Below are 144,179 nucleotides of genomic sequence, written 5' to 3' on the forward strand. Positions count from 1 at the left end.
TAAGGTGGTCAAAAAGGCTTTTGACACATTGGTCTTCATCAGTCACAGTATATGAGTTCTATACTCAGTATTGAGTATAGAAGTTGGGAGGTCATGTTGCAGTTGTATAAGATGTTGGTGAGACCGCATTTAGAATATTGTGTTCAGTTCTGGGCACTGTGTTATAGGGAAGATATTGTCAGGCTTGAAAGGGTTCAGAGAAGATGTTGCCAGGACTAGAGGGTGGGAGCTATAGGGAGAGGTTGAGTAGCTTGGGACTCTATTCCTTAGAGCGCAGTGGATTGAGGGATGATCTTATTGAGGTGTATACAATTATGAGTGGAATAGATCGGGTAGATGCACAGAGTCTCTTGCCCAGAGTAGGGGAATCGAGGACCAGAGGACATAGGTTCAAGGTGAAGAAAGCGAATGGCAGTTGTACAGAGCCCTAGTGAGACCACACCTGGAGTAATGTGACCAGTTGTGGTCCCCTAATTTGAGGAAGGACATTCTTGCTATTGAGGGAGTGCAGCGTAGGTTTACAAGGTTAATTCCCGGGATGGCAGGACTGTCATATGCTGAGAGAATGGAGCAGCTGGGCTTTTACACTCTGGAGTTTAGAAGGATGAGAGGCAATCTCATTGAAACATATAAGATTGTTCAGGGCTTGGACACACTAGAGGCAGGAAACATGTTCCCGATGTTGGGGGAGTCCAGAACCAGAGGCCACAGTTTAAGAATAAGGAGTAAGCCATTTAGAACGGAGACGAGGAAACACTTTTTCTCACAGAGAGTTGTGAATCTGTGGAATTCTCTGCCTCAGAGGGTGGTTCTCTGGATGCTTTCAAGAGAGAGCTAGATAGGGCTCTTAAAATAGCAGAGTCAGGGAATATAGGGAGAAGGCAGGAACGGGGTACTGATTGGGGATGATCGGCCATGATCACATTGAATGGCGGTGCTGGCTCGACGGGCCAAATGGCCTACTCGTGCACCTATTGTCTATTGTCTATTGAAGGGGGAAAGATTTAATAGGAATCTGAGCAGTATGCTTTTCACACAAAGGGTGGTGGATGTATAGAGCAAGCTGCCAGAGGAGGTAGTTGACGCTGGGACTATCCCAACGTTTAAGAAACAGTTAAACAGGTACTTGAATAGGACAGGTTTGGAGAGATATGGACCAAACGCAGGCAGGTGTGACTTGTGTAGCTGGTACATGTTGGCCGGCGTGGGCAAGTTGGGCCAAAGGGCCTGTTTCCATATTGTATCTCTCTATGACTCTATGACTATAGAACATTACTTTGGCCGGTGAAAAGAAATGACAATAATGCCAGCTACATGTGCTCACAGATAGTAGCTTGTACACAGAAAGCATAGATGCATATATTTTTCAAGCATAGATTTTTCAGCAGACTAAATACCATCCATTAACAGGTGGCACAGTGGTGCAGCAGTAGAGCCGTTGCCTCATAGCGCCAGAGACCGGGTTCAATACTAACTAAGGGGACTGTCTGTACGGAGTCTGCATATCCTTCCTGTCACTGCATAGGTTTTCTCCGTTTCCTTCCATGTTCGAAAGACACACAGGATTGTAGGTTAATTGGTTTCTGTATATTATCCTTTGTGTGTAGAACTCGTGTTCAGGTGACTGATAGTCGGCGTAGACCTGCTGGGCCAAAGGGCCTGTTTCCACACTGCATCTCTAAACTAAATTAAACTAAATTACAGTCACATGCAACTAGAACATCTAGTCAAGAACAAGAGCTACAGATGGAGGCTGCTCAGCCCTTCATGCCTACTTGCCACCCACGAGATAAAGGGCCATATAACCATATAATATAACCATATAACAATTACAGCACGGAAACAGGCCATCTCGGCCCTAAAAGTCCATGCCAAACAAATTTTTTTCCCCTTAGTCCCACCTGCCTGCACTCATACCATAACCCGCCATTCCCTTCTCATCCATATGCCTATCCAATTTATTTAAAAAAAAAAAAAAAAAATCTTTTATTTCAGGTAGACAAAAATGCTGGAGAAACTCAGCGGGTGAGGCAGCATCTATGGGAGGAGGGGCCCGCCCATCACATCAGTCTGAAGAAGGATTTTGACCCGAAACGTTGCCTATTTCCTTCGCTCCATAGATGCTGCCGCACCCACTGAGTTTCTCCAGCAATTTTGTCTACCTTCGATTTTCCAGCATCTGCAGTTCCTTCTTAAACATCTTTTATTTCAGTGTTACTTTCCTGTACTAACCCTGGAACCTTTGATTCCCTTACTGTCCAAACCTCTACTAATCTCAAAAATATTGAACTACGGATTCTCTACAGCTCTATTAGGTAATGGATTCCTCTGGTTCACTATCCTCAGGAAGAAAGAGATTTTGCCTCATTATGAGTGTTTGACCCCTTAGTTTGAAACCCCGACAGGTGGGTCTCCCATTTGGGGGAACAAATCAACACCATCCTGTTAAGCCTCTTAAAAATCTGTACTTTTCATTTTGTTAAGCTCAACAGAGTCCGAAGAAGGGTCTCCACCCTATTCCTTCTCTCCAGAGATGCTGCCTCACCCGCTAAGTTTCTCCAGCATTTTTGTCTACATTATGATGACTGATTCTTAGAGCCCATATCCTCAATTATCAATTTTCATTAATAATACTAGCTCAAGAATCATCAACAAACTGAACCTGAAAACTATATTTTATAAACACCATGAACTTGTCTTCCATGGTATTATTCTTTATTTGGTTTGCCCAGTCTATGTAGCTTAAAATGATGTGTGATTTTTGTATTTTCTTAGTTACATGTGTTGATTAATAATGGTTTTTTTAAAATGTTTTTAAATTTATTATTTTTTTTTTTTTAATTAGAAGTACGGTAAGTTACAATAATACACAACACATATGTCTTAATACATTTTTTGTACCGCTTCATTTTTTGATCTTTAAGAAAAAGATAGAAGTAAAGGAAGTAAGGAAAGTGCGCAAGAGTCGTGAAGGTGCAAGAGAGTGTTGGGAAAAGAAAGCCCCTTAGAAAAGAAGTTAGAGAAGGAAGTAAAGTGAGAAAATAGACCCTAGAAAAGAAGGAAAAATAAAGTAGAAACAATCGCTCTATTATAACATTAAACTCCGCAGAAAGGGGACTACCAACCAAGTCTGTTTTTGTTGTTTTACCCCCCGTTGCCAGATCCTGATACCATTTATTTATTTATTTATTTGTTTATTTTTGAAATTACTATTGCACCTCATGCTTGTAATAGTTCCAAAAACGTAGACCACGTCTTTTGGAATTGGTCTGCTATACCTGCTAAGAGGAATCTAATCTCTTCCAGATGTAGTGTTTCAAACATATTTGATATCCATATTTTTATTGTTGGTGTGGGCACATTTTTCCAGAATTTAAGTATGAGCTTTTTTCCCATTATTAGCCCATAATTGAGTAAATTCTTCTGAAACACGTTTAGTTCAGGGTTACCTTCCGATATTCCAAAAATAATCCATTCTGGTTTTGGTACCAGTTTTATTTTGATTAATTTTGTAAAGATATCAAATATTTCATACCAGAATTTTTGGATTTTTGTACAAAAAACAAATGTGTTGATTAATAATGTACATTGCATTACCACTGCTGCTTGCCGATCTATATACAACAATGAGCCAAATGGTCTAATTCTGCTCATATGACATGAACTTATGAATTACCATTAATGCTTCCTGTCCCTTGCCATTTCTTTGCTGCACCCAATTGATATAATTGCATTCGCCTTCCTTACTACCAATTTGATTTGCAAATGTACTTTTGGGAATCCTTTTGCACCTTCGATTTCCGAATTCTCTCTCTATTTAGAAAATAGTTTATACCTTTACTCCTACTTTCAAAATGCATAACCTCACACTTTCCAACACTCTATTCCAACCGCCACTTCTTTGCTCACTCTCCCAATCTGTCCAAGTCTTTCTGCAGAGTTGATGCTTTAGCTACACTACCGCCCATCTATCTTTGCATCATCTGCAAACTTTGCCACAAAAGCCTTCAATTCCCTCATCCAAATCATTAATATACAACATGAAGAGTAGCGGTCCCAGCACTGACCTCTGCAGAACACCACTAGTCACTGGCAGTCAACCAGAAAAAAAACCCTTTATTGCCAATCTTTGCTTTCTGCCATCCAGCCCACCTGCTATCCATGCTAGTACCTTGCTTCTCCTACCATGGGCTCTCATCTTCTTTAGCAGCTTCAAATGTGGCACCTTATCAAAGGCCTGAAAATCCAGGTACACAACATCCACTGTATATATCAAATGGAGGGGCTTAGACCACATCCTTATAGGCCACTGGTATTGAGAAATGTTGCGGGGGATGTTTTTTTGACTTTCCTTATGGATTATGGACATGAACTCAAGGATCCAGTTCCAGTGCTGAGTGCTAGGTCCAGGAGTTTGGCGATGACTTTGGTTGGGATTATATGGTGTTGAAGGCAGAGAGCTATAGCCAATAAATGACGTTGGTGTCCTTGCTTTCCAGGTGATTCAGGGATGGGAGATCTTTACATTAAAAGACTGAAACTGATATTTCTAATTTTGATGATGAGGCAAAGCTAGTTGGGCAAGATTCTCGTTGTTTTGGAGGATATATTACTGAGCACAACATGGGTTTCTCTTGAAGTCAACATTTCACCATGACAATCATTCTATAGGTTTGGATAAGGGTGCAACAAGTGAGTGTAGAGAGTCAGAAATCACGACATGAAAGTCATCGATAGCAAGGCAAAATGCGAATCTGCCACTGGTGTGGTACAGCTGCACCTCTTTGCATTCTGGATTCTGCCTTTAATAACACAGACCCATGCCTTTGAGGCAGTAACTTGTCAACTCTTGGTTTTTACAAATTTAGCCCACAATTAATTGACACTTAACTTTTTCTCTCTCTATGCCTCTTTCTTATGCAGGTGTTCCGAATAACCTAGACCAAGCCTAGTCATGTTCTTGTTACTATGGTGATCTACCTTTAACTGTGTAATATTTTCAATGTGTCTTTCTAAGCTTTTTTCGTCCATTATCCATGCTGGAACTAATTCAGTATCAAGCTTTCAATTGTTAGATGAATTCTCAGTGCAATACATCAGGCCAATGACTGGAATGAAAGACATCTGTGAAGCATAAATATGTTCATTGGACAAGTTAGACCAAAAGGCTTATTTCAGTTCCATAAGCACAGTATGTGAGATTTAAATATACTTTTATTTTTTGTTTATATATAAAATCTAAATATATTTTTCGTTTTATTCGCATTGAAAGCCATATGTTTTTCATCACAAACCCAGTACATGATTCTGCAATCTTTAACTAAGAATTCTACATTTGATGTTTTGGAACTGGGAAATTACTACTTTACAAACATAATCATTAATAGATAAAAACCGGGGAAAAAGAACAATCTCATTGAAGACTTGGATGTTTAGACATGTATATAAATCTTGGAATGTAGCAGGGCAGTTTGAGAATCCAACATCTTCATAAATAGTGGCATGCAGTATAAAAGCAACGAGATCATGTTGAACATTCATAAAACTCTGGTTAGATCCCAAATGAGAGTACTTTAATCATTTCTGATCAGTAATCCCTGCAAGGTGCAGAATAGATTATCCAGTTCCTGCATCTAAGGGATAAAAGAGTTTGCATACGAGGAAAATTTAAAATCTAGAATTGGGAACCCATAGAACCACACAGCATGGAACAGGCCCCATGGCCCAAGTCATCCATGGCGATTAAAATCATCCTATGTAGGTTACTCCCGTTAGTCTGCGCTTAGTTCATATCCCATCTAATTCTTTCCTCACCATGTTCCTGTCCAAGTGTCTTCTCAATGCTGTTATAGTACCTGCCCCTGTCGTCGCCAATCAACTGGACTCTGACAACTTGCATTCATTTTACAGACACATTTTATTTAGTTGTGCACAAGGAGACCAGCACAGTCCCAGTTGCCGTACTACAATTCCACTCACAACAGTCAATTATTTTTACAGATTTTGACCCTAGAAGTTGTGCACAATTTCTAATTTCTTATCATCGATAACGATACGGTCTCAAATCACGAATACAAATGCAATAACACTAATACAAGTAAAACTACATGCTATTTAATCCTTTATTTAATTTTCAGTAAAGATGACTATCAAGAACCTTGTAGTGTGCGTCAAGGAATACCTATCAGGATCATTGATGTGCGTCAATGAATGCCTAAAGGTTATTGTGCTGTACAGCTACCTTAACCTTTGTCATACTGCAGCTTCCACACCTCAATTACCTTCACAGGCAACTCGTTCCATGCACTGAATGAAAAAGTTGCTCTTCAGGTTCCTATTACATTTTTGCCTTTCTCACCATAAACCTATGTCTTTTGGTTTGTGATTCCCTACTCTGGGAAAAAGACTCATGGGATTAACCATATGTATTCCCCAAATTATTTTGTACACTTCTATAAAATCATCCTCCAGCCTCCTGCACTCCCAGGAATTAAGTCAGATCCTACCCAACCTTTCCCTGTTGCCCAGGCCCTCGAGACCCGGCATCATACTCAGTAATCTCTGTTTAAGAAAGAATTGCAGATGCTGGAAAAATCGAAGGTAGACAAAAATCCTGGAGAAACTCAGAGGGCGAGGCAGCATCTATGGAGCGAAGGAATAGGTGACGTTTCAGGTCGAGACCCTTCTTCAGTCTGTAGAAGTGACTCAACCCGAAACGTCACCTATTCCTTCACTCCATAGATGCTGCCTCACCCGCTGAGTTTCTCCAGCATTTTTGTCTACCTTCAGTAATCTTCTCTGCACCCTTTCCAGGAAAGGTTGATCGGGAGATTTAATTGAGCAGGCAAAATCTTTTGTCAGTTTTAGATAGGAGAAACACTGTTCAGGTGTGGCAAGCACCAAAGTACACAGTTCTGAAGTGGGTGTCAGAACATTCTGCATACAATGGTGCAAGAGGAAACATTTGTTTTATGCAAAAGTGTGGGGAGTGCTAGCTCAGTGGAAGGAGATTCTATTGCAGCTTTTGAAGAGACATTGGACAGAATTTCAAGGTTAAAAAAAAAACAGGACTATGCAGATGATCAAAGGAATGACTAACTACAAAAATACGTCAAATTCATAAACTCAATAACCTTGGTTAGAATGCATTTGAAGCATTGCATGCAGTTCTGGTCACCCCATTAGAGGAGGGATGTGGTGGCCTTGGAAAGTGTGCAGAGGAGGTTCACCAGATTAATGCTTGAATTAGGAGGTATTACGCCGAGGGAGAGGTTGGACAGACTTGGATTGTTTTCTCTGGAACTCTGGAGTTTACACGGAACCCTGATGGAAGTAGATACAATTACGAGAGACAATAGACTATAGACAATAGGTGCAGGAGTAGGCCATTTGGCCCTTCGAGCCTCATGGATAGGCATGGATAAGGTAGACAATCAGAACCTTTTTCACGGGATGGGAACGTCAAATACTAGTTTTACTTTGAGAGGGGGAAAGTTTAAAGGAGATGTGCAGGGCAAGTTTTTTTTTAACACGGGGGTGGTGATTGCCTGGAATGCGCTGATGGGGTGGTGGCTGACACAGATATGATAGTGGCATTTAAGAGACTTTTGGATAGGCACATGAATATGCAGGAAATGGAGAGATATGGATTATGTGAATTATGTGCAGGCAGATAAGCATTGGTCTTGGCATCATTCTTTCAGGAAGGAGATGAGGAGGATTTTTTTTAGTCAAAGGGTTGTGAATCTGTGGAATTCTTTGCCACAGAAGGCTGTGGGTGTAAAGTCTGTGGATGTATTTAAGGCAGAGATAGACAGATTCTTGATTAGTACAAGTGTCAGAAGTTATGGGAAGAAGGCAGGAGCATGGGGTTAGTGGGGAGGGGTAGATCAGCCATGATTGAATGGCGGAGTTGACTAGATGGGCCGAATGGCCTAATTCTACTTCTATTCCTTATGATCATGTTCGGCACAGACATTGCAGGGTGAAGTCCGTGTTCTTGTGCAATACTGTTCTGTGGTTTCAACATCCTCCTTTTGAGCTTTAACGATTTTATGATTTAATACACCAGATGGTACTGTATTTTAACTTGCCAACTGCAGTGTCAGCTAGCCCATACTAATCCTATCCCAAAACAAAACCAAGCTGACGGTCCATACTGGAGCCCTATGGGTGATGGTATGGGCGATTCCTGAGGCAATATCCCCCAACCCCCACCCCCTGAACATCATGTTCTTTTCAAAGGCCTTTGAACAATTTACATTGTCTTCAATAATAAGTGACTTGACTACAGTCAAAATATTCTTAAACTAGTTAAACTTAGAAACATAGAAACATAGGTGCAAGAGTAGGCCATTCGGCCTTTCGAGCCTGCACCGCCATTCAATATGATCATGGCTGATCATCCAACTCAGTATCCTGTACCTGCCTTCTCTCCATACCCCCTGATCCCTTTAGCCACAAGGGCTACATCTAACTCCCTCTTAAATATAGCCAATGAACTGGCCTCAACTACCTTCTGCGGGAGAGAATTCCAGAGATTCACCACTCTCTGTGTGAAAAAAGTTTTCCTCATCTCGGTCCTAAAAGATTTCCCCTTTATCCTTAAACTGTGACCCCTTGTTCTGGACTTCCCCAACATCGGGAACAACCTTCCTGCATCTAGCCAGGTCCAACCCCTTAAGAATTTTGTAAGTTTCTATAAGATCCCCCCTCAATCTTCTAAATTCAAGCGAGTTCAAACCGAGTCTATCCAGTCTTTCTTCATGTGAAAGTCCTGACATCCCAGGAATCAGTCTGGTGAACCTTCTCTGTACTCCCTCTACGGCAAGAATGTCTTTCCTCAGATTAGGAGACCAAAACTGCACGCAATACTCCAGGTGTGGTCTCACCAAGACCCTGTACAACTGCAGTAGAACCTCCCTGCTCCTATACTCAAATCCTTTTGCTATGAAATGCTATAAATATATTTAATTGAAAATATTAAAATGACTAGAAAATATTAAAATGACTAGAAATTGGTTGAAAATATTATGGAAATATAATTAACTCCCCTGACATTCAGTATGGGGTGTGATCTCGACCCAAAACTTTCCTTCTCTCCTGAGATGTTGCTTGTCCCGCTGGGTTACTCCGGCATTTTGTGTCTATCTTTGGTGTAAGCCGGCATCTGCAGTTCCTTCCGACACAAAGCATAATTATTTATACCTTATGGCATGTCTGGGCAGTGGGCAGGTGCTATAGACCTGCACGGGAAGGTAGACGCTCCCGCCCCCATGGGCAGATGGGCTCATCAGCCTGGGAAGGCGGTCCATCTAGGAGAGGGAAAACTCTGATTTAAAACCTCCACTGCCTTGTGGCCATATCCAGTCATGGCCATATCCAGGAGTTAACCTCAAGAAAATCCGGAGTCGGAGCCCCTAAGGCAGTTCGTCGTTGTCTACAACCTCGCTCTGGCAGCTCCTGCGACGGCGCTGGTACCAAACTGTAACGGCCCTGCTGTTCCTTTGGATCGATCAGTGACGTGGAGAGGGGGGACATGCTGCATGGGCAACAGCCTGTCCTCCATATGACATCGCCCAGACTTGCATCCGAGGATGCATCACCCATGGTCAGTCATGACCGAGGGGGGCCTACTAACTATGGCATGTGCAAACATTTTGGCAGTTTGAAACTCACTATTCTTTTGAGAAAGAGTGCAGCTGTTTTTTGGTAGATAACACATTCCCCTGAGTGAAGTGTGCATACAATTTCTTAGTTCTTGCTCTAATTACACAATGTAAACCAAATATAATTCCTCAGTGATGTTGCAGGAATTAAATGACTCTTATCAAATTAAATGTGAATGTAGAATTACTTCCTCAAAGTCCCTATGGATTCTGCTTCCATCATTGATTCTGTGGTTGTTCCAGATCTAATCCTTTGAGCAAAATGCTTCTCACATCTCCTCGTCTTCATCTGTTAATTATTTTATAGCTTTGGTTTGAACTCACTTGGTTGGGGAAATAGCTTTTCCAATGTTGTTCCATCGAGCCTTTCATTACATTTATGTGCAAAGGAGCGCAACTCCAGTTTTCCAGTTATATCGATAGCAATAATTCTTGGCACAATAGTATCAGGATAAACTCTTCAAGCCAGCCCTGCATCCCTGCAACTTGCGGAAGCATTTTCAAAACATCTGTCACCCTGAGTATAAAAGTTTTTCCTCACTTTGTAAATAACTCGTTCTAAGCTCCCCCCAGTCTAGTTTCAGTCAATAAAATACTGAATCAAGTGGATAACACAACACAAATTCCCTATACAATACCTAACCACCGTGGGTTCGATCCTTGTATCTGTTTGGCCAAGCCCTTCTAGCCTCGTCCCAGCAGAGACACTCCAAAAGGTCACGCAGTCCCAAGCGTTCTTCCAGAAGATCGACAAAGGACCTCGTGGGGGCTGCCTTTTATAGGTCCCCGAACCTTGAGGGGCCGAACCACATGGAGGTGGCCCCTTTAAAAACCAATCAAACATATTGATAATAACAGTACACAATTGACAGTTCCCGAACCGAATAATATAATCTTATATACATTGTATGCAAAGGAAGCTGCTAGAAGGAAGCAAACACAAATGAATAGTGCAACATTTGCCCTGGGATTCAAACAGTTCCTCCAAGGCTCAACATTTCAACCAATCAACAACTAACAAAGTAAGGCTTCGCAACATTATTTACAATAGGTATACCTGGTTTGCATTGATCCATTTAGCTCTATGCATTTCACACTGTATTGTAACTCTGCAGATGGCCCATTCTTTCTCTGCAGCACTTATCTGGGCCACAGACATGCTGGCACCATTCAGCAGCTTGTCTCAGTTCTACAGAGGCACCTGACCAAAATGGCCTAGCAGCACATAAGCCCTTACTCAATTTTAATCCCATGGCTGCTCCAATTTAGCCAGGATTAACAACTTCACTCCTGAAGGATCTGCATCTAATTTTTTAGCATATATTTCTCTTAGTCTTCTGCATTTCAGGAATGCAACACTAAAATGCGTATTTTTCCTTGTAACTTGGTGTGACAGCGTGATTCTGGCAATTTTATGCTGTTTATCCTCCAAGGTCAGTATGTTTTTTCCAATGTGTAGGAAGGAACTACAGATGCTGGTTTAAACCGGATAGACACAAAAAGCTAGAGTAGCTCAGCGGGTCAGATGGCATCTCTGGAGTAGAGGCATAGGTGAAGTTTCGACTCAAGACCCTTCTTCAGACACCAAGTGTCATCTATCAACACCATCAAACTTCATCTATTCTTTTTTTATCCAAAGAAGCTGTCTGACGCACTACCATTTCTATCCTACACACGAGGGACTATTTGCAGAACCCAATTAACCTACAAACGTGGATGTTCTTGGAATGTGAAAGGAAACTAGAGCAGCTGGAGAAAACCCACACAGTCACTGGGAGAAGGTAAAAACTCCATACAGACAGCACCTGTTGCCAGGATCAAACCCGAGTCTCTGACGCTGTAAGGCAGCAGCTCTACCACCACTGTGCCACCCAACATAGCCAGGCCTAACCAATGATATGACTATGTTTTTATATACAATCTCCCCATTTACAAGCCAAATATTTCACACCCATCAACATTGCCTTGCTACTGTACATGTAAGGATTTGTTAAACTACACTGTTGTCTTTCTCTATGTTACAAAACATTGTCATGTTGTTCCTTCTTTGCCCATTTCTCTGCCTTTCTGTCATTCTCATCAACAATGTTTATTTCTGTTCATTGCACCTTGTGTTAAATCAGTTGCTTATTTACGAGCACAGAGAAAAATGTTTTGAAAGAGACCTACAATATCATGACTGGGGTTATATATTTATGGGGTTACTAGACCATTTGGAGACCCATTGGATCTGTTCCCCCAACCCAAGATTCCACCACTCACCTGTTCCCCCAACGCAATATTGCACCACTCACCTGTTCCCCCAACGCAATATTGCACCACTCATGCATAGCCCTCAATTGCGCAGACGCAGCTCATTTCTCCTCATCCCCCAGCACTCCCTCCTCCTCCTCCTCTTCACCCTCCCTCTTCAATCCCTACAGGGGGAGGGGGGGGGGGGGGGGGGGGTTAGAGAGGGAGGGGGGGGGGCTAGAGTGGGGGGGGAGGTAGAGAGGGAGGGGGGGGGGGGGTAGGGGGGGGGGGGGGGGGAGAGGGAGGGAGGGGAGTGGAGAAGGAGGTTAGAGGGAGGGGGAGGGGACAGAGGGGGGAGAGGAGTGGGGGGTTAGAGGGAGGGGGGGGGGAGAGTGGCATAGAGAGGGAGGGGGGAGGGAGGGAGGGGGAGGGGGGTAGAGAGGGAGGGAGTAGAGAGGGTGGGGGTAGAGAGGGAGGGGTGTAGAGAGGGTGGGAGTGAGGGTAGATAGGTAGGGGGCATCTCCCATCCCCACCCCTCTCCTTCTCCGTCCTCCACACCCCCCCCCCCCCCTCCCCCCATCTACCACCCCCACTCCCCACACCATCTCCCTCTTCCTCATTTCCCTCATCCTCCTCCACTCACTCCCATTTCCTGCCCTAGGACCTACCCAGGTCGTAGAGAAGTGACAGGGCCTGGAACTCGGCCTGGTATTCGGGCCAGCCCTGGCTGTGGACTCCAGCCGTCAGCTCGGCCGCTACCTGGGCTATAGTGCAGGCCCCGACTTCATCTCCAGCTTGTCCCTGACCCCAGACCCAGGCTCGTCCTTGGTTCTTTCTTGGCCCTGGTCACGGCCCCATCCCAAGCCCCAGGCTCGGCTCTCACTCCAGCTCGAGCACCAGGCTCAGCTCCAGCCAGGATCGGTAGCACCACCCTCGCGACCAGGTGTCGGGCGCCGTCAGCGGCCGCCGCATGAGAGCTGGCGTGCCCTTCCATCCCAGAGTGTCCAGTCCTGCCTTGCGAGTGCATTGTGATGTCACTAGGGGATTTTTCCCCGAAAAGGGTGAGTTTTCGGGCTGTGTTTAAAACTTTAAATGATTAAAAACTTCAGAAATACAGGTGTGAATGCGACAGGAAGATGTTTATCACCTCGACGGGGAAAATGTGAGTAGAATGTTTGAAAATGGGAAGGCGTGGCCTAGCGTTTGGAAGAAAATAGGAATTAACCAGACATTGACACACACACACTGCCACAAACAAGACAAAGAGTTTTAGTATTATAGAGATTAAATTCAAGTTACTGCCTGTTAATCATTGACTCCTACAGTCATAATGCACAGAAACAGGCTCTTCAGCCCAATTCATATTTACAGCCAGATGATATTACTGAGGTAATCCCATTTGCCCACATTTAGCCTATATCTTTTTAAACCTATCCATTCGCTGTAATTATTCGAAAATATCTTTTATTATTCTAATTGTACGAATTGTACCCACCACTGCAGCCTTCTCTGTCAGATCATTCCAGATGCGTGCCAGCGTCCATGTGCAAATATTGCTCACCTAGCCCCTTTTAACTCTCTATCCTCTCACCTTGAACCTCTACCCTCTCGTTCTGGACTCCTCTATGGTCTATGGAAAAAATGACTGTGACTATTCACCATATCTGTGTCTCTCATAATTTTATATACCTGCACAAGGACACCACCGCCTCCTGGAGGTGAAAATGTCCCAATCTATGTAGTCTCTCCTTATAAATCAAGCTCTCGATTCCTTGTAAATATATGCTGCACTCTTTCAACTATAGCTAATCTCAGAATATCCACAATTGGTTTCAGTGCACTGGCTGCAGTTTGTGAAAAATCAGTTGGGGTTCTACACTTAGCAGGAAGGCTGATAGAAAAGCACACCATGAGGCACTGGGTTCAAAAAATCTCTGAAGATTTCCTTCAAAACAGGTTTGTGTACAGCCCTGAAGGCAATTCCATCAAATGAGAGGATTGCCAACACACATCTAAGTTTACCCCAGCAAGAGTTTTGCAAGGGTCGGTGCTTTGGCTGCTGCTCTTCACATTGCATATTAATTATTTGGATGAGGGGATTGAAGGCTTTGTGGCCATGTTTGCAGATGATACGAAAATAGGTGGAAGGGCAGGTAGTGTAGAGAAAGCAGGGGCTGTGCAGAAGGTCTTAGACAGGTTGGGAGAGTGGGCAGATGGAATATAGTGTAGCAAAGTGTGGAGTCATGCATTTTGGTAGTAGCTATAAAGGTGTAGACTATTTTCTAAATGTGGAGAATCCAGAAATCGGAGGTGCAATAGGACTTGGGAGTGCTGGTGCAGAATTCCCAAAAGGTTTATCTGCTAGCATTTATTTCAAGAGCGCTTGTATACAAAAACAGGGATGTAATGCTGGTAAGGCTGCATTTGGAATATTGTGAGCAATTTTGGGCACCAAATCTGAGGATGTGCTGGCTCTGGAGAGGGTCCAGAGGAGGTTTACAAGAATGATCCCAGGAATGAGTAGGTTAACCTATGATGAGTGTTGGATGGCACAGGGCCTGCACTCGCTGCAAATTTAGAATAATAATGGGGGGACCTCATTGAAACATACAGAATAGTGAAAGGCTTGGATAGAGTGGATGTGGAGAGGATGTTTCCACTAGAGGGAGTGTCTAGGACCAGAGGTCATAGCCTCAGAATTAAAGGACGTTCTTTTAGGAAGGAGATGAGGAGAAATTTATTTAGTCAGAGGGTGGTGAATTTGTGGAATTCGTTGGTATAGAAGGTTGTGGGGGCCAAGTCAGTGGATATTTTTTAAGGCAGATAGATAGATGGTTAATTAGTCCAGGTGTCAGAGGTTATGGGGAGAAGGCGGGAAAATGGGGTTAGGAGGGAGAGATAGATCAGCCATGATTGATTGGTGGAGTAGAGATTATGGGCCGAATGGTCTAATTCGACTATCACTTGTTCGACAGCAGAGAATATGGGTTAGCTGAAGAACCTGGTGAATGTTTTGGTAGGAGGTTTCTATAATCTGTATCGAGTTCTCAGGTGCCTCAGATTTCCCCCCATTTTTCTGGCAAAGGTCTACTTAAATATAGATACAACATGCTGGAATAAGTTAGTGGGTCAGGCAGCATCTCTGGAGAAAATGAATTGTTGACATTTCGGGTTGGGACCCAAAACGTCACCTTTCCATTTTCTCCAGAGATGATGCCTGACCCGCTAAATTACTCTATATTTGATATGAACCAGAATCTACAGTTCAATTAAAATATGTTTGTTTAGTTGGAACAAATTTTTGAAATGCAAAGAATTGTACCTGGATAAAAACATTTGATTCCTAATAATTTAATAATATTTTCCAAAACCTTTTGCATTCCAGTGCCTCTATTTCAGGCTGTAATACAAGTGTTGAAGTACAATGGCCCGGACCAAGCAGACAGCGCGCAAATCGACCGGAGGGAAAGCTCCTCGCAAACAACTGGCGACCAAAGCGGCGCGGAAGAGCGCTCCAGCCACGGGCGGAGTGAAGAAGCCTCACCGCTACCGGCCCGGCACCGTGGCTTTGCGGGAGATCCGGCGCTACCAGAAATCCACCAAGCTGCTCATCCGTAAACTGCCCTTCCAGCGCCTGGTGCGTGAGTTCACTCAGGACTTCAAGATGAAAGGTTGAACAAGTTACGGCTTTATTCTTTGGAGCGCAGAAGGTTAAGGGGGGACTTGATAGAGGTTTTTAAAATGATGAGAGGGATAGACAGAGTTGACGTGGAAAAGCTTTTCCCACTGAGAGTAGGGAAGATTCAAAGAAGGGGACATGACATGAGAATTAAGGGACTGAAGTTTAGGGGTAACATGAGGGGGAACTTCTTTACTCGGAGAGTGTGGAATGAGCTTCCAGTGAAGGTGGTGGAGGCAGGTTCGTTTTTATCATTTAAAAATAAATTGGATAGTTATATGGATGGGAAGGGAATGGAGGGTTATGGTCTGAGCGCAGGTATATGGGACTAGGGGAGATTATGTGTTCGGCACGGACTAGAAGGGTCGAGATGACCTGTTTCCGTGCTGTAATTGTTATATGGTTATATGGTTATTGTACCTATTATAGCAAATTCCACTTATACAATCCAATGTTTGTAAGCATGAGATCTGTGTACATTACATCACAATGATCAGCTTTGTTGTATTGTCACCGTTTATTGGAATCTGCTTTTGTTGTATTATCATCGCTGTTGAATGTCGTCAGATTTAATAGCATTAAATCTCAAATTTGTGAAATAATTTAATGAAATTCCTCAGCCAGACATTTAGTAAGTGTTTTATTGAATATGTAAGAAAAATGTGATTCATACGGGTGTAATCATTGCTTTGTTGTTTTAAAGACCTGCTACAGGTTGAATATGAACCAAATATAGATCAAGAGCATTCTTTGTAAACAGAGCAGTGAAAAATTCAAATGTTAATGTAATTTTGACATTAAAAGTCAACATTTGTTTAAATCGAAACATTCCCTGGTTAAAGCTGAAGCTTTATTGTTTATTTAACATTTGGATTCAACGTATCACAGAATTGATTATTTTGGCGTCTTTATACAGAGATCTGTTCTGGCAGTACAAACAATTTGTAAATAGATCCTCACTTAAATTGTGCAGATAGAATTGTTGAATGTTTATGGCACAGGTCTGATTTAGTAGTACTGAAGAGTGGAAGATTCCATAGTAACTGAAACAGGATGAGCTTAAATTCCATCCAATCATACAAGGCCTAATGCCCCTGTCCCACTTAGAGAAACCTGAACAGAAACCTCTGGAGACTTTGCGCCCCACCCAAAGTTTCCGTGTGGTTCCCGGAGGTTGCAGGTGGTTGCCGGAGGTTGCAGGTAGTGGAAGCAGGCAGGGAGACTGACAGGAACATCCGGGAACCGCACGGAAACCTTGGGTGGGGGCAAAGTCTCCAGAGGTTTCCTTTCAGGTTTCCTAAGTGGGACAGGAGCATAAGTCTTCAAAAATAACATTATGTCTGAAGTTCCAGTACTTCCAGCAAGGGCTAGCAAAATTGGGAGAATTCAATGTTCATGCCAACCAGACGCAAGCAACCCAAGCGGAATATGAGGTGCTATTCCTTGCTCACTCTGGCAATGGAGGAGACCCAGGACAGAGCGGTCGGATTGGGAATGGGAAGGGGAGTTGAAGTGCTGAGCCACCGGGAGTTCAGGTAGGTTATTGCAGACTGAGCGGAGGTGTTCGGCGAAACGATCGCCCAACCTCCGCTTAGTCTCCCCGATGTAAATCAGCTGACATCTAGAGCAGCGGATGCAGTAGATGAGGTTGGAGGAGATACAGGTGAACCTTTGTCGCACCTGGAACGACTGCTTGGGTCCTTGAATGGAGTCGAGGGGGGAGATGAAGGGACAGGTGTTGCATTTCTTGCGGTTGCAACGGAAAGTACCCGGGGAGGGGGTGGTAAGGGAGGGAAGGGAAGAATTGACAAGGGAGTTGCGGAGGGAGCGGTCTTTGCGGAAGGCAGACATAGGGGGAGATGAGAAGATGTGGCGAGTGGTGGGGTCACTTTGGAGCTGGCGGAAATGGCGGAGGATTATTTGTTGTATTTGCCGGCTGGTGGGGTGAAAGGTGAGGATTAGGGGGACTCTGCCCTTGTTGCGAGTGCGGGGATGGGGAGAGAGAGCAGTGTTGCGGGGTATGGATGAGACCCTGATGTGAGCCTCATCTATGGTGGTGGAGGGGAATCCCCGTTCCCTGAAGAACGAGGACATTTTCGATGCCCTGGTGGGGTACAATCGAGCCTCTTAGGTTTGTCAAAAATATATCCTTGTCTTCTGATGCCCATGCCAGTGGTAACATACACCATGGAAACCATGATAAGTTCACATACTGGGTTGAGTTATATATTTAAAAAATTACAGATAATTACAATCAATGGCCAGCACAGTTGTACACCTCCAACTACAACACCTCACAATGCCAAAGATCTGGGTTCAATCCTGACCTCAGCTGCTGCCTGTGTGGAGTTTGCCTGTTCTCCTTGTGTTTTTCCCTGTGCTCTGGTTTTTCCCACTCACATCTCAAAGATGTGCGGTTTGGCCACAGTATATTGCCTCTGGTATGGTGCTGAGTTGTAGAATCTGGATGGAATTTATGACAATATGGAGAAAATAAAATTTGGATTAGATTAGTGTAGCATTTGGGGAAATGGGCGGTTGATGGTCATTGTGGGCGCAATGGGCCAAAAGGCACATTTCCATGCTCATCTCTTTCTCTCTAATTTTAATTTGACCCAAATTTTGATTGAAGGGTTGACCATATTCGTCATAAGGAGAAATAGTGCAGAAACGGGCCCTCTCTCATTGAGTTCTTATCAACCACTCATTTGCACAAATCCTACAAAAATCCCATGTTCTTGCCTCCCCACCTTCTCATTAACTCTCCACAATTTCTTCCCAAGGTCACCAGGGGTCAATGAACCTACCAGCCCGCACAACTTCAGGATGTAGGAGGGAACCAGGGAACCCAGTGAATAATCCAACATATTCACTGGGAGAACATGCAAACTCTACACTGACAATGTAGAGAACACTGACAGGGGAGTGAACCCAGGTCTCCCGTGCCGCGAGGCAGCATCTCTACTAACTTTCTTTATTAATTCACAAGATGTTGGCTTAAACTGAGTGAACTAAGACCACATTGGTCTTACAGGTCATATACAAGACAGAACGGGTAGAGGCTGCAGATTACTTTTCCTGAAACTCATGAATGGACCAGATAAATGTTTAATTACAATCCAGCTTACCAATATGCTTACCAATACTGATTCTTTAAATTTCTGATTTACTTAAATTCTTGAGGTTAAATTCATATCTTGTCTATAGTTTGATTTAAATCCGATTTTCTGTATTAATGATATAGGCACAAGTTTATCACTATGCTAATGCACTTGAAATACTGTGTACATGTATGGTGTCAAGGATATATTTGTGATAGAGAGAGTTCATGAAGGACATGGTATATTTATACCTGCGATTTGTTGGGGAAGATTGAGGAGGACAAAAACGGAGTTTGTAACACAAGGAAAGATTAAGTAGATTGTTGAGAGGTCAATGGAGGACCCAACATGGGGGGAACGCTGTGAGGGGAGAGGGGAAGAACAATGGACAATGGGGGGGGGGTGGGGCAAAGGACAATGGGGACCCGACGTGGGGGAACTGCTGGGGTGGGGGGGAGGGGGACAAAAGGGGGATCCGCCGTGCTTTGTAACTTTATCAGTGCCGTAGGTGGCTGCTATCTGTATACATGATGTAGGCAAGCAAATAATATTACTGTGCTTAGTCACATATGACAATAAAGTATTCCTAATATACCCTCGAGCGTACAAGAATGAATGGTGATCTCATAAAGTGCACAACGTTTTTGATTGGGTTTGACGTTGAGGTTGTGGAGTTCCTATTTCCAATGCTGTTTAAGATGAGTGGTCACAGTCTCAATATAAGGGGCCATCCGTTCAGAATAACTAACGTATACTTCTTCACACAGGGATGATGAATGTTTGGAATTTCAGTCCAGGAAGGTTACAGAGGGTCAGTCACTGGGTCACTTCAAGGCAGAGAACAACAAATGTTTAGATATGAAGATAATCAGTGTATATGGGGTTAATGTAGGAACCTGGTGCTGAAGTAAATGCTTGGCCACCATCTTCCTGAATGGTGGAGCAGACAGGACAGTCTGAAGAGCCTGCACTTGTCCTAATTACCAGACCCTTCATGCCCATTATTTTAGACTCGTTTCTGCAGGTGTAGGCTTTCAATAATTTACTTTAATATTTGCTGCAATTAATGTATAACTAGACCAAGTGCAAACCCATTGGGCCCCGTCCCCCAACAAAATATTCCACCACTGACCCATAGCCCCCAACTGCGCAGGCGCGGCTGAGGGGTTCCCGTTGTTACACCAGAGATCCCCATTGTGACGCGAGTCCTGGCAACCCTCCCCCAACTGCGCCTCACCATCCCTCTTCCTTCCCTTATTCTCCTCCATTCCCCCTCATCTCCCAGCATTCACTCCCCCTCCTCTTCACCCTTCCTCTTCTTTCCATTTTTCTCCCGTCTCACACCCTCCCGCATCTCTATCTCCCTCTCCCTTCCCCTACCCTCAGTCAATTCCTCCCTCCCTCCATAACCCCTCTCCCCTCCTCTCCCTCTATCTCACTGCTCCCCCACTCCCCCACTGCCCACCTCTCCCACGATCCCCCACTCCCTACCTACCCCCCCACTCCCCCCTCCTCTACCTCTATACCCCTCCTCCCCCACTCTCCCTCCTCACCTCCACCACTTCCCCTCCCTCTTCCTTCCTACCCCCCCTCCTCTCCCTCTATCCTCCTGCTCCCCCACTCCTCACCTCCCCCTCCCCCACACAATGAAAACCACAATTTTTATTTAAAATAACCTAAACACAATGTTAGCTGTTAATGAAAATGGAAGAATTTGATTGAAACTGATTTTTTTTTAAATCGTGATTTTTTAATGTAAATGAGATTCGGTATCCGATTGTGACGTCATTGTGATGTTGAACGCTGCTGATGGGCAGGGCAAGTGGGAAAGTGGTTTGAAAAGTGATTTTTTTGTAAAGTTTAAAATGTCAATAACTTGTAAAATATAACATCAAGTTATATTGATACCAAAAATGTTATGTCCCAGCACAATGGTGAGTAAGGTGGGCCAAAAATTGTAGTGCTATCGTGTACAGTTTTGGCGGGGTTTTGGAATATCACGCACAAGCATACTTACAAACCAAGAAGATGAGAGTTGTAGTAAAATATACTGTATAGACCACAGTCTGTTCGAACTGGCGGAAACATTTAATCCTCTGTGATAGTCAGCATGGGACCTCAAGGCTATGTGCTCATCCCCCTGCTCTACTCACTCGATACTCACGACTGTGTAGCCGGACATAGTGCGAACTCCATTTTCAAGTTCGCTGACGACACCACCGTTGTGGGATGAATTACAGATGGTGATGAGTCAAGAGTATAGAAGTGAGATTGACCGACTGACCATATGGTGCCAGCACAACAACCTGGCTCTCAATATCAGCAAAACCAAAGTACTGATTGGGGACTTTGGAAGAGGAAGATTGAGGACCCACAATCCTGTTTACATCAATTGGACAATGGTGGAGTCAAAACATTTCCGCTGATCTTTCCTAGACCCAGCACACTGATGCAATCATAAAGGTAACCCATCAGCATCTCTACTTCCTGAGAAGATTACGGAGATTCGGTATGTCAAAGAGGATTGTCTTGAACTTCTACAGGTGCACAGTAGAGGGCATGGTGATTGGTTGCATCGTGGCGTGGTTCGGCAACTTGAACGTCCAGGAGCGGAAAAGACTGCAAAAAGTTGTAAACACTGCCCAGACCAACACCGGCTCTGACTTCCCCACCATCAAAGGGATCTATCGTAGCATGTTGGATGCCTCAAAAAGGCAGCCAACATCATCAAAGACTCACAGCATCCTGCCGCACACTCATCTCACCACTGCCATCGGGAAGAAGGTACAGTAGCCTGAGTACTGTAACGCCCAGGTTCAGGAACAGCTTCTTCTAAGCTATGAACTACAATAGACTTATTATTATTATTATTATTATTATTATTATTATTATTATTATTATTATTATTATTATTATTATTATTATTATTATTATTATTATTATTATTATCCTTTGTTCTTTTTTTTCTGAGTTTTTGTTATATTATTTATTATGATTACATATTCTGTCGTGTTGCAGCAAGTAAGAATTCCATTGTTCTATCTGGGACATATGACAATTAAACACTCTTGACTCTTGAGATAGATGGTACGGTAAGGACTTTGATGAACAACAGGACAGACATGTAATCTCATTAGCCGGTGAGATAACATGATTGATAAATTAACAGAGGGGAAAATTGAGAAGGAGAACTAATTAGACAGATTAATTCACTGGTCAATCTCAGTCTCAAACCAGGTCACAAATAGAATTAAAACAGAATACAATCTGGACGAAAAAATAAACCAGGATAATGTTTTATATATTTAAAACCTCCAATTCACATTAGAGCAGTGAAACTCAAAATGCTGAATCAATTTATTCTAAGCAAGAGATTAATTGGCAGTAATGAATAAGTCTCACACCTTTAAAAATGTTAGTCACAGGATTTAATTCAGTTCAGTTTAGTCTATTGTCACGTGCACCGAAGTACAGTGAAAAGCTTTCAGGAAGTCAAGGATCCAGTTGCAGAGATGAGTGCTGACACCAAGTCAAAGAAGGCGTCACTGTGGCACAGCCAGAGCCCATGGTCCCAAATTCGATCCTGACGATGGGTGCTGTCTGTACGGAGTTTTATGTTCTCCCAGTGACCTGTGTGGGTTTTATCCGAGCTCTTCACTTTCCTCCCACACTCCAAAGACGTACAGTTTTGTAGGGTAATTGGCTTTGTATAAATGTAACTTGTGCTTAGCGTGTGTAGGATAGTGTTAATGCGCGAGGATTGCTGGTCGGTACGGACACGGTGGGCCGAAGGGCCTGTTTCTGCCATAGAAGATGTGCTGTCGAAAACAATTTATCGGGATGCATCGAAGCATGGTTAGGATACTGCTCCATCCAAGACTGTGAGTTTGGAAATTGTAGAGTTGTGGACGTAGCCCAGACCATCACGCAAACCAACCTCCCATCAATTGACTCTAGACTTCCTGCTGCCAGTCCACCAACATAATCAAGGACCAGTCTCACCCCGATCACTCACTCTTCTTCTCCCCTCTCCCTCAGGCAAGAGATACAGATGTTTGAAGGTGTGCGCACCTCCAGATTCAATAACAGTTTCTTCCCAGCTGTTCTCAGGCAACTGAACCATACCATTCTCTCAATAACAAAGTGGACGAACTACAACTCCTACGCCGGACAAACAAGGACTTCTCTTGAGCCGCTGCCCTGTGCTTCACCGAGACCTGGCTGTGTGAGTCGACCCCAGACAGTGTGCTGCAACTGGCTGGCTTCCAACTTCACAGAGCGGACCACGAAGTGGAGGCAGCGGGAAAATCAAGAGGCGGTGGAATGTGCTTCTACACCAACCAGGACTGGTGCAGCGACATCACGGTGAGTATACAGGCACTGTATCATCATATGTCAGCTTTTGTGAGGGCAGTTGCATTCCAACCAGGACCCGGACCTGGTTCAACAATAACAGGCCCTGGTTTACTGCAGAAACCACTGCAGTGGAAGCCTACGAGAGCAGGGATGCAGACCTCTACAAGCAGGCAAAGTACAAGCTGAGAAGAGGAATCAGAGCTGCCAAGGAAAGGTACTCTGAGAAGTTGAGGAGCAAGTTCTCAGCTAGTGACTCTTCTTCAGTTTGGAAGGGCTTGCATGAAATCACAAAGAGGAAAGCCCCCCGCTCTTTGGACAATCGTCAGCTGACCAATGACCTGAATGACTTCTACTGCAGGTTTGACAAGCAGAAACATAACCCTGGTACCCCTCCCTCCCTCCTTCCCTCCTAACACAGCCAGACCCCAGTCTGCAAAGGCTGGACCCTTCTACATCCACTCCTCTCCAATCACCACTTCACACCTACTTAAAGCAAGACCAGTCTGAAAAGACTGGACTCTTTCCCACCCACCGCTCTCCAATCACCACTTCACACCCAATTACCCACCCCCTCCGTGCTGCACAATCTCACTTCTCCATCATCAACGATAAAAATAGAGGAGGTGGAGAGGCTGTTCAGAAGATAGAAAAGCCGGAAATCTCCAGGACCGGACAATGTTTCCACCTCTACTCTCAAGCTCTGTGCTGAACAACTGGTGCCAGTCTACACAGACATTTTCAACCAGTCCCTGCAAACCTGTACTGCCTGCTTCAAAGTCTCCACTATTGCCCCTTTGCCCCAAAAGGCTAGGATTACGGGTCTTAATGCGTACAGGCCTGTCGCATTGACCTCTGTAGTCATGAAGACCCTTGAAAGGGTTGTGCTGGCCAAGCTGAAAAATATCACAAACCCCCTGCTGGACCCTCTGCAGTTTGTATATCGGGCCAATAGAACAGTGGGTGACGCAGTCAACCTGGGCCTGCACTTCATCCTCCAGCACCTAGACTGCCAGGGGACCTAGGCGAGGATTTTGTTTGTAGATTTTAGCTCTGCATTCAACACCATTGTGCCAGAGTTACTACACTCCAAACTTTCCAAGTTGACTTTGCCTGAACCCCTCTGACGGTGGATCACCAGCTTCCTGACAGACAGGAAGCAGCATGTGTGGCTGGGAAATCACATCTCAGACCCGCAAACCCTCAGCATAGGAGCACCGCAAGGCTGCGAACTCTCCCCGCTCCTCTACTCTCTCTACACCAATGACTGCACCTCCACTGACTCCTCTGTCAAGCTTCTCAAGTTTGCGGACGACACAACTCTGATTGGACTGATCCTGGATGGGGAGGATCTGCCTGCAGACAGAAAGTGACACAGCTGGCGTCCTGGTGCAAACGCAACAACCTGGAGCTCAATGCTCTTGAGACAGTGGAATTGATTGTAGATATTAGGAGAGCTCTGCCTCCCCTCACCCCACTCACCATCAACAATACCACAGTCACATCTGTGGAGTCTTTTAAGCTCACCGCGGGGCGTGGGCTTAACATTAGAGCCGATCCCTTCCCTGGGATCGTTCCAACCACGGCCTGCAGACTTTACCATGGAGAGCTCGCAGTCTCGTGAGAGGCCAAGTCGGGAGCTCCAACAATGTAGAAGGTTTAACTAGCCCCGACCCGGGGATCGATCGCTCGGTGTGGGGGTGCTGAGATTCCCCCCGATGTGGGAGCTCGATCGCCCCTGACGCGAGGGCCTAAACGCTTCCGGCTACGGGAGTAAGATCTCCCCGTCAACGGAAGGCTCGAGGCCCCCAACCGCGGCAGAACAAAGAAGGGAATAGATTGAACTTTTTTTCGCCTTCCATCACAGTGAGGAATGTGGAGGAGTCACTGTGATGGATGTTTATGTTAAAATGCGTTTTGTGTTTTCCTTTGCTTTCATTTCTATGACTGACTTGGCAAATGAAATTCCTCGTATGTTGCAAAGCATACTTTGCTAATAAAGTATTATTGTATTGTATTGTAATAGTGACCCTGAGGGATATACCCTGCAGGCACAACTGCACCAACAGAACTTTTAAAAACTGAGTCAAAGAGATGACAAACACAAATGGCTGGTTCTGTTACGGATTGCAAGAAAATGATTGTAGCAGATTGTAAATTGTATAAAGTTGGAGAATTTTATATCGAGTCCAGAAGGAAGCAATGTGCTCAGATAGAAGGTGAGATGTTCTTCCTCAAGTTTGCATTTGGGTCTCCTGGTGTGGTATGATTTTCTTGGGCGATTTTGGCAAAACAAAATCACTGTTTATCAGTTTAGGTGACAATAACCCAATACCAAAGCCCAAATGACACTTTTGAAGGTACATGGGTAGAACACACATTGCATTCCCTTAACTAGACCGCTCAACTGTACTCCAGACATAGCTGGAGAAACCTCAGTGCGAAGGAGGGTCCCGGCCAGAAACAACACCTTCTCCAGGGAGGTGTAAGAAGGAACTGCAGATGCTGGTTTAAACCAAAGAGAGACACAACAAGCTGGAGTAACTGTGGTATGAATATTGATTTCTTTCCGTTCAGTTAGCCCCAGCATTCCCTCTCTCTCGCGCGCTAGTTTCTCGTTTTCACCCTACAAACAGCTTACAGTTGCCTGTTTCCTATACAATTGTTACTGTGTTGCATCTCTTTCATTCATTGTTCTTTATCTCTCCACATCACCATCTATATCTCTCTTTTCCCTTATCCCTAACCAGACTGAAGGGTCTCGACCTGAAACGTCACCCATTCCTTCTCTCCATAGATGCTGCCTGTCCCGCTGAGTTACTCCAGCTTTTTGTGTCCACCTTCTTCATGAATGTTGCCTGACCTTCTGACCGGTCTGAAGAAGGGTCTCGACCGGAAACGTTGCCTATTTCCCTCGCTCCATAGAAACGTTGCCTATTTCCTTCGCTTCCTCGCCCGCTGAGTTTCTCCAGCATTTTTGTTTACCTTCTGAGTTACTCTGGCAATTTGTGTCTTTTTTCCAGATACAGCTAATGTGCTGAGGGGGCGATGGTGAGCCAGTGCAGACTGAGTCGAAATGAAGGGGAATGCGGTGCTGATTGGTGAAGAGCTTTTACATTGGAGTGGCGAGAGAGGGGGGGCAACATACAGTAGTTAGCAGAGTTGACACAGATAACTGCAGGCGCTGGTTTACAAGAAAAAAAGACACAAAGTGCAGGTGTAACTCAAGGGATCAGGTATAATTCCACTGTGTGTTTGCACATGTGACAAATAATAGTAGCACTGAAATATTTTCCCACTGGATAGCAGCCACAGTGCCTATGGGGAGCGGCGGGGAATTGTTTAGTCACAGCGAAGGTGGGGACGCAGTCAATGGCCGTGATTGAAGGTGCAGGAAGCGAGGATCAGCGGGTCAGTGCAGAGCTCCTCTATAATCTTTGGTGCAGAGTGGCTGCCCAGAGTGCGGGGAGTCTGTGCAGAGTGACTGGTTCTGGTTGATTACTGCGCAAACAGCCCGCATCGGTGGTTATTTCGCGCAGGTCGGAGTGAGTTGAGTGGTCGGACTGGCCACAGTGCGGGGAGCGGCGAAGGCGGGTTTAGCGCTGAGACATTGGCCACATTCCTAGTAGAGAGCAAAGATCTTTGCTATAGGATATTTGGTAGAGAGGGCGGGTGAGCGCGGAACGATTGGCTGAAGCTTTCAGCAACGACGAGAGGGAGGGGGGAGGTTCCCCTGGCAGCGAGTTCAGGAAGTTGAGAAAGTAGAAAATAATTTCGTGCCTGAAATCCCGACGCCAGCACCTGTGTTGCGGGAGTTTGAGAGGGGATACCATAAAGTGATAAAAGTGAAAGGAGCGAGTGTTGCTGGATGGGATAGGCCGCGTGTGAGGAGGAGGGGGAGAAAGTTGCAGGAGTTGGCGGTGGGAGAGTGGGGCAGGGAGTGCCTGGGGCAGGACAGACAGGTCGGACGGTGACCGGAGCGGCGGCTGCTGCCACTTATCTTTTTACCCCACAGTCGCCCAGGAAGATGGCGAAGTGGTTGCGGGAGTATTTCAGCTTCAAGGCGAAAGGTCCGGCCAAGGTGGAGGCAGTCGCCAAGAAGAAGAAACAGCAGCAGCTGCAGTTCCAGCAGCAACTGCTGCACCGGGGGCAGCCGGCGTCGCTGAGGGAGAGCGACTTGATGCGGGCTTACCGGCTGCAGAAGGAGCGGGACTTCGAGGATCCCTACAGCGGCGGCCCCGGCTCGTCGCTGCGCCGGCTCAAGGCCATGTGGCAGCAGGAGGAGGAGGGCGGTGGGGGTGGGCAAGGGAAGGAAGAGGAGAAGGAGGATGGCGGTGGAGGCTCCCCGCTGTTGCAGCGCAGCCAGAGTGAGCGGCGTGCCACGGCCGCCCGACCCAAGTACATCATCCCGCCCCCACACCGACTCATCAAGATGCACGACCCGGTCCCCGCCGCTGCCGAGATGCCACCGCCGCCGCCACCGCCACCACCACCGCCACCCGACGAGAAAGTAAGTTCCCGCGCCTCAACTTTCTCTTAACTTTTTAAATCTCCTACGTCTCACAAACTAGCCTCCCTCCTGGTTACAAGAATGGTCTCGACCCTTCCTCCCCCCATTACTGATTGTATGCCGTGTTGCCACATTGCCATCAGCTCGCAATGACCCATTCTACTTGTCCTTTACACCCGCTTTGATCTGTCGTTTTCACACCTTGCCCATCTATACCTATAGACACCCTCTCCCCTGACTCTCAGTGTGAAGAATGGTCTCTGTCCGAAATTTCACCAATTCGTTCTCTCCAGAGATGCTGCCTGTCCTTGCTGAGCTACTCCCAACATTTTAATGTCTATCTTCATGTGTAAACCAGCATCTGTAGTTCCCTCCTACACACAGACCAGCTTCCCTCCTGGTCTGATGTAGGGTCACGACCCGAATCCTCGCCTATTCCTTCTCTCCAGAGATGATGCCTGTATCTGCTGAGTTACTCCAGCTTTTTGTGTCTACCTCCCTCCTCTACTGTCTCCCTCCTGGTCTACACTTCACGTTGCCCCAGCAAAGAAGCCAACAGAATCAATGACCGTTGATATACTCAAAAAGCTGGAGTAACTCAGCATCTCTGAGTAAGGCAGCATCTCTGGAGAGAAGGGATGGGTGGCGATTCGGGTTGAGACCATACTTCAGACCGTTCATAGCCTGGTTATTCCGTCTCCCCTCTCTTATCGAGCAGAAGCTGCACTATCTTCAAAGCACGTACCACCAGAAAGAGCAATGCTACTTTAAAACAGTGTAGGAAGGAACTGCAGATGCTGGTTTACATCGAAGATGGACACAAAATGCTGGTGTAACTCAGCGGGACAGACAGCATCTCTGGAGAGAAGGATTTGGTGACGTGCTTTTAAACAGCCCGATATCTCATTAACTAAGCATGTTGGCCCCATATCCCAGCCTTCCTACTTGCAGACCTTTCGACTTTCTTATGTAGATTTTTTTTCTGTAGCTGCAATACTATAAACATTGTATTCTGCATTCTGTATTTTTCTCTTTACACGTACTTTTTCCTCTTTGCGCTACCCGTTGTATGTGTATGACTTGATGCATGGAGCGAGGTGTGATTTCCCAGAATAGTACACAAGCCAAGTTTTTCACTTGTCTTGTTATACGTGACAATCATAAACCAACACCATCGAGGTTAAGAACGACGCGACGCCCTGTAAACTCTTAATCAGCGAGCGATATCTTGAAGCCGGTGATTGTCGCCCACCCCCGCCGTGAACTGGTGGTGACACACTTCCCTGTTTACAGTAGACGGGTTGTAGCTGTGCCAAGTGCCACAATTGATGCACATGCCCAATTGTTCTGATGGGTACCCGGCTCTGCTGTCTTCTATCAGCAGGCGATCGTAATTTTTGCCTGGAGTTTATTCCTACAAACGGGCTAGACTGACGCTGCGGGATACTGTACGGACTCTTGAACTACCACAGAATAAAGCAAACTGCTGGAGGAACCCTCCACCTGTGGAGGGAAATGGACAGTTGCTATCAAGGTTGATCCCAGTTGCTAAATACTTTAACTCCCTCTTGCATTCCCATACTGACCTTTCTGCCTTGGGCCTCCTCCACTGTCAGAGTGAGGCCCAGCGCAGATTGAAGGAACAGCAACTCGTATTTCGCTTGGGCAGCTTACACCCCAGGGGTATAAACATTGACTTGTCTAACTTCAAATAACCCTTGCTTTCCCTCTCTCTCTATCCCTCCCCCTTCCCAGTTCCCCACACGTCTCACTGTCTCCAACTATATGTTATCTCTGTTTGCTTTGTTGTTACCATTTCCCAGCTAACAATGATCTATTCTACATTTCTCAACCCAAAACATCACCCATTCCTTCTCTCCAGAGATGCTGCCTATCCTGCTGAGTTACTCCAGCATTTTGTGTCTATCTTCAATTGATATCAAGGGTTGCATCTGGACATCTATGTGCTCATTGTGAAGAACTTTTCCTCCTCCCTTCTCAGCATCTGCAGTCTCTTGTCTCTGTTTCATTGCTCCACCATGATGTAGTTTCAAGGTGTGCATAGGTATTCCTCCACTTTACCCAGTTGCTCCTGTCTAAATTTTGCTGGCAGCTGTGATCTCTTTGTACGGACCCACATTTGTACTCTAGCAATCCACGTGATAGAACTCTGTCTCCACGGTTGCTGCCCGACCTGCAGAGTTCTTCCATTATTGTTTTCTTGATAGTAGTCTGTTACACTTAATGCTATTGGCACCAGCAGTGTTGATTGAAAGTAAAGGATGCAAATGCCCATACACCAGATGGTGAGCATGGGTTTGGCGGGCTGAAACTTTTTTTGCTGTGTGTCTACTGCATTGCTGGTTAAAAAGGGCTGTATGAGGTGATCAAAGGTGTGGAAGAGACCTGACAAAATGGAGTGGGTGGTGGGATGGGGGTTAAAAAATTATTTTAACATTTTTAAATCTTTTGACTATTTATATAACTCATGAATCATTATAACATAGATGAGAAGGAAAGTTTGAAGAATGGGTTTGTGGAGTGAGGTCATAAGGATATTGAATTTCACGTGCTGTGTCGTGGGGGATATTAATAGTTGACAGTGCCAGGGGAATGTGAGATAAAATATGGAGAGTAGAATTCTGCTTTGTACGCTCCATAAAGAACAGCATGTCAACAGGCAAGCAAAGTAAGCATTGAAGGCTGAAATTAGAAAATTCAATGTTCATACTGATGGATTCATACTAATGGCTACCCAAGCAGAATATTCGATTGTATTCTAGTTTGAGTGTAGCCTCACTGGCAGAGGATGAGATTGGAGGACTGAAAGGTTGATGTGGGAATAGGAATGGAATTAGGGCCATTCTTTGGAAAGTGAACCAAGATGTCACAAATGGTGTCACATAAAGTAATACGTTAAAAAAAATGTTGTAAGAGGTTAATCTTATTCCTTGCTATTTTCCTACGTGCAAAATTATAATGCATGTCTGCTAAAGATATGAACATTCTAGCTTTTTCAAATTCACACAAGAGTTTGTAAGATAAAACTGAGATTTAAAAAATGCTTCCGTGTGAGGTCACACACGTGACCAGTCATATTTGACCTCTGACCCCATGTCAGCATAATAGCGCTTTCTCACGGGGCGACTTGACGCAAGATGTAACCAGAGTGAAATGGTCGTGGTCTAGCACGATATCACACGATATAACGGGGGGTAGATAAAGAGTTCCCACGGGTACTCGGCATTTCTGTTATTTGTGCGAGTGACTTGTCCGTTGTGCGAGTGCGAGTGACTTGTGGAATATATTGTGCGAGTGACTTGTGGAATGAGCTTCCAGTGGAAGTGGTGGAGGCAGGTTCATTGGTATCATTTAAAAATAAATTGGATAGGCATATGGATGAGAAGGGAATGGAGGGTTATGGTATGAGTGCAGGCAGGTGGGACTAAGGGGAAAAAAAAATTTGTTCGGCGCGGACTTGTAGGGCCGAGATGGCCTGTTTCTGTGCTGTAATTGTTATATGGCTATATGGTCCGTCTCCCGAGCTTTCCCGTTAAATTTTGAATGAACATTGTGAACTGTGAAGTGTTGTTAAATCATCACGTGGCACAAATGATGTAACTTTTTTTTCACACACTATAAATATCCACCCTTGGTTGAATTGGCTCATTTGGAGACATGCCTGTACTAAGTAGTTTTGAGTACAGGATGGTGGTGTTTTTCATTGACGCGCTGTATGCAGCAGCCCTCTATGTGAATTGAGGACGCTTGCGTGAAGGCAGAAGGGATTAAAAATCTTTTGGCATCTTGGCAAACAGATTTAGATGCTTGCTCAAGACAATGGAGCAGAAGCCCAAGACTATAGTATATGCAGCATGTCAAGAGTCAAGAGTCAATTTAATTGTCATTTGGATCCCTAGAGGTCCAAACGAAATGCCGTTTCTGCAGCCATACATTACACACAAATAGACCCCAGACACAACATAATTACATTTTACATAAACATCCATCACATAGCTGTGATGGAAGGCCAAAAAAAAAACTTATCTCTCCACTGCACTCTCCCCCCCCCCCGATGTCAGAGTCAAAGTCAAAGCCCCCGGCTGGCGATGGCGATTGTCCCGCGGCCACTGAAGCCACGCCGGGTGGTGCGAGGTCGCACACCGGGTCTTGGTGTTGGAGCCCCCGGTGTGCGCTCGCAAAGTCCCGCGGCCATTCCAGCCGCGCGGGGCGGTGTAGTGAGGCCCCGCTCCAGGAGCTCTTCAACCCCGCAACACGGGCGACAGAATTCGCCGTTGCAGGAGCCCCGAAAAGCGGTCTCCCTCCAGGGAGCTGCGGGCTCCCGGTGCCGCCGTCCGCAGACCCGCAGTAGCAGCCTCCGACTCAGCAGCGGCATCGGCAGCAGCAGCAGCAGCAGCAGCAGCAGCAGCGGCAGCAGCAGCAGCAGCGCTCCTCCACCGCTCCAACCGCTCCGGACTCGGCCAGCCCCGCGACGGCGACGGTGAGTAGCACCAGAGTCCCCGGCTTCTTCCTGTTGGAGGCCGCTCCTCGTTGCGGCCCCAACGACAACGGAAACCCGACGAGGAAAAGGTCGGGTCTCCAGTGCAGGGAGAGATTTAAAAAGTTTCCTCCCCCACCCCCCCACACACACACACCCCAACAAAAAATAACAAAAACTACATTAAAACACAGACAGAAAATAATAAAAACGCGGACAGACTGCAGAGGCCGCTGCTGGCCAGAGCCGCGCCGCCTACCGGATGTGTTCTGCACAACCTGATCCGAATGAGAGGTGCAGCTGCAGGATCAGCAACAGCCATCCAGGACGGTGACCTAATGGACAGTGACACAGGGGGAATAACACTAGGTACATGGAGAAGTGGTGCAACCGAGGCGGAAATGGTCCCACTGCAGCGTTTCAAAGGTAACTCGGGCACATAGTGGGAAAGAGCAAAGAGGCTATCTCTGCGCTTACTGCAATTCACAATTGGGGAGTGAGCCGTGGCAGGACAGCTCTATTGATGGGTAGCTGACCACAGGAACACTACTGCATGTTAGCAGACATGCATAGAAAATAAGCTGATAATAATGTCCCGTTGTAATCCTGCTTACTTCTCTTTGTTTCACTTTAAAGTGTTGTCCTCTGAAAAGTGCTTCCTATAAGATGGTCGTCCGCAAAACCTGCCATTTAGCACATTGCATTGTCCCTTTTATTGCCTGAGTTTAGGCTTGTTGCGGAGGTTAATGAATAGAATCTGTTTAAAAAAATCTAGCGTGCCTCATTTGTTGATTTTCATGTTTGCGAAGCCCTTTTTTAGACAAATGTTGTTTGGTGTGATGCACCTTCTCTCAATATGTGCAAGAAGTCGTCTTTTTATATTGTCAAATAGGAATAAAGACTTTGTCTCACATTGACCGTGATGATTGTCTTATTTTATTATCTACTGAGAGGTGAAACTTTCAAACGTTTAAATAGCTCAGCAATTGAGGGACCTGAACACTCAAAAATGAAAAAGAATGAAAATGTGATTATATCACCTCCCTTCAACTATTTTGTGTTTCAGCATGAGAGGGATTATAACATTAGAGACATTCATCTTGTAGTGATGTGTTAATGAAGAATTGCAGACATCAATCTGATAGTAAAAAATATATATATTTATTTACCAATGAGGTAAACAAGCACTGACAATCAAACTGCTGAGTTAAAAGCTTTATCACACTTCAGGCTATAATAAAATGTGGAGCCTCCAACAGAAACAAAGTAATGCCAAGAGGAAAAAACACACATTAACATACAGACATTTATAAAGGACTCTAGATGTCACACCAAATGGTGAGTGGCCAACAACTAAAATAAACTAAAATTCAAACGGTTAAAGACTACATAAATAATTCTCAACGTCCGAGGGATAACTGGACCACCTTTTTTACTCACCTTCTGTCCCCTCTGTCCAGCTTCCGGGTTCACCGTTCACAGGAGTTCCCACGGTAAACGCAAGAGTTATTACGGATATCGCACTGGCCACTATGTCCATATAATGTTTCAATGTTCAACCACAAGTGTACGTCACTCTTGGAGAAATTCAAGCTTGCTTGAATTTTCTCCTGAGTCAACGTTACACGAGTACCTGCCGTTAGCACCACGGTGGTCCACGAATGCCATACGGTTATCGTATGAGGTTCCCACGATGTTCAACTCTGGTTACCTCTTGCGTCAAGTCGACCCGTGAGAAAGCGCTATAACATGAATAGTTCACTTGATAAACTTTGAAAAAACCAAATAAATTATAGATACAGTACAAAACAATATACCTGTAATGCTTTCAGAAATAGATTAGATTAGATCCTTTATTTGTCATTCAGACCTTTCGGTCTGAACAAAATGTCGTTGCCTGCAGCCATACATATAATAATAAACAACAAAACACACAATAAACACAAATTAACATCCACCACAGTGAGTTCATCAGGCACCTCCACACTGTGATGGAGGCAAAAGTCTTAAGGTTACTGTCTCTTCCCTCCTTATTCTCCCTCTGCACTGAGGCGATTTGTTGTTACACCACCGGGCGATGGTAAGTCAGTCCTGCGGCTCACCGAGCTCCGCGAACGGGCCGGTTCAAGCTCCGCGGCCCGGGGTGGTTGAAGCTGCCGCCCTTCAGTCCAGCGGACGCAGCTGTTTCTGCGGGAACTCTGGAAAACAGGCACCAGCCTGTGACCTGCGAGCTCCCGACAATGTCGTCCACTGGCCCGCGGCCAAGCCCCGGATTTAGGTCGCCGCCGCCAGAACACCGCCTGAGCTACCGGAGCGTCGTCTCAGCCCCACGCTGGGCAGCCCTCACCGGAGCGCCGTCCCAGCCCCGAGTCGTGCCGTCCTCACCGGAGCGCCGTCCCAGCCCCGAGTCGCGCCGTCCCAGCCCCGAGTCGTGCCGCTGCCACTGGAGCACCCGAACGCCGCCACATCTCCGAATTCGGCCAGCCTCGCGTTGGTGAGTCCAGAGCCTCCAGAGCCTCGAGGTCGTTCACAGGTTGGAGGCCGCCAGCTCCGCCATTAGGCCTCAGCGCAGACGGAGGCAGAGAAGGGGGGGATACGACAGAAGAGTCGCATTCCCCCGAAGGGAGAGACAGTAATCCATGTTTCAGCCCACCCACCCCCCAGACATAACACAACCTAATAACCAAAAATTTAACTAAACAAGACAAAAAAAAAAACAACAAAAAAGTAAAAACAGACGGACTGCAGGCGAGCCACAGCCGTTCAACAGCGCCGCTACTTCTGGACTTCCAGAAGAGATGTATTCCACAATTTTTCAAATTTGTGGTCACACGTGTGACTAAGAATGGGCCATTAAAATAGCAAGTAAGCGGAAACCAGGCCCATGCAAACATAGTGCAAATGTTTGGAGAAACAGTCACCTAGCCCACATTTTATCTCACCAAATGGTTTGCTTCATTTGGGATGGACCAATACATGGAGTTTTTGGTTGAATCCGATCTCGCAGGTAGTATGCATTAAATAAGTGTTCCTGTGTCAGTGCCTAATCATAAGAAGTGTTTTCTCCTTACCCACCAGGTACCCAGTTGGTGTGCCACATATTTTGAAAATGACCTTCCTTTCATTAAGAAACTAAAAGTGGGGATGATTATTGATGACATTTCCATTCACAGTGTCACTGAGAATGAAGTATTTCACACCAACATGGAGCTGTGCCTGGGCAAAACTAGGTGTGGGCTGTAGAATGGCAGTAAATGCAGGCATTATCAACAGCAGCCACTTTCCATAAAAAGAATGCTGAGACAACAGAGGACACAAAATTGACATCACAGCACTTGCATATCTTATATTAGATTGCATGGCTTCAAATTGGGCCACCCTCGTGCCTGCCTTTAAGATGCAACAATCAGACAGAATGCCTTCAGTTCTGAATCAGACAGAATGCCTTCAAGTTGCACGCATGCTCTCGAGGAGTTTTCAGTTTGCCATCTTGACGAAGTATGGTGTTAATACTGGATTCAAAAGTAAATAAGAATATTGAAACACAACACACCATGTGCTTTTGATATTGCACTCTTAGTACAAAGGTATTCCCAGTCTTTATCCCATCACTCTTTGCATTGTTGTGTGATTTGATATATGTGCTAGACCCCTCCATTCTGGAGGTGGACATGGATGTACCAGTAAATGATATCAACAAATCAAAACAGAAGTACTGAGGGTAGACACAAAATGCTTGAGTAACTCAGTGGGACAGGCAGCATCTCTGGAGAGAAGGAATGGGTGATGTTTTGGGTCTGAAGAAGGGTCTCGACCCAAAACGTCACCCATTCCTTCTCTCCAGTGATGCTGCCTGTCCCGCTGAGTTACTCCAGCATTTTGTGTCTGCCTTTGATTTAAACCAGCATCTGCAGTTCCTTCCTACACAGAAGTACTGAGTATTCATTAAGTGTTGCAATTCATGTTATAATGAGAGTATATTCCACCACACTTTGTGCAATCCCCAGTTTTTAATGTGTCATTGCCCTCTTTTGTGGCTGCTTTTATATGGCCAGATATTTTGGGTGTGTTAGATTTTGAGGTTTAAATTTTGATTGACTTTTGAAGAGGCAGGTATGTATGTGATAATTCTTTCAAGAAGATATGCAACTACAGTCATTCCTTTGAAATCATTGTTTTTTGCAATGGAAACGGTTTGTGTCGCAGTACATAGGTTTTTATCTGCAGCTAATTTTTAACCTTTTGAAAACTGCCCTCTCCTCTGCTTATGTAAGTGGTGTACACATCTCATTATTTTCTGCATGTATGTACTTGTTTGTTCCTCATCCCTCTCTTCTCTAACTACATATGTGGGTTTGTATGTATGATACATCCTGAAAAATCCTTTCTGACGGCATATTCACCCTAAAGTGTATGCAGATTGCAGTTTTACCTTGCGCAGAAAAAAATGTAATATTTGTTAGATCTTCAAAAATAATGGTAACATTATCAAGGGTGTAGTACTGTTCTTCAGGGTGTAGTACTGTTGGAAAACATTGCACAAGTGCCAATCCCCCTTGAACGTCAGTACCATGCCTCAAGTGCATGTGTGCAGAGCCGATACAGTTTTAGTCCCCAACAGCAATAGTATCAAAACAGAGGACTTTTGTGTCCAAATATATAATCTGGAAAGCATATATTTGATTTTTCATGATGTAGAATTGTCAGGAAAAGACGGCATGTGTGTTGTGAGAGATTACACTTGTGAAATTTAATTTAAGATCGGATCATTTTTCTGTTTGGAAGTTATTATCCGATATCAGGTGGTTTTAAAAAAAATCAAAAAAAATCACTGGCCTTGAGTGGGAGTGCCAGTTTATATCATTCTGTGCCTTGCAGTTCAGTATTTGTTTGGTTTAAAACAAGCCATGCAGGATGCATATTGCAACACTGTCTGTGTGGATGTCAACTCAAGTCACTTATTTCTATAGCACATTTAAAAACACAACTCTCGTTGACCAAAGTGCTTTCCATTGGTGGAGGTATTAACGTTCTACAACAGTGGTTCATAGATTAAGTACATACATAAATACATACAGCCCTCCCTCAGAGGATGTCAAGAAAGGCTTGAGAGTAAAGATGGGTTTTAAGTCTCGACTTAAAAGAGTCGATGGAGGGGGCAGTTCTGATGGGAAGAGGGATGCTGCTGTTCCACAGTCTAGAATCTGCAACCGCAAAGGCGCGGTCACCCCTGAGCTTATGCCCAGACCGTGGGATGTTCAGAAACCCCAAGTCGGCCGATCTGAGGGACCTGGAGGTGGTGTGGTGGGTAAGCAGACTTTTGATGTAGGTGGGGGCAAGCCCGTTAAGGGATTTGTAAACATAAAGAAGGTTCTTGAAATTTATTCGGATCTGCACAGGGAGCCATTGGAGAGAGGCCAGAATTGGGGTGATGTGGTCCCTTTTTCGGATGCCCGTCGGAAGTCTCTCTGCGGCGTTTTGGACCAGTTGCAGGTGGGACAGGGAAGATTGGCTGTTGCCAGTGTAAAGGGAGTTGCAGTAATCGAGGCGGGAGGAGATAAATGTGTGGATGATCTTTTCGAGGTCGTCAAACTGGATGAATTGTTTTATTTTAGCTATTGTCCGAAGCTGGAAGAAGCTAGCTTTTACCACGGCATTGACTTGTTTGTCAAATTTCAATGCTGAGTCAAATATAATGCGAAGGATGTCTTAACATTGCTGTCTGATGTTCTCGCAAATAAAGGCATGTTCAAATAGACTGGGTTACAACCCGTGTAAAATCTGGACCTAAACACAAACGGAGATGTAACCAGTGGTTCATTAAGTTGTTCAAATTTGCACACATACCTTCAGTGGCTCTTTTTTTTAAAACCAATGCATGGAAGTTTTTCTAACAAACTGTCTCCATATTCACCTTCAACCTCCCCTCCCCAGACTGTCTTGCTCCTTTTTATTTGTGTCTGCCTCCATCCATCATCTACCTGCCTCTGCCTCCCTAATCCACTCCTTTCTCCTCCCCTACCTAGCTACATTTGTCCTTCACGGCTTCTTCATCTCACCACATTCGGCTTACCCATTGCTTCTGTCTCTCCAATCCCACCCCCCTCAGTCCTGATAGTGTTTTGACCCAAAACATCGATCATCCCTTTCCACCCACAGATGTTGCTTGACCTACTGTTCCTCCAAAAGACAATTTTTCATTCCTCGATTTCCCTTTGCTTTAAATAACATCACAAATAATTTTAGAGTGTCCCTTATTTTTTTGCCCAGCACCCTGCTTCACATTTAATCTATTTATTTAATATGCATTTAGATTTGACCTTGTTTGCCTTCCATTTCTTTGGGAGTTTTTTTTAATTTATATATCACCTTTCTACATTTTGTATCATCTACAAGCTCTTAAATTTAATTTGTCTTCCCCTATAAATCCAAGTTGACATCAGTTGTATATAAATGTATGTATGTATGTATGTATACACACATATACATACAGTGCATTCAGAAAGTATTCAGACCCCTTCACCTTTTCCACAGTTTGTTACATTACAGCCTCATTCAAAATTTTTTATTTATTTTTTAAATCATCAATCTACGCACAATACCCCATAATAAAAAAAGCAAAAACAGGTGTTTAGAAATTTTTGCAAAGTAATTAACAATAAATAACATATCATATTTAAATAAGTATTCGGACCCTTTACTCAGTACTGTGTTGAGGCACCTTTGGCAATGATTACAGCTTCGAGTGTTCTTGGGTGTGACGCTACAAGCTTGGCACACCTGTATTTGGGTAATTTCTCCCATTCTTCTCTGCAGGTCCTCTTAAGCTCTGTCAGGTTGGATGGGGAGCGTTGATGCACAGCTGTTTTCAGGTCCCTTCAGAGATGTTCGATCGGGTTCAAATCTGGACTCGGGCTGGGCCACTTAAGGACATTCACAGACTTGGCACAAAGCCACGCCTCGTTGGCTTGGCTGTCATGTGCCTTTTACTGAGGAGCGGCTTCCGTCTGGCCACTCTACCATAAAGGCCTGATTGGTGGAATGCTGCAGATATAGTTGTCCTTCTGGAAGGTTCCCCCATCTCCACAAAGGAACTCTGGAGCTCTGTAAGAGTGACCATCGGGTTCTGGGTCACCTCCCTGACCAAGGCCCTTCTCCCCCGATTGCTCAGTTTAGCCGGACGGCCAGCTCTATGAAGAGTCCTGGTGTTTCCAAAGTTCTTCCATTTAAGAATTGATGGAGGCTACTTTGCTCTTTGGGACCTGCAATGCTGCAGAAATAGTTTTATGCCCTTCCCCAGATATGGGTCTCGACTACAATCCTGTCTCAGATCTTTATCGACAATTCCTTCATCCTCATGGCCTAGTCTGAATACTTATGTAAATGTGATATTTATTTTTAATTACTTAGCAAAAATTTCTGAGTGCCTGTTTTTGCTTCTTCATTCTGGGGCAATGTGTGTAGATTGATAATAAAAATAAAGAATAACGCAGGTATCCATTGTCCTACCCCATTTTTTTTCTTAAGTGATCATTAAAAACATTTGAGAGGGAGAACAATGATGTATCTTCACAAGCCCCCACATTCCCCCACAACACTGATCTCGGTCTCTGAGGCTGAAAACCCAAGATCCTTTTTGAAGGTGAGCCGTCAAATTGTCTGGCCCTGATGGCGTAACTGGCTGCATCCTTAAATCCTGTGTGTACTATCTGGCTGGAGTTTCTGTGGACATCTTCAACTTCTCGCCATTATGTCCCAAGGGTGGCAGTGCCCAAGAAGAGAAAGGGAACATGCCTGAATGGCTAATGACCAGTGGCGCTCACATCCATTGCAATAAAGTGCTTTCGAAGATTGGTTGTAATTTCTTCTTCAGCAAGGATCGAGTCCCACTTCATTCGCCAACCACCCCAACATTTTGACTATGGATACAATCTCGCTGGCTCTCCATTCTGTGTTAGACAACTTGGACCGCAAGAACACGTACACCAGGCTGTTTGTTCATAGACTGCAACTTGGCATTTAAAAAGCATCATCCATTCCAAACTCATTATAAACACAGGGAACGGTGTCTCTGTCCATTTGCAATTGGATCCTTGACTTCCTTACTGGCATATCTCAAGCAGTACGGATTCGCAATGACACCACCTTCTCGCTAACCATCAGCACATGCACCTCAAAGACGCATGCTCATTCCTTTACTCAAAACCCATGATTAAATAACCGGATACCGTTCTAACGGCACCTTTAAATTTGCTGTCAATACCTCCATCTTTAGAGGCAAATGTAGTACCAAGGAGCTGATTGTTGACCAGTAAGGTAAAGCTGAGGGACCATTCATCTGTCTTTGTCAGCAGTGGAGAGAATCAGCAGTTTTGAGTTCCTTAGCATGCACATCTTTGATCTGTCCAGGTCCCAGCACATTGATGCAATTGCTCATCAATGCTTCTATTTTCTTAGAAGTTTGGAAGATTCCACATGTCTTGGTTTAGTTTAGAGATCCAGCGTGGAAACGGGTCCTTTGGCTGACTGAGTCCACAATGGCAGCAATCGCCCATACACTAGTTCTATCCTACCCACCAGAGACTTTACTGAAGCCAATTAACCTACAAACCTGCACGTCTTCGGAATGTGGGAGTAAACTGGAGCGCCTGGAGAAAACACATGCGGTCATCGGGCGAACATGTCTGAGGAAGGGTCTCGACCCAAAACGTCACCCATCGCAAGTTCTTTCATGGCTTGGGCTTTTGTTATTTTAAGAATCTTTTGTTCCAGAAAGCACTCACCAATGCATTGATGACATTTGTGAACATTGACAGCTACTCTGCTTCTAAGAACATCAATGGATGAATTGGACAAACATTTATGTTCCACAATTTAACATGATTTAAATGATAAGGCATTTACTTTGGGCCCCTTATCCCTAATAACTATGTCTGAGGAAGGGTCTCGACCAAAAACGTCACCCATTCCTTCTCTTTAGAGATGCTGCCTGTCCCACTGAGTTACCCCAGCATTGTGTCTATATTTGGTGTAAACCAGCATCTGCAGTTCCTACCTACTCAACTGTTTGTATGTATTTTTTTTTGCCTACAAATGAATAATTTGCGAATAAATAACTAACTGGAATGGTTAAATGGCAGAGTTTATTTCATCTGCATTTCTTGGCCAGCAAATTGTTTTGGTACATTTTGCATAATAAGTATATATCATTTGTATCAATTAATATGCATTTAATTTATTACGATGCTAGCAAAGATTCCAGTGGGACGGCACCAGTCTACCTTCTAATTGATGTATTCACATGTTGGAAAGTCGAAAGCTAATATTTTGCATAGCCAGTCTCCAAAAGATCAATGCCTTGCTTTCTGTTGCATAAGCTAATGGTCTTTTGTGTGGAATCTTAGTGAATAGCTTCTGCCATATCACAAAAACTATTTTCTTATCTGTTATTGGTTTTACCCTCTCAAATGTGTTTATTTTTAATTGGACATGATTGACCTATTACAAATTCTTGTTGGTTCTCTAACGTCAAAATTTTGAAGTAACTATGTCACCGTTCATATATTTTATTAACTTTCACATAACATGTTAGATGTACAGGTCTATAATTTCCTGTTTTACCTTCATCTTCGTAAAGAACAAAGTAATTTTGTAATTTTTCAATTTAAATTATTGTGTTGTGGGACCTTCCGAAAATTTATGGCCAAAGCCTTTGTTATTCCCTTGTCAGTTTCCTATATTATTGTTAGATTTCTCCATCGTCAATGGCCTTTTTCTTAGTTCTCTCTGTGGTCATAGGAGTTTTAAGTATGTTGGTATCTGCTGTACTATATCAGCAATCAAATTGTTGCTGTTGCTAATCAAATTGGTTTTTGACGGTTTCAGGTTGCTATTCAGGATGACTACTCTGATCCATTTGATGCCAAAAACGAATTGAAGAATAAAGTTTTCAAAAAGCAGGAAATGGAAAATGGATACATGGAACCTTATGAGGCACAAAAGATGATGGCGGGTAAGATTAGATAAAGGCGGGTAAGATAAGTATTGGATAAATGACTTCAATTAAACTACTTGATCTATATGAATTCTCTTGAATCGTATTACAGATCACTTGAGCCATGGTACAATTTTTCTGCTAATAAACGTACTCACAATTTTGCTCCAAACCCCCTTGCAAGTAGTTATCCAGCAATTTTTTCATCTTTACTGAATCAGTACCTTCCAGATCACAATAAGTTTGAGTATATTTTTCAGGAAGAGTTTTGCTCTGTTTTGTTTTAACAGCTAGTTATATTATTTTCTGCTTATTTACTCTTCTGGAAATTAGTTCATGTTTGCAAACATCCATTAATTTAAATAGCTAGAATCTCCCCATAACACTCTGCTGTAAGGAGAGCAGACACAGCTTTTTTGCACCACGTATCATGATAACATTCCAATACATTTCTTCTGCCGAGATCATGACTGCCTTTCTGAACATTTTCTTGAATTCAACACATTGCTCCATCTGGAACCAGACTTTTTTTTTTTAAGTTTAGGTTGGAGATACAGCATGGAAATGGGCCCTCCGTCATGTTGCCCATTAATCACCCATTAGTTCTATGCTATCCCACTTTCTCATCGACTCCCTGCACACGAGAGACAATTTGCGGAGGCCAATTAACTCACAAAACCCACACATAATTGAGGGATGTAATGCTGAGGATCTATAGCGTGTTGGTCAGGCAGCATTTGGAGTATTGTGGACACCATATTTGAGGAAGGATGTGCTGGCCCTGGAGAGGATCCAAAGGAGGTTTACAAGAATGATCCCAGGAATGAGTGGGTTAACATATGATGAGCATTTGACAGCACTGGGCCTGTACACGCTGTAGTTTAGAAGGATGAGGGTGGACCTCATTGAAACTTACCGACTAGTGAAAGGCTAGATAGAGTGGATGTGGAGAGGATGTTTCCACTAGCGGGAGAGTCTAGGACTAGAGGCCATGGCCTCAAAATTATAGGACATTCCTTTAGGAAAGAGATGAGAAGGAATTTCTTTAGTCAGAGGGTGGTGAATCTGTGGAATTCTTTGTTGCTTTGTGGAGGCTGTCAATGGATATTTTAAAGCAGAGATGGATACATTATTGATTGGTGCGGGTGTCAGCGGTAATGGGGAGAAGGCAGGAGAATGGGGTTAGGAGAGAGAGAGATAGATCAGGCATGATGGATTGTCAGGGTAGACTTGATGGGCCAAATGGCCTAATTCTGCTCTTATCACGTGGAATTTGAGCACCCTGAAGTAACTCATATGGACACAGGGAGAAGGTGCAAACTCCACGTAGACAGCACCCAAGGCCAGGATCAAAGTCTCTCAATGGGAGGCAGCAGCTCTACCAGCTATGTCATGATACGATACGACAGAACTTTATTTATCCCAGGAGGGAAATTGATCTGCCAACAGTCATCGAAATACGAAATACATGAAACATGAAATTAAAGCGATGAGTGGAAAGTATTGGGGATGTGCAAAGATTTTGGGGGGGGGGGGGGGGGGGGGGGGGGGGCGGTGGAGGGGAGGTCTTGGTCTACCCCACGACAGAAGGGGGAAGAGTTGAACAGTTTAGCCACAGGGAAAAGGATCTCCTGTGGCATTCTGTGCTGCATCTTGATGGAACCGCAGTTTGAGGACCACCTCCCATTAATCCAACTCCGCCCCCAGGACACAGCCAGCCCTCCTGACCTGTCACACTCATAACGTTGTGTATGGACTCTCTGGTTTTATACTGTTTCAGAAATCCCAAGGATTTATTTACTATTGCTATCTCAATGCCACTACCTTGAACTTCCAAGTTTACTTGTTCCTCTACCCTCCTTGCAAATATATAATAAACTATAGGTTGAATTTCTTGAAACCCAATCCATATGTGTATGCATTGATGTGTTTTATGTTATGAACCATTTACCTTTGCACCAGTCGAACTAGAGGTTTTTTTCAATAAATCATTACTATTTTTTTTAATTTCTCGAAGTTTATATTTGCAGATAACTAAAACCATGTTACATCTTTTTGGCAATTGGCAGTAAAGAACGTGAAAGCTGGTTCTGCAGATATTCACATAAACAAATAAAAATGTTATGCTAGTTGTGTATTGAGAAACTACAGCAAATAACATGGTTGCTGCAGACCTGGTTAGGTGGGTGAAGCTCTGGGATGTTTCCATCTGTGGATTTTAATTTGGAGTACATAACTGATTAAAGGTAGTCATGATTGGTATCATTATTCACAGTCTAATATAATTTTCCTCCTGTGTGTTTGGGATATTTCTGTTACTGGGAAGGCCAGTATTTATTGCCTTTGCCGAGGTGGACATGAACAATGACCTTGAACTACTGCATTTGTTCTGGTGCAGTTGATTAAAGAGTTTAGGGTTTTAGACAGATGATATATTTCCAAATTGGGGGTGATTTGAAAGGGAAGCTACAATTAGGATGGTCTTCCCATTTGTTTGAAGCCTTTGTCATTCATGGTGGCAGGGATGGTGGTATTGAGTGGTGCTGTGGAATACTCAATTGCAGCTTGGGCACTTTCTAGATGGTGCGCACGACAGTCAAGGCAGACGGGTTCAATATTTAGGCTTGTATAAACATGGAGGCAATGCAGTCACTGTGTGTGGATACAGGGAAATTTAGCTTGCAAGGCTGCCTGCACAATGGTCATAGCACAATCCAGCTGACTCTTCGAGGGGAAAAAAAAGAGTTGAGTTCAAGAATATAAATGAATCTCTGTGAATCAATTATTTGCTATCGTGTCAGTGGTTACATCAAATGGTGATTTAAAGAAATGGTGAAACATGGACAAATTCTTGGAATATATATTTTAACAAGTTTTGTATTTTTTAGTGCTACGAAATGTTTCCTTGTTCGATTCGTATTAAATATGTGGAACAGAATAATCTTTAATATTCAATTGCAATAATCTTCCTTGATTCCAGTTACTTGAAGGCAAATAAACCCCTCTTATCACAATACAATTCCCATATCCACTAGGATTATAATTCAGTGCCAGATTATCTGCTTGGACCAGTCTGAAATTGTGTTCTGTAATTTGTTGTGACATGGCCTCGAAAATCAATGTCTATGATGTCAATAGTTTTGACGAAGGCTTCCACGTGAACAACCTGTCTATCCTTTCAGCTGTAAAACATTGTTTTTATTGAACTGCACATCTCTTTTTATCAACCGATGGATTAAAAACCGATGGATTTTTCCAGTAAAATGTCATATTTTAATAAAAAAAGGGTTTATGCTGCACTTGTCATTTTGCGTTGTTTTAGTTGGAGCATAACAAGTGGGGAGATTGTTTAGATAAAGATTGTTTTGATGTCACATTTGATTAAGTCATTGTGATGAAGGTACAAGACCAGATTTACAAGTGGGCATGGTTCATTTACAATGTGATTTTCATGTAATTAGTTTGACTTACTTCAGAGAAAGTTTTGGTTGGGCTTAGGTGGGGTGGTGCAGGGATAAAGATTGGATTGGGGTTAGGTTGGTGTTGAGAGGGAAAAGGCAAGATTGGAAACTGGTGATTGCAGGGAAAAAACCCACAATTATATTTGGGAAGACTCAATGGATTTGGGTTGGAGAATAAATAGGAAAGGGGAGAATGAGATTGGAGATACTGGGCAAAGGGAGGGACTGAAGAGACAGAGGCTAAGAGCTGGCCTGATCAAAACAAAAGATGAGAGGCGTAGATAGTAAGAGATTTTCCTCATGATGGAGGTGCCTTAAGAACAGATATCACGTTTAAGGTGAAAAGCAAAAGGATGAGAGGGGATCTGAGGCATTGTGACGAATGAGGTTAAAAGCATAGATTTAGAAATCAGAATTTAGAAAAAGTAAGACTGTTGATTTTTGACAATCGATGGTTCTATATGTTCCTCAACTGTGGCCTAGGAAGGTTAGGCTTATTGAAAGAAGAGGGGCAGGACTAACACCTCTGATTAAGGTCCATGTCGTTGTTGAGGTATATGTCATTGGCCCGAGTGAGACCACACCTGGAGTATTGTGTGCAGTTTTGGTCTTCAATTCTTGCTATTGAGTGAGTGCAGCGTAGGTTCACAAGGTTAATTCCTGGGATGGCGGGACTGTCAAATATTGATAGATTGGAGCGGCTGGGCTTGTATACGCTGGAATTTAGAAGGATGAGGGGGATCTTATTGAAACATATAAGATTATTAAGGGTTTGGACAAGCTAGAGGCAGGAAACATGTTCCCGATGTCGGGGGAGTCCAGAGCCAGGTGCTACAGTTTAAGAATAAGGGGGAAGCCATCTAGAATGGAGAAATGGAAATATTTTTTCACAGTTGTGAGTCTGAGAAATTCTCTGCCTCGGAGGGCGGTGGAGGCTGGTTCTCTGGATAATTTCAAGAGAGAGCTAGATGGGGCTCTTAAAGATAGCGGAGTCAGGAGATATGGGGAGAAGGCAGGAACGGGGTACTGATTGTGGATGATCAGTGATGATCATATTGAATGGCGGTGCTGGCTCGAAGGACCAAATGGCCTTCTCCTGCAGCTATTGTCCATAGCAAAGGGACTTTTGATTCTTTCTTGTAGACATTGACAGTACAGAGGAAGGGGAAATGAACTCCATGTTACTTTGTATTCATTATTTGTGTTTACAAGGATTGATTTTCGAGTGGCCTTTGTAAATGCTGATTTCACTGCTTAGGGGTTAATTCTGTGTTCAATTATTCATCGTAAGAATGACATTTCATGCAACAAGGACATTTAAACAAAACTTTTACTGGACTGCACCTTGGCAAAGGATAGGTTATTACTTTGTGAAATCAATGTGCATTGAAAACATATGTTGGTGAAGATAACAAGAAAGGAGAAGCTGATTAAATGCAATAATAAGATAATAAATCAAAATTATATTTTATAGTTTCATAGGCAGACAAAAATGCTGGAGAAACTCAGCGGGTGAGGCAGCATCTATGGAGCGAAGGAAATAGGCAATGTTTCAGCATTTTTGTCGACCTTCGATTTTCCAACATCTGCAGTTCCCTCTTAAACATTTTATACTTTCATGGTAGTTTTCATTACAGTTCAGTTTGAGTGCAAGGATGATTGGAACTATAATGGCTGTGACAGTTTTCCTATCCAAAAATGCAGGTTTGATGTCAACATACAGTTTTACCTTGCTTTATCCCCTCCTTTTTTTTTTTACCATTTTGCTTTGTCGCCTCCCCTATGCTGAGATTTTCAGCACACTACCCTGGATGAGGAGGTGCTTACTTGAAGCTGGTCATCAATTTTAATGTCCGGCACCCAACTTCATCCTCCCACAAATGATTATGTCCATTTGTCCAAGCCATTGTTCTAAAATTAAATTTGATGCTTGCAATCTTGGTATCATATCTGTTCATAGCGAGAAGATTAGAGTATAGGAGCAAGGAGGTCCTATTGCAGTTGTACAGGGCCCTGGTGAGACGGCACATGGAATATTATGTTCAGTTTTGGTCTCCTAATTTGTGGAAGGAAGGACATTCTTGCTATTGAGGAATGCAGCATAGGTTCACTAGGTTAATTCCCAGGACGGCAGGACTGACATATGATGAAAGAATAGATCGACTGGGCTTGTATTCACTGGAATTTAGAAGGATGAGAGGGTTCTTATATAAACATATAACATTATTGAGGGATTGGACAGATTAGATGCAGGAAAAATGTTCCTGATGTTGGGGGCGTCCAGAATCAGGGGTCACAGTGTAAGAATAAGGGGTAGGCCATTTAGGACTGAGGTGAGGAAAAACCTTTTCACCCAGAGAGGTGTGAATCTGTGGAATTTTCTGCCACAGAAGGCAGTGGAGGCCAATTCACATGGATGTATTCAAGAGAGAGTTAGATATGGCTCTTGGGACTAACCAAATCAAGGGATATGGGGGGGAGCAGGAACAGGGTACTGATTGTGGATGATCAGCCATGATCATATTGAATGGTGATGCTGGCTCAAAGGGTCGAATGGCCCACTCCTGCACCTGCTTTCTGTTTTTTCAGATCTCGCCTGTATTTCCATCCGCAATACACGTCTAACTACATCTTGGCTTATCAGCTGCCAAAGTCCTCATTAACACATTTTGCATTCCTAACTGACTTTCTTCAACTCTCCGCAATCCTTAAATTCTGCAGCTCCTGTTTTAACCATGAGCTGCAGGCCATGGTTGGCCATCACCCTATTTGCTGTCAGATGACAGCTCTAATTTAAAATTCTCATTCTAATTTTAAGCCCTCCATGCCCTTGCCAATCTGCTTCCCATTATCCTCCACCTTCTCTACTATTTACCCTACTATATACAATTTGAATCTCTGAAACGCGTTATAAACATTTTTTTTTTAACTTTAGCTCACCCAATAGAATTTGAGGTGAGAGAAGAAGTATTTCTGACATGATTGGAGAACAGCCCATAAAATGGTTTGCTTCTACCTGTTTTTATTATAAAATAACTGAATTATTCAAATATCATTCCTTATTTGCCTACACTGAAGTGAATGCGTTCATTGTTTAGGGAACTTTGTAGCCCCTGAGTTCTGATAAATGCATGATGCAATCCCTCCTGGACTATACGATCTTTCGGAATGATAAATGGATGATATGCAAAATACATCGCTGAAAGCAGCACTTTGGATGCAGTATGACCAGAAATTTGTTTAACTCTTTTAACTTCCAATAAAAAATAATAATCTATAATTGTGAAATGTTGTACCTGTCTGCTGGCTTTTGTGGTGTTTGTACATGAGGCCCTTAATCTCCCCATTCCACTGTAGCTCCTTGCTTCTCAATTATATTCAATTTGCCAAATGTACTCAGGAAAGTTTCCTCTGGCAATATGTTGAGGGTCTGACATGGGAGAAGGCAATGTTTGGTCTAGTCTTCGGAAATTGGAAAAGGGCAAGTGGATGAAGTGTTCATGGATGAACCTTTTGGGACCAGCGACCACTTTTCTATTAGGTCTAAAATAATTATAAATGGGACAGTGGGCCTGCGAGTTAAAATGCTAAATTGGGGCAAGGCCAATTTTGAGGGTATGAGAGATGGACTCGCTCAAGTTGATTGCAGTTGGTTGCTTGATGGAAAGGGAACGTCAGGAAAGTGGGATGTTTTTAAATGTTTGTGGACAAGAGTTCAGGACATGCACATCCCTGTCAGAGTGAAGGGCAATGCAGGCAAACATGATGTAGCTTGGATGACGAGGGGAATTGTGGCTTTGGTCAAGAGTAAGAAGGAAGCATGGGACATGTATAGCCAGCAGGAATAAAATATATCCCATGACTAGTTTTGGGAACTAGGCAACAAGTTTAAAAAAAAAAAGGAAATCGGAAGGGCAAAAAGGGCATAGGAGATGGCTCGGGCTTAGCCTTAAGAATAATCACAAGAGATTTTATAAGCACCAAAAACAAAAAGGGTGACCAGAGAGAGGGTGGAACCTCGCAGGAATCCAAACGATCAACTCATTGTGGAGTCACAGGCGATGGGCAAGTTCGTCGATGAATATTTCTCCTGTTTTTACCAGGAAGACTACCAGATAAGAAGATAGACACATTTCACTTTTCACAAGTGCAAATTCATTTCACTTGCACTTTACGTGCAAGTGACGAATAAAATTGATTATACTGTATTGATTGTATTGTATTTCCCATAGATGTCTCTCCGTAGATGCTGCCTCACCCGCTGAGTTTCTCCAGCATTTTTGTCTACCTTTGATTTTACCTTTGATCAGCATCTGCAGTTCCTTCTTAAACACATTTCCCGGGCCTGATCTGATATATCCGAGGACATGTGGGAAGCTAGAGAGGAAATTACAGGAGCCCTCGTGGAGATTTATGATTCATCGTTAAATACAGATGAGGTGCTGGAAGACTGGAGGGAGGCAAATGTTGTGCTTCTATTCAAGAAGGGCTGCAGGAAAAAGGCTGGGTACCACAGGCCAGTAAGCTTAACATCTGTGGTTGGAGCGTTACTAAAGGGTATTCTGAGGGATGGGATGTACATATCATTAGATGGACAAGGGCTGATTAGGGATACTCAACATGGTTTTGTACATGGATTTTTTGAAGATGTGACTAAAAAGGCAGAGCTGTAGATGTTGTATGCATTGATTTTAGTAACACATTGGACAAGGTTCTGCATGGTAGGCTGTTCAAGAAGGCTAGATTCCTTTGGACTTAAGGAGTGATAGCTAATTGGGTAGAAAATTGGCTTCAAGGAAGGAAGCAGAGGGTGACGGTGGGAGTTTGTTTTTCGAAGGTTCACCAGACTGATTCCTGGGATGTCAGGACTGTCTTATGAAGAAAGACTGGATAGACTTGGTTTATACTCTCTAGAATTTAGGAGATTGAGAGGGGACCTTATAGAAACTTACAAAATTCTTAAGGGGTTGGACAGGCTAGATGCAGGAAGATTGTTCCCGATGTTGGGGAAGTCCAGGACAAGGGGTCACAGCTTAAGGATAAGGGGGAAATCCTTTAAAACCGAGATGAGGAGAACTTTTTTCACACAGAGGGTGGTGAATCTCTGGAACTCTCTGCCAAAATTGGCTTCAAGGAAGGAAGCAGAGGGTGACGGTGGGAGTTTGTTTTTCGAACTGGAGGCCAGTGATTTGTGGTTTTATCTCTGAGTTTGGTGCTGGGACCTTTGCTGTTTGTCATCTATATTAATCATTTAAATGAGAACATACATGGCACGGTTAGCAAGTTTGCAAATAACACAAAAGTGGGTGGTATTGTGGATAGTGAAGGTGAGTGTCAGAAATTGCAGGATCTTGCTTGGGTGGGCTGAGAAATGGTTGATGGAATTTAATACAGAGAAATGTAAGTTGCATTTTGGGAGCACGAACATGGGCAGAACCTACACAGTTAACAGTAGGACTCTGGGAGTGTTGTAGAGCAGAAGGATCTCGGAGTACAGCTACATAGTCCATTGAAAGTGGCATCACAGGTAGAAAGGGTAGTCAAAAAGGCTTTTCGCGCATTGGCCTTCATCAGTTCTAGAATAGAAATTGGGAGTTCACGTTGTGGTTGTATAAGACGTTTGTGGGGCCGCATTTAGAATATTGTGTTCAGTTTTGGGCACCATGTTATAGGAAAGATTTACGAGGATGTTGCCAGGACTCGAGCCTGAGCTATAGGGAGACGTTGTGCAGACCCGGACTCTATTCCTTGGCGCGCAGGAGGATGAGGGGTGATCTTAGAAGTGTATAAAATCATGAGAGGAATAGATTCGGAAGACACACAGTGTAGGGGAATCGAGAATCATAGGTTTAAGGTGAGCGGGGAAAGATTTAGTAGGAACCTGAGGGGTAACTTTTTCACGCGAAGGGTGGTGGATGTATGGAGCGAGCTGCAGAGGAGGTAGTTGATGCAGGGACTGTCGCAACGTTTAAGAAACATTTAGACATGTACATGTTTAGAGGGATATGGGCCAAATGCAGGCAGGTGGGAGCAGTGTAGCTGGGACATGTTGGCCAATGTGGGCAAGTTGTGCCGAAGGGCTTGTTTCCATGCAGTAAGACTTTATGATTCTTTTTTTAAATTCTGGTCCATTTTCCTTGGGATCAGAGTGGATAATTGTAGACCTCTTTATACTTAACACTATCTGTCACAATTTTGTTCACTCCATCTTTAATTATCCCTTTTGAACTTTACTCCCCATCTTCACTATCTGCAAAAGATTGACACAAAATGCTGGGGTAACTCAGCGGGACAGGCAGCATCTCTGGATAGAAGGAATGGGTGATGTTTCGGGTCGAGACTGAAGAAGGGACGCAACCCGAAATGTCGCCTATTCCTTCTCTCCAGAGATGCTGCCTCTCCTGCTGAGTTACTCCAGCATGTTGTGTCTATCTTCGATTTAAACCAGCACCTGTAGTTCCTTTCTTCACTGTATGCAATCTCATCAAACTTGGTGAATAAACAGACTTGAATATATAGCTCTTTATTCTTCCTTTGTTACAGCTCTTGCTTGGTTAAATTAACTGATATTGAAAGTGGGCTTCTTGACTGGCCTGTCACTAACAGGATTTTGATCAATGTGAACAGAACCATATCAGAACTGATGGATGTCACTAAATAGAAATGTCACAAATGCCATTGTATCTTGGATCTTACACTTGAAGAACCTAGGAGCCAACGGCCATTCATATTTTATTGCCAGAGACCTTGATATAAATGTTGTCACAACTCCTTAACTCTAAAAATCAACCAAAATATCATGACCTGTTGTTTAAAACGTGTTGTGCAAAAAACCAAATGGCAGAACATACTAAATAGTAATCTCTTTAAAACTAGTTGCTGTTATTGAGTTACACCACATCGAAATAGGTCTTTCAACCAAACTCATCTGTGCCAACCCAGATGTCTATCTGATCTAGTCCCATCTGCCTGCATTTGTCCCATATCCCTCAGTTTTTCTATCCATGCACTTATCAAAATATATTTTAAACATTGTAATAGTATCTGCCTGTGCAGCTCCGATATACCCACCAGCTTCTGTGTGAAAAATGTTGCTCCATATAACTCAGGCCCTCCAGTCCTGGTAACATCCATATGAATCTTTTGTACACTCTTTCTAACATAATGACAGCTTTCCTGCAGCAGGGTGACCAGATTTCCATGCAATTAAACCAATAGCAACATAGCATCCCAACTCCTGTACTCGTTACCGTAACCACCAAAGACAAGTTTTCAAACACTGCCTTCACCACCCTGTCTACCTATGTTGCCACTTTAAAGGGACTATGTACCTGCTATTAACGTTGTAAATCCTGGCCTGGTTAAATTTACTACAATGTAATACTTCACACTTGTCCAAGCTAAATTCCATCTACCACTTCTTGGCCCACTTTCCTAGTTCAAGATACCACTGTAATCTTGGATAAACACGGCATAAGGCATTTTGTATAATCTGCAAACTTACTAATGACGTTCACAACATCATCCAGATTGATATAGTGGTGGCCAGAGGATCTGGGGTGACGGAGGAACTGAAGGAAATCCACATTAGGCAGGAAATGGTGTTGGATAGACTGATGGGACGGAAGGTTGATAAATCCCCAGGGCCCGGTGGTCTGCATCCCAGAGTACTTAAGGATGTGGCTCTAGAAATAGTGGATGCATTGGTGATCATTTTCCAATGTTCAGTAGATTCAGGATCAGTTCCTGTGGATTGGTGGGTAGCTAATGTTATCCCACTTTTTAAGAAAGGCGGGAGAGAAAACAGGGAATTATACACCAGTTAGCCTGAAATTGGTAGGGGAGAAGATGCTGGAGTCAGTTATAAAAAATGAGATTGCCGAACATTTGGATAGCAGTAACAGGATTGGTCCGAGTCAACATGGAATTACGAAGGGGAAATCATGCTTGACTAATCTGGAATTTTTTGATGATGTAACTAGGAAAATGGACAAGGGAGAGCCAGTGGATGTAGTGTACCTGGACTTTCAGAAAGGCAAACCAGGGTTTGTCCAGTAAATCGGAGGGATCTGGGGATAGTTGTAGAATAGAGAAACCCAAGGGTGCAGATACTCCAATGGGCAAGGTGGTGGAGATGATGTTTGACATGCTTGCCTTCATCGGCCGGGGTTTGAGTGTTGGAGGGTAATATCATGCTGGACACAAGTCATTGGTAAGGTCGCATTTGGAGTACTGTGTACAGTTCTGGTCGCTGAGCTATAGGATGGATGTCATTAAACTGGAAAGGATGCAAAGATTATTTGTGGGGATAAAACCAAATCTGTGGTTTGAGTTCTAAGGACAGGCTTGGTCTTTTTGTCCTGAGTGTAGGAAGCTGAGAAAGAACCTTATAAAGGCTTATACAATTATTAAGATCATAGCTAAGGTGAAGATCCACAGTATTTTCCTCAGAGTTGGCAGCATAGGTTTAATGTGCAAAGGATTTTTTTTTTCAAAGGGACTTGAGGCAACTTTTTGATTCTGAGATTGGTGCTCATATGAAATAAGATGAGAGAGGAAATGGTGGAGTGGATACAATTATGACATTTAAAAGGCAAACTTGGACAGGTAGATGGATAGAAAAGGTTTTGGAGGAATATGGGCATGGCACAGGCAAGTGGAATTAGCTCAAGTTGGCAACTTGGCCTGAGTGGTTTACTTGGGCCTAAAGGTCTGCTTCTGTGCTAGATAACTCTATGATCCTAAGATAAAACTTCAGAAATGTCAGATGTCATTACAGGTGGAGTAGTCTCTGTTGAAATTCTGTCTCATAATACATGTCAATGCAAATTACCTGATGCAGAATGCAGTCACAAAACATTATGATATTAGCTCACAGTCAACTTGCTTTGTTTACAGATCAGTAGTGAACCTGGAAGGGCTGCTCATTGATATTTTCCTTGAGCAAAGCATTTATTTTTCAGCAACAGTAAATCTATTACTGATATTGTTCTGATACTGAAAATTGAAACACGAGCTACAACCATTTTTTTAAATCACCTAAATCGTTTTTCTGTGACATTATTAATAATATTTTAGTGCAGGTTTGATAATGGGAGAATTTCATGGTGAAAGCTTATTGCCAGTTTTAATTTATTTCAAGTAGAGGAAAGTAATTTTTGTTTTTACCCATGATTGAGCTTTGCCTGAAGGCCACATTGTCCAGATTGATGTAATTGAAGCGTGTTATAGGATCAATGAAATTGCTGGACAAACAACTGCATGCTGTCAAGCGGACAATACAACGAGCCAGATGATTGCGTGGATAATGGCAGATGTCGAACTACAGATGATACAAAGGCAAAATATTTCGAATTGTGTACATTTTTGCGGCATAATCCTGGGAATGCTTGCCAGACCAAATACCATGTGTGGAGATTAAGCCAAAGTTACCATTTCAGTGCATTGACTTGCATTGGCACTAGAAAGGTTCGGGAGAGGGAGAGGTGGAGGGGGCGGGGGTGGGTGGGTTGGGGCGGGGGTGGGGGGTTGGGGCGGGGGCGGGGTGGGTTGGGGAATCAAGTTCCAAGATACATGATGAAGGGATAGATCTGAGAGATTGGAAATGAAGGAAAGGTCCAGAAAAATATAGATCTCATGCAAAACTAAACAAAAACGAATGATTCTACAAAGGGAAATGAAGGTCGCAACGGGGTTAATTTTAAAGACGAGCTTAAAATGGGTTTAGATCAGGTGTTTGAGGTAAAGCAGAACCTTTATCTGAAACAATAAACAATACTGCAGATGACAAAAGACATACTAAAAGAACGGGGATTTTTTTTTTCTCTGAAAGAGCAGGCTTTTAATTTTCGTAATGATTTTAGTATTGGTTTCTAGTTTTGGAGATACTGCGTGGAAACATGCCACTCGGCCCACCAAGTCCACACCAATCATCGATCACCCATACATTAGTTCTGTGGAACATTTGCTGGGGAACATTTGCAGAAGCCATTTAACCTATAAACCTGCACGTCTTTGAGATGTGGGAGGAACAAGGAGTCACAGGGAGAATGTGCAAATTCTGTACAGACAGCACCCGTAGTCAAGATCAAACCTGAGTCTCTGACGTTGTGACGTAGCTGTGCCAATGTGCCACCTGAGGCATTGACACAACCAATAAATCAGATTTAAGTACGGCTGTAGTGACACATTCAGCCATGAATAGTGATGGACAATTAATTGGGTAAAAGGAAATTCAGGCTTCAAGTACAGATTCCTTCTCTGATAGCAAAGCTAACATAAGAATGTAAGAGACAGGGCTGAAATGCATGCAATCATAGTCCACCCAAAATGGCAGGTGAATTACCTACGTTCCTAAGGACTCTCATTTTTGCAGAACTCAATCAATTGTAAATTCCTTATGCTGGATCATTACTGGAAAATGCCCTGAGAAACATTAATAACCAAAAATGTAACAGGACATCATCGAACATTGGAGGAAAAAACACTGTACATGCTAGAAATGTGATGCAAAAACAGAAAATGCTGGAAATATGCAGGAAGGAACTGCAAATACTGGTTTAAACTGAAGATACTGGAGTAACTCAGCGAGGCAGGCAGCATCTCTGGAGAGAAGGAGTGGGTGAAATTTTGTGTCGAGTCAGACCAGTCTGAAGAAGGGTCTCAACCCGAAGAATCACCCATTCCTTCTATCCAGAAATTCCTTCTCTCCAGAGATACTGCCTGAACTACTGAGTTACTCCATCATTTTGTGTCTAAATGCAGCGGACACCACACACCCCCCTGTTTTGAGAGGTGAGGGACGATCCCCTCCAATTTCTGTAAGCCGGACTTTAAAACTCGGTGAGAACTCCGCTTTCCGCGAGACAGCGGGGGTGGGACTGATGATCAAGGGCGCCGATTGGACGAGAGAGACATCGGTCAGCAGGCAATGGGGGGTGGACCCATGATGATTCAGCACAGTGATTGGAGGAGGGAGACGTCCGTGGAGCAAAGATCATAGAATTGCATGCTTGAATTGCGTGCCCAGGTCATAGGTCACAAGCGAAAAACACTCTCAGCAGCCCTGGACACATACCTGGATCGATCCCAGGTCTCTGGCGCTGCCTCTGGACCATCCCCGTCCCCACCCGAGTGCCCCCCCACCCCTGCCGGGGATGGCCAGAGGCGTCGGGAGTCAGATGGGAGAGATGCCCCCAGGCCCACAGCCAGCGCAGAGAAGCAGCGCTAAATCCAGCTCAACTCTGCCTGTCCCGCCAGGTTAACCTACAGCCCTGCCTGGACTTGCGGGAACGACGGCCCAGGCTTACGGCCAGCGCGGAGAAGCAGCGCTAAATCCAGCTCAACTCTGCCTGTTAACTCACCAGCCCTACCTGGACTTACGGGAACAATGGCCCAGGCTTACGACCAGCGCAGAGAAGCAGCGTTAAATCCAGCCTGGGGACACCGCTCCCGTCTGACGTTAGGATTATTTAAAACTCCAAACATTAAGAGAGACACAAAATGCTGCAGTAACTCAGATGGCCAGGCAGCTTCTCTGGAGTTAAAGTATGGGTGACGTTTCATGTCGGGACCCTTGTTCGCACGTGTGTGTGTGTACGCACGCGTGAGTGTGTGTGTGCAGGTGCGCGCGGCCGCCAAGAAATCGTGTCACCCCCCCCCATGTTTTGATTGCCATTTCCGTGCCTGTTTATATGTTGGAAACAATCAGGTACCAAAGCATCTGTGGAAAGATGCACTGTATTAGTGTTTCAGATTCAAAAATCCATCAGAAATGGAAAGAGGGGAAAAAAAAAACAAGACAGCTTTAAGTAGCAAAAATAGTGTGCGAGTGATAGGTGGAAGAAAGAGAATGTACTTGGCAGGGTAAATCGATTGAGTAATTGTGACCGTTAGAGACTCTAAGTATTGCTAACAATTGTATTGTGAACCAATCCAGGCTAGAAGAGTGAGCAAAACTGAGGCAAAATCACAGATAATCAGAGGCCAAAAGAAAAATTATATTGGAGATTTGATGAATTTGGAAGGTTGCAATGTTCCCATGCAAATTTGTTCACACTGTCAGCACTTGGAAATGGAGTGAGGAAAAAAAATAGAAATGTGGGCAGAGAAATGACAATTAATCCAGAGAAATGCGAGATATTACATTTTGGGATGTAAAATACATGAGAAAAGTATACATTAAATAGTAGGAACCTTGAGAATATTGATGTACATTGGCATCTTAGGGTGACTGCCTGTAGCTCACTGAAAGTGGCACACAAGTGAATAGCATGATCAAGAAGACATATGGTCTGCATGCCTTCACATGTTTCTGAGTGAAACAACTGGGAAGTTGTTTCAGCTGCTTAAAGCTTTGGTTAGCCCACATTTGGAATATTGTGTGCAGTACTGATTACCATATTACCAAAAGGATATGGAGGCTTTAGAGAAGGTACAGAAATAGTTCACCAGGATGTTGCTTGGATTAGACAGTCTAGAACAGGGGTGTCAAACTACCGGGGTCCAATCCGGGTCGCGGGATGATTTGGGGGGAAAAAAAGTATATTCACGACAATTTATTATGTATCTGTACGGCAGCCGCTCTAACTCCCTCGCTGCCCTCTCTCCCACCGCTATCTGTGCCGCCAGCTGCGCCAGCAGGGGCGCACCCGTCCTCCGCTCCATGATTGGCCCGCGGTTGCCAAGGGAACGATGGCCCCCAACAACTGTTGTCAAACAGACAAGATGGCGGCACTGATCTCCCCTTGGCTTCGGGCTGACTGACTGAGATTCGCGCGAGCACAACTGATCCGGCCTGCATGAAGTCGCATTTTACCCAATCTGGCCCGTGACCTAAAATGAGTTTTCTCCCCTGGTTTAGAGGGTGAGGTGCAATCTGATAGAAGTGTATAAAATTATGAGAAGCACAGATACAGTTGATGATATATTTTTCTAGGCTGGAAATGTCTAATATTAGCGGGCATGACTTTAAGGTGAGAGGGAGAATGCTTAAAGGAGATTTTTTTTTCTTACAGAGAGTGATGTGTGCCTGGAACATGCTGCTGGGGGGAGGTGTTAGAAGCAGATATGACAGTAATATTTAAGAGGTATTTGGACACCTGGACAGGCAGAGAATAGATGGATATAAACAAGGAGCAGTCAGATGGGATTAGTTGGATTGCATCATGGTCAGCTGAGACAAACTGGGCCAAAGGTGCCTGTTCCGTTGCAGTATGTTCTCTTTAAAACAAAAACTGCGTTAAATGCTCAGGGCAGGTTCAGCAATACCACTTCTAATGGCCTGACATGTTTCTTTCACAACAGATGCAGCTTGTCGTTATCAATTTTTCTTAATGCACCATTCTTTCACCACTGGGTTTGAATCAATCCTATCTATCCTGGCTGTTTTTGCACAATGTTAATCCATTTTCAAATCTTACAGTCCTTCAGCAGACAATTGGTTCTCAATGTGAGTGACGGATCAGCAATTTCACATACATTTCAGAGTTTAGCTGTTGACGCAGTGGGTAAGATTGGAAAATAATATATCTGATTAGACATGAAGATACACTTATTCTAAATTGCATCTGAGATGAATTGCTTCTGCAGACCATAGAATTCTATTCAAATGCTTAAACAAGTTTGGTGGCTTTTTAATCAGGATTGAAAAATCACTCAGAGATATTGCACAATGTTTTTCTGCGGAAAGGAAAGCGCGCACACAGTCACGATTAAAGAATGACCTTTAATGTGGGTTAGGGCGAGGATGTTAATGAAATGCAGGATGGCAAGGAAACAAAAGCAGTTGCCAGAATCTTTTGGCCGTAGTTCCTTGAACAGGAGTTCAGCTAAATAATTGTGCTTCCCCCGAGTTCAGAGTCGCATCCAAAAACTATAGTCACCAACTGCATAGGTTGAAACCAGAATTATTTAAATGGATCCTTGTTGCCAAATAACTAGCTGCATAGAAATTGTGCAATGCATATGTGAATGAACATGTAACTTTGATGAGATTGGATTTTGTTTTACCCTTGGTAAATATTTGAGCAGACGTTTTTTAAAGAGTTTATTTGTTTCTTTAACATTCTCTTTGCTTACACTCCGACTGAATTATCTTGTATACACATTGATAACATTTTATTAGACACCTCGTATGGGAAGGATTATAGGTGACCTCTTAGACTTCATGTGAATATAGTAAGTAAAAATATCAGGAGCTGAATGGATTCCATTAAAATAAGGCCAACGGAATGGGATTAGTGGGGAATTCACTAATAATCAGCATTGAGTAGAAGGGTCTGAATGGTCTTCTGTGTTGATACGTTGAAAGGGGGGGGGGGGGGGGGGTGCGAGAGTGTAGCTGTGCTCTCCTGTGGAGCCTTGTGGAGGCAAAGCCTGCTAAGTGATCAGTGGATACAGTGGAGGAAGATGGTTGGAGTAAGTGACAAAGGCTAAAGATGAAATGGAGACAAAATGGTGTCAGATCAGGAGAGCCATGGAATGAAATATAAAGCCAGAGGGAAGGATTTTGGTGGAAGTGGATGGTGGAGTGAGGTGCAAGGTGTGATGAGATGGGAGAAATGTGAGAGGTACAGGGAAGAGAGGTTGGGTAGGGCGGTATTGGTGTTTAAAATGGGTTAACATAGAAACATAGAAAATAGGTGCAGGAGTAGGCCATTCGGCCCTTCGAGCCTGCACCGCCATTCAATATGATCATGGCTGATCATCCAACTCAGTATCCTGTTCCTGCCTTCTCCCCATACCCCCTGATCCCTTTACCCACAAGGGCCACATCTAACTCCCTCTTAAATATAGCCAATGAACTGGCCTCAACTACCTTCTGCGGCAGAGAATTCCAGAGATTCACCACTCTCTGTGTGAAGTTGTCAGACTGTTCCTCCAGTCTGCGTGTGGCATCGCTGGCAATGAAGGAGGCCCGGGACAGAATGGTGTGCATAGGTAGGGGAATGAAAAGGGGAATTATAATGGTTTGCAATTGGAAGATTCAGCAGACCTTGGCAGACTAAGTGCAAGTGTTCGGCAATACAATCGCTTCGTCTGTGCTTGGTGTCGCCGATGTAAAGGGGGCCACATGGAGAGCACTGAGTGTGGTAAAGGAGATTGGAAGAGGTGCATGCTAATCTCTCTCACGTGGGATTTGCTGTATGGAGGCGAGGGGGGGAGGGTCGAGGGGGGGGGGGAAGAGGGGGAGAGAGAGTGTAGGGACAGGTATTACATTACCTGCAGCGTTAAATCTTGTCGAGAGGTGGCAGTTTATGTGGGAAGGGATGAGTGAACGAAGGAGTTGCACATTATCCTGAACCACCATTAAGCTGGTGATGGGGCTACTCTCTTGTATAGCTTTTTCTGCAACCTCTGCTCCTTTGTACAGTCTTTTTTTTTGCAGTGGGTTCACTGACTGCTTTCGTGCTCCACAGTAGTACAGCTAGGCGTGTAAACTGCAAGGGGCCCATGGAAGAGAGTGATTATAGCACTGCACAACCACCTATAGTACACTTCCCGCAACACAGATGAATTTCTGTGTTATCTGCTCGTATATTTTGTTGTTCACAGCAAATTGGACATGCAATGTTACTTTTGTTTTTGATCTTTTGGATATGTGCACTTAATGCTAATGGCATTCAGCAAGTAACATAAGTCCAACACGAACCTAAGTTATGCAAAGTTGTATCTTGTCATTCTGTCATGAAAGTAGTAGCTGTGTTTAAATACTATCCAGTGAATTTGCTGTTTGGGGAGAGATGGGGGAGAAGGTTGTTGCCAAAATTATCATCTGAGTGGTATCACAATATAAAATTTTCCATGCTAAAGATCATGCCGAGGATATGAATGGCATGATGAGTTATTGCCCAACAATAGTTGTGCTTTGGAAGGTAGTTATAGTTTAGTTGAGAGATACAATGTGGATATAAACCCTTCGGCAACACCTACCATCAATCACCTGGACCCTATTTCTATGTCCCACACACCAGGGGCAATATACAAAAACCTATTAATCTGCACGTCTTGGGAATATGGGAGGAAAACACAGAACCTGGAGGAAACCCACGCGATTACAGGGAGAACGTACAAACTCCACACAGACAGCACCCGTAATCAGGATCAAACATGGGTCTCTGGCACTGTTAGGCAGCAGCTCTACTGCTGTGCCACTGTACCACCATTTGGATGGGCTTTTGCTTTGAGCTAAGTCACTTCATGTAAGAAAGATGCACCAGAAGTGGTGATTGATGGATGGTTCCAAAAACTGGTAGCCTTAAATCTCTAAGAATATGTCCAAATCGATATACTATGCGACATGAGAGGAACTTTCAGGTGATGTTTCTTGCAATTCCTGCGATTCCTCAAGGAAGTGGAGATTGAGTTTGGGAAAAATATTCTCAAATGATCAAGAGTTTATTTTTTCTCTGCTGTAATTACATTGTATTGTTAACGCACGTTGCTCTTTAAAAATCTGTAACCATAATACAACAAAACCAAAATGCTAATATTCTTTGAAATCTAAAGGGGTAACAATTGTAGAACATTTTGATTCAAAAATATAATTTTTTTTAAGAAACCGCAGCCACCTGCATATGCAACGTGCTTAACATGCTGGTTCTGGTTCTAACATGAATGAGATAAGTTGCACTTTTCTGAAGGGAACCTGTTTTGCAAATCTGTCTGCAGGTTAAAAAATAGGTCACTGCGTTGAGGATCCAGGGGATATTTGACAGGTCTGAAGGTGTAATCATCCACTATATAGTCTTAAATAATCCCCAGCTACTTTTGCATTAACATGTATACGTCTATGCTATTTATGTACTGAATAACATAATGATATTGATTCAAAGTTTCCCCATTTAAAAAATAAAATAATTTTCCGAACGTAACAGTCTTTTTTTATCAGATTAAAGTTTATCTTCATGAAGCCAATCATTATAAATGTATGCACAAGACTATTAATTTTTTAATAATAAAATGTCAAAGATTAAATATAGTAAGGATAGATTTTCAAGGTGAAGCTTCTGACTTGGCACTGTCCAGACAACAGCCCTTAGTTCTTCGTTTACTGTGTGGACTCGGGAATTGTCTCAGAATTTTATTATTCCCACCGTTGGCTGTAAATAGTTTGATAGTCTTGATCCAAAGCTCTAGATCCTACCTCTCATTTTTGCTTTTTAAGATGTTTCTGAGAAAAACAAACAAACAAACAGTTGTCCATCAATTTGGCCATCCATGGACATAACGGATTTGGTACGTGGATAGGATTGAGCCTCATATCCTGGCTGTAAGCAGCCATGTTGCTTGCCCTAGTGTGCCCAGCACCATCCCTTTCAGGAAGGCAGCCGTGGGACGATTTAAAAGCTGCAGGAACCTTGGAACACTGCAAACATGTCCAAGTCAGGATAGTATGTGACATGAGAGCAGCTTGGAAATATTGTGTTTTGCAATTCCTGCTATTCTTCAAGGAAGTGGAGGTAACAAGTTTGAGAAAGACGTTCTCAAATGATCAATAATTTATTTTTCTGTGCTATAATTACATGCTTTGCTGAGCAGCTGGTATGGATTCGCAATTGGTTCCTGGCACAATGATATTATCAATGGCATATTATGACTCATTTCAGCGCTGACTCATTTGGACTCTTATTCTTGAGAATGCAGAAAGTTGTGGGTGAAAAAAAAGTAGCTAGGTGTTCTCTCAGTAGTTGTTTAGTTACATATATTTAGCTTTTGACAGGAATCTGATTAATTACAAAGATAGTTATATTAGTTTATAAATGTTGTTTTTGTGTTTTGGAGTACCACCCTTTCCCAAACCTGACCCAATGGAGGTTAGACACAAAATGCTGGAGTAACAGTGGGACAGACAGCATCTCTGGAGAGAAGGAATGGATGAAATTTTGGGTAGAGACCCATCTTCAGACTGAGAATCAGGGGAGAGGGAGTCTAGAGACATGGAAGGGTAAGGTGTGAAAATGACAGATCAAAGCAGCTGATAAGGAAATGTAGAACGGGTCATTGTTAGCTGAGGAGAAGATGACAATAAGCCATACAATCAGTAATATTTAATCAGGAGGACAGTAGAACTAGGATGGGGAAGGGTCAGGGAGATGGGGAAAGCCAGGGTTACTTGAAGTTGGAGAAATCAATATTCATATTGTTCTCCAGCATCTCATATTTTGCTTGGGCAGAGCTCAGTTTCATAATGTGTGCTGTGAGCATCACCTGCAGCTCATGTGCATGATACTGACCAATGTTTTTACAATAAAGTTAAAGAAGTCAGTCATCACCCCAACGTTTTTCTTTTATTTTCCTGCTGCATTTATGCATCTTGGCTCCAACAGACTTCCCATTGAAGTGGGTATCTTTTTCAGATCCAATTGGAAACTCTTTAACCAGAGATTATTACATTGAGCCATGGTCACCCAAACTTTGGTAGTTCCACAGAATCAGACAAGGCTTGTATTCTCCACCATTGGAGGTCGAGTTCTGAGACTTGATCAACATCTTCACCAAAAGAGATGAGTGGGCGGGATCTAAAATCAACTTGTGCAAGATTAAGGTTTTCAACTAACCTGTCGTTATTGCACTTCAGGAGGTCAAATGCAAGGAGAAAATATACCATTAATGGCAAGACTTTTCACAGCATTGGTGTGAAGAGTGGTGATCTTGGGATTCAAGCCCATAACCCCTTGAAAAGTGACAACACCAGACAGACTGGTAAATAAGGCACATGTGATGCTTGCTTTCATTGGTCAGGGCATTGAATATAAGAGTCAGTAAGCCACGATTTTGCGTTTTGGGTCTTTGGATAGGCTGCATTAGGTGTATAGCGGGCTGTTCTGGTCGCCCCAATGCAGGAAGGATGTTGGCGCTTTGGACCGGGTGCAGAGGAGGTTTATGAAATGATGCCGATTAGGGAGAGGTTGGGCAGACTTGCATTGTTTTCTCTAAAATTATGAGAGGCATTGAGAGGGTATACAGTCAGAATCTTTTTTCCCAGGATGGACAAATCCAATGCCAGAGGGTGCAGCTTTAAAATGGGACGGGGCAAAGTTTAAAGGAGATGCGTGGCCATTTTTTTTGTTTTAACGGTTGTTTAGTGCCTGAAACCCAATGCCAGGGATGGTGATGGAGGCAGAAACAATAGTGGCATTTGAAACTTTTGCATAGGCACATTGATGTCTGTTATGGATGGATATGGATTATGTGCAGGCACATAAGAGTTGATCGTGGCATCATGTTCGGCACAGATATTGTGGGTTGAAGAACCTGTTGTGCTCTACTGTGCTATGTGAATTGTTTTTGAAAGAGGGCAGTATAAACTTTGGATATTACAGATATAGTGCGGAAATCGGCCCTTCGGCCAACCGAGTCTGCGCCGACCACCAGTCACCCCTTATGGGCCTGTCCCACTTGGCAATTTTTTAGGCCACTGCCGGTGACTGTCATAGTCGTAGCGGGTCGCCGAAAAACTATGACAGCACCTACGTCAAGCTACACTCATTGGCGTCAAACCCACTGTCGCCTAAAAATTTTCAACATGTTGAAAATTTAGCGGCGACCAGAAAGACCGGTACGACTTTTTGCGCGACTGAGGAGACTATTTCCGGCGAACATGTGGCGACAAACTAGTCGCCTGCAGTTGCCTAAAAAATCGCCTAAGTGGGACAGGCACATTTACAGTTCTACAGAAGCCAAATTATCCAGCAAACCTGTACGTCTTTGGTGTGTTGGAGGAAACCAGAGCACATGGAGAAAACCCAAGTGGTCACAGGGAGAAGATACAAACTTCCTGCAGACGGCAATCGTTGTCAGGATAGAACCCGGGTCTCTGGCGCTGCAAGTCAGCAGCTCTACCTCTACGCCAATGTGCCGCCCTGAATGTGGAACGGCTGAGACAAATGCGGATAATGAAATTTGTATAGCCTTTAACCAAAATATCATACAGGGAAAGAATATAGAAAGTACTCTGTGTTTGGTTCCTTTTTTGGCATTGTGTGTTTACAGGTGCATGCAATAAAATACATCGACTTTAAACAGTTTGATTGATAAGGATTTTTTTTTCTTTGCTACGCTTCTTCCCTTACACTCATGAGACTCGTTTATGTTCCAGAGATTCACAGGCAAGAGAGTCAGAAGAAAGGAATTCAATTGTATGACACACCCTATGAACCTGAAGAGAATGGTGCAGCTTCAGACACGGAGAGTGTTGATAGTTGCCTGAGAGAAAGCAGGTTGCCACAGGATGACGCCAGGCCTGCAGATGAATACGACCAACCATGGGAATGGAATAAGCTTACAGTGCCACCCTTTTCAGGTCGGTGTTCGAGTTTAATTTTATTTATGCATATCAGCTGTGGGAAAGTTTGGTAGAGATTTAATTATCTGGTAATAATGGCAAATATTGTGGCATTGCATAATGCTTTGTGAGCCTTAATATCGGGAGCATGCAGCAAGTTCAATTTCGAATGAGAATCGGTAGTAAAGAAAGCAAATGCAATGCTAACATTTATTTCAAGAGGGCTAGACTACAAAAGCAGGGATGTAATGCTGAGGCTCTAAGGTGCTGGTCAGGCTGTATTTGGAGTATTGGTGAGCAATTTTGGGCACCGTATTTGAGGTAGCATGTGCTGGCCCTGGAGAGGATCAAGAGGAGGTTTACCAGAATGATCCCAGAAATGAGTGGGTTAACCTATGATGACTGTTTGTCGGCACTGGGCCTGTACTCGCTAGAGTTTAGAAGAATGAGGGGGGGGGTTCTCATTGAAAGATACAGAATAATTAAAGGCTTAGATAGGGTGGATGTGGAGAGGATGTTTCCACTAGTGGGAGTCTAGGACTAGAGGTCATAGCCTCAGAATTAAAGGAGGTTCCTTTCGGAAGAAGAGGAGGAATTTCTTTAGTCAGTGGTGAATCTTTTGAATTCTTTGCCACTGAAGGCTGTGGAGGCCAAGTCAATGGATATTTTTAAGGCGGAGATAGATAGATTCTTGATTAATAAGGGTGATAGGGGTTATCTGGAGAATGCAGGAGATTGGAATTAGGAGGGAGAGATTGATCTGCCACGATTGAATGGGTGAGTAGCCTTGATGGGCCGAATGGCCTAATTCTGCTCCTATCAGTTGTGAGCAGCTGAACTATCAGCAGACAATGCTTTATTGACACTTTTGGACTTGAGTCCCACAGTTCAAACTGAGTGGCATTTTTTTTTCATTGCAGACCTTTGTAACATGTAGCAATGAGCATCTTGCCTTAAGCATAGATTCCTGGCATTGACAAAGCCAGTGTTAGGAGATGAACATGCCAGTGCAAATAACCTGAACCTGGACATAACAAGGATTTAGATTGTGCACACATGTGAGTGAGTGGGATTATGTAAAGGGTGATTTGGGTCTGCTTTGTACTGACACCGACCATCACAGTTATGGGCTAGAGCAGGGGTCGGCAACCTTGTTCTGCATAGGGGCCGGGACACATGTCTGTGTGCGGATTGGCGGGCTACATCTATCATGTGTACACATGGATCCCGCCCTGGATGGCAGGCATAAAAACACGTGTTCACAGAAGGCAGACAAAAATGTTGGAGAAACTCAGCGGGTGAGGCAGCCTCATGCAATCCTTGCATGTCTCACCCACTGAGTTTCTCCAGCATTTTTGTCTACCGCCGATTTTTCCAGCATCTGCAGTTCTCTCTTAAACCTGTTCACAAAAGTTGCGCTGCCATGCCGGCGGCCTACAGCCAGAGCTCGGGGCGGGCGCTCGGCCACGCTCAGGGCGGGGGCTCGGCGGGCCGGATGAATAGGGGAAACAAAATCCACCTGCGGGCCGGATGATTTCAGGTTACGGGCCACATTCGGCCTGGGCGTCGTAGATTGCCGACCCCTGGGCTAGAGAATTGAAAAATAGAATATAATGTTACTGTTCCAACTTCAGTTGATGCAATTGCAACACAGTTCTTCAAATTCACGCCGTGAGCTACCATGAACTTATTTATATATCCATGCAGTAGTAAATGCTTTTTTAAAAAAAAAACTTGTTCTCAACTTTAACGCACATTAGGGGTGGGGGAGAAAGGTAACATGGTAAGATTAATTAGAAAACTGGTTGATGAATTTCAAAGTTATTAAGCAAATGTTAAACATTTTTCGAGCCCGAACTATTCCTGTTTTTGCTCATTGAAAAGATTCTGCCAGCCAGTTTTGTGTAAGAGCTTCAGTGAGGTAAGAGATCCAATTGGCCATGGAGGGCATTGGCAATGGAAGTTGATCACAGATGGGGTGGGGACGACACTCAAAGATGATCAACTTAAACAGGAGGCTGTCTGAAGGGAAGATCAATATCCCAGCAGTCGCCAGTGGGAAAGAAAGCACTTTAACTGTGGAATAATAAAATACACTTTGCTTACATGTAACATCACGATACCCCAGCTAGGACTGCCCTCACAGTTTTAAGGCCCATGTCCTTTGTGAATGGAGTATGAATTTCATGCAAATGACTTTGTGCGTTGCATGCCAACTGCTGTTATGCACACCTATGTCATCTGCCATTGTGCCTGGAACCATCATATACACGAGGGACCTGGATCAAATTTCCGCCAAATGCATTCCTCGTTTATTTTAAAGAAAATGCATTGCCATATTTTCTTGTGGTATACATGGCAGAGGAAGCCTTTTTAAAAAGTTGGTGTTCTGTTTTTCTACAAATATTTCTAACTATGAATCAGTCTGAAGAAGGGTCTCGACCCGAAACACCACTCATTCCTTCTCTCCAGAGATGCTGCCTGTCCCGCCGAGTTGCTCCAGCATTTTGTGTCTACCTTTCTACCAATGAAGGTCAATGATCTCACTCTACCCATTGAGTTTGCCTGACCCACTGAGTTTAGTTTTTTTTTCAGTTTTTAAACAGTTCTAGTCTTTTCTATGTGTCTAGAATGATTAGAGCAAGTGTTCCCAACCTGGGGTAAATTTGCCCCCCAGGAGGTACATTTTGCCCAGCCAGGGGTAAATTTGTTGATTCTGGATTTGTACATATTTTTTCTCATTGACTGACTGTGTTTGGTTCTGGTATACTGGGATCTGTTCATCATTAGTTGTTCATAAATAAATGAAATAACATTGTTATGTGCTATTAAAGTTGCCTGGGGTAAACGGAATGGAAAAGGTTGGAAACCCCTGGCATAGAGAATCAATGCCATCTCTAGTTCTAAAGACATTCTGCTTTTTGTAGATGCAATTGTATCACAGAGTGGGAAGCACTTGGCCAGGAGTCTTATTCTTCAGCTGTTATGGACACTTGCTTATTATAACATTGTGTGCACTGATGATATTTTACACAAGCTGCAAATCATAACAGAATGCCAGCTGCAAAGTGAAGTCAAGTTGTCCTTGTATTTGGTAATCTGTGCAATGTGCGTGGTGATAGAACTTTGTTGGGGCCTTCAAATGAACCAAAGCAGCTAGAGTTTAGCATTTATATTGGCCTGCTGTTGGTATTTCGGTGTAGGAAAAAATTGCAGATGCTGGTTTAAATCAAAGATAGACACAAAATGCTGGAGTAACTCAGCGGGACTGGCAACATGTCTGGAGAGAAGGAATGGGTGACATTTCGGGTCGAGACCATTCTTCAGTTGGTAATTCAGTAATGCTTGCATTGTGCAAGACAAAGCATTTGTTTTGTGTGTTCCACCTGTATGGAACACCCAAGGGAAATTAGGTAAGTCTGGGGCCCCCGCCCAGAGAATGATGATGGTGGAGGAGGGATGGAGGTTGCAGAAGGAGACCAATTATTAATAGTTTAGGTGAGGGTGAACCTTTGGAGGTGGGCCAGTAGGGATTGTTTGATGAGAGTTGTCAAGCATCATCTAAAATATAGCTTCAAGGTATTGCTTTTATTGCCTTTTGTTGTAGGCACGGCTCATTAATCCGTATTGAAGTGATCTCTTAACTTTTACAGTATATCAAGCATTTTCTTGCTGATGTATCATTAATAAATGTTGATGAAAGATTTGTGATCATTTCGTTTGCTCCTCTTGAATTGGTATTTCATTATTGTGACTTCTGTTCCTAGTATCTTGGTTGAAACTGCATGTAAGAAAATCAGCTGGCCAGGTTCTGCTCTGCTTTTTCAGTTCTCCCTCTTTTTGATTTTTAAGATGTTTCATAAAGCGTTGACCAACCGTTTGGCCATTTGGAGTAATGACTCGCGATGTGAGTTGATAATCAATCTTATTGGATGATGCTCCTGAGAATGTCTATTATGTTAAGTAGTACACCACATTGGTATCCTGCTTAACGAAACATGGAGCACGTGCTCACAACCCCTATCAATGACATGGGTAGATTGTTATAGCTAAAGATGAAAAGCTAAACCCAGTCGTATGTCGTTCAGAACTGTAATGCATTTTGTGATGCTTACTCTGAGTATCCTTTTTACTTTTGAATATAAAGCTAAATATTTAAGTTACTGTTTAATGACTTTAACATTAAGGGCTTTTCACTCCAACTGAGGTTGAGTGGTGCCATCTGCATTTTGCAGTTTTAATCAAGGGTTAGTTGGGTGGCTGAGCAGTCCTCTCCCTTTTTTAATAAGGGAGCCAAAATTCTGCACTGCACTCCAAAGCTTTAAGGGGCTGTCCCACAGCGGTGAATTAATTGGCAAGTTTAGAAAAGTTTAGGGGAGTTTGAAAAAGTGTCATGTTGAAGACCTCCTTCGACTATGTTGAAGACTACCTTCGACTACCGAATAGTGGAGAGTGAAGACAACCTCCGACCTACTTCGACCTCCCTTCGACTATGTTGAAGACTACCTTTGACTACCCTCGATTACCGCCGACCTACTACAACCTATTTCGACTAAACCTACGAGTAAAAAAGTATAGATTTTTTTTTGTATCTATTTATTTATCTGTTTATTTATTTATTTTCTCCCCATGGCGACTTTTTTTTTACTCGCGGGCATTTTTCAGCATGTTGAAAAATATGCCGCAACCTGGCTGAGGCTTCGAGTACACAGTGACTACTCTCGAGCATGAAGAAGAGTTCCAAAGACCTCCTAGGACCTCGTGTTGACCATGCTGCGTGTATGCGTCGAGGGCAAACTCTTCTAAACTCGCCAATTAGGTCGCCGCAGTGGGACAGCCCCCCTGAGCCTCACCCACAGCCTTTTCAAATGTAACGAGTAGCATTGCCACTTTCTAAGTCACACAGAATTACAGTTTGACACCATGTGTGGGAAGGAAGTGCAGATGTGCAAGTGGTTTAAACTGAAGATAGAAACAAAAAGCTGGAGCAACTCAGCGGGACAGGCAGCATCTCTGGAGAGAAGGATGGGGTGACCCGAAACATCAGAGATGTTGCCAGAGTTACTCCAGCTTTTGGTGTCTACAGTTTGACACCAGTCAGTATCTAATGTGAAATGTCTGTTTTTTCAAGGATTCATTGCAGGTAGTCGGGGTAGAGGGGGTTAAAGAAGGCTTTTAGCATACTGGCCATCCCGTCAGTCAGGGAACTGAGTGTAGAAGTTGCGGTGTTATGTGACAGTTGTACAAAGGGTTTGTGGAACTGCATTTTGATATTTTAGGTTTTGGCCACCCTACCACAGGAAAAATGCCATTAAGCTGGAAGCGTGCAGGGAAGATGTACAATGATGTTGTAACGACTCGAGGGCTTGAGCAAGTTTGACAGGCTAGAACTTTATTCCTTGAAGGAATGCAGGAAGTTTAGGTGATCTTATGGAAGTGTGTAAAATCACAAATCAATATGGTAAATGCACAAAGTATTTTTCCCAGGGTGAATGCAACAACAATAAAAATGCTATAAATTATCACTGAGTAGGGTAATCAAGGACTGGAGGGAAGAGGATTGAGGTGTGGAGACTTTAATAGAAGACTGGCAACTTTTTCACACAGGGTGGTGGGTATGCTGCCAGAGGAAGTCGTTGAGGCACAGTAGGATTTAATCAGGAATGCATTTTCAGACCAGTCATTTTCAGTGACTTCATTATTGATTTTCCTTTTGTCATGCACTGATGACTGCTTTGGTTATATCTCCTCTGATAATATAACTCTCGCAGGATTTAGACATTTCCAGGTTTGGGCTAAGTTGATGGGAATGCATTTTCAGACCAGCCGTGTTCAATGACTTAATTTTGCATTAACAATATATAAAGGATGTGTACTGTATACTGGAAAGGTTTAGAGACAAATGTGACTAGCTTAGATAAGGTATGGACAAGTTGGGCCAAAGGACCTGTTTCAGTGGTGTATAACTCTGTAGCAAAATTCAGCTGAATTTGTCACAACGTATCCCTTCTACTTTATAGATGGCGTGGGTGAAACTTTAACAAACGGATTAGTGGGAGGTAAATATTTTAAATAATTCAAATCCAATCTCTGCTCTTTTCGGGCCACCCATTCTTTTTTTATTGAAGATAAATCCAGAGCAGAATGGCAATGACCTACAAGGCAAGTCAACTACTCAATTATTTTAAGGAGGCTCATAATGTGGTTTTGTTTTATATTAAGGAAACTAAATGCAGATGAGGTGACTGTTTTACAAAATACCTGAGTTTCCAAGTTCCTATCAATTCTGCATCCTGCTCCAAGTCTGACCTTTCTGTCTGTGGCTCCCAGCACTGTCCATCACAAGTTTGAGAAACAATCTCATTCGAACTAATGTCAAATTAAATAATTTTGGATATTTTTTTCCACTGACGCTGTCTAATCTGCTGAACCTTTACAATAATTCTGTCCAAATATTTCACAGCTTTTAAATACTTTATTTCTCTCTCTTTTTTCTCTGCCTTTATTAACATGTTGATCAAATTGCTTCACCAGTGACTTGTCGCCACAGCAATCCCAATCTCACCATACAATATATTATCTTTACCCATTTCACTCTCCAGTTAAGGATGCTTCAAGCTTTTATTGAATGCAATATTTTTTTTGATCTTGGAGTTAACATTTGTCGGAGCTGATAAAACACTGAAAATGAAAGCCAAGAAACCCCAGATTCACAAGAGCTGGATTTATGGCATAGACAAACAGCGTATCTTTCAAAGACTTGGCCCAGCACAGTCATTCCTCCTTGTTCCCACTACTATATATCGGTGAGAACAAGCGCAGATTTGATGACCATTTCGCTGAACACCTTTGGCCACTCTGCCTCGGCCTACGTGATCTCCCTGTTGCCAAACACTTTAACTCCCCATCCCATTCCCATACTGGTCTTTCAGTCCTGGACCGCCTCCATTGTCATAGTGAGGCCAAACGTAAATGGGAGGAACAGCACCTCATATTTTGCTTGGGCAGCCTTGCAACCCAGTGGTATGAATATTGATTTATTTAACTCCAAGTAACCCTTGCATCCCCTCACTTTGACCCATCCCCATCTAGTCTTCGTATTAGTTTCGCTGCCGTCCTGTTGAATTTCAGTGTATATAACTCGTTATCACCTAACCACAGCCAACAATCGACCATTGTGGGCTTCACCTTTCCTCGATTATTGTTGCTTTTTGCATATCTTCCATTCATTTGTCCTATATCTGTCGTTTCCCTTTCCCCTGACTCTGTCTGAAGAAGGGTCTCGACCCGAACATCACTCCTTTTCTCCAGAGATGCCGCCTGACCCGCTGAGTTTCTCCAGTCTTTAGTGTCTGTCCTCCCTGAATCCTGGCTCTGGTTGTCCATTCAAACCCATGATCTGGCCCACATTCGTAACTTTCGTTCATGACCCTCGTGTCTCCAAACTCAATTTCACAGCCTGCCAGCACAAGGCATCAAATGCATCTATTTCATGGCAAACGGAATTTGCCAGGCATCTCAAAAAAGAAATACGCAATATTTGACAACACTACCGGTAATCCATGGCCAACCTTGAGCTTACATTTTCACAGATAGTAAACTGCTGGATAATGTTGACTTCATGTACTTCACGTAATCCGATTTTCATAGTGCACTCAGTTAGTAATTGCATTGAATTATTTTCCCAATAAAAATGAGACACACATGACCTTTTGAACTAAAGCAATTTTGTAGTACTCGTATTTAATGGTGGCATAACAGTTCATAGGTCTTAAAAAGAGAGACAGATGCGATAACATGGCTTCAGAATAAAATTCCTCTTCTTTGTTTTAGCCCACGCAATTGAGTATGGGTCAAACCCCATAAAGATAATACTATGTGGCTGTATTATTTAGTTAGCCACCATTTATACTGCATACAAATGTTATTAACTAGACTGGGGCTTTGTTGGTTTTGTTCAAAATCCCTTTTGAGCAACTGTAGCAGTTTCTTGTATTTAGATCACAACCCTATTTGTGCAGGGTTATTAGGTTCCAAAAAGGAAACAGGAGACAAATGGTGCGCAGTGGAGTGACTGAATGAGTAAAGCTACAATTCATTTATATCAATATTAACCTTTTAATGAGCTTCAGGACAAAGACGTGAGATGTAATAGTAGTACAGGTACATGTATAGTTCTTGAGCAGAATTTAGGGCACTAAGATAAATGCCCACTTTTGTAATTAATGTGTGAAAATATTTTTATAGGTGATCTCTCAGATGTAAAAAGAATATTTTGATTATAATGGAAGACGTTAACACACTTGCAGAATGGAAATAATGAAAGATCAATTTCAATGGAGATAAAAAGAATGAAGAGGCTATATTCTCCTTGGAGAAATAAAGCTTTCAAGGGACATATTTGCACATTGTTAAAATAGGTTAACAGACCTAAAAATAAGCTCCGAAAGTTAGTATTGAAGGAGAGTGATTTACTATTTGTGTCTTCTCTGACTCATGTAACAGCAATCCAGTTATTTCCATTCCCCTGACCACTTGTCATGCTCTTTCAAATCGTTGCAGATACTTGGGTGACTTTTTTGTCCGAGACCCTTCCTCAGACTGACACTGTCACCCATTCCTTCTCTCCAGAGATGTTGCCTGTCCCACTGAGTTGCTCCAGCTTTGTGTGTCTCTCTTTGGTATAAACCAGATCTACAGTTCCTTCCTACAGTTCCTTCCTACACCTTGCGGGTACTTGGTCAGCTCCTGACAATTGCTGCCCTTGACAGTACATTCCGGACTCTAACCACAGTCTTAAAAAATATATATAATTTTGTCATTTTTGATTCTTTTGGTGATAATCTTCAGTTTTGTTCCCTTTACCTTAATTCCATGTTCCCTATTTCTTGATTATCTCTGCCAATTGAAACAAGTTCTCTCTCAACTCCTGTCTACATCCTTCAAGATTTCAAATATCGACATCACATCTAACAGTACCTCTGGTCTGGGCTTCCCCAGTCTGGCCATGTGTCTACCCATGGTCAATTTGGACAATTTCTTAAGTATTCCCTAATACCTATCCATCTTTGCTGTAATGTGATGCCCAGCAGAAGAGCTACTGCCTTACAGCACCGGGAGCCCGACTTTGATCCTGACTATGCTATCTGTATGGAGTTTGCATGTTCTCCATGTGACTGGCTGGGTTTTCTCTGGGTGCACTAGTTTCCTCCCGCAATCCAAAGACGTGCAGGTTTCTAAATGTATTAGCCAGTGTAAAATTGCCCCTAGTGTGGTTGTGTACAGGTGATTTGATGGTCAATGCTGACTCAGTGGGCTGAAGGGTCTGTTTCTATGCTGTATCTCTATACTAAAACAATATTTCTATAATTGGTGATCCAGTGTATAAGAAAAGCTTATCGTGAATCATTTTCTCTTGTGCCTTGTTCCTCAATTTATAGAACCCATGATTCAGTCTGCGTTTAATTAGTTTCTCCACTTGCCCCACTACTTTTGACAAATTATGTACATGTTCTCTGAGATCTTTTCCCGTATCTTTTTTGAAGAATTGTCCTTTCTTGTTGAGAGTGCCTCTTCTCATTTTTCCTGCTAAAAAGAAGTAGAGGATGAGAGGAGATCTTATAGAAACATATCAAATTATTAATGGATTGGGTGGGCTAGATGCAGGAAAACATTTCCCGATGTTAGGGAAGTCCAGAACCAGGGTAATCAGCCATGATCATATTGAATGGTGGTGCTGGCTCGAAGGGCCGAATGGCCTACTCCTGCACATTTTTTCGATGTTTCTACATTAAATGTTCATTACGTTTTATCTCACCATTCCACCAACCTGCCTCGTTGAATTTTGGCCCGATCCTCCGCACATTTCGCTAAACAATTAAACTTTGTCTAAATCAAATGGAGGGATTTGGCTTAAATTCCAGACGAACAGAATTAATAAGCAGAGAGAATGCAAGTTTAATTTGAAAGTTTCTGAAAATTCTGGTGCAATTAACTAGTGTTTGCTATTTCTCATGCAGGCAGCAAGCCAACTTTGAGCAGGCCGCTAATGTACACATTTGCGACCATCGTTAATTTGGTTGTTATGTACTTGCATTGCTCAGAATGGGGCTGATAATGAGCAGCAGCAACCACTGGAAGATAACACACATACTTTCTACAGCAGCTGGTGGGTGTTTGTAGAAGTTATTCTGGCTTCACTGACAGCATGTAGGGAAGAGCATTTTCCAAGATTTTCTTAATGCCCTGGAGGCATTAGTGATGATGTAGTCCGTGAATGCACCTCTATTTATGGTATACCACCAAATACTTTGCTATCTTCAGGTGTGTGCCCACCAGCAACTGCTCTATCAGGATTATAATGCTTAACATTCTTTTAAGTTTGCTTTATTCCATACACTGACTGGTGTAAGTTTCACACCAACATTTTGCTGCTTTTGCACTGCATTTAATTCATCTTAACAAGCACATCATGTAGAATCTTTCTCAACACTAACTGAAACAATTCCTTCCATTTAGCTGGGCAAGGTACCTAAATAGTAGAAGGGCAAGATACCTAAATAGTAGCTGGGCATAAATGCTAAAAATATATATAATTGCATTAAGGGCATATATAATCTTTATGTTCAAATCTTCCACTTTCCACAAACTTTCTAGATTTACAAGCTGCACGTGGTATAAACTTGGAGATACAAGGAACTACCAATGTTGGAATAGAGTCATAGAGTGTGGAACCAGGCAACTCAGCCTAACTTGCCCGCACACCAGCCAAAATGTCCCAGCTACACTAGTCCCACCTGCCAGCATTTGGGCCGTGTCCCTCCCAACCAGACCCATCCATGTTGAACAAAAGACAGTATGCCTTGGCAGTGGTGGTGGTGGTGGAGGCAGACATGATAGTGATGTTTAAGAAGCTTTTTAGATAGGCACATGGAATTTGCAGGGAATGGAGGGACATGGATATCTTGCAGGCATGATGAGATCAGTTAAGCTGAGCATCACATTCGGCACAAACATTGTGGGCCGAACGGCCCAATCCTGTCCTGTACTATTCTACGTTATAAATACATAGATACACAGACAATAGGTGCAGGCCATTCGGCCCTTCGAGCCAGCACCGCCATGGCCTACCCTTTATTCTTAAAACTGTGGCCCCTGGTTCTGGACTCCCTCAACATCGGGAGCATGTTTCCTGCATCTAGCGTGTCCAATCCCTTAATAATTTTATATGTTTATATAAGATCCCCTCACATCCTTCTAAGTTCCAGTGTGTACAAACCCAGTTGCTCCATTCTTTGGAGCAACTGGGTTTGTACACACTGGAACTTAGAAGGATGGGAGGGAATCTTATATAAACATCCCGCCATCCCGGGAATTAACCTCGTAAATCTACGCCACACTCCCTCAATAGCAAGAATATCCTTCCTCAAATTAGGAGACCAAAACTGCACACAATACTCCAGGTGTGGTCTCACCAGGGCCCTGTACAACTGCAGAAGGACCTCTTTGCTCCCATACTCAACTCCTCTCGTTATGAAGGCCAACATGCCATGAGCTTTCTTCACTGCATGTTGTACCTCCATGCTTACTTTCAGTGACTGATGTACAAGGGTATCCGGGTCTCGTTGCACCTCCCCTTTTCCTAACCTGACACCATTCAAATAATAATCTGCCTTCCCGTTCTTGCCACCAAAGTGGATAACCTCACATTTATCCACATTATACAGCATCTGCCCACGTTTTAAAATGAATAATTTGTGATGGAGACGGAGGCCATTCATCCCATGGTGACTATGCAAGAACTATTTATTCCGTCTAATTCCATTTCCTTGGGCCCCCTGGTGTGTATATTTATACCAATACTTTTAAAATGGAGTAAATAATGTTCTTTTGTGAATTGAATGCAAGACCCCTTCTGCATTCTGGGTGAAATTGATTTCCTCATCACCCTTCTAATTCTTCCACCAATTATTCTAAATCCAGTGTCCCTGCTTTTTACACTCCTCTGCTGAAGGAAATGGATCTGCCTAATTTACTTTATCTACTCGCTCCTTATATACGTTGTTTGTTTCTCTCCTCAACCTCTTCCAGGGAATATAAACCTTGCCATCCAATCTTCCACTATAGTTTAATTTTTCGGTCCTAGCCACAGACACAAAACTCCTTGCATCGCTTTCAATCGCTTATTTCCTGTAATGTGATAACTGGAACTGTAGGCAGTTGTCAGAGCTGCAGACAATTTAAGAATATACCTTTCCTGTTGTGGTGGGTGCATTATTGGCTAATAACGGTAAGAAAATGCACTATCCCATTTAAGCACTCTATTGCAAATATGAAGGATCTGTCGGCATACGTTCCAACATTCCTCTGCCCTTCCACACCTTGTCATATCTTCCTGTTAATTGTATATATATATTTGTTTTGCCTTGTTGCCTGTATTGCACTTCTGTAGATTTAATTATTTTTACCACTTCTCTGCCTACCTAAACCCCCAATGCCCTGTCATACTGTTTCTTTAGCCCCACCATCACCACATGTTTCCCAGCCCCTGCCCCTGTTGCTCCCATCTGCCATGATCCCTCCTGATTCAGTTCCATTCTTCACATTCTTTTCCTTTCAGATTATCCACACCCTTTTATTTTTACACACTTATCTCCCAGCATTTTTTAGGTTTTCCCCCACTTATCTCCCAGCGTCAGCCAATCAACTTTCCTAGGTCAAGTTCCACCTGCTAGTTGGTGATAGCTCTCCCAAAGGTTTATCTCCCAGCTTGGGCATTTATGAATAGGTGCACCCCCTTCCCCCTCTCCACCCTCCCCCAGCCAAGTTGCACCAGCTTCTCGTTTTCCAGCATCCACCTGTCTAGCTTGCTCTTTATGTCTCTACCATGCTACATCTTCATTTCCCTTCTATCAGAAGGGCAAAAACGTCATGAATGGGTTACTCAGCCACTTCGGTTTAATGTTTCATGTCTCATATTTCGCTTGGGCAGCTTACAGCCAGTGGTATGAATACTGATTTCTCTCACTTCAGGTAACCCTGGCATTCCTTCTCTCTCTCTCTATCCCTCCCCCACCCAAGTTGCACCAGCTTCTCGTTTTCACCCAACCAACAGCTAACAATGGCCTGTTTCCTTTATCACCGTTACTTTTTTGCATATCTTTCATTCATTGTTCTTTATCTCTCTACATCATTGTCTACATCTCTCATTTCCCTTATCCCCAACCAGTTTGAAGAAGGGTCTCGACCCAAAACGTCATTCCTTCTCTCCAGAGATGCTGCCTGGCCCGGAGTTACTCTAGCTTTTTGTGTCTATCTTTGTAAGTTTAAACCAGCATCTGCAGTTCCTTCCTCCACAAGGTTAAATGTTTGTTTCCCTCAGAAGATGCTCTCTGACCTGCAGTTCCTCCAGCAGCTCTTAGTTTTGCTACTGATTCCAGCATCTGCAATTACCTTTTGCCTTCAGTGGACTTGCCTTTATATTTCAAAAATCACTTTTATTTATTGTAAAAAATGTGCAAATCACCCAAGGTGATTTTGTGCGAAGAACATATCTACACAGTGATAAAGTAGTGCAGCAAAGTCCAGCTGAATGGGTCGTTGTGCATAACTGGGCCAGGCCCATCCTTTGCAAGAGAACAGATAGCAGCACCTCAGCACCTGCTGCCCGTACTTTAGTTCCAAATAAAGCCTGATGTAGCCACACACAAAGGTGGTCATTGGGATGAAGGTGACGTTGGGTATATTTTTGGCCCGAATGTCTTGGAACCTGTGCATGCCGACTCATCGTATCGGTTTCACCTTGGATTTCTGGATGCACCAGAAGATGGCACTCGGGGACTGCAAGGGCAGAGGAGCAAGAATAGGTCACCTCCGTCAGATACAACAGCAACGAGAGAGACCTTTGCATCTGTGACCAAATTAATGAGAGGGAGCAGTCCCAATTTTTCTTTATTTTTGTCATTCCACACCAGCTAATTTTTCTTGCATGCTTTTGACCTCTCCAAGCAAGATCCCCTGCACCTTCATGTGGTGAGATCTGATGGTGAAGGAGAAGGAGGACCAGTTGGGCCAGTTGCCGAAATGCATCGTCTCGCTCCTCTTACAGCTTACTATGGCAGCTGATGACAACTCGAGCTGACTGCCGATGCTGATCAATGTGCAGGCTGACACTGGAATCAAACAGAAGACATCGGCATAAAGAGCAGTTGAATAAATGGACTGCCACAAGCTTTGGATACTATGACTGGTGCAGTGATGTTGCATTTGCTGGCATTCAGCTGGACGGTCAGAAAGTGTAACCCCTTTTCAGTCGCGATAAATCTGCTTTGACAGCAAAGCAATATTCATATGCTGCGGGGAGGGTTTCTGTCCATACAAAGCTTGTCGGTCTGCTGCTGTCCAGCAACAGAATGAAATGCCAACCTTGTGTCTTTGTATGGAGACAACAACATTTCTTGTGCACGCTCCAAGGATGCAAATAACTCCAGCTCCAGGCTGGAAGGAATCCAGTACATTCACAGCCACTGAAAGTTCTTAATGGTCAGCGCCAGTTATGAATTTGCACTTTTGGCTGTAGCAGCAGGCAAATTTAATTAAAAGTCTCCTTGCATGAGTTCAAATGTCTAATTGTAGCTCATTGAATTTCAGTTTGGAGAGCTATCACCAACTAGGGTGGAACTTGGCCCAATGGGAGTCATTTTTTCCTTGTAGCCATTCCACGTGTGTGATCTTTCTAATATAATATTTTTAGACATTTGAATATTCCTTTTAAAGTCAGCATGAATTCTCTTTAACCTGGAAGTTAATATCCAGAAACCCCTGCAAGGCCAAATTATTCCATCCTAATTAGCTGCCACTTCCAATTAGCAGCATCATGAACAGATTTTGGTGTGGCAGATGTTCTAATGAGTTCACAAATTACATACCTGACCTATTGCATTTTTTAAGCAGGTTACATGGAGAAATCTCTCAAGTATAGATAACAGTGAATGTTCAAAAGGATAAAAAATAAATCATGTTGTTTAAGTGCAGAATTTAGGGGGTTGTATTTTGAAAATTGCATGTTCTTGCTTTTTTCAGCTCTTTTTGTCATTTCTGATTGACAATTGTAAGGCAGTTTAAGTGTGACATCTGAGCATTTGAATATTCATGCACTTCTTTCTGAGCAACACCACAAAGCTTTGAAATCTCATTCATCTGTATTGGTGCATAAAATCATGTTCGCAAACACTTCTTGTGGTTTCTGCAAGCCATATGTTTTCATTATGCATGGCTCTCTTCTGAAAGGGACTTGGGGAAGTGCTAGTGGAACGAACGTTTGCGGTGCTGGTTTGTTCAACCCTCTTATGGGCTTGGACAAAAGCCAACCACATTAGTGCAAGTTGTGTGTATTCATGGACATGATGCTTGTGTTGCCTGCAAACCACTCAAACCGATGTCAATGTCTATTGAAGGCACGGTAGCTTAGCCTGATAGATGGTTTTATTTTCAGACTGTTTATACCCTGTCTGATGGTTCTGTGGTTCAGGAGACTTATTTTCTGCACCTTCTGCTATGATTATGCGTGAAGCAGGTTTTGTGTGTTTAGACATTCTACTAACATAGTATGTTTTATAAAATGGTCTACACTGTGGAAAATTTTTACACAATGTCCCAAAAGCACACATTCTTTCAGTAACTGGTAGGAAACAGAATAACTTAGTCAGGAATTGATTTTTGTAAATGCACATTTTTACAGCAATGCGTATTACCACAGGAGTTGAACAGTGCAAAGTCACAAATATGAAGTGAGTAACTTGGAAATTAAACTTGTCAAAACATGTTGATAATGTTACTGTGCATAACAGTGTAGCTAGCAGCTGTTAAGGTGCACTTAACCCAAAGGAATTCAGTCGGGTTGACACAAATGTTTATTTTCACATATGATTGCGAGTCAGTGCCAAGTGAAGATTATGGAGGAAACAGTAATGGTGGGTTGAGGGACACTAGGACTGGGATGTGCCGGTGAAATAGCCCAGAAACTCAGTGGAAAGTTGCATTGAATGGGTTGAGTGTGGTGGGCTGACATTCATTCCCTGCAGGCATTTTGCCCACACCAGGGGCTTGCTGCTGCATGAAACCTAAAGCTTCCTGTACATTGGGATACGCCGTGTAGCACCTGTGATAGATAATTGAAGAAAATAGGTTGGTCACTGTTACAGTTTGTGGGTAGAGGAGAGAAATGTAGAGTGGATTGGGTGGAAGAACATTTGTGATGTTATTTGGAACAGTATTAGAGGGTTAAATTCTGTTCAAGTGAGGTAGGGAGGGTTGAAGTGAGGTAGAGAGTTCTGAGGTAAGGGTCAGGTTTGCAATCAGATTGGGGCAATGTGTAGTGATAACATCTATATATGAATATCAAGCTATATAATACAATTCATTGGGAAAATCTTTAAGATGTAGATACACAATAAATTAAGTTATCAGATAAGGAATTTATTTGTGTTAAACATTTTCATTTCATATTTTCAGTTAAGTGGTGTGTTTGGGCTCAGGAGTTGAGGAAGGTATAATAGCATTTAAAATACATCTGAACAGATGCATGGATAGGAGAGATTTAAAGGGGGCATGGGCCAAAATTGGAAAATGGGGCTACCTTAGATGACGCGTCTTGGTCAATGTGATTCAGGCCCAAAGGCCCTGTTTTTATGCTGTGTGACAATGCAATACAATACAATCAGTTTTATTCGTCACATTGCACATAATGTACAAGTGACGACTATAGCTGCAGAATTGGGAAATCCAAAGCTTTCAGCTGCTGATCTGTGGGCTCGGATAAAGCATGGCGAGATTATGGACATTTCCATTATAACTAACTTAGTTTTATGAATTTAGCTTTGTCCATAATATTTTACAGTTTGGTTCAGCATTTTCTTAGTAAAAACTAAATTGGCTAAAATTACCTTGGTGAACGAAAATGCGGTTAATGTTTTAGGTTGCTGTCCTTTTAACAACATTTACTTAAGATGTTAAGTGTCCATGGCACCTTGCTTTTGCATTAATCACTTTTGTCATTTCTGTAATCATTGGACAGTTGTGTTATGTAATGAGAATACAAAATTGGTTGAGAAAATGATGCAAGTAAAATGCGAAGACTGGCCCGCTCCAATGCTTTCCTTTTCTTGAAATGTTTTCTTTGAGGATAATTTTTTTAAAGTATTATCATTCTTTCTTCTTGTCTCCTTGTAGTTCAGCTCAATGGCATTGAGAAGAAACTGTCCTCTCCCTTGTGCAACAGACGCAGGCAGCTGAGACCCCCAGATCTAATCAAACATGGCGTTCCAGAGTTCAGTGAGATTGCAGGAGAGAGAATAGACCCAAACACTCCACTTGAGAAGCAAGTGTAAGTCATTGTTTTGTTCTTTTGTGCTCTAAACAGTCCAATGCGTCCTTCCATACTGTTCTGTATTATGTTGCAAAGGATTAATCAATGCTTTGACTTTGGAAGGAAATTGGAATTCATATTGATATTTGAATCAATAACATTGTTATGAACAATTACAAATTATTTCAAAATACATTCATGCTATCAATGTTGTTCTGATTTTCATATATCCATATCTGTAAGTAATCATAGTTGTAAAATTTTACAAGGTTATTTTCTGCTTTTCTGGAATGTCTCTCAGCTCCATCTACCATTAGAGTCTGCTTATAAATACCTGTCAATATTAATTTATACTCAACAAGCTAAAAATAGATCAATGTGTGTTTTCATAAGAATGTGACACTTGAGCCAGCTGCCATTCATCAAGACGATGGCTAATCATCCCACTCAGTGCCATTTTCCAGCACTCTTGCCATAATCCTTGATTCCCTTAATGCCCAGACATCTATCAATCTCTGTTTTGAATTAATATGACCAAGCTTTCAAAGCTTCCCTGGGTACAGAACTCAAGTTTTCACAATAGACAAAAGTGCAGGAATAGGCCATTTGGCCCTTCGAGCCAGCACTGCCATTCAATGTGATCATGGCTGATCATCCACAACCCACAATCATTCCTGCCTTCTCCCCATATCCCTTGACTTCGCTATCTTTAAGAGCTCTGTCTAACTCTCGTGAAAGCATCCAGAGAATGGCCTCCATCGCCCTTTGAGGCAGAGAATTCCACAGACTCAAAACTCTGTATGTGAAAAAGTATTTCCTCATCTCCGTTCTAAATGGCTTACTCCTTATTCTTAAACTGTGGCCCCTGATTCTGGACTCGCCCAACATCGGGAACATGTTTCCTGCCTCTACTTGGTGAAGGAATTTCTCCTCATGTTGAACAAACTGCTTCTTATTTGTAAACTGTGATCCCTCGTCCTATTTTCTACGGGGAAAACGTCCTCCCTTCATCAAATCTGTCAATCCCGGAAGATTTTCGTTAATTCTGATGAGATTTTCCCTAGTCTTTCTAAACTCTAAAAAATACAGTCCCAGCATACACAATCTCTTCTCAGACAGCAAACCTGCCATTCCTAGAAATCTCCTCAAGGTATGCCTATTTTGAAGAAGTTCTCCTCCTCTATTCGACGAGAGATCTGCAACATCATCTCTAGCTGCTCCCCCTCTGTGATTCCTTCTGCCCTCCAGCTCTACGACAATGTTCCTCCATCTCCTTTGATGTATCGTTTACACACATTACACCTCCTTATCTCCATGTCTCTCTCTCCCCTGAGTCTCATTCTGAAGAAGGGTCACGACACGAAACGTCACCTATTCCTTCTCTCCAGAGATGCTGCCTGCTCTGCTGTTACTCCAGCATTTTGTGTCTATCTTTGCTGTAAACCAGGATCTGCAGTTCCTTCCTACAAATTCCTGGAACCCATCTGATGAATCTTCACTGCATTCCCACTTGCCAAGTACATCTTTTCTCCAGTAAGGATGACAAGATTGTATGCCATAGACCAGGTATATGCTCATCAAAGCCCTTTTCAATTGCAATAAACATCCTCATCCAATAAAGGCTAACATACCATTTGCCCTTCTGATTTCTTGCTTTGCCTGCATACTGTGCTGCTTTCACTGTTAATGTACAAGCACATCCAGGTTCCTTTGAACATCAACACTCCCTAGTCGTTTACCACTAAGCAAATAAAAGCTTAAGAAACAAAAGCAGTCCATTAGTCTCTGTCATTATTTTCTACCAGCTCATTAATTCCCTTAAAATCCAAATTCTATCAATCTCTGTTTTGAATATAACTCTGCCTCCATAGCCTTCATGAGTGGAGGATTTCAAAGATTATTACCCTTTCGTTGAGATAAATTCTCAGTCCAAATAGCTCACCCGTTTTGAGACTGTGAACTTAGGTTCTGCACGGTCCAGCCAAAGGAAACCTCATTTCATCTACCGTACCAAACCCTGAAAGAATATTATTAATGTTTAGAAGAAATGTATTGTTCTACTAAATTCAGAGAATTTAGGCCAAGTTTACTTCATCTCTTCTTGCACAACAATCTCCTCTTCATTGGCAAACCTTTGTTTCACTCCCTGTACCAAGGTACATCCTTCTTTAGATTACAGGAGCAGACATCTACAACAACTCCCAAATGCAATCTCATCAGTTCCTGAATATAATTTCTGTAAGACGTTATATTGGTGTGTCAGTTTGATGTGAAATCACAAGGATTCATTATTTAATGCAAACAATTCTAAAAGTATCATTTGTAATAGCACTAGGCATTCTGGGCTAACCATGTGCAAACATTTGGGCACAAACCTCCTTTGATGAATATTCTGGATCAGCAATCTCCCACAAAAGTATAATGATGAGGAGATTAGAGTGTGAGCAGAAGACATTCACGGTGTGTAATCATTTTGTTAGGAAGTTCAAAGTTCAAAGTAAACTTTATTGTCAATTCAATTATGCAACAGTAGTTACACAGAGGATCGAAATTACGTTTCCCTATACTCCAAATGTGCAAGTAATATTAAAAACACAGACAGACAACATACCAATAAAAATAGACAATAGACATACATTATTTAAAATATTAAAATATGCACAGTATGCCAAAATGTAGCAAAAACTTTGAGGTATTTTAAAAAGGGTGCAACAATGAAAGGTGCAATATAGAAAAAGTGCAAATTTTGTACTGGAGACATTGAGCCAAAGTTATTTTCACAGTTTGTTTGTCTTTGTTTGGGTACTGTTCATGGAATTTTCTTAAGTGTGTTGAGTAGTCTGATGGCCTGAGGGAAGAAGCTGTTTTTGAATCTGGTGGTTTTGCTCCGCATGCTGCGGTAGCGCTTACCGGAAGGTAGGAGGGTGAACAGTTTGTGTGCTGGGTGGGTGGTGTCTTTGATAATATTGGTTGCTCTCTTGCGACAGCGAGAAGGGTATAGGTCCTGGATTGCTGGTTGGGGTGATCTGGTGATCTTCTCCGCTGTCCTCACCACTCTCTGTAGGGCCTTCTGGTCAGCAGCAGAGCAACTGCCATACCAGACTGAGAGACTGCTGGTAAGAATGCTCTCAATGGCACCCCTGTAAAAAGTTGTGAGGGCAGAAGGGGGGAGGTCAGCTCTCCTCATCCGTCGAAGGAAGTGGAGGCGTTGCTGTGCCTTCTTGACTAGGGAGATGGTGTTGATGGACCATGTCTGATCATCTGTGACGTGCACTCCCAGGAACTTGGTGCTTTTCACAGACTCCACTGCACTGCCATTGATGGTGAGTGGGGTGTGTGCTGTCTGTTTATTCCTGAAGTCCACAGTTATTTCTTTTGTTTTATCGACATTGAGTTGAAGGTTATTGATATCACACCAGTTGATGAGTTGTTGAACCTCCTCTCTGTAGGCTGAATCGTCATCGTGGCTGATGAGGCCCACCACTGTAGTGTCATCTGCGAACTTGATGATGTGGTTCGAATTGTGTTTGGCACTACAGTCATGAGTCATCAGCGTGAACAACAGAGGGCTCAGCACACATCCCTGTGGGACCCCGGTGTTCATGATGGTGGTCTCTGATGATCAAAGAATGGGAAGAAGGCCATAAAGAGTAATGATTAGGGAAAAGATGGGACTCAATGGGATAATTGGGGACAATGGGATAAGCAACGGGAGCAAGTAAGAGCAGTGCCTGAAGGACATTTTGATTGCACCCAACCTGAGGTAAACCAGGATGAGTCAGAGGAGAAGCACCCCATGAATATCCTACTCCTCTCACTTTGTAGTCCTAAACTTTTCATATCTCATTTCACACGTCAATCTGAAGAAGGGTCCCGACCTGAAACTTTGCCTATTGATTCCCTCATGATTTATTAATCATGCATTACCTTTCTGTGACTGGATAGCACGCAAACATAGGTTTTCACTGTACCTCGGTACACGTGACAATAAAATAAACTAACCCTCCACAGATGCTGCCTGACAGGCTGAGTTCCTCCAGCATTGTGCTTTGCACAAGATTCCTATATCTGCAATTCCTTGTCCCTCTATTCATCCTTTCCTTGACATGAAGCCTTTTTTTAAATATATGTATATATATTATTTTTCTCTCTTGCTTTGATTAAGTAAAGTTTTTTTTGCCAAGATCAAATATTTGGCAGAATACAAGACCCGTGGTAACTTGCCAGTTGCTTGATCATCACTATCCATTCCTTTAGCAACCTGTACCTGCTGAGTTTCTCTAGCACTTTATTTTTTGCTCAAGATTCTCACACCTACAGTCTCTTGTGTCTCCATTTAGCTCTCTGTACTTCTACCTCGTCAACTGTGAGTATTGTTTGCCTCATCTCTCCAAAGTTAGCTTATCAGCTTGTTTCAAATCGTGGTCCGTAATGCTCCCTTTTCTCTCTCTCAAATGCTACGTGCAAAAGGTTCAATTCCATAGTAGTTAAATTGCCAAATTAGTCATCTAGAGACCTGGAATAATGATCTGGAGATATACAGATTCACACAGTCAATAAGGAATGTGAAGTCATAATTTATTTCAGGTTGGATAATTATTTGTGATGCTGCCAGTGGAATTCAGCCCATCATTGTTCTTCAGGGAAGAAAATCTGTTTCCTTTACCTTTTCTGGGCATGTGAGTAGGCCATATTGTTGTGATTGACATTTGACTCACCTCTGAAATAGCATTACAAGCCATTCATAAACAGCTAAAGACAGGGATTAAATGTTGCCTTGACAGTGACACCCATTTTCATGAATGGATGAAAACAAAGGAAGTTGGCATGGCAAGTTGTTAAACTTGAGAGGCAAGACACTGCAGCTGCTGAAATCTTGAGCAAAGAACAAAGTGCTGGGAAACTTGGCGAGTCAGTCAACATCTGTGGTGGGAATGGACAAATGACATTGTAGGTCAGGGATTCGGGTCAGTATTTTTTTGGCACTGTGTTCCAGGTTCATTTCTTATTTGGCTAATCTTCCTCCGCCTGGGCCCTAAACACGGAAATGTTTGTCATATAGGTCCGCACAGTACTCCACTTTGTCATTCATTAATGCCTGCCTCCGATCTAGTTTTTTTTTTTTGTCGTAATGTCTCCAGATAGCTCTATATTTTCTATCCATAAATACTTTAAAATGGACTTATAAAAATAAACAAGTTATTAATAATATGGCAAATATGAAGCTGCTCTTAAGCAATGGACTTTAAATTGGGAAAAAATAAAGTATAGATATTACAGATCAGTTTTGTCAATGATTATGTGCACACATTGAGAATGTGCTTAATTTGATATTTCACTGTCTGCCGTAACTTACCAATTAAAAAAATCAGAAAGGTGATATTAATGTTCATCTGAATTATTCTTGGAAATGGGGGAAAAATGCTGATCTTTTGTTAATCTATAATGAACTATAATTTTGTGCATTCACTGAGATCTATTCTAAAAGGGTTGTTGCTTTAATGTTTTTGTTTCTCTTTGCTTTCCATTTGCAGGTGGTATCATGGAGCCATTAGCCGAATAGATGCAGAAAACCTTTTACGATTGTGTAAAGAGTGTAGTTATCTCATCCGAAATAGTCAAAGCAGCAAAAATGATTACTCGCTTTCGCTGAAGTAAGTGACTTCACCATTAATAATTGGCTATAATTTACTAATGAAGTTAAACACTGGGGCAAATACATGCAGCCATTGGCACATGATTTACTGAACCAAGACACTGGTATCTGAGCATCGTGACTAGTTCAAATACTTTGCAAGGATCTTTCTTATTGTACATATATTTCTGCACCAACTTACTTGATATACAAGCTTGCTTTTGATTTGGAGACATCTGTATAACATTCATATGTTACCAAGTGTGTGCCTGCTACACACTAATATTCTGTTGTAACAGTTTCAGTCCAGCTCTGGTAGCCATCATTGTTAAAATTTGCCATTTGTGAACAACTGCCTGAGTTATGTCTGACCTGCTGAGTTACTCCAGCACTTTGTCCTGCTATTGATTGTCGGCAGGCTGTAGCTTTAATGAAAACAGAATTTCTCTCAATTTTTTTTATCAGTAATTGAAATATGAATGAATATTTTATTGGCACATGTAGCAACTCACTGTGAAATTCTTTGCATGCATACCCAAGGTATGCAAATAGTCGCCACATAAAGGGCATCGACAAAGTTACAAAGTGTCCTGTGCCGTCCTCCTTTTTTTTCTGCTGCCCCAAGGCAGTAAACCTCCCCCCCCCTTCCCCTCACCCCCCCCCCCCCCCCCCCCCCCCCAACTCCTCTATTGTTACCCCCCCCGGTCCTCCTTTGTTACCCCCCCCCCCCCCCCCCCTCCCCCCCTCCTCCTCATGGCTGTCCCCCCTCTTGCTGGATTATCCTTGTATTATTTCTCTGAAACTTTTAATTATTTACATTTAGGCAGTCAATACTATTGGTGACTCTGCACATTAATTGCATCAATATTTTTTCTGGTGAAATACTGTACAGAACAAGGAGTGTGGGGAGAAAAATGATCAGTTGAGTAGAGGATCGCTGAGCCTGTGTAGGAGAACAATATCTGGGTTTGTCTATATTTTGTTCTCCATCAGTCCTTGGTGTTTGTTACTAAACTAGTTTGGCCATTCTGGTGTTAGGTGAATCAAGTCAAGTCAAGTCAAGTTTATTTGTCACATACACATACGAGATGTGCAGTGAAATGAAAGTGGCAATGCTCGCGGAACAAAAAAACAACCAAACAAATTATAAAACACAATCATAACACACATATTATTTTACATAATAAATAATAGAAGGAAAAAACGTTCTGTACAGTTAGTCCCTGGTGAGAAAGGCGTTTACAGTCCGAATTGCCTCTCTGAAGAAATTCCTTCTCAACCTCTCCGTTCTCACTGCATGGCAACGGAGGCGTTTGCCTGACAGTAGTGGCTGGAACAGTCCGTTGCAGGGGTGGAAGAGGTCTCTCATGATTTTGTTTGCTCTGGAGTTGCACCTCCTGTTATATAGTTCCTGCAGGGGGGTGAGTGAAGTTCCCATAGTGCGTTCGGCTGAACGCACTACTCTCTGCAGAGCTTTCTTGTCCTTGGCAGAGCAATTCCCGAACCAGATGGTAATGTTCCCGGACAAGATGCTTTCCACCACCGCTGCGTAGAAGCACTGGAGGATCCTCGGAGATACTCTGAATTTCCTCAATTGCCTGAGGTGGTAAAGGCGCTGCCTTGCCTTACTCACCAGTGCTGAGGCGTGTGATGACCATGTCATATCCTCAGAGATGTGGACTCCCAGATATTTAAAACAGTTCACCCTATCCATAGGATCCCCATTTATACTCAATGGAGTGTACGTCCTCGGATGATGTGCCCTCCTAAAGTCCATGATCATCTCCTTCGTTTTTTTGATGTTCAAGAGGAGGCTGTTCTCCTGGCACCAGAGTGCTAGATCAGCCACCTCCTCCCGGTAGGCCCTCTCATCTTTGGCATCATTGCCAAAGACCTGATGCTTCTCTGATCTCTTGACTGAAGACCCAGCATTAAAATTAGCCCCAGATTCTGATTGTCTCCTATATATATAATTTATATTATATATATATATATTTTATATATATATATATTAGTTGCCTTACTGTCAGGCTGCCTTCACAAATGTTAGTAAAAATCTTTCAACCACATCAGCACATTCTGACCATATGCAGCTTGAAGAATTTTCCATCGGGCACAGTGCTCATCAGAAGTGATTGAAGTGTACTGGCTTGTTATCTTATAGAGATTTAATGATATCTTTGCGATCTCCAGTGTTTTGAAGAATTCACTTGTCAGGGATTTTATTTCATAGTAGGCTGCCTATTATTTTAATGTATTCACAGCAGGTAGTTGAACAGCAGTACATGGTGAATATGTCAGTGGTTAAAGACAAAGTGAAGACATTGCTCATCGACAATGGATTGCCAGAGGCAATTCACAATTAAAATGTTATCTTCTGAATTAATGACTCAGATTCTGCAGAGGGATATCAGCGTAATTATTAACACATCCTTGTGTAACTGACAGTAATATGAGGAATTCATACGAGCACAAAAATCCTAAAGTTGCTATCAACCACTTGCGTAAATTTTCAGGGATAGTTTCAAACTTTGGATCGGTGTACGATGATAGAATGCTAAGCTGGTGTAAATGCCCAACACATATGCTCCCTCTTAAACACTATTTCCTTCGCTCCATAGATGCTGCTGCACCCGCTGAGTTTCTCCAGCTTTTCTGTGTAACCTTCGATTCTCCAGCATCTGCAGTTCCCTCTTAAACATATGCTAGGAAATTGATCAATTTCCATTATATAGATATGTACTATAGTATAGCACAAGAAACCAGGAACTGGAGTAGGTCACATGAAGTAGGTCAAAAGGTCATAAGGGATAGGCATAGAATTAGGCCATTCGGCCCATCAAGTCTACTCCGCCATTCAATCATGGCTGGTCTATCTCCCCTTCCTAACCCCATTCTCCTGCCTTCTCCCCATAACCTCTGACATCTGTACTAATCAAGGAATCAAGAGCTCACTTGGAGTGGGTCACTTCAAAGTCAGTCATAGTGAAACTAGCCCTGTCATTTAATATGATCATGGATGTTATGCCCCTTGCCTTAATGCCTCAACCAACTCACCAAATACCTCAATTCAAAAATGTATCTACCTTAATTACTTCCAGTAAACTAACCACAACACTTGAGGTAGAGAATTCCAGAAATTCTTTTTCCACCACAGAAGGAAATTCCCATCTATATCAATTTTAAATTGCCACCTCTTCATCTAGTAAATAGCTCCTCATTTAACATTTGCAATCTCTCCCCATTTAGATAATAGTCACAATTTAATAATTATCATATTTTACATTCCTCCTACTGAAATGCATTGCTTCATTCTTTGCCACATTCAAGTCCGTTTGCCAAGTTTTCACACAGTCGCACAACCTAACTCTATCCTGTTGAAGTGTCCAAATTTCCTCATCGCAGAATGCCTTCCCATCTGGTTTCATATCTTCAGCAAAACTGGGTGCTGTACTTCCTGCAGCCTCCTCCAAATCTTTAGCATAGATGCCAAATGATTTGTGGTAAGAGCTGATCTTTAGTGTATTGGTAACGGACAATGTCATTATATTGTGGAAGCAACATGTGCTGCAGAACATTACCTGGGTGGAGATGGGATCATTATTGTAATTTCTATTGCTAAAGACATCTTAGATGCAAATAGAAAAATGCTTGAGCAGGGCAGGAAACATCTGTGGAGGAAATAGAAATATGCCATTTCAGGTCAGGACCCTTCTTCAGACCCAACCCTAAATGGTGCCTGTCCATTTTCCTTCACAGCTGCTCACTGACCAACTGAGTTCCTCCAGCAATGAATTTGTTGATGGTGTTTGTTATGTGTTGCTCACAGCTGAATGTCTTGCCTAATGTGACTAAATTGTTATCTTTATTTTAAAACTGTATTGAGAAATATCATAAGGAAGAATTTGTCCAACTAATCAGAATCCTGCTATAATCTTTGATAGCCATCTTTGCTGTCTACAATACCACTCACTTTAGTGTCATCTGCAAATTTACTGATCCTGGCCTGTACATTTGCATCCAAATTGTTGATTTGACCACAAATAGTAATGGGCAGACCACCTGAGGCACACAACTTTTCACAGGCCTCCAGTCTGAAAAACATCCTTCCACCATCACCCTCTGCTTCTCTCCAAGCCAAAGTCAATTTTATTCGTCACATGCACCTGAAGGTGCAGTGAAATGAATTTCCATGAAGCCAATTTACTATCCAGCTTTCCCTAGATCCCATGCGATCTAAACTTCCGGAACAGCGTACTTTGTGGAACCTTATCAAATGCCTTGCTGAAATCCATATAGACAACGTCTACAGTTCTGCCTTCATTCACCTTTTCGGTTTCACCTTCACAAAAAAATCAATCACATTTGTGAGACGCAATCTTCCACATACAAAACCATGCTGACTATTCCAAATCAGCCCGTCTACATAAATACATCAAAATCATCTGATATAATCACAGAGTCTCTTTTCAAACTGTAAATCTAGCATCATTTCTAATTGTCAGTATCTTTTCATTCTTTCTACCCGAGTTTCGTTGGCTTGATTGTATTTATGTATATTATCCAATTTGATTGGATTGCATGCAAAACATTGCCTTTCACTGTAGCTCGGTACACATGACAATAACAAACTTAATCATCCTGTTTGATGTGGTTGTTGTGGCCCGGAGATCCTGTTCCTGTGCTGTACTGTTCCATGTTCTATTAAAGGCATTTTGGGTCGGGACCTTTCTGAATAAAATAGGCCAAAGTCAGCATGACTTTGAATTTAAGCATTGCTTTGTGAAGCTCAGTCAACATGGCTTCTTGATTGACAAATTTTGCTGGAATTCTTTGAAGAAATAAATAGTAGGACAGACAAAGGAGAGTCAGTAGATGTTATTTACTTTTTTGGAAAGCCTTTGATAAGGTGCCACATATTAGGCCGCTAAGGAAGATGAGAGCCCACGGTATCAAAGGGCAGATACTAGCATGGATAGCAGGTTGGCTGGCTGGCAGAAGATAGAGTGGCAATAAAGGAGGCTTTTCCTAGTTGGCTGCCAGTGACTAGCGGAGTTCCACAAGGCCGCTTCTCTTCACATTGTATGTTAACGATTTGGACGAGGGGATTGAAGGCTTTGTGGCAAAGTTTGCAGATAATACGAAAATAGGTGGAGGGGCAGGTAGTGTAGAGAAGCAGGGACTCTGCAGAAGGACTTGGACAGGTTGGGAGAGTGGTTAGAGAAGTTGGAGATGGAATATAGTAATAGCAAAGTGTGGAGTCATGTATTTTGGTATTGGGCGTAGAGACGTAGACATTTTTCTAAATAGGGTGAGAATCCAGAAATTGGAGATGCAAAGGGACATGGGTGTGCTAATGCAGGATTTCCCAAAAAGTTACTCCGCAAGTCAAATCAGTAATAAAGAAAGCAAACTCGATGCTAGCATTTATTTCAAGAGGGCTTGTATACAAAAATAGGTATGTAATCTCGAGGCTCTATAAGGTGCTGGTAAGGCCACATTTGGACTATTTGTGGGCACCATATCTGAGGAAGGATGTGCTGCCTCTGGAGAGGGTCCAGAGGAGGTTTACAAGAATGATCCCAGAAATGAGTCTGTTAACCTATAATGACTGCTTGTCGGCATTGGGCCTGTACTCGCTAGAGTTTAGAAGAATGAGGGGAGACCTCATTGAAACGTACAGAATAGTGAAAAGCTTGGATATAGTGGAGGTGGAGAGGATGTTTCCACTAGTGGGAGAGTTTAGGATTAGAGGTTAAAGGATTTATCAGAATTAAAGGATGTTCTTTTACTTAGTCAGAGGATGGTGAATCTGTGGAATTCTTTGCCACAGAAGGCTGTGTAGGCCAAGTTAGTGGATATTTTTAAGGCGGAGATAGATAGATTCTTGATTAGTACATGTGTCGGAGGTTATGGGGAGAAGGAAGGAGAGTGGGGTTAGGAGGGAGAGATAGATCAACCATGATTGAATAGCGTAATAGACGATGGGCCGAATGACCTAATTCTACTGCTATCCATTATAGCCTTATGACCTTAAAATGTCACCTACCCATTCCTTCCTGTGATTTTGCCTGAGCTGCTGAGTACTTCTGCACTAAGTGTTTTATTATCAAAGTTAAATTTGTATCCTCTGAGTACAGGAACATGACTGCTGTGAAGATTAAAAGTGAAGTGCCAGGACAATATCCCGTGGCAATCTGTTTTTCAAATTTCATTCTGCAACTTGTTTTGCCCGCCAGACCTCTTGGTCATTCAGCAGGTTGGTAATGAATTTGATGAAAGCTTAACAGCCAAGAGACTTGGATAGTTTACATCCTTTCTACCAAACAGTATTGAAACCAGAGAAAAGATCAATGTCTGCTGCAGCTGCTTTAAATTTGTGTAGAAAATCTGGCATCAGCAAGACTTGTCAGCATCTGTTCACAACAGTTCTAAAGCCAACTCACTCCTTTGGGATCGAGCTGAAGTATGATCCTTTGTAGGAGGAGTTTAGAATGGGAACTGAGGAATGATATTGGCCAGCAACTTTCTGCGTTATCTGCCCATTTACTGCAGGCCTGGAATTCTGTTCCTTGTTTTGGTTCTTTGCCAGTAGCTTGTATGCTAACAAAGACTTCTGCCAGTCAGTTGAGCCCCACAGTCCTAATGTCTTTATGAACTCGGGGAAATGCTTAATTCAGGGCTGCTGCTTTTTGAGTTTTTGCATCCATTGGCCTCCTGTACTGAATATCGAGCAAAGGCAGGCCAAAGCCTGGCAAAGAGGTGTGCAGCCAAATTATTTGAATGTGTGCGTGTTTGTTCTAATCTCGTTCTGAGTTGTTATTGAGTTATATAGCAATTGAGTCTAGAGTGTTTAACTGTCATTTGTACTGACATCAGAACAATGAGATTCGTGCTTGCAGCAGCATAACAGGCCTATAAATACAATACACATAGATAATGTATAATATTTAAAAAATCCAAACAATAATAGCTCTAATATTAGTGCACGCCCCCCCCAAAGTCTAAAGCACACCCAAAAGAGTCCATACTTCATAGTTTAATTAGTATTGTATAGTGTTCAAGAGCCTGATGGTTGTGGTCAACTGTGACAAACTGTGGTCACTGTTTGCAGGCTCCTGCACCTTTTTCCTGATGATAGGAGTGAATGAGACCCAGCATGGTGTAGGTCTTTCTTGATACTGGCTACCTTTTTAGACAGCACCTCCTAATGATGGGCTTTATTTATGGTTGTATCAATGTGTTGGGTCCAGGACAGATCTTCAGATATAAACATGCCCAGGAACATGAAATTGTTGCCCGTTTCCACCGCTAACCTCTCGATAAAGATGGCTTTGTAGATCTTCAACTTGTCCTTTCCTGAGTCAACAGTCATGCTGATGATGAGAGTAAGGTTGTTGTTCTGGCACCATTCAGTCAAACTCCGGTGGTCTCATCGGCGAATTTATAGATGGCACTGGAACTGCCTCTGGCTATTTCAGTCGTGCAAAGAGTTTTAAGAATGCAGCCATGTACACCATTAGGTCCAGACACACTCTGAGGGTTCATCCTCATAAAAGAGCTTCTGATATCAGCCACAGTGAATGAGATTACCATGCTCTTCGGATATGAGGGCCGGAGAAGGCACATGGTATCTTTATGTTCTTCCTTTTGAAGTGTCTCGTCCTCCAATTTCATGCAAGAGTGTCTCCTTGTCTTTCTGAAGGCCTTTTCAAGATCGTACCTGGATTTCCTATGTGAACCTGTGTCATCAGACTTGAATGCCCAAGATCTGGTCCTCATTAGATTGCAGACCTCCTGGTTCATCCAAGGTTTCCGGATGGAAGCACTGTGATGGTTTTGGTAGAAACACCCGCTCCACACATTTCAGTTATGAAGTCGGTAACAAACATGGCATATTTATTTTGTTCAAATCTGTTGCCAAGTCCTTGAAGATTGCCAAGTCCACGACTCAAAGCAGTCATGGTGTTGTTCCTCTGCCTCTCCTGACCAGCTCTGTACGGCCCTTGCCACTAGACCTATGCTTTTCAATCGATTTATTTAGGAAGTAGGAACACAACCAGGTGGTCAGTTTCCCCAAAGTGAGAGCGAGGGATGGAGCGATGGCCATCTTTGTTGGAATATCAGTGGTTGAGGATGTTTGATCATCTAGTGCAGCAGTACACGTGCTGGTGGTAGTTGGTATGTGACGCCTTGTTAAAGTCCCCAGTTTTCGTGGAAAAAGGCATCCAATGTTTGTTGACCATGGTGTGCAGCTCTTCCAGGTCTAGACAAATGTCTGCCTGGGGCTGTTTGTAGGCCGCATTCATGATGATGGAGATGAATTCACTCATGAGATGGAAGGGGCAGGACTTTGCTGCTAGATATGCCAGGTGTGGAGAACAGGGGTTGGACAGGTCCACTACATCTGAACACCTCAGAGTTTACCATAGGTCCTGTTCATAGTTGTGCAGTTAGCTCAGAAATAATATGACTAAAGCCTCCAAAGTTGGTGAGCATGCCACACTACAACTCTGCTTTCACTTCAAATTTGAAAATAAGTTCAGCCCACTTCTGGGGTCTCATTCAGAATTGACTCGTTCTCAGTTCAGCTCTGTAATCCTGAGCCCTATAAACCTGTAAGTATTTGAAGTTTCTTTTTAATAACATTAGTGGACAGTCTTCCAGATATGCAAACTTGCTTTACATGGTCTTCACTGCTACATCAAGTATGTTTACAAGCTGTTTGCCAAGCAATAAATCAACATTGCACGAGTATCAACATAGCCTTCAGCCAAATGTTTACGCTTCTGGCTTGCTTGTGCAATGTAATTGAAATTCTGACCAGATTAGGACATGTGTTGTCCAAAGAAAGCTGCATCCAGTTTTTGCAGCTCATGTTTCTATGTCTGGGCCAAATAAAATAATGTCATATTTTCAGCCATATTTATTAATATCCATGAATGCATTGTAAATCCCCAGAATCATCTTGGAAGGCAAGTAAACAAATCCTACTATGAATAGTAAGCTAGGCCTACTGAGGAACATTTTTAAAGGACATAATTATTTTTATACACTGGTTTGATGATCTTTGAGAGGAAATTTAGATTTGGCATCCATGCTATTTATGGATGCCCACCTGATGTGCTGAGTATTTCTGTTTTATAATAGTATGTTTTTTAGAGTTTATAGTTCCACTGAATATTTCAATACTTGTTGGGACTTGCTCTATGACCAGCACATACCCGGGCAAGTTAGAAGGATAGACTGGTCTGACTTTCAAACAATTAATCTGTTTGAACCCAGTTTCTTTAATAAATGCCATGGCATCATATTCATTATAAAATTAACTTATGGGTTATGGAGAAACAATGGATTGATAGCTGACATCACTTTCACTCGGATTAAAACGTAGGGACTCATTCACTGTGCCTCTGTACGTTATGACTTCAGGGTCAACATCTGTTACTCTGGATGATTTGTGACTCTCATCCAATTTCAGTGTGACTGATGTTTAACCTCATAACAGGTTTAACCTTGGGAACTTGTCTTGAAGCTCAGTTGCCAGTTTTTATGAACTCTTTTGTTCAGTAAAATTCTTGACCGCTTTCTTGTGATTACAGTTTTTTTTAAATTTTAATTGTAATATTGTGAAGTTTCCTATTCTTTGAAACCATTCAGTTTCCTGCATAATATTTTCTGGTAATCCAGCTTAATACTGTCTTCATCCATTGCATGAATATACCTACTGGTATGGTGACATTTTAAAATGTAACAGTTATTTATCTAAGATTATAAATATAATCTTACTGAAGGTTCTTATAGATTCCAAAGCACTGAAGGATCGTCATAAGGTCATAGGGCATAGGGAATAGGAGTAGAATTAGGCAATTCGGCCCATCAAGTCTACTACCCCATTCAATCATAGCTGATCTATCTCTCCCTCCTAACCCCATTCTTCTGCCATCTATCCATAACCTCTGACACCTGCACTAATCACGAACCTATCTCTGATGTAAAAATATCCACTAACTTGGCCTCCGCAGCCTTCTGTGGCAAAGAATTCTACAGATTCACAATGTCGAATAAGTTATGTGCTATTTTTAGGCTGAGCAAAGAGTAAAGTAAGCTGTCATCATTTCTGCTCTTAAACTAACAAAAACTGACTGCTTCCATATGACTTTTCAAACTGAATGACGTTGTGGTTAATCTCTATTGCAACCAAAGAAAACAAGACTTTCTCTGCATCTGGTTGATGACCACTTGCCAATTATGCTGCTTTAGCCACTACTACGTGATCAACTTGACAGCTTTGCTCTCTATTATTTGAGCACTTTCCTTTCTTCAAAATTCGCATTATGTTTGTTGATACAGTATATATATTTCAGATGGCTTTTTTTTTTAAACCTCCATCCTAAATTCTAATGCAATAAATCTAAGATTTAATTTTCTTTGCTGCAAAGAAAATAATCCAATTGTTTTTTTTTGGTAATCCTTTATCATATCTATTGACCTAAATACTGCCAACATTCTGATAAATCTTCTTCTTCTAGGCTTCAACGTCCTTTATAAGGTCGGTAAAATTCTTTCTGACGGCATGAATAACAGTGTTGATATATAAATAATCTGCTCAGAGAGAAACTAGTAGTTGCATTTTTTGATTGGACAAACATGTATAAATATTAGGACGGCAAAGTGGTCCAGATAGTGCTGCTACCTCGCAATGCCAGAGACCCGTGTTCGATCCTGACCTCGGGTGTTCTCTGTGTGGAGTTTGCATGTTCTCCCTGCGACCAGGTGTTCTGGTTTCCTCCAACGTCCCTAAGACGTGTGAGTTTGTGGGTCAATTGGCCTCTGTAAATTGCCCCTAGTAGATAGGGAGTGGATGCGAAAGCAGAAGAACATAGAACTAGTGTGAATGGAAGAACATAGAACTAGTGTGAATGGGTAGTTGATGGCCGGCATAAACTCGGTGGGCCAAATGGCCTGTATCACTAAACTAAGTATTAAGACGGTGCTTTTGTTAATGAATATAATTAGTTGGGACAGAAGTTCCTTAACATAGAAATACAAGAAGTAAAGCACTTTGCTGGGTAGAATGAGGAAACAATGGGGCAGGTTCACACACACTATTAATGCAGGTTCAGGAATCTCACGGAAGTCAAATGAGAGAGAGAGATAGGCAGGGTTTAGTATGCCCTTCCCCTTATGGACCTGTCCTACTTAGGCAACTACAGGAGACTATGCGGTCGCCACATGCTCGCATGTGGTTGCCGGGGAATCACCTTCATGGTCGTGAGTAGTTCCCGCATTCTCGGAACAAGTTGGAAAAATTAGCGGAGACCAGAATGAAGCCGCCATGTAGAGTAGCGAGAATTCTCGTGCCATATTCGCAGTGCAGTGGTAGTGGGTCGCCAGAAGGTCATAGGTTGTAGCCGGTGCAAACCGGTGAATTTCATTAGCTCATTGGGAAAAATCCCCCATAAACAGTAGTTTTCAGAACTAAGGATAACCGACCGGTAATGTTAATGTCCGCCCAGCTTCACAGCCGTGTATATCTGGCTTCTTAAAAGTTGTCTCCACCTTTTCTCCCCCTCCCCTCCCCCCCCTATTTTAAAGGACTTAAGTGGCCATTCCCGTACACTGTGCTTTCACCATCTTAATTACAGCGCCAACCTTCCTGTTCATCATGGTGTGTGTCTGTATCACATTGGCTTTACACCATGTGAATTTCGCTCAGACAGCGCTCCCCCGCTTGCTCTGACCCCCGCCTGCATAACTGGCTGGTGAAGAAAGTGATGTGTGTGTGTGTGTGTGGGTGTGTGTGTGTGGGTTCCACTCTGACAGTCGCCGTTCCAGTTGCCAGTTTCTCAGCGACCTGCTACGACTTGACAGGCGACAGCAGTCGCCTGAAAAATCACCGAAGTGGGACAGGCCCATTATTCTACCAACTGAAGTGTAACACTTCCCGCATTTCCATTTTATATGACACCTGCCACTTTAGTACCAATGTAACCAATCTGTTTATATTCTAAAATCTGTCCTTCATACTTCAAGCACCTTATGGGTTCAACTCCATACTTTGTAATTATGCTCAATATTCTCTAGTACAGATTAATTATATTCATCAACCAAAGCACTAGTCATTATACGTATACACATTTGTCCACTTAAAAAAAAAAAGCAGCACCATTATTCTTGACATGGTCTCTGCTACCAATTTTTTATCAGCACTGTGTCAGGCCCCTTTAATTGAATAGATTTCCATTTTCCTAACCAGTTTATGAATTGATATTTTAATAAAACGTATTTTGAATATTGATAGGCATGTCAGCTGCACTTTGTCAACTAACCTTTCTGTGATTACATGCAGAAAATCAAACTAATCAAGCATGTTTTTGTCTCTTTAAAAAAAATTATACGAACTGCTTTTCAGTGATGTCTATTTTTCAAACTGACAATTAATTTTGTCAAGGATTATTGTCTTCAAGTGTTCTCACCACTGCCATGAAATTGCCTGCCGCGTTTGAATTAGAATCTAACCTTTGCAATTCTCTGGTCCTCTGGCAGTGCTTCTGCTCTGTGTGACAAATAGGGCAAAACCACCACTATCTCTGCCCTTCCATCTTTCATCAACAGAATTTCTCAGCTCTCCTTCAGATTGTGTTTTCATGTTGAGTTTTTCAGAATATTTGGAGAGACGTAGTAAAACATCAATCAACATTCTGAACAAGATGGAGAACAAAATGCTGGAGTATCTCAGCGGGTCAGGCAGGAATAGGTGACGTTTCGAGTCAAGACCCTTCAAAGACTTCAAAACCGTCCTTCTTCGGGTCTGGACCCGAAATGTCACCCATTCCTTTTCCAGAGATATGCTGTCTGATCTGCTGTGTTTTTCCAGCATTTTGTGTCTTCAGTGTAAACCAAGGTTGCCAAATTTCTCACTCCCAAATAAGGGACAAAAGATCAAAATCGGGGACAAATTTCCCGACGGCAATTCGTTGTCCGACTCGGGCGTGGCTGGGTCGGATGAGTGGCCATGGGTGCTGGGACGCAACAAAGCCCAGCCGGCGGGCCAGCTGAGAGTTTTGGCCCGCGGTCGCTCGCAAAGACTGCACACAAATCCAACAGAACGGATGGCGGCAGCTGAGTAGGAGGGGTGGTGGCCCGCGAAGGTCGCAACTGCAAAGTCTGCCGACCGATGGGGGCCATCCGATTGCATGAACTCATAGGCTGCACTACGTCGGGATGGGTGAGACGGGGACAGGCGCGGCGCTCCGACCCGACAGTCCCCTCGACCCGAGTAGAAGCAGTCAAATATGGGACAAGGGTGGTCCCGTATGAGACAAACCAATTTAGCCCAATATACGGGATGTCCTGGCTATTGCGGGACAGTTGGCAACCTTAGTGTAAACCAATATCTGCAGTTCCGTCCTAAACACTGTAAACGAGATGGCTGCTTTGGGTCTTTATATTATTTATTTTCTGAGTGAAAGGATTTACTTGAAACATATTCAAGAATGTAAAATATTGTCTCTATCTTTATCTTATGTTTCCTAGCAAACGTATCCTAGCAATCTTCATCTTCACTATACCTTTCTGCTACCTCTATTGGAATCATTACACAAAGTGAAACTCTTCAACATTTTTTGTCTTTGAGTCGTATTAAATATCTTCTTATCAAGCAGTGAAAAGGCTGCAAATTTATGGAGCTGATTCTTTTTTTTTTTGTCCTACTGTTCTGTTTAATTTTGTGCATCTTCCATTCGGGAGCATGGACAGGATTGCAATACATAAAGAGGAGACACAAGAAACTGTAGTTGCTGGAAACGTGAGCAAAACACAAAGTGCTGGAAGAGCTCAGCGGGTCAGGCGGGGAATGAACAGGTGACGTTTTTGTGCAGTAGCCTTCTTCAAGAGACAAAGTTTCTGGTTGGGATTCAAATCAAGAGGATTCCTATCTTTAAAGATGGCCCAGTTCAAAACGTCATCTGTCATTCCCTCAGCAGCTGCTGCCTGACTCGTCCAGTTCTTCGAGCACTTAGTGTTTTGCTTATAATACATGAAGCTGGTTTTGTCATATTTGCTTATATTGGTTGGCAGTGAAAATGATAACAGTGAAAGTAGCCCCTTACAATATTTACAGTTACATTCTCCAGATTTTCATATTCTTAAGATTTAGTTTGCTAATAATAGATATTAATATTCCAGTCTAGAATGTATCCACCAGTGATGTAAGTGTGATAAACATATCATCAACTAAATCTTCAGAAATGTCAATTTTTAATTACAAACTAATAGGTAGTGTGTTGTCTTGACTTCCTCCAATTTATTTCTAGGACTCTGAGATAACATACAATCCCATGATTGAAAACGTATTTTAACACATCTGAAGTAACATGCAAGATTAGAAAAAACGATATTGTCCATCTTCATAAAGATTCTTGCATTATTATCCCGTTAATCTGCTGAACAAGGTTCAGCATTTTGCCTGAAGGTAAAGGTAAAAAGTAGCAGCTGTTTTCCCCCCAGCCTCCCAGTTACCTGGAGTTGACCCCAATGGTCACAAACAGCTGGATATTAATCAAGTGAAATCCCTCCCAATAGAAGATGTCAAAATTCTAATTGTGTGCACTCAGTTTTATGGAAGCAATCTATAAATCATGATGTTAGTAGCCTCGTGACATTTGCGTGATTCACATTGTCTGCTCCTTCCGTTTAAGAAGGTGAACTAACTTCTGGCAACTGGAGTCTCTAGTCTCCCTGATTACACTTTGTAATAATTTACACAAAGCAACTCAAACAACCACGAGAGATCTTGAGAGATTCAGAAATATTTCAGAACTTAAGGGAAATATTTATTTAATTTAACCATTAAAAATCAAAAGCTCAAGACTTAAATGTAAAACATTTCGCAAGTTTTTTTTTAAACTATAAAATCATCATAACATCTTTAAACATTGAGATTGCCAATTAACAAGCCCATTAAGGATATAGGAGGTTTTTTTTTAAATTAAACCAATATAATCGTTTTCATGTGATAGGGGAACAATTAGGCCATTTGCCCCATTGTCTGATCTATCTTTCCCTCTCAACCCCATTCTCCGGCCTTCTCCCCATTACTCCTGACACCTGTACTAATCAATAATCTGTCTATCTCTGCCATAAAATTATCCATTGACTTGACCTTCACAGTCTTCTGTTGCAAAAAAAACTCCACAGATACCCCAATGCTTCTCATCCTTGTGTCCATGCAAGTCAAGGGGAGTGTAATTCTTGCTATGAACTCAAACAGAATTCTGTAGTGAGTGTGAAATGTACGGTTGGCCCATTTAACCCGTTGCCTATCCCATGCTGAGCTCCAACAGGAATGCAGCTTTGAAGCACAAGCTGCTTTGTGGCCGCAACTGGGAATTAAAAATCGGACCTTTTTCTGGGCTCAGCAGTGATCTCAAATAGTTGGGAACTATCATGGGATTCAATTGCAATTTCAGAGTGGGCTTGTGTTTCCAATCTCAGTTACCTATTGATTGCACATGTCCACACGTGTACACCACACCACATGCACACGCTAAATTTATTTGCCTTGTGTGTAGACAAATCTCATGGAGGTTTGTCTGGCAGTTGTTATTTGCTCTGCTGCCCAGCACTAACTTCAGTACTGACCTAGCAAAATGTGCCTACTGATTAATACAGTAACCGAAACGCTAATAACGCAAGCAGGGAAGTACAGATGGTTCAAACAAAATCCCCGTATCTAAGGGTTGGCCTACAAACCCGTCCCGCGCACGTATGGTACAGATCCGCAAATCTTCCCTTCACTGGCGAGATTGCCGGGGTCCCATACAGCGGGAGCACTGGCGAGCCGGGGGACAAACACGGCGAGGCAGGCGAGCGGGGCACTGAATGTGGTGGTGAGGGAGCCGGAGACACAACCAAGGGTTGGTCCACAGCCGCAGGGCGTGAGGGAAGAGAAAGTCTGTCAATGGATGGGTAGATCTGACGCATTGCATCAGAATACGAGACAGCAGGACGTGGTTTCTTCACAGGAAAGTGATGTTGATGGTTGCGTCTGTAGATCCCTCTATCGGCACTCACCAGGTATGAGCGCAGCTCTTTTGCGGGACTGTGGATGAAACCCAAACGGCCATAACCCTTTTTGGTTTGAAGTCGAAGTAGTTTGCTGGACTTATCGAAAAATTGCTTTTGGGTATCGCATTTCGGCTGTTCAGCAAGTGGTGAACGAACCTGCGGTTACAGCAGTTGTTGGGGCACAGGTAGTGCAGCACGGGTCTGTCGGGACATCAGGAGTTGGGCAGGAGACCCCAATATTGGGTCACGAATGATGTTTCTTAAGTTGAGCAGGTCCAGGTAGACATTGGATTTGGCAAGGTGAGAGCGCTCCATTAATTGCTTGGCACTCCGGACAGCCCGTTCTGCAAGTCCGTTTAACTGTGGGAATACTGGACTGCTGGCGACATGGCGAAAATCCCACCGTTGAGCAAAGTTCTTGAAACACTGGCTAGTGAACTGACTGCCGTTATCTGACAAGAGACGTGCAGGGGCACCGTGTGCTGCGCAATGGCGCGACAGCTTTTGGATGACTGCATCGGATGTTATGCTTTGGAACAGGTCTATTTCGAACCAGCCCGAATACGAGTCAACGAGAAGCAGATGCTGTTTGCCACGCCACTCGAATATGTCAGTGGCAAGCGTGGTCCAAGGCAGAGGAGGAATGGGGTGTGCGAGCAGGGGCTGCTTCTGTTGCTGTGGCATCAGGCTGTTGCAGATGGCGCAGGCTTGAACTTTCTCGCACACAAATCCGGCCATTCCGGGCCAATAAAACATGCTCTTTGCACGTAGTAATGTTGCATCCATGCCGGGATGACCCTTGTGGATGGGATCAAAGTATTTGTCCTGTAGAGCAGCTGGGATGACTGCTTTGTGACCCTTGATTATGACACCATCATGCAGTACCAGTTCGTCACGAACCAGGTAGTATGGGGCGAATAGGAAGTGGGTTGCGATACTGTTTATCCGGCCAGCCATGCCGGATGACTGAGGACAGTAGCCGTAGAGTTGTATTTGCAGCTGTGTGCTCTGCCAGGTTGCTTAGGCATTCTGTCTGTACGTACGACATCATCATTATTGTGAACTGGTCGTTTTCAGACGGCTGTTGTTCGCAGGTTGTTCGTGGGGCTCTTGATAGCGTATCAGCCAGATGCATTTCCTTGCCCCTTTTGTAGACTAGGGTAAAATCAAAACTCTGTAGCTGCATCATCATTCGTTGCAGGCGAGCAGGAGCAGCATGAATGGGTTTGTTAAGAATGGTGACCAATGGTCTGTTTCACCAACCAAGGACTTACCAAAAATAAAGTCCTTGAATTTTGTGCAGGCAAAAACCATGACTAGTAATTCCTTTTCGATCTGGGCATATAGCTGTTCAGTCTCAGACAAGGTATGGGAGGTGTACGCCATAGATCTGCAGTCTCGATCAGCAGAAGTCTGTGGGCAAGCAGCTCCAAGTCCATATTGGGAGGCATCACACATGAGTGTCACTGGTAGATTGAAATCAAAATAAGCGAGGGTAAGAGCACTGGACTATTGTAATTTAATTGATTACTAAAGCCTTCTGGTGTTGCGGGTTCCAAGACCATGCAGTGTCCTTGTGAGTCAGTTGTCGTAGAGGGGCAGATATTTCACTGAGGTTGGGAATGAATTTTCCCAGGTAGTTAATCATTCCCAGGGTTCTCTGCAAACTTGTCTCGTCAGTGGGAAATGGCATCTCGTTGATGGCAATGGTCTTGGAGAGGTCAGGTCTGAGGCCATCACTGGTGAATACGTGTCCGACATAATGGACTTCCTTGATGTGAAATCTGCACTTCAGAGAGCTTGAGATGGATGTCTTTTGCACGGTCCAGTATTTTTTTTTCAAGTTGGCATCATGTTCAGCGATGTCACATCCAGCAACGAGAATATTGTGGACAATGATGGCACAAAGATACCCCGTAAATAATTGTTCCATTGTACGTTGGAATACTTCGCTGGCATCCACAGAAATTTGTAACGGCCAAACGGGTTCCTGAACGGGGTGAGATTGGATGAGTCGGGGTCCAGTGGTTTCTGCCAGAATGAACTTTTGGCATCTAGAACGGAAAACACAGAGGCACTGCCTAGCTGAGCAGCAACTTCCTCCACCATGCGCATCAGGCAGTGTGGCTGTTTGATCTGTGTTCAGGTCTCTGGGGTTGATACAAATTCGGATTTCTTCTTTGTTTTTCTTTGTTGCAACCACCATCGTGGAAACCCGGTCGGATGGGTCGGTAACCGTGGCAATGACACCCAGGGACACCATCCGCTGGAACGCATTGTAACCATATAACAATTACAGCATGGAAACAGGCCATCTCGACGCTTCTAGTCCGTGCCGAACACGGATTCTCCCCTAGTCCCATATACCTGCGCTCAGACCATAACCCTCCTCCATTCCTTTCCCGTCCATATAACTATCCAATTTATTTTTAAATGATAAAAACGAACCTGCCTCCACCACCTTCACTGGAAGCTCATTCCACACCGCTACCACTCTCTGAGTAAAGAAGTTCCCCATCATGTTACCCCTAAACTTCAGTCCCTTTATTCTCTAGTCATGTCCCCTTATTTGAATCTTCCCTACTCTCAGTGGGAAAAGCTTATCTACGTCAACTCTGTCTATCCCTCTCAGCATTTTAAAGACCTCTATCAAGTACCCCCTTAACCTTCTGCGTTTCAAAGAATAAAGCCCTAACTTGTTCAACCTTTCTCTGTAACTTAGTTGCTGAAACCCAGGCAACATTCTAGTAAATCTCCTCTGTACTCTCTATTTTGTTGACATCCTTCCTATAATTAGGCGACCAAAATTGTACACCATACTACAGAATTGGCCTCACCAATGCCTTGTACAATATTAACATTACATCCCAACTTCTATACTCAATGCCCTGATTTATAAAGGCCAGCACACCAAAAGCTTTCTTTACCACCCTATCTACATGAGATTCCACTTTCAGGGAACTGTGCACAGTTATTCCCAGATCCCTCTGTTCACCTGCATTCTTCAATTCCCTACCATTTACCATGTATGTCCTATTTTGATTTGTCCTGCCAAGATGTAGCACCTAACACTTATCAGCATTAAACTCCATCTGCCACCTTTCAGCCCACTCTTCCAACTGGCATAAATCTCTCTGTAGACTTTGAAAATCTACTTCATTATCCACAACCCCACCTATCTTAGTATCATCTGCATACTTACTAATCCAATTTACCACACCATCATCCAGATCATTGATGTACATGACAAACAACAGTGGACCCAACACAGATCCCTGTGGCACCCCACTAGTCACTGGCCTCCAACCTGACAAACAACCATCCACCATTACTCTCTGGCATCTCCCATTCAGCCACTGTTGAATCCATCTTGCTACTCCGCCATTAATACCCAAGCATTGAACCTTCTTAACCAACCTTCCATGAGGAACCTTGTCAATGGCCTTACTGAAGTCCATATATACAACATCCACTGATTTACCCTCATCAATTTCCCGAGTGACCTCTTCAAAAAAAATCAAGAAGATTAGTCAAACATGACCTTCCAGGCACAAATCCATGTTGACTGTTCCTAATCAGACCCTGTTTATCCAGACGCTTATATATATTATCTCTAATTATCCTTTCCATTAATTTGCCCACCACTGACGTCAAACTAACAGGTCTATAATTGCTAGGTTTACTCTTAGATCCCTTTTTAAACAATGGAACAACATGTGCAGTACGCCAATCCTCCGGCACAATTCCCGTTTCTAATGACATTTAAAATATTTCTGTCATAGCCCCTGCTATTTCTACACTAACTTCCCTCAATGTCCTAGGGAATATCCTGTCCGGACCTAGAGATTTATCCACTTTTATATTTCTCAAAAGTGTCAGTACTTCCTCTTCTTTGAATCTCATAGTTTCCATAGCTACTCTACTTGTTTCCCTTACCTCACATAATTCAATATCCTTCTCCTTGGTGAACACCGAAGAAAATAAATTGTTCAATATCTCCCCCATCTCTTTTGGCTCTGCAGATGTGTACTCTGTCACGCATATGTGGAATGTGGTGTGGTGCTCGTACCACAGGAAGGATATTTACATTGGTGTTGATGTTGTATTTGATGGGTAGCTTCCCAAGCTTATCGTCAAATAGTTCCTTGTACTGGGAAAATATCTGCGGGGTGGAGCCCTCGGCAGGAGATACTTGATAGCATACTTGATGGACAGCAGAAAGTTAGCAGTCCTAGATCCTGCCACAATTTAATGCCAAGCAGAGTTGCAACTTTCCCACAGACAATGAAAAAGTTCAGCTTGTGAGCTTGTGACAATAGGTGGCAGTTCAGCTCAACTTCTCCAAGTGGGTGCACCTCCCCTCCCCCGTAGGCTAACAAAGTGACCGCAGTGTTTACAATATGTTCGGCATTTTTGATCCGTGTTAATTCGGATAATGACATGACGTTGCATTTGGCTCCGTGTCGATCTTTGAAACAGTAATGGTATTGTTGACACGAAGTGAGACTTCAGGGCCGACTTGCTTGTTATGGAAGCAACCAGGGAGTGTATGTTATGACTGTTATCTTCAAGCTCGGGAAGAGCGACTTTAGGAGGTGTAGGTAGCTCTTGGTACTCGATATCAGAATCTTCATGTTTTAACAGGTGCACAGACAGCCTTGGGAGCGAGCTATTCCCACGGGTACAGTAGCATTTAAAGAAATGGTTTCTCCTTTTGCAATAATGGCATAGTTTTCCAAAGGCAAGGCACAGTTTGCGATCCACGGGTGGGACCCGCCACGGTTAGAACACTTTTCAATAAATCTTTGAGATTGTCAAGATGATGTGTGGGGCTGGGAGTGCTGGTTATGGTAGGATGTGTCGGTAGCATCAACACGGCATGAGGAATGCGGTCCAGGCCCCATTGATTTAGTGTGAGAGGTCGTGATCTCAGCAATATGACAAGCATGCTCAGCTAGGGCCAGGGTTAGTTCAGTATCATGGAGTAATTCATCACATACTTTATCACTGAGGATTCCACCCACCAATCTGTCACGGACGAGTTCATCACGCAGTTTAGCAAAATGGCAGCGTGCAGCAATATGTTTCAGATCGCTGATGTAGTCTTCCAGAGGCTCACCTTGTTGCTGGTTTCAAGCAAAAAAATTAGTACTTTTACAGTATGTTGTTGGTGCGAAGTTCACATAGCTGTCTGAATTTAGTGAGCAGAACCTTGGGATCATCAATAGTTTCAGCAGATACCACGATCTAATTGTTGCGATCCAAAACTGCAGGAGTATAGTCGAAACACTCTGCTTGTTTGATAGCCTCTGGGCCAGCGACGTTGAGATGTATAGGGGCACGGTGTTCTGGTGGAACGTTACGATGAGCAGCACGGATGTAATGGTTGAAATTACGCTCGAAAATCCACCAACGTTCAGCAAGGTCTGAGTCAAAAATCAGAGAATCAGGTTTACGGAATGAGCTGGCCATGGCAACACGAGAAGAGGGACAAAACAGGTGAAAACAAAACACTGGAAATAAATAAAAACCGATATACTTAAACGCGGAGTGGGTGAACCACGTCTGACACCACATTGAGTGAATCAAACATACTCACTTGTCTGGCACAACAGTGTTTATTGAGTAACGCATACAACACGCTACAGCATGTTACTTTGACGGTATAGCAGCAATGACTGGCAGTACATGTCGGGTTGCAATAATATGAATAGTGTGGTAGTAGGCGGAGCTTATAATAATAAAGCATTACATTGGTTAGTAGAAAAAGTAACCAATCTACACATGCAAATGTATGCAAACATTGTGATGTACAGTAAAATTTGACATTTTTCTTTAACAGGTAACATGTATAGAGCAATTACCTAAAGAAGATTATACCTTTCACACTTGGAAATTAGTAAATCATTCATTACTGCTGTGACATTGAAATTTAATTTGAGACGAAAGACATTCTAATTATAAACCTGACTCAGAAGAACAGTATATATTGGCACTTAATTATGTGTTTCAATAAGTTGTGATCATGTTTTAATTATAATTCTGCTTATTTGCAGGAGCAGTCAAGGTTTCATGCACATGAAGCTAACCAGACACAAGGATAAATACATCTTGGGACAGAACAGCCTTCCATTTGATAGTGTTCCTGAGGTCATACACTACTATACAACCAGAAAGTTACCCATTAAAGGAGCAGAACACTTGTCCCTCCTCTACCCAGTAACGGTTCGAACACTATAAGTCGTTGCCCTAGTTTAGTGTCCTTCCTATGGAGAGGAGATTCCTCAATTACTTGGAACTATATGGTGGACTAATGCAAATGCAAATTGAGACCCTGTGGTTCCTGAGTGAAAACAATAACATTTATTTTGTGGTACTACTGACCTATTGCATGGATATGCTTTTGTTCAAAGACTCATCTAATATAATTCAAAATTGTTAGCAAAATTTTGTTAAACCGTTGAAATATTGAAATACTTCCCTGTAAATGTCAAAATTTTGCATGGTGATATAATATGATGCATCGTACTCCCTAACCTGCTACAATGATGCAGAGAGATTTGACTTATTTGATTATTTATATTAAATACTTTGTCCTAATATATATATATATATATATAAAAATATATTTTTTCTTCTGGCACAATGTATTGATGCCTGTGAATTGTTACTTAATGCATTTTAATGTGAGATAAAAAGAAGTTTAACTTTGTATGAGAATATTATTTTAATTAGAATTTATGATGGAGTACAAAAGATGCAAAATACAATCATAATTGGAGAGAGACTTGCATTTATTTTCCATCTTATGACCTAGATGCACCAGCATGCTTTTTTAATGCCTTCCGGAGTACTGTCATTCACATTGTAAGCCAACCTAGCAACTAATTTTCATAAATAATAATATGGCTAAAGAACCAGATTTATTGGTGCTCATGTTACATGCCAAGGAATATTTTAATAAAGCTATGAGATATTTTGTGTCCAACTTAAATAAGTTTGTCTCATTCCAAACTCGGTGGTGATGCAGTAAGTTTTCTGGTAATTATTTAGCCTTGGTTATGTATCAACTCTTAAAAATGTTAAACTTGTTTTTATCCCGCCACGCCTACTCATCCAATACAACATATACTTCTGAACACTGATTATGCCAAAAGAGTCAAGTCAAGAGTGCTTAGTTTAGAGAATACAGTGTGGAAACGGGCCCTTCGGGCCACTGAGTCCGGATCGACCAGCAATCCCTGCACATTGACATTAACACTATCCTATGCACACTCGGGACAATTTTACGTTTCTACCAAACCAATTAACCTACAAGGCTGAACATCTTTGGATTGTGAGAGGAAACTGAAGATCTTGGAGAAAACCCACGCAGGTCACGGGGAGAACGTACAAACACCCTGCAGACAGCACCCGTAGTCAGGATCGAACCCGGATTCTGACGCTAGAAGACAACAATTCTACCGTTGTGATACCATGCTGCCCAGTGTTTCATTGTCATATTTAATGTCAATGGAGCATTGAATTTCTTACTTGCAGTAGCTTAACAAGCCTGCCAATGCTTTCACATCTATGATTTCTCCATAGAATTGAGAATTATCCAAAATGTTTCTCATTTTCTGCTTTAGCCTCCTGTGTTCCCTAATGTCAATGGGCATCACTTTTCAGTTAAATTGCAACCAACATATACTAAGTGGACCATGCACTATTTGGACCTCATTACCTATTTTCTGATCCCCCAACATTGCCCAATACCAGGAAACAGAGCAAGTCTCATTCACAATTTCTTCTGGGAACAATTTCTGCTGATGTCAAAAGTTCTGTCCCCAACAACACTGAAGGTCTGAACACGGTCTGAAGAAGGGTTTCGACCCGAAACGTTGCTTATTTCCTTTGCTCCATAGAAGCTGCCTCACCTGCTTTTTGAGGATTTTTCCAGCATTTTTCCAGCAGTTCCTTCTTGAAAACACAAAATTCAAGCTCAATGCTCCTGAAGTTTTCCATAAAACAAGCATCTTAAAGCAGTTCCTTCTTAAGAACTACCTAAATCTAAGCCTCAAACACTAGTCATTAGACCTTGACATCTTCCAGATTTTAATGTTGCTCTCTGAAGTTTCTTGATATTTGGCAAAATTTAAAAAAACATCTAGATTATTAAAACATAAAAAAGTTACAAAATTAAGCTAATAACTTTCTATCTATACGTGCAAAAGCTCAGTGGTTCAAAGAAAATTTTCCACATGTTAAATAGTTAAATTAGGTGAGTAGGCCATTCCCCTTCGAGCCTGCACCGCCATTCAATATGATCATGGAATCATCCAAAGTATCCCGTACCTGCCTTCTCACTATACCCTTTGATCCCCTTAGCCACAAGGGCCACATCTAACTCCCTTGGCAAATATAGCCAATGAACTGCAACTACCTCTTGTGGCAGAGAGTTCCAGAGATTCACCACTCTCTGTGTGAAATGTTTTCTTCTCATTCGGTTTGCAAAGGATTTCCCCCTTATCTTTACCCTTGTCCTGGACTTCCCTAACATTAGAACAATTTCCTGCATCTAGCCTGTCCAACCCCTTAAGAATTTTGTAAGTTTCTATAAGATCCCCTCTCAAAAATTCTAGAGAGTATAAACCATTTTTCTTCAAAGACAGTCCTGACATCCCAGGAATCAGTCTGGTGACCCTCTGCACTCCCTCTGGTATCTACTTTCTCAGATATTTGGAGACCAAAAACTGTACGCAATACTCCAGGTGTGGTCTCATTGAACTGCAGTAGAACCTCCCTGCTCCTATACTCAAATCCTTTTGTTTTGCAATGAAAGTTAACATACCATTCGCTTTCTTTACTGCCTGCTGCACCTGCATGCCTACCTTTAATGACTGGTGTACCATGACACCCAGGTCTCGCTGCATCTCCCCCTTTCCTAATCGGCCACCATTTAGATAAGTAGTCTGCTTTCCCGTAATATTCATGACAAAGTTAATATGTCAAAGAACCATCTACTCTTCATCTGAATATTCTTCATCAGATTCCAACTCTTTTGTAGTAAGAGAGTTTCTGCAGTCAACACACTTACATAATTCAGTACATGGCACACGTTCCAGCTCGAGGGTGGAACGGCACTCCCGTTGGAGCGGCCCAGCTCGAGGGTGGAACGGCACTCACGTGAGGGCGATCCGGCTCGGGGCTGGAACGGTGCTCCGGTGGCTGGGACCTGAGTCCGGGGTTCAGCCGCGGGCCAGCGGCTGCGTCCGCTGGACTGGAGGGCGGCAGTTTCGACCACCCCGGGCCGCGGTGTTTGAGCCGGCCCATTTGTGGGGTTCGGTGAGCCGCGGGACTGTTTGTGCCATCGCCCTGTGGGGAATCACCTCAGCGCAAAGGGAGAAGAGGAGGGAAGAGACTGCAGCCCTAAGATTTTTACCTCCACCACAGTGAGGAGGTGCTTGGAGGATACACTGTGGTGGATGTTAATTTGTGTTTAGTGTTGTTTATTATTGTATGATTGTATGTATGACTGCAGGCACGAAAGTTCGTTCAGACCGTAAGGTCTAAATGACAATAAAGGAATTCAATTCAATTCAATTCAATGCTGTTGACATGAGCATCTTCCTTTCCCTGTAGTTGACTCCTCACAGTTAACTTTCTTGCATGAACAGTAGGTTAGTTCTGGCAAGGTGCCTGGGGCAGGAGGCAGATTACCCCACTCAATGTTTTAGAAGGAGTATCCTTCCTTTGGCTTTCAGTTATGACATCCTGGGCAACTGACCGCAGATGCTGATGCAGCTCGTCAGGCACATCAACGTTCCAAGATTCTTTGGGCTGACTACTTGCTCTGGTGGTCCATGCCAAAAAGATGTGCAGTTCAGCTGGGACAATCTCTTCAGTCTTATCTAATGTTGCGTCTTCAGAAGTTGGGGGCCATTGGATGGGTTTTAGTAAGTTAACGATGCTGTTCTGCATAATCTGGGCTGCATGAGGCATGTCTCCGAGGTGATGGGACAATGATCCTCGTTGGGTTTCACCGACAATTTGACTGCTCTCACTGTCCTCACTTGAATTATCTTGTACAACACCTTCAACCAGCTCTTCAACAGTGATTCTACAAATGCAATATCGCTTTCTACTTGCCTAGATGGCCTTGTAAAACATAAGACAGGATGGGATCTCTTCAACCTTGCCTTCAAGCAGCCTGTCTTGTGAGATGATGCATCCAAGCCCTCAACCTCGAACCTCCTTGATGAGAAATTGATTAAGTACAATACAATACAATACAATACAATTTATTTGTCACTTGAACCTCATAGAGGCTCAAGTGAAATGTTGTTTCTGCAGTCATACATACAAGAGTTTAGCAAGTCTTAAGATCTCTTTGCCATGGATGATTCTCTCCTCGATTACTCTCTTGCAGAAACTAGAGGAGGACTTCTCATTCACCTGCTGCTATCTTGTTTACTAATTTTTGTAAAAATAGTGATAACTTTTGTGTATCTAAGATAGCATGATTTATGGTATCTTGCTTCAATAGCTACAAGATCTCTATCTCTTATGTGTAATAGCAATGCTTCATCTTGCTTCATGGTGGCAGCACTTAGTAACTGCCCCCCATGTTTTTCCACATTGTACTAATTTCTCTACTTTTCCTTTACCCGTGTCTTGTTCTTTGATGTGCTTTGAGCCTTTACTGATGATGCAATGCACTGGTAGAACATGCCTGCGGTCAGGGGGCTCGACAGTAGCTGTCTGTTGACCGTCACTTGTCATGGACTGAAGCAGTCTCTTTGGGGCCCACTCATGTGGTTCGCCATCAGGAACTATTACTTGTGGGCATTCACCTGCTTTAGGCTTTTTAGCATCTGTGGATTGAACAAAATTAGAAGAGGAAAAAGAAAACAGAAAAGGGAAGAAAAGTAAAATAATTCAACATCCTCAAATATATTTTCATTGTACAAAATAACAGAATATGACCATGAATACTAATAAATGTTGATTGAGTCCTATCATATATTTCAGTGCTATTAGTAACAAACTTTGAGCATCATCCAAAACTACATTTAAGAGCATATAGCACATTTGTTAAAATGTTTATTTACATTCACTTTGGTCACTATGGCCCAGTTGATGTTTAAATTTTTTTAATAGGGACACAAATTTCACACATAATATTGATCTATTGACATAATTGCTGTAACTATAAATCCTAGTGATATATTTTATTTTATATAGTGAAATGTATGTAAGCATACTTAATGCTTGATGAGCTCTGCCTTTTTATTTATCATTCTTATTTCACAGTTCACAACATCATAACTTTACAAAGATAAAATTAATTCATTGTTCTATACATCACTGACTTCAAAGCTTATATTGTCAGAAATGTGCCATTGGACTAACTATGTTCATGAAACCTTTTCTTTGTTAGAATATGTGAAAATATGCACTCGAAATTTATAATGGAACAATTCAGGCTGTCTCGGTCAATTTCTGATTTTCATCAGATTTATTTAGCATGTTCTAAATCAGTTGTATAACAAAGTTATCAGCAAGTGGTCAGCATTACTTTCTTCCTTTGAAACATTGCTGTAGCTTGATTTATTGTTGTAATGTTGCAGAAGTGATGATAGCACTCGGCATGATAACCCGGGATACACTGCTGCCTCCTAATAATAGATACAATGTGTAAGGGAGCATTTTACAAGACAAAGTCAACATATCATTGAAGCAATATACGTGTGTGCATGTCCAGGTTGATGGGATGGATGGCAAGTCAGCAAATGATCAGATTAGTGTTCATTATGTGGCACAGTGCCTCCAATGCATGTACACACACAACACGTGTGTGTGAATGCGTATGGGGCTCTGAAGAGTGGTGGGGCAGAGGCTTTTAGAAAGTTCTTTTACGAGTTGAGCCTAGTGGATTTATAAAATGATGGCTACATTAGTGACAACTTTTAATTTAATTTATTAAGGAAATACAAAAGTTCAAGCGACTTTGCTTTCCAAACTTTCTTCCACTTCTATCCACTTAGCTGCACATTCTTGAGACTTCTTAAAGCATTTTTCTACTAAATGTAATGACCTTGTGATGGGTTTTGACGACATGTATTGCACAGAAAACCAAAGTACCTTCCTCATAATATACCGTCACACTAGCACCAGACAAAATACTCTCCGCCATGATCCCAGTGGGCTCCCTGCCTATCTAGCCTGAAACAAAGCACGTGATTGATCAATTGACGTCCGACTCAATGTCAAACATGCTTTGATTGGACAATTACTACTCGGAGAATTGACAAAATTTTGGAGTTTTTTTTTCCATATTTTAAAATATGTGCAGGTTTTGTTCTTGATGAGTTTCAGATATAATTTCTATAATAATTTTTCCACGATATGTTATAAATACAGATAGTTATGGGATGTGGGTCACAACATGAAATGAAAAGGCACCTCAGCCTATGGTCTATATATTTATAAAGGATACTAATGCTATAGATTTACATTAAGAGTTTTGCCCAGTCAGCACTGATCAGCATATTAAATCTCTTGACCTCCCAAGAACCTGCACCCAAATATCAAGTGATAAACTGAGATAACATATGATAGTCATGTGCTGATTTGTACTCTATAATTTAATATTTTGGATTTGTATGCAAGTTAAGCAAAATTATCAGAGGTATGATTATGTAATAGATTATGATTGTGTAATAGAATTTTGCATTAGTCATCAAATATTTTTTGTTTAAGGAACAAAAGAAAATCAACCTTATTTTTAATATTGGCTCTTTTAACTTCAAGATTTTGTGAAATGTATTTTAATTTACATTAAGTAGTGAAATGTCATAAACATTCTCTTGCCAATATTGGTTCATCACTACCAAATGCCTAATGCGACTGATATAATTGAACCGATGCAATGTGATGCCAGGCTGTCATAAAGAAATAAATGTTATTTTCCAAGTGAAGGGATCTGTAGACAAACTATGCAGTGATAAAATAGTTCGCAACTGATTATGAAAAGCTGTGATGTTTCCATAGCAAGGAGGTGGGTGGGGTCATAAGTAAACGGAGCAGAATTAGGCCTTTCAGCCCATCAAGTCTACTCCACCATTTAATCATGGCTGAACTATCTCTCCCTCCTAATCCCATTCTCCTGCCTTCTCCTCATAGCCCCTGACACCCAAATGAATCAAGAACTGTTATAGAGACTTCTATAAGTTGGTGTTGAGAGACACATATTCGGTTTTCACAGAATTGACTTGTTGTTTGAAAAGAAATGGAAGTGGCTATATGGTGATGAATTGAGCAAAATAACTGCTGAAAATATTAACATAGCCATAGGCATAAACTTCCATTCAATCAGAGGGAAAGGATAATTGAACCTTAGCCTGGTCAAAGGAAAAAAAAACTTGCAGATGTGTAATCTCAGGTATACTAGCAGATGTACTATAGGTGTATCTGTACCTTCCTATCCTCCCTCCATTTCCTCACTCACAACGTGTACTGTTTGTGTGTGTGTGTGTGTGTGTGTGGGGGGGGGGGGGGGGGGGGGGGGGGTAGATCTGAGGTAAGAACAATCATGGCATTGAGAAAGGAGGCAATTTGAAATTATTTCCATAATTCCCCATGGTGCAAATTGGAAAAAAAAAGTATTGTCAGATTGCATTGTCCAAAATTTTGTCCAAAATTGTTATGTTTTTAAATTTCTATGAAAATTGTGTTTACTTATTTTCATTAAAAGAAAAAATTTTTGACCTAGAAATTCTGTTGCATATTGATCAATGCAGCTAAGACACTTTGCCCACGCATAGTTGGTATCTGCAAATTGAAATGTGGAACACTAACTGCTGCAGTAACTCAGTGGGTCTGACAGCATCTCTGAAGGACATGGATAGGTGACGTTTTGCATGGGGCCCTTTCTTCACACAGATTGTAATAAGGAGAGAAAGTTGAAAAAGAGGTGGGGGGGAGGGACAAAGTCTGACAAGTTCATTCCAGGTGGGGGTGGGGGGGTTTGATTGACAAATAGGTGGACAAATGCTAGAAAGTAAAAGGGTGACAAAAGTGGAATAAAGGTGATAAAAAAAACTCACAGAGAGTGGTGAGTGTGGAATTCTCTGCCTCAGAGGGCGGTGGAGGCGGTTTTTCTGGATGCTTTCAAGAGAGAGCTAAACAGGGCTCTTAAAAATAGCGGAGTATGGGGATATGAGAAGAAGGCAGGAACGGGGTACTGATTGTGGATGATCAGCCATGATCACATTGAATGGCGGTGCTAGCTCGAAGGGCTGAATGGCCTACTTCTGCACCTATTGTCCATTGTTTATAAAAAGGAGACAATATGGACCCCAGTCGCCCTTCCAGGCGAGGCAGCTTCACATGTCCCTCCAACCACATCTGCTTTCGGTGCTCCCGATGCAATCTCTTCTACAATCCTTAATCAAAGTTGGATTTTAATCTGTGAGTATATTCTTTGGTTATAAAAGTATGCAAATGTTTTCTATTCCATTTCGTTTAAGATATAGTTTAATTCTATTGTAGATTCATTGATGGAGGTTTAAGAGAAATCGGACTAGGAAGCTGGCAGAGTATTTCGATCAAAGAGCAGTGGAACAGTAGCAGTCAGGTAATGTGCATTTTTAAATTATGCTTAACTGCATCCAAGTGGCTAGGAATAGTGCTTGACTTGAAACGTCAGGTCTCTCGTTCACTGACGCTGCCTGGCCGGAAATGGAAAACGTTTGTAAAATATATGATGGACGTCTTATACCTATTTCATCAGAAACATATCTCCCTGAAAGACACTCTCATTACATCAGATGTGATGGAATGAGAAGTGATGCCCAGAAAGAAAACAAGTCCAAATTCACCGTAACGTTTTTGTAGAGATCACAATCATAAATAAGATCTTGACCAAAGGCAAATGTTGCTATTTCCATGCAGAACCACCTGGGTGTACCAAATCTGGATTCAAATACATATGCGTCCAACTGTGGAACTCCTAAACTTATTCATGGAGTCACAGAGTGATACAGCATGGAAACAGGCCCATCAGCCCAATTTTCCCACACTGGCCAACATAAACCAGCTACACTAGTGCCACCTGTCCTATCCATGTACTTGTCTAACTGTTTCTTAAATGTTGGGATAGTCCCTACCTCAACTACCTGCTCTGGCAGCTTGTTCCATACACCCACCACCCTTTGTGTGAAAAACGTACCCCTCAGATTCCTATTAAAATCTTTTCCCCTTCACCTTAAACCAGGTCTGCCAACATTGAGTGAGAGTTGAGAGTGAGAAATTGTGAGGGAGCGTTGCGGGGGGAGGGGGTGGATGGGAGGAGGGGGTGGATGGGAGGAGGGCGTTCAGGTTTTTTGGGTTACGGCCCGTGTGCCGTAGGTTGCCGAACCCTGTCCTAGATGTTTGGCCTCATTGTGGTCCTCCCCATGTTTTACAACCGATTCACCTGGTTAGTTTTATCTCCGGCTGCTTCATGTTGTCGGCGGCTGCACATCCAACCAAGAAAGAAGAGAAGAGAAGAGATGCGACGTCACTCACAGCCGCCAACTGACGCGCTTCCCCAGACCGCACAGATCGTTGTGATATGGCCCAAAAAGACAAACTGTGCAGGGACTGAAGACAGCGTGAGAATTCTGTCATCAGCATGAGAATTGGCTGAAATGCGTGACTCTCACGCTCAAAGCGTGAGAGTTGGCAGCCCTGTCTAAGGCCAGGATGTGACAACAGACGCACAGGGAGACACATACACAAAGGAAGACACACACACACACACACACAGGGAGACAGACACACACACACACACACACACACACACACACACACACACACACACACACACACACACACACACACACACACACACACACACACACACACACACACAGGGAGACACATACACAAAGGACACACACACACACACACACACACACAGGGAGACACACACACACACACACAAACACACACACACACACACACACACACAGACACACACACACAGGACACACACACAGGGAGACACATACACAAAGGAAGACACACACACACACACACACACACACACACACACACACACACACACACATACACAAAGGGAGACACACACAGAGAGACACACACACACACACACAGTCAGAGACACACACACACACACACACACACACACACACACACACACACACACACACAGGGACACACACACACACACACACACAGGGAGACACACACACACACACACAGAGACACACACACACATGGGGAGACACACACACACATACAAGGATACACACACACACACACACACACAGGGAGACACACACACACAGGGAAAGACACACACACAGGGAGACACACACACACACACACGGAGACACACACACAGGGAGACACACACACAGGGAGACACACACAGGGAGACACACATAGGGACACACACACACACAGGGAGACACACACACAGGGGAGACACACACACACATGCACACACACACACAGGGAGACACACACACAGGGAGACACACACACAGGGAGACACACACACAGGGAGACACACACAGGGAGACACACAGACATGCACACACACACACACAGGGAGACACACACACAGGGAGACACACACACAGGGAGACACACACAGGGAGACACACACAGGGAGACACACAGACATGCACACACTCTCAGGGAGACACACACACACAGGGAGACACACACACACACACACACACACACACACACACACACACACACACACACACACACACACGGACACACACAGGGATACACACACACACACACACACACACCTTTCCTTCCCCCCCTCCTCATCCTCCCCTCCCTCCTCCCTCTTTCCTCCCCCTCCCTCTTTTTCCTCACGCTTCCTCTTACTCACCTTTCTCCTTCCCTTCCTTCATCCCCTTTCTACATTCCCTCCCCTGTCTCTCTTTGCCTCCATCCCTCCCTTTTTCTCTCTCTCTCTCTCTCTCTCTCTCTTTCTCCCCTCCCTCTCTTTCCCGCGGTAGCTGGAAGCGCAGCGCGCTCGCAGACAGCTCACAAAAGCGTTGGCACCCGCTGCCCGGGACCGACGCGCTTCCCCAATCCATGCAGATCGCTGTCATGCGGCGCAAACTTGAGACAAACTGTGCAGCAAAGATCCTACAGCTCCGCTATACAGCTCCGCTATAGGATCTTTGCTGTGCAGGGACTGAAGACAGCCTGTCAATGTGAGAATTCTGTCTTCAGCATGAGGGCGTGAGAATTGGCTGAAATGCGTGAGTGTCACGCTCAAAGCGTGAGAGTTGGCAGCCCTGCCTTAAACCTATGTCCTCGTGTTCTTGATTCTCCTACTCTGGGCAAGAGAAACCAATATATCAATTGATTTCTCAACTGTGCACTGATGTGATCCAGGAAGTCCAGCAGTTGATTTTACCACACTTCCCCACCTTTTAAAATAGGTGCTGGGTTATTCTCCATCATTGAATCCAATGATTTTGAGGCACTAAGTATTAGATGTAAATTTTAAGTTAAATTTAAGTTTAAGTGTTTTTTTTTGTTCAATGTGTTAAAGAGTTCAATTAAATTGTCATACCTCAGGGATATTTTTGAATATTGCTGAATGTTTGAAAACAATCACTGTCTGAAGAAGGGTCTCAACCTGAATCACCACCCATTCCTTCTGTGAGCGATGCTGAGGTACTCCAGCTTGTGTTTATCATTGTATTTTGACAGCTTCAAAGTGTATTAGTAAGTTTGAGGCTGCAACTTGGCAGCAAACCCTCACACAAAGTATAAACAAGCCTTTCTCATATGTCACTGTAAGTTCCAGTGGTTCACCACTAACCACAAACTCTGGGCAGATTACTTTTGCCGGTGTTATTGAAACGGCTTTCCTACTTCCTGTTTTGCATTTTAAATGTGAGGTTTTCCTAATTGTTGAAACAGATTTAATCAGTGCAGCAGCCTGCAAAAATTCCCATTACTTGCAGCAAAAACAAAATATATACAATGCAAAGGCAATGCAATAAAAGTCTGCTAAATTTAATCCATTTTACAGCAATAATTCTCAGTCTAAACTAATTTTCGAGGGAACAAACCAGACTAGAATGTATAATGAGTCATTCATGTATTAAAATCCTCCTACCATCAGGTTACTAAATAAGAATGATCATAACATTATCAATTCAATATTCAGTATATAAAGAACGATAACAGTTGTCAAGGTAACAGATTTTGAGAAAAGCCTGCTTTTAAGACAGAGATAGTTAGATTCTTGATTAGTACTGGTGTCAGAGGTTATGGTGAAAAGGCAGGAGAATGGGGTTAGGAGGGAGAGATAGATCAGCCATAGTTGAATGGTGATGTAGACTTGATGGGCCGAATGGCCTAATTCTGCTCGTTACATGACTTTATGACATAAAACACTCTAGCAAAGTATGTGGTAGAGAATAATAGTAATAACTAGTTAGAGGGGATCACTAAATCAATTGAGCAAACAAGAATTAAAATAAGAAAAGGATATGAAATGTTAAAAGAGAAATAATAACATGAAGCATTTTGAGCACAATAAATACTTTTATTGAAAATATCTGAAATTGACAAGAACGGGATATATATATATACATATATGTTTCATTTAAGGTGAGGAATCTTGCAAACAATATTACAGGTGTGGTTTCACCAAGGCCCAGTGCAATTTGGTAAGAAAATATAATTGCAGAAAATGCAATTGTGCTGAGATCTTTGTTCCAAACTGGGCAGTTCTTACCTAAACTAGAAAGGACTGGTTATCTAAAGGGCCTGTCCCACTTTCACAACTTAATTTACAACCCTGCCGAGTTTGCCCTTGACTCATAGGAGGTCGTGATGCTAGTCGTATGTACTCGTGGCATCAAGTAGGCCGGGGCGTTTTTTCAACACGATGAAAAATGTCCACAAATAAAAATGGTTGTGAATTAGGTCGTGAAAGTGGGACAGGCCCTTAAAATTCAGTGTTGAGTCCTGAAGGACGTGAGGTTTTTCGTGTGGAAAAGATGTGGTGCTGTTCCTTGAGCTTGTGTTGGGTTTCATTGGAATGGTGTAAAACAACAAGACAGAGATGCCAGGGTGGGATGAAGATGACAGACAACTCAAAGTTCAGGGCAATCCTTGCAGACATGATGGAGCTGTTTTACAAAACATTCTGCATTCCATTCCTCAGGCCTTCACACTTCTCTAAGCCAGCACCATCACCACCAGTATTGTATTGTGCAACTCTCCTCTGTGTACCTCCTCTGTACTCATTCATTTGCTTCCACTTGCATCTCCTCCAGGTTAACTACACATCTTCATCATCCTCTCTCAGCCAGCATCACCCCCTTCTATGTCTAGAACACAAAGGTGATTCACTCAGTGGGTCAGGCAGCATCTCTGGAGGACATGGATAATTGATGGTTCGGGTCAGGGCCCCTCATCAGATCTAATGAAGGGTCCCAACCTGAAACATTGCCCGTTCATGTCCTTAAGAAATGCTGCCTGACCCATTGAGTTACTCCAGATTTCTGTGTTCTCCGCAAGATTCCACCATATGCAATTCTTTATGTCTCCACCTTCCATAGTCTCCTTTAGTCTCCAACCCATCACAGGAAGCTCCCTTCACTGCAACCAAAAACATACTTGATGTCTAATTTTTCCTCATGCTGTTGAAAGGTTATTGAACAGAAATTTTAATTCAGTCTCTCTCTCCACAGATGCTGCCTGACCTGCAATATATTTCCAACAATATTTATAAATATCCGGCAGTTCGGGCAGTAATTGCGAAATGAGAAAAAACTGAGTTAACATATCATAATGTGGATGCCTAACCAGAAATAGTACAGTAGGGGGTAATTTGATGGCTCAGGTCATCTCTGCCATTCTATTAGATCAGGGCTGATCTACCGTAACAATCAACATCTGGGGGGGATTTTCAATGACGAACTGAGTAAGTTTGAAGAAAGATATATTCTATAAGAGGCAAAACTTCATCATAATGAAATAGTCTGGTGGGATTTTTTTCCAAAAAGTGTCAAGACCAATGTAAGATGACTACTTTGAAGAAAATAAGAAAATACAGATGTCTGGGCATAAAGAAAACGTTATAAATCCCTAACAGGACATCAAAAAAAAAAATTTTCCTTGGGGAAAGAAATTAGTTTTCTTGGCATCATTGTAAAATACCCAGAACTGCTCAAAGTGATTATGTGCAAAGAAAGACAAGCAGGGCACATACGACAAAACATCATATTTGAAATGTCCACCTGTCCAAAATAAGAATAGCAAAATGAAAAGTTTGAAGATTAAAAACAAGAAGCAATTTAGATGTAAAATAAGAATACTTAATTAAAATCGGCTACAACGATCAACTTTCATAAAGGCTGTATTTCAATGAAATACGTAGTTCTTTAGAAAGCTGTGAACATTTTGCAAGGGTAAATAAATGTGAGAAGATGAGTGCTTTACTGTCAAGGAAAACCATTTGGAAATGGACTCAGGTGAATAAAGTGTGACAAGTTCCATTGAAAGAAACGTGATTTTAAACTAAACAGTGGTACTCCATTGATAGAAACAGCTTTATTATAATGAGTTGCATTGAATCAGAATGCATCAATTTGGATTGAAAGTCATTTGGTTAGTAAAAAAGAAATGACATAATAATTCACAAAAGCAAAGCCCTGGTGCAGTGGAAGAAGTTGTTGTTTTGAACAGAGAATAAACGACTGACATGGTCAGATTGAAACTCATTTAGTTTTAAATTAAATAGAATTTGTGGAAATACAAGCATTGTTATCGTTGGTGAAGTAATTTTAACCAAGTGAATCGAACAGTGTTAAGGTGAATTGCAAATGACTTACATTTCATGGATTAAATTGAAACTAAAGGTTTTTTACAACAAGTGAAGGGACTTTTGTCAGGTGAATTAAACCATGATGAGATGAAGTGGTAACAGTTTGCTGAAATCGGCAATATCCATGATAGGAATAGGTCTATCTCAGTGAGATAGGTTGTTTTGATTACATGATTAAAATAGTGGAAAGGCCCATTGTAAGTCTTCACTGCAACTAAATAAAATAACAATCTTTGAAAATAAACCAGTATTTCAAGTCATGTAGGAAGGAACTGCAGATGCTGGTTTAAACCGACGATAGACACAAAAGGTTGGAGTAACTCAGCGGGTCAGACAGTATCTCTGGAGAAAAGAAATAGGTGACATTTCGGGCTGAGACCCTTCTTCAGACCTTCAGTCATTTTGATTAACTGATTCATAATAGTGGGGGGCAGCAATTATATATCATTGGGTTTGAAGTAAAATGTAACATATAATGTACATAAATTGCCATAGAGGGAGTGCAGAGAAGGTTCACCAGACTGATTACTGGGATGTCAGGACTTTCATATGAAGAAAGACTGGATAGACTCGGCTTGTACTCGCTAGAATTTAGAAGATTGAGGGGGGATCTTATAGAAACTTACAAAATTCTTAAGGGGTTGGACAGGCTAGATGCAGGAAGATTGTTCTCGATGTTGGGGAAGTCCAGAACAAGGGGTCACAGTTTAAGGATAAGGGGGAAATCTTTTAGGACCGAGATGAGAAACACATTTTTCACACTGAGAGTGGTGAATCTCTGGAATTCTCTGCCAGAGAAGGTAGTTGAGGCCAGTTCATTGCCTATATTTAAGAGCGAGTTAGATGTGGCCCTTGTGGCTAAAGGGATCAGGGGGTATGGAGAGAAGGCAGGAACAGGATACTGAGTTGGATGATCAGCCACGATCATATTGAATGGCGGTGCAGGCTCGAAGGGCCGAATGGCCTACTCCTGCACCTATTTTCTATGTTTCTATGTAACAATTCATGGAAATAAAAACATTAGCTTAGTGAAAGGATTTATTCGAGCATATGGATTAACCAAAGGCAAAGTGATCAAAAGTTATTTAATTTGAAATTAAAATTATGTTACACAGAATTTTTTTTTAAAAAAGTTTTCTTTTGGTGAAGGACGTATTTTTCATGAGTAAAGTGTTATTCTCTCAATGCAATTTGTCATCACTGACGTACATTGCAGCTTCACACTGTTATGATTCATTTATTACAAGTGGTATTGAAAGTGACTTTGTTTGATGATAGAATGCAGTTGAGCATAATGGGAGGAGCTTTATCACAGTACGAAGTTTAGCAAATGACTCAAGATCAAGTTTAGCAAATGACTCAATATTGGTTAGTATAGAAGAACATTAACCCATGTTAGCCAGAGCCCAACCCAGTGAAAGAAACTTGTTTTATCTGTTAAAATGAAGAAAGTTGTTTTGTTTTAAACCGATTAGTTTAGTTCAGTGTAGTTGAGTTTAGTTTAGTTTAGTATTGTCACGTGTGTACTGTGTACTGAGGTACAGTGAAAAGTTCTTGTTTGCATGCTATGCAGTTAAGGAAAAGACTATCCATGATCACATTCAAGCTGTCCACAGTGCAAAGATAAGGGGTACAACATTTAGGGCAAAGATTTACAGTGGCTTGCAAAAGTATTCATACCCCTTGAACTTTTCCACATTTTGTCATGTTACAACCACAAAGGTAAATGTATTTTATTGGGATTTTATGTGACAGGCCAACACAAAGTGGTGCATAATTGTGAAGTGGAAGGAAAATGATACATGGTTTTCAAATTTTTTTACAAATAAAAAACTGAAAAGTGTGGCGTGCAAAAGTTTTCAGCCCCCCTCAGTCAATACATTGTAGAACCACCTTTTGCTGCAATTACAGCTGCAAGACTTTTGGGGTATGTCTCTACCAGCTTTGCACATCTAGAGACTGAAATTTGTGCCCATTCTTCTTTGCAAAATAGCTCAAGCTCAGTCAGATTGGATGGAGAGCGTCTGTGAACAGCAATTTTCAAGTCTTGCCAGAGATTGTCAATTGGATTTAGGTCTGGACTTTGACTGGGCCATTCTAACACATGAATATGCTTTGATCTAAACCATTCCATTGTAGCTCTGGCTGTATGTTTAGGGTCGTTGTCCTGCTGGAAGGTGAACCTCCGCCACAGTCTCAAATCTTTTGCAGACTCTAACAGGTTTTCTTCCAAGATTGCCCTGTATTTGGCTCCATCCATCTTCCCATCAACTCTGACCAGCTTCCCTGTCCCTGCTGAAGAAAAGCATCCCCACAGCATGATGCTGTCACCACCATGTTTCACAGTGGGGATGGTGTGTTCAGGATGATGTGCAGTGTTAGTTTTCCGCCACACATAGCGTTTTGCATTTAGACCCAAAACTTCAATTTTGGTCTCATCTGACCAGAGCACCTTCCTCCACATGTTTGCTGTGTCCCCCACATGGCTTGTGGCAAACTGCAAACGGGACTTCTTATGGCCTCCTCCATTGTCAGACTGAGGCCCAGTGGAAATTGGAGGAACAGCACCTCATATTTCGCATGGGCAGCTTACACCCCAACGGTATGAACATTGACTTCTCTAACTTCAAGTAACCTTTGCCTTCCCTCTCGCTTCATTCTTCTCCCACTTCCCTGTTCTTTGACTAGTCTGACTGTCCTCAATTACATTTTATCTCTGTTTGCTTTGTTGTTACCTTCTCTGAGCTAACAATGATCTATTCTACAATTTCCTTGATCTCCATCCCCTTTGTCTCATTTTCACACCTTACATCTCCTTATCTCTGTATCTCCCTCTCCCCTGATTCAGTCTGAAGAAGGGTCTTGACCCGAAATGTTACCCATTCCTTCTATCCAGAGTTGCTGCCTGTCCCGCTGAGTTACTCCAGCATTTGTGTCTTTCTTCTACTGTGGTTTTGTGGGTTCTGAAGTGGCTATTGAGTTCAAAGTGGGAACTTCATGCTCCTCCATCAGCAGAGGGGACATGGCTCATGAAACAGATAAATGGGCAGCTTGTGAGGTCGTGCGCTCCTTCTACCACCTTTCCATAGTGTCTGTGTAACTTTTCATAAATTATTACTTTATTTACTTATAGTGAGGGCTTACAATGAGTCATCACACTGTTTTATTTGTGCAGTCAAAATAACTGATCTCACTGTAATTAAACCCTTTCCTATCCTGGTGACTTTTCTATCGTCAAACCCAACTTATCATTAAACCACCTCGTCAAGGTTTGATTCACCTGATAAAAATGACTTCATCCGTTAAGATAAACTTTTGACTTGCATGGTTTAAATGAAAACAAAGATGTACTATTTGCTTACAAATAACCTCAATGCATAGCCTTAAGATTCGCATCTGATACCGAATACTCTACCACTTTGAATGGTTCTAGGTCAGAGATTCTTCGGAGTCTGTGCCATCCTGTATTTCTTCAAGGAAGCTTGGACACATCCTTCAATCTTTTTCTCATTGCCTACCATTGACTGCTATTTGGAAGTTTATTTTGGAAGTTTAGTATCAGACGTAAATAATGTGACATGCCTTACATATTTGACTGAGTGTCGCTAGAGATAGACACAAAATACTGGAGTAACTCAGCTGGTCAGGCAACATCTCTGGAGAAAAGGAACAGTTAACGTTTTGTGTTGAGACCCTTCTTCATTGGGCCAATGAGCCCTCATTACTGGGGACATTGGGCTGGGAGAAGACACTGGTTTGCTTAATGTTCCCGAGAATTTGAATGAATTTGGAGAGAGCATTGATGGTATCTTGAAACACTTGCCATAGGTATTATAGTTTAGTTCATTGTTACGTGTACGGCGATACAGTGAAATGATTATTTCCCCCGCACCCCCCCTCCACCCCTCCCCCACGGGGAGAGCTTCGAGGTGGGGAGCCTCCAAGCGGGGCCGGTGGGGGAGGAGCATCCTGCAGCGGGGAGGGGTCAGCTTCAGGAGGGGGCTGTCGGGAGCGGGGGAAGGGGAGGGTCCTACAGCAGAAGGCCATGGCAGCGCTGACAACTCCAGCCCCCGACAGGCCCCGCCTGAAGCCGTCCACCTCCCACGGGTGCAGGATCCTCCCCCCTCCCCCACCGGCCCCCGACAGCGCTGAAAAACCGCAACAAGAGACACAACACAAACATACACACCCCCTCCCCCACCGCCCTCTCCTCACCCAACCCCTGTCTCCTCCCCCCCCCTGCCCACAACCCATGTTTATCACCCCCTGAAGGGGGGGGGGGGGGGGGGGGGGGGGGGTAGATGAGCCACGCGCTGTGCCCTTTTGGGCTATGGGGAGTGGTGGAATATGGCTTTGGGGGAACGGTTTGCATTGGGGGAACAGTGTGATGATGGAATATTGCAGGGGAATGGGTTTATTTTGGGGGACCCCTCCCACCCCATACCCCTCACCCCTGGTAGGAACTGTCTCAAAGGCTTTTGTTAAATCTCTGCTTTTCTCCAAAACTGAAATGCAATGCTTGATGGAATCATCTTCATCTCCACTTGTGTATTTAGAGATGGTGTGTGAGCCAGACCTGATATGATGGCAAGGGTTAACAATAATAATCTCTTCGAGACCAACAAACCGCCAACAAGTGAGATTATGTTATTACTTCACATGCACATGCTATATCTACATGTTCTCATCAATGAAATGTTTATCCCATTGAGTGGCATTGCTTTCATCGAGTGAATCTATCTGTGACAAGGTGGATCAACATGATTTGAAGAGAAGAGCAGGAAACCATGAACGGAAAATCCTGACTGCAGTGAGAGGTTGTTTAGATTAAATGAATCACTGCACTGCAACGTTGAAAGCCATTTGATTGATGGGGGAGAATTGTCATTCATGTAAATGATAGCTCTGGTTCAATGAAAAAAAAAAGCTGCTTTGATTAAGAAGATCATGGTACATTGGCAATCACTTTCTTTTTAATTAGAAAAAGTCATCCTGAAAGTTACCGCAGTGAGTGAATCAAAGAATGGTTTGTCACTTGGTTTCAGGTAAAAATGTGTAATTCATGAAAGTGGGCTTTCATGTCAGCGTACAAGTTATTTTTGACTGAGTGAACCACCATATTCTGCTTTTAAATCAACTTTTAATTGACTTGATCAAAACAGCACACAAGGCAGTGAAGCTTTTGCTTCAAAGGTCGACTGTTTTTATTCAAAGTAACCATTTGACTGGCATGGGCAAACAAATCTTCCTGTCAATTTTTGACTGACTTGGTCCAAACAAAATCTTCTAATGCATAAAGATTTTTCTTCCATCAATCAATAGTTCCGACTTCAAGCCCACCAACTCAAAATCCTTTACTGAATAATTCACCTGATCAACCTCTTGTGCTGAAAATAAACATTTCCCATCTTTGAACGTCATGTTTTCTTTAAATCTAAATGTTCTATAATTAAACCTATCAATTTTGATTGACTTCATCAAAACAACATTGACATAAAGCTTTCTCTTTCATGGATTACTACTTCAAAATAAATGATTCTAAAACAATATTAATTTCTGATTGACTTGTCAAAGCAATTTCTTATGTTGAGATGAAGCTTTTTCTATTATCAGCTAATAATGTTTCCTTCAAACTTCACATTAATATACTCGGGAATGAGTAGGAATAAGTAGGTTAACCTATGATGAGTGTTTGCCGACACTGGGCCTGTACTCGCTGGCGATTTAGAAGAATGGGGGGGACCTACAGAATAGTGAAAGGCTTGGATAGAGTGGATGTGGAGAGGATGTTTCCACTAGTGGGAGAGTTTAGGACTAGAGGTCATAGCCTCAGAATTAAAGGACGTTCTTTTAGGAAGGTGATGAGGAGACATGTTTTTAGTCAGAGGGTTGTGAATCTGTGGAATTATTTGCCACAGAGGCTGTGGAGGCTTAATTAGTGGATATTTGTAAGGCAGAGATAGATATATTCTTGATTAGTATGGGTGTCAGATGTTATGGGGCAAAGGTAGGAGAATGGGGTTAGGAAGGACAGAGATAGATCAGCCATGATTGAATGGCTGTGTATACTTGATGGGCCGAATGGCCTAATTCTAGTCCTATTTCTTATGAACTTATGTCCTTATAACTCAGTGAAGAGACAACTTTCATTTGTTTAGCCCTGATTTAATTCAATGGAGTGCAATGTAATCTATGGACCAATGTCCTTTACTGCCCCAGTTTCTCAGTTTATCTCAAAATGTTTTAAATTTAGATTTCTGATATGCACTGAGTTTTGCTTTACTTCTAAAGTATTCTAATTTTTAACAATATTTAAATACTTTCACTTCAAATGTGAGAAATTCTCCCATCTCTAAAACTCCCTCCCTGAAAGAGGGCCAGTCCTCCAGAAAGAGATACCCTCAAGAGAATTTCAACTGGGAAAGTATTGTGCTTTTATTCCGATCAATGCATGAACAAATTTATTTATTTATAGCGTTTTACTCTCAGACTACACAAGGACATGAGAAAATAGGAGAAGAAGTATACTCCTAATAGACCGCCAAATGGGGATCGAAAATTGGAAGAGCAAATATGTAAGGAGATAGCAGATATTAGTAGTAAGCACAAGGTAGTGATTGTGGGAGATTTCAACTTTGCACACATAGACTGGGAAACACGTTCTGTAAATGGGCTGGATGGTTTGGAGTTTGTAAAATGTGTGCAGGATAGCTTTTTGCAGCAATACATAGAGGTGCCTACTAGCGGAGGGGCAGTGCTGGACCTCCTGTTAGGAAATGAGATGGGACAGGTGGCGGAGGTATGCGTTGGGGAGCACTTCAGGTCCAGTGATCACAATACCATTAGTTCCAATATAATTATGGAGAGGGTCAGCACTGGACCTAGGGTTGAGATTTTTGATTGGAGAAAGGCTAACTTTGATGAGATGCAAAATTATTTAAAAGGAGTGAACTGGGACATTTTGTTTTATGGGAAGGATGTAGAAGAGAAATGGAGGACATTTAAAGGGGAAATTTTAAGAGTACAGAATCTTTATGTTCCTGTTCGGTTGAAAGGAAACAGTCAAAATTGGAAAAACCCTGGTTTTCAAGGGAAATTGGACATCTTGTTCGGAAAAAGAGGGAGATCTACAATAATTATAGGCAGCATGAAGTAAATGAGGTGCTTGAGGAGTATAAGGAATGTAAAAAGAATCTTAAGAAATAAATTAGAAAAGCTAAAAGAATATATGAGGTTGCTTTGGCAAGTAAGGTGACAGTAAATCCAAAGGGTTTCTACAGCTATATTAATAGCAAAAGGATAACGAGGGATAAAATTAGTCCATCGGAGAGACAGAGTGGACAGCTATCTGCAGAGCCAAAAGAGATGGGAGAGATATTGAACAATTTCTTTTCTTCGGTATTCACCAAGGAGAAGGATATTGAATTATGTGAGGTAAGGGAAACTAGTAGAGTAGCTATGGATACCATGAGTTTCAAAGTAAAAGAAGTACTGAAACTTTTGAAAAATATAAAAGTGGATAAGTCTCCAGGTCCTGACAGGATATTCCCTAGGACATTGAGAGAAGATAGTGTAGAAATAGCCGGGGCTATGGCAGAAATATTTCAAATGTCATTAGAAACGGGAATAGTCCCCGAGGATTGGCATACTGCGCATCTTGTTCCATTGTTTAAAAAGGGTTCTAAGAGGGTTCTAAGAGTAAACCTAGCAATTATAGACCTGTTAGTTTGACTTCAGTGGTGGGCAAATTAATGGAAAAGATACTTAGAGATAATATATATAAGCATCTGGATAAACAGGGTCTGATTAGGAACAGTCAACATGGATTTGTGCCTGGAAGGTCATGTTTGACTAATGTTCTTGAATTTTCTGAAGGGAAATTGACGAGGGTAAAGCAGCGGATGTTGTCTATATGGACTTTAGTAAGGCCTTTGACAAGGTTCCTCATGGAAGGTTGGTTAAGAAGGTTCAACTGTTGGGTATAAATGCAGGAGTAGCAAGATGGATTCAACAATGGCTGAATGGGAGACGCCAGAGGGTAATGGTGGATGGCTGTTTATCGGGTTGGAGGCAGGTGACTAGTGGGGTGCCTCAGGGATCTGTGTTTGGTCCTTTGTTGTTTGTCATGTACATCAATGATCTGGATGAAGGTGTGGTAAATTGGATTAGTAAGTATGCAGATGATACCAAGATAGGGGGTGTTGTGGATAATGAAGAGGATTTCCAAAGTCTACAGAGTGATTTAGGCCATTTGGAAGAATGGGCTGAAAGATGGCAGATGGAGTTTAATGCTGATAAATGTGAGGTGCTACACCTTGGCAGGACAAATCAAAATAGGACGTACATGGTAAATGGTAGGGAATTGAAGAATGCAGTTGAACAGAGGGATCTGGGAATAACCGTGCATAGTTCCTTGAAGGTGGAATCTCATATAGGTGGTAAAGAAAGCTTTTGGTATGCTAGCCTTTATAAATCATAGCATTGAGTATAGAAGCTGGGATGTAATGTTAAAATTGTACAAGGCATTGGTGAGACCAAATCTGGAGTATGGTGTACAATTTCCGTCGCCCAATTATAGGAAGGATGTCAACAAAATAGAGAGAGTCAGAGCAGATTTACTAGAATGTTGCCTGGGTTTCAACAACTAAGTTACAGAGAAAGGTTGAATAAGTTAGGTCTTTATTCTCTGGAGCGCAGAAGGTTAAGGGGGGACTTGATAGAGGTCTTTAAAATGATGAGAGGGATAGACAGATTTGATGTGGACAAGCTTTTCCCTTTGAGAATAGGGAAGATTCAAACAAGGGGACATGACTTCAGAATTAAGGGACAGACGTTTAGGGGTAATATGAGGGGGAACATCTTTACTCAGAGAGTGATTGCGGTGTGGAATGAGCCTCCAGTGGAAGTGGTGGAGGCAGGTTCATTGGTATAATTTAAAAATAAATTGGATAGGCATATGGATGAGAAGGGAATGGAGGGTTATGGTCTGAGTGCAGGCAGGTGGGACTAAGGGAAAATAATTGTTCGGCACGGACTTGTAGGGCCAAGATGGCCTGTTTCCGTGCTGTAATTGTTATATGGTTATATGGTTATATAAGTAGTCCCTCGCCCTTCAATATGACCATGGTTGACCTGCCTCATTCCTCAGCTCTTCTATGCCAGTTCCCCCCAGCACTCAATCCCCTAGACTTTCAAAGATGTATCTAGTGCACTTTAAATACAACCCCCACCCCTCCACAAATCCTCGGTGTAAATAATTCCAGAGATTCACCACCTAATTCATCATGTCACAAGTGATAGGAGCAGAATTGTCTACTCTGTCTACTCTGCCATTCAATCATGGCTGATCTATCTCTCCCTCCAAGCCCCATTCTCCTGCCATCTCCACATAACCCCTGACACCCAAACTAATCAAGAATCGATCTATTTCTGCCTTAAATATATTTATTGACTTGGCCGCCACAGCCTTCTGTGGCAAAGAATTCCACAGATTCACCACTCTCTGACTTTAAAAAATTCTATTAAAATACCGATTTAAAGGACATCTTTGCTTCAAAGTACTTTTTGTTTGGAGGGCAGGTGACTGGTATACTTGTCTGTAGAGAATTGTTTATAACAGATGTAATGCCAATTTTTCATGTTGCAAATGATAATGCAGAATTTTTTGAAGTGCCTGCCTGTCTAAACAATCCATTGAAGGGTAGCTAATGTCATTGTGCAGAACTTTAAATGCCACCTCCATCAATCTTCATTGAAACCATATACTCTCTAAACTTGCTGCTGGTTCCTGATTTCTGTGTTTGCCAAACTTTGTCTGAGGTTTCCAAAAGCAGAGCACTGCAGACCTTGGTTGTGGTCATGCATGGATGTTTGTTTTACCTGGATAGCCCCCAAAATAGTAAGATTAAAAGAGAACCTACCAGTTTGAAGTTTGATCGTTATTTTATGAGGAGTAACGTTGAGGAATTACGTGAATAACCCCACCAGGACGCATGCATGTCATTCTTCAAAGCAGTGGTGTGAAATCACAGATAACTGTAATGACTAAACATAGTAAGATTAAAGAAGAGATATCAGTTGAGTATATGATCAAGGGTGGGAATGGAGGGCACGTAATCCCTCAACGTTACTCCTCATAAATTTAGTTTACCTGGTAAGTAGGTAGCTGATATCCAAATATCTCTCGCTGGATACACTATTGCCAAATTGGTTGATATATGCTACCACGGTGGTGTTGTCAATTTGTAGTCTAACATGCTGGTGATATAACCCAGAACAATATGACTTAAGGCCATGGAATGCACTTAACATTCCCAGATAGTTTATGCACAGTGTTTGTAATAATGATGCCTCCTGTGCATTCCATCTCCCCCACAGCTGAAGATGGAATTGGTAGCACCCCATCCAAGTGCACTGGCATCAGTTTGTAGTTCCATAGACGGGTAGCTGATAATGTTTGGATTGGAACAATGCCTAATGTTATCTTTCCACCATTTTAGTTCCATTATGGCCTCTGTTGGTAGCTTCATTGGTCTGTCAAAATGACCACCATAATTTTTGAGTGCTCGTATTTTAGCCCTCTGTAATTTTTGATAATGTAAAGGTCCGATTTGTGTGGCTGGAAACACAGCCACTATAATGCCAATTATTCTTGCTACTAATCTGATGGATGGTTTTGTGATGTCAATGATTTCGCTGCAAGCCTCCATGAAGGCTGTAACCTTTTCTTTCGGCAAAGTCACTGACATGTGAACTGAGTTAAGGGTGAACCCCAGATGATCCATTGTGTTAAATAACATCTGTGGTCACCTCTAATGGGTACTGAATAGTAAGCATCTTTTAAAACGATGCTTGCCATGTAGTAAATAGGATAATCAATTGCTTAGCAGTAACAAAGGTTTCCATCTAGTAATGAATATATAGTATGAAAGTATTCAAATTAGTCAAATCTATGATGATGCGGCAACCACCATCTAGTTTATGATAAAGAATTTGGACTCGAGTTCCTGTGATTCGTGTTGGGTATCCTCCATTACTCCTTTTTTATATGGCCACTGTAGTTCAGCATGCGCTTTTGATTTTTCTTTGCCTGTAAGCATGAACATTCGGTTCGGTACATGCTGAACTGGAGGATTATGTTTTTGTATAAATTCTATGGTATAACCCTATACTTCTGAAAATATGTGTTGGTAGTTAATTTATTCCATGCATCCAGATAGAATTGTAATCTCCCACCAACCTCGTAAGGAACCAGACCCACCTACCTCCATGGTTACTATTGGTAGGTTTGTTACTTTTTCGGCATCCTCCGTGGACGTTGAGGCGCCGGTGTCTGGATCTGTAGTTGGGTCAATGTTGAGGGTTAGCGCATTCCCCAGGAAGGCTGGTCTGGGCCATGGCCTAAAAAGACCGATGTTGAGTGTTCCTGGCCTTTGAGCTTTCACCAGTTTGTCTTGGCCGACTGAGCTGCTTTTTCCTGGCCGAAGTAGTTTTTAGACGTTGCTTTAATGAGCCCCAGGGTTTTACCCTCTTTGTCAAGTTCTTTTACCTGTTTTGATAAGTTGCCTCCAAATAGTAATATTGGTGGTTTGGAGGTTCCAGGTTTGCACAGGCCTGCAAATTAGGGTCTAAAGCTGGTTGGATGGCACTTCTTCCTAATGCTGTTTACTTGTATTGGTAGTTGCAAAATAAAGCCAGTGCATCCTGGTGATCTTGTGTCATGTCTTTTTTGTTTATTGTGCGGGCGAAAACCGTAACTCCCGCTGTTAGGACTTTCAGAACTTTCTGTAGTTTCAAGTCCCTGGCTCTGATTGAGGCTCCGACATGTTTTCAAATACATGGTTGACACTGGGAACATTCAGTGTTTTGCAGTTCCCTGGTGGTAAGTGTCTTGCTGTGGTGTCCAATAATGCCTGTTCTTATAGCTGGTTGAATGACAAGTAGTCGATACTTGCAGCTATTTTAGGTTCCAGGTTTTGGCCAGTTTGGTCGGGTTGAATAAACTGGGACACCATATCCAATAGGTTTTCTTGCACCCCATGTGCACTAGGGGTATGTTCTGCACCCCTCTTCAGGGTCAGCCCAGAATTGACCCCCTGTACTCCCCTCTGATGAGGGAGAAACACTGTGCAGCCCTACAAGAGGTACTGCTGTAGGACTTACTAGCTGCCCACTGTGACTAGTCTCCATCTCCTGGAGCCTGTCACTCTGGAGTATTTGCTCCAACAGCCGCTCCAACTGGCTCCAATGCTCTCGGGCACTGGCCACTCGCGGCTGCCCCAGTTCCTGTAGCCACTCCAACCGGCTCCAATGCTCACGGGCACTGGCCGTCGCGGCTGCTCCTGAAGTCGCCCCTGCTTCAGTTCCTGCAGCCGCTCCAACTGGCTCCAATGATCACGGGCACTGGCCAGTCACGGCTGCTCCAGTTCCTGCAGCCGCTCCAACCGGCTCCAATGCTCTCGGGCACTGGCCGTCGCGGCTGCTCTTGTTCCCCGCTCCCAGCCGCTCCAACCGGCTCCAATGCGCACGGGCACTGGCCGCTCGCCGCTGCTCCTGAAGCCGCTCCAACCGGCTCCAATGCTCACGGGCACTGGCCGCTCACGGCTATTCAGAGTCGGACTCATCGGAGTCAACGACTCTGTTAGTTTTTTGCTTCGCTCTACTGCCCGGCCGTGGCCGGTGCGGGTGCGAAGTCGGGCACAGCTGTTCCCATTACGGGAGATTGGCGTGCCGTTGGCTGCTGCTGCTGGCTGCCCGCAACTCCGCGGTTCTCCCCCACCAGCTTTTTCGCAGCCTTCGTGGATCTGGTCCATGTCTCCACCTGTAAGGTAAGTGGAAGGAACGCAAAGTCTCCTTACCTGCTGTTCCTGGCTTTCAAATTCTGCCGCTTCTGCTGTGACTCGTTGCAATGCGTGTAGCGATCTACAAAAACGACATGCATGCGTCCTGGCGTAGTTCTTCACGTAGTCACTCACGTGACTCCGAAGTAAAACAATGTTTTTCATTTTATCTCGGTACACGTGGCAATAAACCATGCCGACAGTCCAGAACCAGGTGTCACAGTTTAAGAATATGGGGTAAGCCATTTAGATCGGAGATGATGAAACACTTTTTCACACAGAGAGTTGTGAATCTGTGGAATTCTTTGTCTCAGAGGGCGGTGGAGGCCGGTTCTCTGGATGCTTTCAAGAGAGAGTTAGATAGAGCTCTTAAAGATAGCGGAGTCAGGGGATATGGGGAGAAGCAGGAACGGGATACTGATTGTGGATGATCAACCATGATCACATTGAATGGCAGTGCTGGCTCGAAGGGCCGAATGGCCGAATACTCCTGTTGGCCTACTCTATTGTCTATTGTCTATTGTGATATCATAACCATATTGGAAATCTAAAATGTCAAAAAGTGCTGAAAATACTCAGCAACCAACCTTCCTTCTCACCTTAAGCCTATGGTTCTTGGTTCCCCTATGCTGGGGACTCTTTGCATTCACACTGTCTATTCCCTCATAATTACTGTTACTAATACACCCTTCAGATTGATGACTTTTTAATCAAAGGTAGATTATCAAGCAAAAACATTCGCTCCATTTATCATTCCACAGATGCTGCCTGGTCTGTTGCTTTTTTATTTTTAATTTCTAAAGCTTCTTCATGTTGTTCATCGGCTTGACGTTGTTTTAATGAGTTCAGGGATCAAGAACAGAAATGAGTTGCATCTGTAATCATTGCTTTTTAATTGATAGTCATTTTATTTTCCCTCTCTCTTGAAGTTGTCAGACACTCTCCTCCTTTGACAAATGTTCTGGACTCTCAAAACATCCTTTGCCTCAATGCATTGCATTGTGTTCTGAGCCCTCAGACAATGGTGTTTAAAGGTATTTTGGTGGCTCTGTAATCAGGGAGCAACTAACCCAAGGGGGTAATCCATCACTCGTGGAATAGTCGATCACTTCTGCACTGCAATAGTGACAGGGTTTAATTAAACCACCAAATCATTTCTCAAGGGGAGGGCAACATCATTTATTCATTCTGGCATGTTCAGCTAAACATTTTTTCTCCATTGACAGGTGCAGATCTTTTATTTTTGGGCTATATTTATTCTCACCTCTTTCTTGTACCTGATACCTCCCTAATCAGATATCAGAATTTCACACTTACAAGTTTGGCTTGAATGTTCATGCTTTACGGTGAAAATTCTGCTCGCTGACAAAGTCATGGAATCATACAGCATGGAAATAGGCCCTTCAACCAGACTTATCTATGCTGACTAAGATGCCCCATCAATGAAAGTCCCATTTGCCTAAACCTTGGCCCATATCACGCATAACCTTTCCTATCCATGTACCTGTCCAAGGGTCTTTTAAATGTGGTATGGTATCTGCCTCAACTACCTCCTTTGTAAGCTTATTTCATACACCCGCCACCTTCTGTGCGGGAAAGTAAGCTTCTTATTATATATTTTCTGTCTCACCTTAAACCTACGACCTATGGTTCTTGGTTCCCCTACTCTGGGTAAAAGACACTGTGCAATTCACCCTATCTATTGCCCTCATGATGCAGCCTGACCAACATGATGTACAACTGTAACATAATGTCCCAAATTTTGTTCTCAATCCCCACACAGAATGAAGGCCAATTTATCGAAAGCCTTCTTGATCACCCCATCTATCCATTATACCACTTCTAGGAAACAATGTACCTGTACTCCGTCCCAAAGAATGGAAGGTTTGGAGAAAACTCAGTTCTATGGAGCGAAGGAAATCCCGGGCCACCCTTCTTCAGAATGACGGGGTGGGGGGGGTGGGGACAAGAAAGTGAAAAGGAGGAGGAGCCGGAAGGCTGGAGGGTGGGAGGAGACAGCAGAAAGCCTTCTTGGGATCGACCCATGCCCCGGGGTAGACTCCCCAAACGGAATATGAGGTACCTCCACTTCTAGGAAACAATGTGGGACCTGTACTCCGAGAGAGGCTCTACTCTACGGCCCAACTCCCCAGGTCCCCACCATTCACTGTGATAGCCCTGCCTTAATATGACTTCCCTAAATTTAACACCTCGCGCTTATCTGCATTAAACTCCATCAGCCACACCTCAACCCACTTGCCCAGCTGATTAACATCCTGCTCTGAGTTTTGAATACCATCTTCACTATGTACAATACCACCTACTTTAGTTATCCGTTCGTGATCAATCCTTGATCTGCAGCAACATGGGACGTCCATTGCTGGTAGTGAAATCAGGTGGTGCATTTCTCAATCTTGTCCAGAATGGTTTTATTTTTCTTTTCGGAAATCTGATCATTAATTCTTCTCCGTCACCTTTGTCAGTGAATGCTCCGAGTCTTCTTGCAGTGAAATTCAAACCATTTCGATATTGGAGAAGAGTGTGCATTGCCTTTGATCCACTAACTACCAGTGTTACTATCTATCTATAGATAGACTCAGAATGCTGGAGTGACTCAGAGGGATAGGCAGCATCTCCGGATATAAGGAATGGGTGACATTTCGGGACGAGACCCTTCGTCACCCTTCTTGACCCAAAATATCACCAATTCCTACTATCCAGAGATGTTGCCAGTCCTGCTGAGTTAAGTTCAAGTTCAAGTTCAAGTGAGTTTATTGTCATGGGTCCCTGATAGGACAATGAATGCCTTTTATTTTAAATGCCAATTGCCTCCACTTCCAGCACACAGAGTAAACAGTAGAAGTCATGTCATTTAATCTACCAAAACATCCCTCTCATCATTTTAAAGACCTCTATCAGGTCCCCCCTCAGCGCTCCAGAGAATAAAGACCTCCAACCTACTAAAGATCACAAGCAAGTGAATAAATAGGGCAAAAATGATAGTTCAGCAACAGAAAATAGTAGGCATTTAGTATCAGTGCGTCCATTGTAAAATAAATATATACATACACGCATGAATAAATAAAATGATAGTGCAAATAACAGATAATTGGTTATCAATAGTTTATGTGGCCCTTGTGGCTAAAGGGATCAGGGAGTATGGAGAGAAGGCAGGGATGGGATACTGAGTTGGATGATCAGCCATGATCATATCGAATGGCGGTGCAGGCTCGGAGGGCCGAATGGCCTACTCCTGCACCTATTTCTATGTTTCTATGTTTTGTCCGAGCCAGGTTTAATAGCCTGATGGCTGTCGGGAAGTAGCTATTCCTGAACCTGGTTGTTGCAGTCTTCAGGCTCCTGTACCTTCTACCTGAAGGTAGCAGGGAGATGTGTGTGTGGCCAGGATGTTGTGGGTCTTTGATGATACTGCCAGCCTTTTTGATGCAGCGACTGCGATAAATCCCCTCGATGGAAGGAAGGTCAGAGCCGATGATGGACTGGGCAGCGTTTACTACTTTTTGTAGTCTTTTCATCTCCAGGGCGCTCAGATTGCCGAACCAAGCCACGATGCAACCGGTCAATATTTTGTGTCTATCTTCAATGTAAACCAGGATCTACAGTTGCTTCTAGTGAGTAGGTTCTAACATAGGAGAGTGTAAAATCAGCCGACGACATCAGTCATGAGTTCAGATAAATGGTCTCAATTCAAATTCTGCTGATTTCTTCAGAGTCTGAATAAAGGGCCTGTCCCATTGTACGAGGTAATTCAAGAGCTCTCCTGAGTTTAAAAAAAAATCCAACTCGTGGTAAGCACGTAGCGGGTATGTCGGAGCTCGATACGTTTCTTAGCGGCTCGTAACGCTAACGGTAGGTACTCGGGAAATGCGGTAAGCTCGTGAAGACTTGTGAAGATTTTTCAACATGTCCATGAGAAGCCCCGAGTACCTACGAGCGGCTATTACCGTAATTCTCAGAGTTCAAATCAGGGGAAACTCGGGAGAACTCTTTAATTACCTCGTACAGTGGGACAGGCCCTTAAGGGTCCTGACTGAACTTATCTGGATCAAACCTGGGTCTCTGGCACTGTAAGGCAGCAACTCTACCGCTGTGCCTTTAGGGGCAACATTTTCACTAAAGGAATGGTGGTATATGGTGCAAGCTGCCAGAGAAAGTGGTAGAGGTGGGTACAGTTATGACATTTAAAAGCCACTTGGACAGGTACATGAAAAGGAAAATATCTGGATGGATATGGGCCAGGTGCAGGCAAATAGGACTAGCTTGCTTGGGCAACTTGGTTAGCAGGGGCTGACTTGAAACGTCACCTATCCATGATCTCCTGGGATGCTGGACGACCTCCAGCACTTTATGGCCTTTCCGTGCTGACCAGCAGGGGGAGCACTCAGCAAGTGAACTTCCACCTACTTCCTCCAAAACTCCTTCCCAGTATTTTTGCTCAAGTTTCCAGCACCTCTAGTCTCTTGCGTCAAAATAGTTCAGCTGCCCAATTATATAACACTACACAATTCAAGCCCAAGAGCTGTCTGGTGAAACCTTGAAAAACATTAATGGTTCCAATCAATATCCCCTACTCTGAGTAAAGTGAGTGAAAATGTGGTGCATGGTGGTGCAATGGTAGAGTTGCTACCTTGAAGGCCAGAGACCTGGGTTCGATCCCGATAAGTTTGGACAGGACACTTGTTTAGACTTTGAAGAAATCAGCAGAATTCGAATTGAAACCATTTATCTGTACTCATGACTGATGCTGCTGGCTGTGTTTACACTCTCCCTTGTCAATATCAAGGAGGAATGGAGTGAATGGATTCCAAACGATGACAATGCAGAGCTAAGTGGGAACGTGAGCTGTGAAGAGGATGCAGTATAGTTGTAAAGATTATAGGTGGCTACGAATGTAATAAATGGGAAATAACTTGGACAAATTCAAACCCATTTTGGTAGGGAAAAATGAAAACCGTTATAATGGTTTAACTGTTGAGAGACTGGACTTGAGATTCAGTGGGCTTAACCGATGAAGTCTAGTCACTGTGGCAACATGGTGAACAGGTCAAGTCAACTCAAGTTTATTGTCATATGCACAAGTACAGAGAGGTACAGAGACAATGACAATCTTGCTTGCACCAACATCACATGCATGAAGACTCCAACTGTGGAATTCTTTGTCTCAGGGTGGTGGAAGCCGGTTCTCTGGATGCTTTCAAGAGAGAGCTGGATAGGGCTCTTAAAGATAGCAGAGTCAGGAGAAGGCAGGAACGGGGTACTGATTGGGGATGATCAGCCATGATCACATTGAATAGCGGTGCTGGCTCGAAGGGCCGAATCGTCTACTCCTGCACCTACTGTCTATTGTCTATTGTCTATAGCACAGAAAAGAATGCAGACCTACATCAATTACACGTACATTCTGCAAGTTGGTGAAAAAGACTGCACAAGAGAACAAGCCATTAGTGTAAAGCAAATTAGGTTCTTTGACCCGAACGACAAACCTATCTCAGCACCGAACCCTGACGGACTTTGCACTACTATGGCTGCTCTCTGTACTTGGTTTTTAAATTGGCTAACTTTGGTTAAATAATAAAAGTAATCGATAAGAGTCACAGTG

At 42.8% G+C, this 144,179-nt stretch overlaps 1 protein-coding gene across 1 annotated transcript; it reads left to right on the forward strand.

The window, feature by feature from the left end:
* Positions 1–26,660: 26,660 nt before the first annotated feature.
* Positions 26,661–111,842, forward strand: LOC129695359 (SH2 domain-containing adapter protein B-like). Its single transcript, XM_055632242.1, has 6 exons — positions 26,661–27,543; positions 41,927–42,053; positions 65,598–65,801; positions 83,013–83,166; positions 88,683–88,802; positions 110,911–111,842. The coding sequence occupies exons 1-6, from the start codon at positions 27,061–27,063 to the stop codon at positions 111,092–111,094; spliced, it is 1,272 nt and encodes a 423-aa protein (XP_055488217.1). The 5' UTR covers positions 26,661–27,060; the 3' UTR covers positions 111,095–111,842.
* The last annotated feature ends 32,337 nt before the right edge of the window (positions 111,843–144,179 follow it).

Source organism: Leucoraja erinacea, chromosome 3 (genome assembly GCF_028641065.1).
Source record: "Leucoraja erinacea ecotype New England chromosome 3, Leri_hhj_1, whole genome shotgun sequence".
In the NCBI taxonomy this organism is placed as follows: domain Eukaryota; kingdom Metazoa; phylum Chordata; class Chondrichthyes; order Rajiformes; family Rajidae; genus Leucoraja; species Leucoraja erinaceus.

What these genes read in the sequence shown, in the direction of transcription:
- LOC129695359 (XM_055632242.1), top strand. Translation starts at nt 27,061, where the DNA reads ATGGCGAAGTGGTTGCGGGAGTATTTCAGCTTCAAGGCGAAAGGTCCG. An exon ending in CACCGCCACCCGACGAGAAA is followed by an intron (nt 27,544 to 41,926) that starts GTAAGTTCCCGC and finishes TGACGGTTTCAG; the next exon opens with GTTGCTATTCAGGATGACTA. An exon ending in GGCACAAAAGATGATGGCGG is followed by an intron (nt 42,054 to 65,597) that starts GTAAGATTAGAT and finishes TTTATGTTCCAG; the next exon opens with AGATTCACAGGCAAGAGAGT.